The sequence below is a fragment of the Lasioglossum baleicum genome, chromosome 17 (genome assembly GCF_051020765.1).
Source record: "Lasioglossum baleicum chromosome 17, iyLasBale1, whole genome shotgun sequence".
Taxonomy (NCBI): Eukaryota; Metazoa; Arthropoda; class Insecta; order Hymenoptera; family Halictidae; genus Lasioglossum; species Lasioglossum baleicum.
The window spans coordinates 5063557-5207735 of NC_134945.1; the positions used below are offsets into that span (position 1 = coordinate 5063557).

The 144179-nt window shown below is 42.4% G+C and overlaps 5 protein-coding genes and 2 long non-coding RNA genes across 10 annotated transcripts; 1 reads left to right on the top strand and 6 right to left on the bottom strand.

Moving 5' to 3' along the window:
• Window positions 1–25667: 25667 nt before the first annotated feature.
• On the bottom strand, window positions 25668–110894 carry LOC143217601 (uncharacterized). Of its 3 annotated transcripts, none has more exons than XM_076442073.1 (6): window positions 110614–110894; window positions 110303–110472; window positions 109273–109347; window positions 108713–108829; window positions 93012–93306; window positions 25668–30058 (listed from the first exon to the last, which is right to left on the bottom strand). In XM_076442073.1, exons 4-6 carry the CDS (start codon window positions 108770–108772, stop codon window positions 29607–29609), a joined length of 807 nt encoding a protein of 268 aa, XP_076298188.1. In that variant the 5' UTR covers window positions 108773–108829; window positions 109273–109347; window positions 110303–110472; window positions 110614–110894; the 3' UTR covers window positions 25668–29606. The 3 variants fall into 3 exon arrangements, with proteins under 3 accessions (XP_076298188.1, XP_076298187.1, XP_076298189.1); XM_076442072.1 differs by having other exon boundaries at window positions 109252–109347; window positions 110614–110892; XM_076442074.1 differs by lacking the exons at window positions 109273–109347; window positions 110303–110472; window positions 110614–110894 and adding an exon at window positions 109001–109243.
• On the bottom strand, window positions 54385–63176 carry LOC143217608 (uncharacterized). Its single transcript, XR_013010864.1, has 2 exons — window positions 60842–63176; window positions 54385–56286 (listed from the first exon to the last, which is right to left on the bottom strand). It is a non-coding gene; the product is annotated as an uncharacterized LOC143217608 (long non-coding RNA).
• LOC143217607 (uncharacterized) lies at window positions 96632–97757 on the bottom strand. The gene is made up of 3 exons (XR_013010863.1): window positions 97293–97757; window positions 97036–97094; window positions 96632–96837 (listed from the first exon to the last, which is right to left on the bottom strand). It is a non-coding gene; the product is annotated as an uncharacterized LOC143217607 (long non-coding RNA).
• Window positions 110895–110910: 16 nt separating the features above from the next.
• LOC143217602 (putative methylthioribulose-1-phosphate dehydratase) lies at window positions 110911–112789 on the top strand. Its single transcript, XM_076442075.1, has 5 exons — window positions 110911–111218; window positions 111297–111391; window positions 111467–111735; window positions 112276–112477; window positions 112556–112789. The coding sequence occupies exons 1-5, from the start codon at window positions 111186–111188 to the stop codon at window positions 112674–112676; spliced, it is 720 nt and encodes a 239-aa protein (XP_076298190.1). The 5' UTR covers window positions 110911–111185; the 3' UTR covers window positions 112677–112789.
• LOC143217600 (CWF19-like protein 1) lies at window positions 111496–115383 on the bottom strand. Of its 2 annotated transcripts, XM_076442071.1 has the most exons (4): window positions 115054–115383; window positions 114770–114864; window positions 113167–113821; window positions 111496–113096 (listed from the first exon to the last, which is right to left on the bottom strand). In XM_076442071.1, the coding sequence occupies exons 1-4, from the start codon at window positions 115381–115383 to the stop codon at window positions 112797–112799; spliced, it is 1380 nt and encodes a 459-aa protein (XP_076298186.1). In that variant the 3' UTR covers window positions 111496–112796. The 2 variants fall into 2 exon arrangements, with proteins under 2 accessions (XP_076298186.1, XP_076298185.1); XM_076442070.1 differs by having other exon boundaries at window positions 114770–115383.
• Window positions 115384–127022: 11639 nt separating this feature from the next.
• LOC143217542 (uncharacterized) lies at window positions 127023–131934 on the bottom strand. Its single transcript, XM_076441929.1, has 4 exons — window positions 131672–131934; window positions 131464–131629; window positions 127267–127350; window positions 127023–127082 (listed from the first exon to the last, which is right to left on the bottom strand). Exons 1-4 carry the CDS (start codon window positions 131932–131934, stop codon window positions 127023–127025), a joined length of 573 nt encoding a protein of 190 aa, XP_076298044.1.
• Window positions 130009–138576, bottom strand: LOC143217599 (uncharacterized). The gene is made up of 2 exons (XM_076442068.1): window positions 133224–138576; window positions 130009–131629 (listed from the first exon to the last, which is right to left on the bottom strand). Exon 1 carries the CDS (start codon window positions 137378–137380, stop codon window positions 133259–133261), a length of 4122 nt encoding a protein of 1373 aa, XP_076298183.1. The 5' UTR covers window positions 137381–138576; the 3' UTR covers window positions 130009–131629; window positions 133224–133258.
• Between the last annotated feature and the right edge of the window lie 5603 nt (window positions 138577–144179).

Genomic DNA, 144179 nt, shown 5'->3' on the forward strand with positions numbered 1-144179 from the left:
GACCTTTCTTGGTCCGTTTCTGTTCGCTACGAATCCGGCAGCAACGTGATTTTATTGTCGGCGTTCACGATTTTCGCGTTCTACGCCCGAATTCGGATGGAATACGCGTTATCATTAGCTTCTCGTCGGCGGAACAAGTCGCGGAAATACGACGAGAGCACGTGGCGGCGTCGCACCGTGGGACGACTCGAGGTTCGAATTTAAACGATCAAGATACGCGGATCCTCGAAAAGAAATGGCGCCTAGCACTCGAAAAACCTCCTTCACCTCGTATAGCGAGGTCAACTATACTCGGATCCTCGCTAACCGACCTCTGGCACTAGCACCCGCGAAATTCCTCGCGCTCTTGATCTCCGACGGATTCTCGCCGTTCGCGGATTACTTTGAACCCGTCTCGAACACCGGCAGCTACGAATTCCCGTCGGTGCTTCTACAACGCGATCGCGGACACGACACACTACCGAGCCAACGCGAGAAGAATCGCTTTAACGAAAAGAGAACTGGCAAAAGCTTACCCAGGGTAACGGTAGATGTTCGCTTCCTCGTCCCTCTTTTCCGGCAGCTTTCCTTAGCACTATTTACAACGCTAATCGATTATATAATGGTTCCGATTCTACGCACGACTATCCTATTTTCGAGCCAACGAAGAAGTGATCCTTCGCGGCGTCTCTCGGGAACGCGGAAGAGAAGCGTCCCCCCCTTGCCGCTCTAATCCCCCCGCACGCAGTTCGACCTATCGCGGATAGATTTTCGGACAGGGCCTATCCCTGCGTGACGGTCCCTGGCGCTCGGCGATTCGGTGGCTCTCCGGCAGCGACGCGTGTGTATTGGCTGCTTCCCGCAGAGGTGATCGACGGGAGCCAATCCGGTAGCGATCCGGTAGCGATCCGGTATCTCTCCGGATGAGGCGACGGCAAGACAGCTGAGATTCCTTGCTTGGCATCGTCCGTCCTTGTCGGCGCCTCCAGGTTGATTTTCCTGTGCCACGTCGATTCCTCTTTCTTTGCGGTGTTGCAATTGTCGCCGGCGCCGGTCTCTGTGCCTTCCTCGGCGGGAGAGGTGCTTCGGGTCCCCCCTCGGGGCCCGACTACGGTCCTGCAGATACGCGTCACGCAATTGGCGCGACGCTCAAACATATTAGAACTCGCCCATGGGTCTCGTTCGCACCCAGGGCGAGCGCTCGCCACGGCGCCTCTCGTGTATTAGGCTGCCAGAGGGTGACCCGGTCTTCCGATAAACGCATCGGGTGACGTTGGCAAAACTGCCACGTCACAACAGTAATGATAATTGAGAAATCGTACAATTGAAAATTATTACAGTGATTTCATGCTAACAGGTTTGTGACATTTTTCTGATTAGAATGAGACCAAACATGACATAATTCGGAGCACGTATGCTCGTTCAATTGACGATTCAGTAGAACCTCGACTATCCGAACCAATGATATCTGAATTCTCTCCATTATCCGAATACGTGTTTCACATACAAATCTGAGGCGATTCATATACAACATAATTCATTATGCGGATCAGTGAATTAATCTAGCTCTCTGCAGCTAATTGTTATTATCTGAATATTCTTGTTGAACTGATTAGTATGGGTAATTGAGATTCTGCTGTTTAATGACTTTTATTATACTGAAATTAGTACTAATTAGTGACGACTACAATAGTTGGATGATTCTACAACAGCTACTATTTAAAGTACCGGTTTATCTCTCTCTGTTTAACTTAATTCTACGATAGTTTTGATCAACATGTAAAAATTAGTTCACCTAACTGAATTGATTAAGTATACTGTGGCTGGGGAGTACATTTGGGAGATTCATATTTGAAAGCAACATCAGCTAGGGTCTAAACAGTTGCGAGCAATAACTCGATATATTATTCTCTATAATTTCTGTGGTATATGAATGTTAATGAAGTGTGCTTTCCAATAGAACTCTTGAAAACGGCGTGCTCCTGTACAAACGCTCCGTTTATAGTGTGTGCTAGATGCCGAAAAAATTATTGTTTCCCATGCTTTTACGATGAGTATCATTCTGGGTCGTGTCATACTAATACGTAATTTTTTTTATTAATAAAGAATGAGCAATAATAAAGTAAATATAACACTGTATTATTTTTATGTTCGATTTTTTTCAATACCCACAAATAAAAAACATGCATTTTCTATTTAAAAAATAATTGTTTAATGGCAGATTTCATAAATTTTAGGATTAAAACTGAAAAAAGATTAAAAAAAAAAATGTCGGCAGCAAGACTCGAACCAGCGACCTACTGATTACCAGTCTTTCTCGCAGCGTCCTCGGCCACTGCGCTTCATGTTCATAGCTTAACGCGAACTCCTTATGAACGCGTAAACCGAATTTTCAAATGCCATTTTCTCGGGAAATCTTGAGAAGCGCGCGCTACTGCTTTGCTAAATTAAACTTGGATATGTCATCTTCAAATACTGCAAGTTTCAGGAAAATCCGGATTCCGACTACCCTGGACGCCCCTTGTTAGTATCCTTCAACACTCGACTTAGTTTTGCAGATATTCCAACATATCTCTATCAAATTGGAAAAAATCTGTAACACTAAGGATTGTTACATCTTTCAATACCTGTCGTTTTTCCCGACTCAACCTACTTCGATGAAACTTTCACAGTGCATATAATTGACACAGATCGACAAAACGTATTTTTTAAATTTTCAATATAGGCCTACATAAAAAAGTTGAAAATGCTAATTTTAGTATTTTTTCAACAATTCCAATTACATATTTGCAATTTTGGAAACTATTTCTTTTCCTACCTTTAGTAAACGAATTGCTCTAGCTTCCCAACAAAGTTCAAATCGTACGTACAATATTGAAAGAATTATAAAAAAAAAAAGAAAGGTCCTCGTGCGATCACCGGTCAAACGGCGCGGCGTCGAGCGTGATCAGCACTTGGGTGAGTGACCGCGCCTGGTTCACCGCGTGTTGTTGGCAAAACTTATAGCCACTGTGGGATTGTTTTCCCCCTCACCCTTCTGTTAGCCGCATGGTTTATCAGCAGTTTGGCCATTTGAACTTGTTTCTCTTAAAAACTTACTACAAATTAGTAGTAGTAAGTGGTATAGTTAACTGTAATGTTAACTATACTTTTTTTATGTTCTAGAAAGGAAGGGACCATTTAAAATCGATTTTCGTAATCAATATTTAAATAACATTCAATTTAATCTTAACATTTAAGAAAAAGTTATAACAATCATTAGAAACTATATATTATACTACTTTCTATGCACGGCATAAGGGAATATTAAATCATATCAAATCATATAATTATTAGAAAAAAAAAAATAAAATATAAAATAAAATATTTTGTGTAACTATGTAGGGTGTTTATTTACATCTACACGTATCGGCCGAGCGATCCGTGTTTACATGCTGTCCTTCTCTACGTTCGCTCTCGATTGACCTCTCCCTCTTTCACCGTCTTCTGTTTCGCTCATCGAGATGTTTCGATGTTTCACAGCTTGACACGAATGCGTTTAGTTGGAACCGAACAATCGATTCGACAAGTCGGTTCCGCGTGTGCGCGTTCTATAATAATATTAATTATTATTGTTTTTAGTTTTATTATTATTTCTATTTTTAGTTTTATTTTTATTTTCATTTTTATTTTTTTAAGTGTAAATTTTTAAGTGTATTTTTTAAAAGTGTAAAGACAAAAGTGCACAATGACTTTGAAGAAAGGATCCCGAAAAGGAAAGTCCATGAAGATAAAGATGACGGCCATGCGACACTTGAAGCTGCATAATGCTTCCAGAAACGACGCAACAGGTACGTCCAATCATTTAAATGAAGGGCAGCGTCACGTAGTAGATACAAATACTGATGTGCTTACATCATTTGCAAGCACATCTGATTTATCTGCCGATACATGCGTTGCAATGAACGAACAAAGCATTGTAAAAAATGCAAGTTCAGCAACGCATGTTTCCGAGGATGAAGGAGATGTGCTTACATCATTTACAAGCACATCTGATTTATCTGCCGATACATGCGTTGCAATGAACGAACAAAGCATTGTAAAAAATGCAAGTTCAGCAACGCATGTTTCCGAGGATGAAGGAGATGTACCGCATAATAATGCGTTCACATTAGAATCAGTGTCTGCTACGTTGCCTGCAACTATTGTAGATGCATGTTTAGTACAAGGGACATCATCGGAAATGCAATACGATACGGACGACGATATCGAAAATATCGTTTTGCACGATAATGGGAATATTGTAGATGCATGTTTAGCACAAGGCACATCACCGGAAATGCAATACGATACGGACGACGATATCGAAAATATCGTTTTGCACGATGATGGGAATATTGTAGATGCATGTTTAGCACAAGGCACATCATCGGAAATGCAATACGATACGGACGACGATATCGAAAATATCGTTTTGCACGATGATGGGAATATTGTAGATGCATGTTTAGCACAAGGCACATCATCGGAAATGCAATACGATACGGACGACGATATCGAAAATATCGTTTTGCACGATGATGGGAATATTGTAGATGCATGTTTAGCACAAGGCACATCATCGGAAATGCAATACGATACGGACGACGATATCGAAAATATCGTTTTGCACGATGATGGGAATATTGTAGATGCATGTTTAGCACAAGGCACATCACCGGAAATGCAATACGATACGGACGACGATATCGAAAATATCGTTTTGCACGATGATGGGAACATTGTAGATGCATGTTTAGCACAAGGCACATCATCGGAAATGCAATACGATACGGACGACGATATTGAAAATATCGTTTTGCACGATGATGGTAATATTGTAGATGCATGTTTGGTACAAGGGACATCATCGGAAATGCAAAACGATACGGACGACGATATCCAAAATATCGTTTTGCACGAAGATGCGAACATCGACGCAGATCGTTTACGTTCTGCCGACATGTCTGGACGGAGCATCGCGAGCGTTGGGCATATTTTTAAAGAATTGCAAAGACTAAACGCCCATTGCCTTTGCCGGTTCGATCAGCTTGTTATAACGAAAGCGATTCGCCACGGTCTGAAGACCCAATTTTTTTGTCGAATGTCGCATGTGTCATTTCCAAAGTAGTTTCTGGAACGAACCGACAGATGACAAAATATTGGATGTCAATACAGGTGCCATTATTGGTGCTATATTGACAGGGACCGGTCACGCGCAGTTAGATCAACTTATGGCTGCTATGGATGTTAAATTCATGTGTGGTAAAACGTATGGGGCGTATGAAAAGAAAGTGTCCGAAGCTTTCGCACGTGCCGCAGAAGCAGAAATGCGAGCGGCTGGCGAAGCGGAAAGACAATTAGCAATACAGAGAGGTGATGTCATTAACGGTATTCCGCATATACCTGTGCGAGTAGACGGTTCATGGATGAAGAGATCTTATAGTAGTTTCAATTCTCCAGCCGGAACGGCTCTTATCATAGGGGCCCATACGGGACTAATATTGTTCTTTAGTGTACGTAACAAATATTGCTGTATCTGTGCAAGAGCAGCAAATAATGGTACGACGCCAAAAGAACATGTATGTTATAAGAACTGGGGAGTCAATCAGAGCTCCTCGAGTATGGAAAGTGACATCATCCTCGAAGGCTTCGAATGTAGTATAGAAATGCATGGGTTGATGTATAGTAAATAAGTTGGCGATGGTGACAGTAGTGTTCAGAAAAGATTGACTGATTTCCCACCATACGCGGGCATTCTTATAGTAGAGAAGGTAGAATGTAAAAATCATCTTCTCCGCAATATGTCAAAAAAAGTAAACGAAGCGGGTAATTATGGTGCTCGTAAATTCTCGAAAGAGAAAAAAGCCGTTAGGAACAGCGTAATGAAATTTCGAAACGCTGTTACTATGGCTGCTACGTTTCACCGAGAGAGCAATGTAGAATGGAAAGACAAAATTGCTGGTTTGATTAGAGATTTAGACAATGTACTGTCACGTTAACCTTTTTCCGACGAGCGGTTTGACTCGCGGAAGCCGGTCAACTTCGGGCCTTGCAGGCGCTGAGACCAGGCCGCGTGCAAGCCGAGTACACGCGGTCCGCCCGAGACAAACGAGACTCGAGGATTCGACGATTTCCTCACGACAAACGAAAGGTTCGGGCGCCAGGCACCGCAAGGATGCCACACGAAACGCGGAACAAGGTTCGAGCTCGGAGAAGCCGAGGTCGAGAGTCGAATCTTCGAGATACGCGGATCGAAAACGACGTCGCGACTGGGCCAGATGGCTCGAACACGGGATGACTAGGACAGCCCTCTCGGCAGGACGGATCTCACAGGGAATCGAGTAATTCGACTACGATATGGTCTCGAGCTATTTATTGTAGCAGTCGTTAAATTACAAAATCTGCGGCCACGTGACCGCGACCCGAGAGCCCGCGCTCTTCATACAAGATAGCGAGAAGATGGTCGTTCGCCGCGCGGTTGTCTTACCGATTTTGCTCGCACGATACCGCTGACAATTACCGTGATTTCGTTCGCAACGAACTTCGGAAACGCGAGGCGCAGATGACCGGCGAACTGCGAGACTGTCGCGATGACTTCCGCCCGTGATTCGCCCCGACGCGTACGCTAACATTTACGCGATCGAACGCCGACGAAAACCCTACGATGTTCGGCGAGAGACACAGGATTCGAGAAACACGAAGAGACCGAAAAGATTTACTCTCACGAAACGCGACTCCTCTTAGGACACTCTTTCGCACGTAATTTAGAGACGAAAACTCTCAAAATAATCTCGAAATCTCAAAGCATTCCCGAAACGAACGCGAGCGAATTATTGAGGACGGAATGGGAAGCATTCGTCCTCTCGCGACGAAGGTCGAGCCGTCGCGCAACGAAATACCGAATGGATCACAAGTGCGGCTTACCGTTTCTCGTTTTCGATGCCCTTTTTCGGAACTGCTCTCGATAGAGCGTGAGGCACGGCCGGAGCGTAGGTGGACTTCATCCTAGACACCACGAAAACCTCCAACGGGCACTTCTCGGTTTCCCGACGCTAAGTTACAATTAGTTCGCAACGCGAGTGCAGAACGCACGACATGCGATAACGAGAGCCAGCGCGACAGTCATCCATCGATTTTCGGCAATCTAGCGGATCGAACTCGGTTCCCCCCACTCGACCGCTTTTCCGAATTGCCTATGGCGTGTTTCCACGGCGTAACTCTGCGGCACAGGAGCGTTCCCTCTTCGCGCCCTAGGGCCCCGGGCAATCACGAAATTGGTCAAGGAGCCTATCGCTCGACTTGACCAGCGGAGGGGCTTCCTCTTCTTGGCTACGAGGGCACCGACCCCGGGGTAGCTCTCCCTTGCCGGGGCGAGACGGCGTCAGGTCTTCCAGTGCGTCACCTTGGACGAGATGTTTAAGAGAGCTTCTGTCCTGGCGGCGCCTCCGGTTTGTTGGCCGAGTGTCCTCGCACCAAGCTCTAATTTCTCGAAACGGCCATTCGCTTTTCCGTCGGGAGCTTCCTGGCCTTGGGGCGATTGTTCATTTCCCGTGACAATTCGGACGATCGGTGGTTCCTTCTGCGCGTTCCATATACGGCCCTGAAACTTGCCGTTCTCGGCACGCGCGACAGATGTCATTAGGAGGTCCTCGATAATATCGGAATCTCTTAGAGGAGCGCTCTCGAATCCTGTATCGGTAACGTGTCCCGTTAGAGGGCGGTCCGGTCCCTTATCGCTCTCAAATATGCGCGGAATTAACGGAGAAGGGACGTCGCAAAGGTTGCAACGTCACAACTCCCCCCCCTTAAAATGGACCGGACCGACACGGTTTCGTCGCCCCCGTGATCCGCGGCTCGACAGGTGAGAGAGCGTTCCTCCCTAAGAGATGTCCTTTACAAAACGGAGCCTTCACCACGAAGTGACAAACACGCCCTACAAATACCCAACTCCTGCAATCGAAAAATCAAATTGTTCAGACCCGGTCTGGGTTTCGGACGAGAGGCGCGAGCGTCAGTTGACCTTTTCAGTTCTCGCAAACGGGACTCGAATGCTCGTGTATTCCGGTCACGAGGGTGTACTCGTCAAGGGTCTACGATAGACCCTGAGCGTCACTGCCCTCGTCGGGGGTCGCTTGGCGGTTCTTCTCGCGGCGATAGCGAGTCGGCTGGTCAGCCGTCCTCTCCTGCGGCGGAAGCGGGGTTAGGCGGTCGACGGGCAGCTCCGCTGGTTCCTACCCTGTCTCCCCCCTTGGTGGTAGCGGGGTTTAGCAATCGGTCGTCACCTTCTGCGGCGGTATCGGGGACAGTTACCTTCGACGTCCTTCCCCTCCGGGGCACTCGACTGGTATCCGATCGACGACACTTTTCCCGCCGCGGTTTTTCGTGCGGCGGATTTATTACGCTTTGCCGCCTAAGAACGAAATCCCCCTCTAATAAGCGTGTCTCCTTCTGACGGAGGTCGTACCGTTTCGTTTTTCACCCCCCGAGAGGTGTTACCGTAAGGTCAACTGGCGGGTCTCGATTCGCATAGCAGCCCCGTGCCGGGCTCGGTTCTCGTCCGAAGTTCAAAACGCGAGCGAAGCTTGCAGTATTGTATGGTACGCGGTATTGTATGCGCAACGAAATGCGCCGTAACACCGGATTGACCAAGTGGCCGAAAACGCACGCCATTTCCGCATGCCCTCGTACGCCGATGTTGGTCCGAAATAATAGTCCGGAGGAGGATCGTTTTCCGTCGTTACCGTATCTGGTCTTCTTAATTTCGGGGGTGTTAGTCCCGTCGATACTTGCAAGGTCTCTACGTTTGGATCGGTAGGAGGGGTCAGGGTCGGTTGTTAGGCCGGACCCATCGTCCTCCATCCCCGGGTCCGTTTCGTAGGCGCTGTTATTCGACCCGTCCTCCTCCGACTGCGTCGACTTATCAATTTCTGCGACACCCGTTATGTCGGCCTGAATTTCGAATTTGTTTTCGCTAACGAGACGTTACTACGAGACTTCTCGACCCCAAGGTCTCTCGACCGCGCGGTGTTTACGCCGGGCGTCCGAGCGCTACCTTCCCCCCAATGTTTCGCTACTGTACGAAAACTGTTACTGGAAAGGCCAAACCGTCGTTGTCAACCGTAAATATTTTACCTACGCGGTATTTATCGTTCGCGACTTTGATTCGTACCATACAATACAGAAGTCGCGGAATGCCAACAATACGGCTACCATTTCGGAGAGCGATCGCGCTCCCGTTCGAACACAAACGGAATTACCTCCGAAAAAAAAAAATTTCCAAAATCAATCTGACCTTCCGATGAGGAACAGGGTAACGATTACTCGGTTGAAATTACCAACGGTCACCAACGTTTGAAATTCCCGAGAAAATGTTTCCGAAACCGGAAGACGTACTTCCTGAATTGAATATAACCAATTCTACCATCTTAGATAATCTCAAACAATACAACACCACAACCGCTACTATCATGCTGACTCGCCAGAATCTTCCTCTTTTACGAAGAACGCACGGAAAGCTCGCAAAGCAACGGAACGTGGTTGTCCGTGGCCTCCGTTCGCTACGTTCGTGAGAGCAATCTCGCGCTTCGTTTTAATTTTCCCTTAATCGCTTATCCTGTGTCTCGCAATTCCCGTCGATTTTTATAATCCCGCTCGAGCGATCACGGCGTGCCGGAAGATCGGACCGCGATCGGCCCTGTGAGAGTCTTTCGTCAACCCGTGCCTCTCTCCGTGTTCAGGGAAAACCCTTTCGAGAGAGAGGTCCCTGTTCGGGCGCCAATTTGTCACGTTAACCTTTTTCCGACGAGCGGTTTGACTCGCGGAAGCCGGTCAACTTCGGGCCTTGCAGGCGCTGAGACCAGGCCGCGTGCAAGCCGAGTACACGCGGTCCGCCCGAGACAAACGAGACTCGAGGATTCGACGATTTCCTCACGACAAACGAAAGGTTCGGGCGCCAGGCACCGCAAGGATGCCACACGAAACGCGGAACAAGGCTCGAGCTCGGAGAAGCCGAGGTCGAGAGTCGAATCTTCGAGATACGCGGATCGAAAACGACGTCGCGACTGGGCCAGATGGCTCGAACACGGGATGACTAGGACAGCCCTCTCGGCAGGACGGATCTCACAGGGAATCGAGTAATTCGACTACGATATGGTCTCGAGCTATTTATTGTAGCAGTCGTTAAATTACAAAATCTGCGGCCACGTGACCGCGACCCGAGAGCCCGCGCTCTTCATACAAGATAGCGAGAAGATGGTCGTTCGCCGCGCGGTTGTCTTACCGATTTTGCTCGCACGATACCGCTGACAATTACCGTGATTTCGTTCGCAACGAACTTCGGAAACGCGAGGCGCAGATGACCGGCGAACTGCGAGACTGTCGCGATGACTTCCGCCCGTGATTCGCCCCGACGCGTACGCTAACATTTACGCGATCGAACGCCGACGAAAACCCTACGATGTTCGGCGAGAGACACAGGATTCGAGAAACACGAAGAGACCGAAAAGATTTACTCTCACGAAACGCGACTCCTCTTAGGACACTCTTTCGCACGTAATTTAGAGACGAAAACTCTCAAAATAATCTCGAAATCTCAAAGCATTCCCGAAACGAACGCGAGCGAATTATTGAGGACGGAATGGGAAGCATTCGTCCTCTCGCGACGAAGGTCGAGCCGTCGCGCAACGAAATACCGAATGGATCACAAGTGCGGCTTACCGTTTCTCGTTTTCGATGCCCTTTTTCGGAACTGCTCTCGATAGAGCGTGAGGCACGGCCGGAGCGTAGGTGGACTTCATCCTAGACACCACGAAAACCTCCAACGGGCACTTCTCGGTTTCCCGACGCTAAGTTACAATTAGTTCGCAACGCGAGTGCAGAACGCACGACATGCGATAACGAGAGCCAGCGCGACAGTCATCCATCGATTTTCGGCAATCTAGCGGATCGAACTCGGTTCCCCCCACTCGACCGCTTTTCCGAATTGCCTATGGCGTGTTTCCACGGCGTAACTCTGCGGCACAGGAGCGTTCCCTCTTCGCGCCCTAGGGCCCCGGGCAATCACGAAATTGGTCAAGGAGCCTATCGCTCGACTTGACCAGCGGAGGGGCTTCCTCTTCTTGGCTACGAGGGCACCGACCCCGGGGTAGCTCTCCCTTGCCGGGGCGAGACGGCGTCAGGTCTTCCAGTGCGTCACCTTGGACGAGATGTTTAAGAGAGCTTCTGTCCTGGCGGCGCCTCCGGTTTGTTGGCCGAGTGTCCTCGCACCAAGCTCTAATTTCTCGAAACGGCCATTCGCTTTTCCGTCGGGAGCTTCCTGGCCTTGGGGCGATTGTTCATTTCCCGTGACAATTCGGACGATCGGTGGTTCCTTCTGCGCGTTCCATATACGGCCCTGAAACTTGCCGTTCTCGGCACGCGCGACAGATGTCATTAGGAGGTCCTCGATAATATCGGAATCTCTTAGAGGAGCGCTCTCGAATCCTGTATCGGTAACGTGTCCCGTTAGAGGGCGGTCCGGTCCCTTATCGCTCTCAAATATGCGCGGAATTAACGGAGAAGGGACGTCGCAAAGGTTGCAACGTCACAGTACCCAGCCATATATTTGGGGAACATAAAGATTGTGCCTCGTATTTTTGTAACGGAGTTCCGAAAGCAAACGAGGCAAATCTTGTCCCCAAATTACAAGAGGCAGGGATATATGGCAAATTACAATATATAATGCAACGCATGAAAGCAAATGCGGCGAGTTTGCTACACAATTTAACCAGCAATATTGTTGAAAGTCGTAATGCCATTATTTGCAAACTCATCGGCGGGAAACGTACAAATTGAGCGCAAAGAGGCTCTTACCAAACGCGTGTACAAGCATCAGTCGTGCAAACCAATAGTTCCGCACCGATAAGTAAGGCTTGTAACGCATTGGGAGAGAGCCCCCAGCACGTGCAACCGTGCTGGAGAAAAGAAATATTGCCGGACAGGCAAAACGGAATGAACGTTTGCGCGCAGCAAAAGAATCGGGTCTCGCTCGTCGTAAATCGAGATATTCTGACCGGAGTCGTGGACCTGATAAAGATTATGGTCCGAACGCGGAAAAGTCGGATGTTACTCCTGAAGTTTACGAACGGCTGAAAGCCGATCATTATCGAAAGCTAGAACATAACCACCAGAATCGCGAAGTATTCGAGCATCTTTCGCGGGGTCAGCATGAAGACCCGATGTGGCATGCTCAACGTAAAGTACTGTTGACTGCTTCAAATTTCGCAAAAGTTTGTTCCCTGAGGGATACAACTTCGCGCAAACGCCTGACTGGAGATATTCTTCACCCTCCTGAGCTAACAGATTGTGCTCCTGTTCAGTGGGGTAAAGATAAAGAGAAAGTGGCACGTAAAGAATTGGAGATCGTTAAGAAAATAAAAATCCAGAATTGTGGATTATTCATTGATGAGGAATTCCCATATCTTGGCGCGACGCCTGATGGCACCTATTCAGACGATACCATCGTTGAAATTAAATGCCCTTATGCGGCGCGCCATATGACTCCTAATGAAGCAATTATGCTAAATGTTCCAAGTGTCAGTAACATTTTCGACAGACGTGACGACAGTCGTTTAAACGTAAAACACATGTACTATTTCCAAGTACAAGGGCAATTGCACGTGACGCAAAGACAATATTGCATCTTTGCAGTCTGGACGCCTTTTGGAATTAAGCACACGACTGTTGAGCGTGACGATGAGTTTTGGAAGGAGAAAATGTTACAACCGCTCCAACGCTTTTATGAAGACTGCTTGATTCCCAAAATAGTTGATAGCAGAAAGAAAAGACGCAAAGATAATCGGGAACCACAGTACGTAATTGAAGCACAGGAAGCGGCTAAAAGAAGAAAAGTTTAATTGAACGGTTAAATAAATAGATATACCGTTGAATAAACTTTCCGATTAGAGGGAGACTGCATTGAGTGTCCCGGGTGAAGAAGGTTTTTTAGTGGGTAGTGGGAGATCCGTCCGTTTTGATCTCCTGAGTCCCACACTACCCCCTTCTGGGGTGTACTTAAATGTATTTTTCCCCTTCATCCTTAAAAAAACAAAAAGAAAAAATAAAAAAAAAATTCGGTAATGCGTTCGCATTAACTTATTACAAAGTTTCGCGATTTACATATTTAGTATAATGAATGACATTATTTCAACATAATTAACATGGAAAAATAATTTTCTCCAGCTTTTCGGTGGAAGAACTGCGTCCTCACGATTTTCCAAGGTTTTCCGATAATCTGACGGAAAAATCTTTCCAACAAAAGTTGAACAGTATTTAAACATCTACAAACTTATGTGCATATACACGGTGTCCCAAATTTTCTGTTACACGAGATATTTCTTTATCCATCGTATTTAGAAAAAAATACTTCCAATGAAATTTGTATGGTTTTCAAAGCTCTATAGAAAGATATATTTTTTAATATTTTATTTGACGTGTCGAAGGTCATTTTAAGATCAAGTTCACTTTTTTAAATGGAAACATAATTTTTTTATTATATCAACTTATTCTATGAGAAAAAACAAGTTAGTTTTATTCTTTTGGGACACCGTGTATGTACATAGAAGTTTGTAGATGTTTAAATACTGTTCAACTTTTGTTCGAAAGATTTTTCTTCAAATTGTGAGAACGAAGTTCTTCCACCGAAAAGCTGGAGAAAACTATTTTTCCTGAAGCAAGGAAGCAACATTTTTTGATAATTTTGAAGTTGAAATATTCTCCGTATTACTAGGGGTCCCGAAACTTTATAAACAATAATAGCGTACGTTTTTATGGAAGAAATTTTTTCGGTACAATTTTCACAAAAAATGGCTCTTTACGGGACCCCCCGCATTAATACAGAGAATTTTTCAACACAAACTATAATATGTTATCCTATTATTATATCATTTCCAGCGAGAACTGCGATGGCTGCGAAAGCGACGTCGTTACCGGTTACTTGAGACCCGCCGCGGAAGCTAAGGCAGGTGCAACAGTTGTAGTAGCAACAGCAACAACAACCACCACCACCACCACCATCACAGAAGAAACGGCCGCAACCGTAGTACCGAAAGAGATGGCCGCGATTCCAAAAGAAAAGCAACATTTATAATAATTATTATTAGGAATTAATTTTTTTACTTCAATATTATATATACTTATCTCAAAATATTATATTTATTTATGTAAATATATGAATATATGTATATATATTACTATTATGTACAACTTTATTGGTTTCCCTTAGCGTTACACAATCCTTATACATTATACAAGTTCTCCGTCTCCCTCTTCTCGCCGCTCTTAGTCTCTGTATTATTCTGGTGTCCCGTACACAGGCCATTTTTTGCAATTTGTCTCTTGAAAATTTATAAACAATAACAGCGATCGTTTTTATAGAAGACAATTTTTTTAGTACAATTTTTCCAAAACAAGGGCACTGTACGGAACACCTCAATAATACTCTCCGTATTTCAGCACAAAGAGCATAAAAAAATATTGCTTCTGCGCTTCAGAAAGTAGTAAGTTCATCGAAAAATCAAGCTGCTTGGTTATATCTCTCCGTCTTCGTCTCTCCTGCGAGCGACATATCTCCCTGTCCGTCGCAGCCCTGCAGGAGAGACGAGGATCTCTCTATCCTTGTCCTACTTCATTCGTCGTAGGTCAGTTACGCTCGGAGAAAAAGCCCAGGCATGATCACTTCGTAGCTCGATCGGAGGCATTCTCGAGAGATCCCCCCACTTGCCCGCCAGCGCGTCCCGCTCCCCGTGGCAGCCGTACCACTGCTCGCAGCACTATGGCCGCTACGGGGAGCGAGACGCGCGGGCGGGACGTCGGAAAGCGCGTAACGAACCAGCCATCTTGGAATACGAATTGTTCAGTATTATAACGATGAACTCTTTCACATTTCCTGAAGCGAAGAAGCAATATTTTTGCATGCTCTTTGCGTTGAAATGTTCTCCGTGTTATTCCGGATCGCCGTAAAGAGCCCTTTTTTGCAATTTGTTTCTTGAAATTTTTTAAACAATAATAGCGTACGTTTTGATGGAAGAACATTTTTTCCAAAAAAGGGCTCTTTACGGCGATCCGGAATAACACGGAGAACATGTCAACGCAAAGAGCATCCAAAGATATTGCTTTTTCGCTTCAGGAAATGGGAAAGAGTTCATCGAAAAATCAAGCTGCTTGGTTATATCTCTGTCTTTGTCTCTCCTGCGAGCGACATATCTCCCTCTCCGTCGCAGCCCTGCAGGAGCACGGTTTATACCATGGGTTTCTACCGTCGGTGCAAGAATAGCAGGAGACACGACGACAGCGCTGCGGCGGAAAGTCGGGAAGCGCGACAGCGAATCAGCCATGATGGCATACTAATTGTTCAGTATTATAACGATGAACTCTTTCCCATTTCCTGAAGCGAAGAAGCAATATTTTTGCATGCTCTTTGCGTTGAAATGTTCTCCGTGTTATTCCGGATCGCCGTAAAGAGCCCTTTTTTGCAATTTGTTCCTTGAAATTTTTTAAACAATAATAGCGTACGTTTTTATAGAAGAAAATTTTTTCAGAACATTTTTTCCAAAAAAGGCCTCTTTACGGCGACGCGGAATAACACGGAGAACATGTCAACGCAAAGAGCATCCAAAAATATTGCTTCTTCGCTTCAGGAAATGGGAAATAGTTCATCGAAAAATCAATCTGCTTGGTTATATCTCTGTCTTTGTCTCTCCTGCGAGCGACGTGTCTCCTATCCTTGTCCTATTTCATCCGTAGTTCACCTCTACGCCGATAGCCTGATAGAGGCGCCACTTTCCAGCACGTGTAGTTACAGCCTCTACACACCTAGTAAATGATGGAGCTAGGTTGCGTCTCGCGCACCCTTAAACCCGAAAATTCACGCGTTGGGCTGACGCAAAGTAGTGGGGAGCGCTTAGACGACGTGACGTCACCCGATCACGGCTACGCGAAGTCGGTAAGGCAGATCGACTGCGTATCGGTCGGCCGGAACATTGCACCCCCCCTTGCCTAGACGCAGTTTCGGCAATAGACGCGAGGCCATCGACTTGCATTTAAAGTATTCTCCACGAGAGAACCATACCGCGTCAAAACCTGTGTTCGTTCGTCGCTGCACATCTTCGCCCTAATTGGTTCAAGAAAGTGGGGAGTGGGTAGTGAAGTGAGAGATGATAGACTCACTGCGCCCCCGCCATCTACATCAGCTCAGAAGGCTGCGCAGAACGATACGTTTCTCTCATGGAGAATACTTTACGACGGTTTATGACGCGGGGCGATTTGCTTCGACGGGCAATCGACACAATTTGACGATTGGTTTTAACATAGTAGTCGCAGTTCGGGCAATTCGCAGGCGCGACGGGAGCTGTCGCATAATTTGTGTACACCGACGAGCTCTATGACGAGTGCACGTTACGCATCGATTGATAAAGGATCGCACTGGTTGTTGACCGCTGACAATCCGATACGATTGTCTTAACGTCGAGAGTGTGAGCTGTGGGCCGGCGTACAAATTGTGCAAGTGCGCTTGAGCGATAACGAGAGAGGTGAACGCCGAGGACCGCGGCAAGATTATCGGGTTTTTTGATCCACATCGACGAGGGAGTGCTGCAAGCGTTCTCCCACGCGCAAGATGCCGTTTGCGTCAGAAAAAAAACGGCTACGCCGTGCGATATTGCCTGAATTTCTTGTGCGAAATGATCGGCCTGTGTTTGGCGAATCCAAAACTGACGAGTTTCGCACAAGAAGCCTCACATGGGACAGCTCTACACCATCCATATACGCTATATGGATAATGTAAAACATAATTTATATTGGATTTACTTCTTAAATTGTATCCAATGCTCCTTCACAAACATAAAGAATTGTTTCCCTTCAGGTATTGCAACTATACTTGTCCTATGTGAAACACGGACGGCTGCACTATATACTGCTATATGGAAAAAGATATTTAATTTTAATACCTGAATTGGCAAATAATATAAGATTTCAGCGACGGTTAAGGGATCTACATGCCCGCGATCCGCTCTATCGATCTTCATCCGGCGCACAGCTCGACAACACAATGCGGTTATACGTAATAACCGAGAAAGCGATGAGAATCTCCACGTGGAATTCGATGCGGCGTGTAACGTGGACGTTTTCTCAGGTCGTTTCTCGGCGTCGAAGCGGGGATCCGGAGACAGTGTTTCCGCGGGCCATGCTGGAGAGAAGTCTCGCAGCCACGCAGGCCCTCGCCACCAAATGAAATCGAGCAATGCTCGGGGAGAAACACCGCGGGACGCTAAATCAGCAGGGTTGCTTCTCCCTGGAACGTGACGCCAATAGGCTTGCGGTGCGAATTGATGTATATCCGCGACGCGATTCCGTACGAAATCCTTCCATTTGGAGGGAGGGCTGGGCATCCACGCGAGCGCTACGGCCGAATCTGTCCACGGATGCGTTGGTATTCGCTCGAGTTCCAACGCTGTTCGGATGTGCCCGACTTGCTTTGCGAGGAGGAGCGTGGCCGACAATTCCAGACGTGGAAGGGTCATTGGTTTGATGGGAGCGACTCTGGACTACGCGGATATAAGAGTTACGCGGAAGGTATCATCGTCGTTTCTGACCCAGATATAGATTACAATGAACATCGCGCGTGGATGCATCGGTGAATCCATGATTCCGACGAAGCGGTCGCGGTCGAGGTGTCCGACCTATCGATCCAGAGTCAGATTTCGAATTTCCGGCAAGTCGGTGCAGAATCGCTTCCACCGACGCGTGAACTCGGGCGGAAGAACATCGTCCCATCCCGTTTTCTAAGTGCATAATTCGCCTACCTACGTAGAACGCGGTTTTCGCTCCATTCTCGCGATCGGAAGCAACGCACATGTGTTCCTCGAGGAACTTCGTGTATTTTTTCCGGAATTGAGGACGCGACGCGAGTGCCTTTTCGCTCCGCAACAATATTCGAAGCGCCGCTGATCGCGAGCCCCCGAGCTCGCAAGGGTTTCTTTTGCGAACGGCAAACGCACAATGTGTCGCCCGGTTTGGTCGCGGGAATGAGTATTACATTGACGCTCGGAGTCTGTCAGCATCGCTTCGCGCCGAGTGTTCGGCTTCTCCTGGACCCAGAATTTCTGTAGAAGCTAGAGGTCCCGGTCGACGCCGCAGTGGAAGCTGGAGACTCCGACGGACGCAGTCTGAGTGAATACGAAGACTGCAGGATCTGGGATGACCAACCAAGTGCGGTGAGTTGGGCGACTGGAGCGTCGTCAACCCCCCGCCTGATGTCGGGTCGACTGATGCGACTGTACACGTCGACGCCGATCACGGTGTCGATCGGCTGCGAATCCAGGTAGGAAGGGTCAGCCAACTGCAACCCTTGTATGTGTGACCAACGTGCGTGCGGATTTGCCACGGCGGGTGCAGAATGTGTCAGTTCGGGTAAAATAAAGGCGTTTACTTCGCAGACGTAAGTCTCGGTGAGCGATCATATGACGAACGTGGAGACGCCCCGTGTCGTCACATTATGATCCGCTCTGATGCCGTAAATAGGCAAGCAGCCTGCCGTGGAAGTGGCAATCGTTGGCAAATGGACTCCTTGATGAAGGAGACCTCGGAAGCTGTCCACGTTGGTGGAAATAACGTTGACGAGTGCAGTCTCCTTGGGCGAGATAGGAACGACGTGGTGAACAGTTGCAGATGAAGACTCGTCTGTCGGTGCTGACTCCGAGGACGCTGAGGTGACGGTGGAGGCTTCGTGCAACGACGGATGGTGTCGCGAAGCGCATTTCGTGCACCGCTTAGTGCTGCGACAGGCCTTTCGTGGGTGGTTACCCAAGTAGTTGCAGTAGCGTCGATGTTGGGTAACGAGCTACTTTCGGAGTCTTCGAGAGATATTGAGTGCAAGCTCCGAAATAGTGATCCTCGGTGCATAGAATGCAACGTTTCTACGACGGAGCGTGCGATCGAGCGCTGGACGATCGCGATTTCTGTGCCGTCGTGACAGCTTTTGCTCCCTCGATCGAAGTAGGTGTGCATATGCGATGTTGCAGAAAATCGTCAAGGACGGAGAACTCCGGATACTCGGTTTGATCCGCAATTAGAAGCTCCCGCGCTTTCAGCGACTCCGAATCCAGCTGTCGAGTTGCCCAGAATAGTATAAACGACCTCCAATGCAGAACTTGACATTTGAGTCCCTCGAGCGCGTTAAGTACTCGTTTCACTGTCCCGCGAATTTCCTGAAGCTCCGTCGCAGATTCCGACTTCGCCGTGGACGCGTGTGTTGTCGTACTGTCCGACGATGAACTGCCACGCACGTTCGAAATGATCGCCGTCAACCGGTAAATTGCGGACGAGATCGAGAACGTCGCCGCTAAGACTCGGGAGAAGATGATGAAACTTCTCGGTTTCGTCGAGGCTCGGGTTGTTTAAAACCAGCGACGTGAACAAAGCTTTGAATGGCGGCCAGTCTTTAAAGTCGCCGGAGAAATTCGGAACGTCGATACGGCGGAGTTTTGTCGATGATGTTGTCTTCTGTTGACCACGGGAGCTTGAACGTTCGCGCGAGTCGGAATCGCGGGGCGAGACGTGCTTGAGCATCTCGCATAGCGTGGCTTGAGTTTCGATGAACTCCTCATCGCGAACCTCACACGCGTACTGTAGGTCGCGGACGTAATAGTCGTGATTCTGGAGATCGGCTGTGCATAATTCCTGGAGCTGTAGATGGTTCGCCCGGAATTCGTCCCAGTTGCGCAAGAGTGCATCCAACCGTGCTTGTATGTAGGTCTCCGCGAGGTTGGCCATCCCCTTTTTCTTCGTGTTAACGATGATGCGGTGAATATTCTTGTGCAATTCGAATTGCAAGGCGATGCAATTTTTGGCCGTTGACATTTTGAACGTAACGGTGCGGCAACGAGCACGAGCGCGACGATAACACCAAACAAGCGAGCGGGTGGCAACGGCCACTGAAACGATTTGCATGTACTGTGCGATTTGCCGTTAATCGCACACACGTTCGCTGATGCGTTTGCACGAATGTATTCACCCACTAATCGTGATCTCAGATTGAGATGCTGAGAGCATCTCAATCGATCCGGCTCGGAGGACCAAAATGTTAGAGATCGGATACGAGGAATAGTGGGATACTTATACAGAAAACACAACAATAAACGTAATGACTAGACTGCGGATTTTATGCATTTATGACAAAAATGGGTACGTACAATTTAAAGCAGTGGACTTGTTCAAAATATTTAAGGACATCAATGTATTAGTTTCAGCTTAATAGGATAATTAAAAGAAGAATAGAATTTTTATTTGGCTCCTGTGTCCAGCAATCAATGCATATATTTTTTATTTTGCATAAAGATCCGCAGTCTAGTAATGACTAACGATACGCGACGAAAATCGGGATGACGAAAACGAGAACGAAAGAGAGGTAACGGCTAAACGAAAGCGGTGATACGGACGCGATAAGTATAAGCGGTTGCCGTTAACTAGAATGAGACGATCTGACGTTATAAACCAGAAAATTCACGCATTAGGCTGTCGCAAAGTGGCGGGGGGGGGGGGGCTTAGACGCCGTGACGTCACCCGATCGCGGCTACGCGAAGTCGGTAATACGGATCGGCTGCGTATTATTACGACTTGGCAACATCGAATCAAGATGTCAGATATTTAAACTCAAATAAAAATAACGAATAAAGATACATGTGATCTCATCTCTGCGAAATACTCGTCACGAATATAACAATGGAATAAATCATCTTGCTACATCGAGTTTCGTATAAATCGGAAGGTTAAGACGAAATCGTTCCATTGAAATCTTACAGATAGACTTCCGTAGCCAAAATCTGACAGATACACCGTTAGATACATGGTGGCGCTGCCTTCCACTCTCAAATAATGGCTAAAGATGTACTGAAAATTCTCAGCTGTATCTTACGGTTAGTGCTTCTCGAATAACTTCTCGCCGCTAGAGGCGTTGAATACGCATACGCCGTTACTTCGAGCTTCGATAACCTACAGATGATGAATGAAATTTCTGGAGAGTATCTTACAGATAAACTATGTCGAATATGTATTTCAGAAAAATAAGTACAAATAAAAGATAAACGAAAGTTATATTTAGTTTATTAGATTTAGAAAGTTATAGTTAGTTTATTAGATTTATTTTATTATTATTTTATTTAGATACAAAAATTGCCCATCTCATACGTTGATCAAGTATCCAAAGCTACCTTATAGGGCCAGGATTCTGAAAATATCAAAGCAAATTGGAATTGGCCAATTAACAATTTCGAAGACAATTTCGGAATATAAATCTACTGGGAATGTTTCGTCTCCGAATAGAAAAAGGTCACGACTGAACATACTGGAGCAGACATCCGAGGAGGATGTCTTAGCTATCAGGAGGAAAGTGCATGACTTTTGGTTAGGAAAAGAAATACCGAACATGCAGAAAATTGTAGAAGCAGTGAATAGTGACCCAGATTTACCAGACTTCAGCAGGACTACATTATATAAACTGCTGAAGCGTATGGAATTTAAATTTATCACACGTGCGCGCAATAGTGCACTAATTGACAAGTCATACATTATTTGTTGGCGACAACAATATGTCCGCAAGATCCAGCAGTTCCGTGCCGAAAGACGGAAAATTTATTATTTAGATGAAACATGGATCAACGCTGGCGATTGCAGAAAAAAGCTATAGGTTGACACCGGTGTAACCTGCCCGCAAAATGCAGCTGGCGCAGGTTGTACGAGCTGAGTGATAAATTACAGCCGATATACGACAAAACGGTGTAGATGAATCCGCTAACCGAAACGGAGAAGTTAAATTTTCGTACGGCCACGCATTGCCACGTCTGCGAGAAACCGTTCGACACTTCCGACGCGACGAGGGTGCGCGATCATTGTCATTTCGCGGGCACGTATCGTGGTCCGGCTCACGACGGATGCAATTTGAGCTATCGATCTTCGTACGTAATACCGGTGGTTTTCCATAATTTGTCAGGCTACGATGCACATTTCATCATCAAAGAATTAGCAAACTCGTTCGAGGCACGGATAGACGTGTTGCCATTGACGAAAGAGAAGTATATCTCGTTCACGAAAAACGTTCCCATCGAGACAGGGAGAGTGCAAAGTTGTTGAAATTCCGCTTCATCGACTCGTTCGAGTTCTTGAACTCTCGAGTCTAGACAAGCTGTCGTCATATTTGGACAAAAGTAAATTACGCATATCGTACGAGGCGAATTAGCACATCTTTCCGACGACGATTTCAACCTTTTGACCAGAAAAGGCGTTTTTCCATACGACTATCTGACATCGAACGATAAATCAAACGATACATGTTTGCCGCCGCGCGAAGCATTTTACAATCGGCTATATGACCGCGAGATATCTGACGTCGATTACGTTCACGCGAATACGGTTTGGTCGCGTTTCGCTATACGAACGCTAGGACAGTACAGCGATTTATACTTAAAATTGGATGTACTGTTTGTAGAAATCTTCCATATCATTACTGTATAATCACGACTGCATAACAGTCATATGCGTGCTATCTGCTTTCGGGGACACTCTGGCTATAATAAGAGATATCACTGAACCGACCTTGAGGCAGCAGACTGCGCCAACTCCTGAGTTGTACCTGGGTGATTATCACATCCCTTATCACAAGACTGTAAGGGATGGCTCGGGAGGGACCGGCCCACCCCCCGATAGACCGGTCACACCACTGGACCACGTTCGACCACCCAACGCTTCCGGGGTCGAGTTTCCACTGATATGCGCCGATGAAGCTCCCGGTCGCTGTCTCGGATGTCCGGCCACGCGACATCTGGTCCCGGTCCCTACCGAGGCCCGGTTACAGATTTTTTGAAGTCGAAGGATGTACGTTCGCGAAGATGCGCATTGTTGCTTGGAGCATCTATCATCTCAGTCATTTGTTGTTCCTGCCTTGTGTGATGTGCGGGTCAGTGCGCCTCGTTGTCTATTAGACCCTTGCGAGGTGGCGCGGTTTATGGGGGAGCTGGCGGTATGCATTGTTTGCTCCCTGGACGATCGTGTTGGCAACGGGACCTTGTCCAACGATCAGTTGAAGGTCCTTACGAGTTTGAGTTGGGGACAGTTGCGATGTTTAGAGGCGAGGTTGGGATTGCCGAGAGGTCGCAGAAGGCGATCCGTCATGCAGTCTTTGGTAGTGTTTTTGTATAAACTGCGAAATGGGAGTTCTCACGAGATGGTACAGACTGTGTTCGGACTCACACATCCGCGGATAGTGTCCGAGTCTTTTCACGAATGTCTTTCTGCTTTTGATCAGAATGTTTTGCCATCAGGGTTTGGTATGAGTGCCAAAACGCGGGAAGAGTTATTACGTGACGAAACTGCTTCATTCGTAAGACGGTGTTTTAGACTGCAGGACGATCAATTAGTGGTGATTTTTTATGGCACTTACGTACGTCATCAAGTAAGTGCAAACGAGGGATTCAATCGAAGGATTCAATCGAAGGATGTTTAACGTCCAGAAACAGTCACCGCTGGCTAAACCCTTCACCATCTGTACCACCACCGGCTATATTATTAATATTGCGGGGCCTTACAGCGGAACCATGAGCGATTCCGCTATAATCAAGAAGATATTGTCGGATCCGGGTGGACTAAGGACCCTACTTCGTCCAGGGGGATGGCTGTGTTGTCGATCGGGGCTTCCGTGGTGACGCGCAGTATCTCAGGGATTGCGGTTATATCGTGCTGATACCTACGTGCCGGGATTGAAGGGCCCAGCTTACCACGTGGGAGGCCAACCTGTCACGGTGCATCTCAAGGGTTCGGTGGGTCGTGGAGGCTGTTCATGGAGCAATCGGACAACGTTTCAAATTGTTGTACCATCGTCTCGACAACCGGCTACTACCATATCTGCGGATTTTGTGCAGGATAGCAGCCTATATATTAAATGAATTTGGTGCCCGATTCACCGTCGATCCAACAACCTCCGCTTCCGTGGAACATCGGATGATCATGCGGTTTGTCCGGAAAAAACCCATTGCTGGACTCCCTACGATCCGAGCTACGAGAAGAAAAGGAGTACGCGTCCTACAATGAGGCCGATTTCCCGATTTCTCCCGGTTGACCGAATTTGGTCTCGTGGTATTGTTTGCTGGTGAGTTTAAGTCTCGTTTCTATTTTCCCTACATTGAGATTAATATTATGTATATGTATATGATGTATTGGTGAAGTTTGTTTCTCGATCGTAATTGTTTGAATAAGAGGTAATGATTTCGGCGCCAGGTTCGATCAATTATAAACATACAGCAAAGTCCGCCAGTCCCTCGAACTCTACCCTTAGCGCCTCGAGACCTCTGTGACCACCCAGCTTAACCAACTAGGTATAGGCGCATCCCAATATGGCACCTTGGCCCACCCTCATCCGATTCATAAGACCATCGAGACTTATTTGCTCCATGAGCATTGGAGGGCCCTTGCCACCCAGGAGGCCTCCGTGTTGTTCATGAAGTCAGCCAAATTCGAGAAGCTTCAACGCTTCCAACCAAAATTCACACGTCTGATCAACGTTGCTCACGTGCCTCGAGACGTCTCCCGTTACCCTGAATCTCGCTGCGAGTGGATTCAGACTCCCCTCGCTTTCATGCACGATGCACTATTGTATTATTCCCCCGCTCAGATCTATGATCTGTTTTAAAACTCCCCTGCGATGATTTCTCTCTAAACTCTGTCTCATGAGAAAAGGGACTTGGGTAACGACCAGTTTGTGTCGTTCGCTGCGCAGGTTCGCCCTGATTGGTAGTACTCCCAATGCACAACGCATGCGCGCAGTGGCACTGAAGCAACGCCACGCGCTGCAGACTGCCTCATTCGCGTTCTACCGGGTGTACTCAGGTGTACTGCATTACGCACGCTTCCACAGTTTTCTTTGTCTTGTCTTTGCACAGTGTTTTTGAAGTGTTTCGATAAAAAATGGAACCGGGACCATCCTCCGCTTTATCTCCACGCAAGAGGAATCGAAAAGGAAAGGTAAGCTCGCATTATACATATTAATAATGCATTTCGATTACATAAAATGCGCGTCGGCGATGCGAAACATTTTTCAAATATTTAGCTGTTCTTTAATCAATTAAAAATCTTTATTTCAAATCTTTTTTCTGTTTTTAGTTCGTTTTATCTGGCCAAAAGCAGGTAATAATTAATCTGTATAAACAGATTAAGGAGAAGGATCCCGACATCACCTATGCGGCGGCAATAAATTCCCTGTCGCAAGAGACGGGAATTGGGAAAAATACGATGAAGAGAACGATTGCGGAATACAAAAACACAGGCACCGTGACGTCGCCGAACAAAAAAAAGATTCGGCTCAATATATTGGAGAGGACATCGAACGAGCATATTTTGGCCATCCGGCGAAAGGTGTATGGATTTTGGGCCCGACGGAAAATTCCGAACCTTTCGAAAGTGATGGAGGCCATTAACGCCGACGATGAACTCCCGTCGTTCAGCCGAGCGACGTTACACCGGCTGCTGAAACGGATGGAGTTCCGATACCTGAGACGCAAGAGGAACAGCGCTCTCATTGATAAAGAGTATATTGTTAACTGGCGGCAAGAGTAAGTAACAATGTACATACGACAATGGTTTTTATAAAAAAAAATCGTGCTATATAGTGTCACGATTTTATTTTTTAATTTAAATTGTTACTTACAAAAATTTATTCTTTACTTTTAGCTACATTGACGATATTTGAAAATACCGTGCGGAAGGACGCCACATTTATTATCTGCACGAGATGTGGTATAATGCCGGGGACTGCGTCCGGAAATTATGGATGGACACGACGGTCAGCAGCCCAAGGAATGCTGAAGAAAGTCAGCTCACCACCGGCATACCTCCTCCCGCCGGAAAGGGGAAAAGATTGATAATAGCTCACGTCGGGCCAGAAGACGGGTTTCTACCTGGGGCCCTCCTCTGTTTTGATGCCGTGAAAAGTTCTGGAGACTACCATTCAGAAATGAACGGGGACACATTTTTGGATTGGTTTAAGAAATTTTTGCCCACGCTGCGCGAAGGTTCAGTCATCGTAATGGATAACGCTCCATACCATAGCATTCAACAAGATAAATTTCCGACCATGTTGTGGAATAAAGCACGTATCGTCGAGTGGCTGCATGGTAAGGGGGAAACAATGCAACACGACCAATATGTCAAATCTAAATTAATAGAAATTGCCCAAAAGTATAAACCACCGGGCAAAAATTATGTCGTAGATAATTACGCTAAAGAAAAAGGGCATATTGTTCTACGCACTCCCGCTTACCACTGCGAGTGTTCCAATAATTGATAAAATGGCGCAGCCCGAGAGAATGTTCCTATCGACGGTATACTGCTGGCGTGAGTCAGGAAGCAAAGTCATCAAGACGAACTTTTTCAGCATGTCAGGTAATGACGAAAAGCACCTATTCAATATAGATTCGATTGGCTGTCAGGTGGGGAGCGATATTTCACGTGGTTACCGCGATTCATCGGAAACGGAAAGTTCGCTGTACTGCCAGAAACGAGGCTAAAGGTAAATGTGGAAGATTTCTTCAACGGAAAAATTTCTGGGTTCGCTCTGAGAAAACCGGAATCCTCCATTAAAATGAACGTCGCCAAATCTCTTACCGGAGACAAGGCTGTTAGATTCTGTGACGTGTTGACCTTTGATGAAACTGAAGGACAAATAAACTTTGGTGGAGTGGTATTCGAAAGAAGGGCCAGACCGCCTAAAAGTGAAAAGAAAGATTCGAAGTCTGAATCGGAGAAGGCTTTCAAAGGAAAAGAAGCAGAGACGGCAAAACCGAGAGCAAAAGAAGTGGAAAAACGGAAGGCAAATGGCAAAAAAGGAAAAGATAGTTCAGAAAAGCACGTTGAGGTGGAAAGTTCGCGTGGGCAAAAATGAAAGACTTCATCAGGAAGCGAAACACGATCTACAAGTTGGCAGATGTCCGTCAACTTGTAGGTCAAGCCGTGGAAACTGTGTCCGCCGAAAATTGGCAGAATTATATTCGGCATGCAATAGGGGAGAAAACCAGACTCTATGAAGTAGACAGGACGGTTGATTCCGTTCTGGATGATCATGGCGACTGGGTGGCCACGTCTGATGACTCGGACATCGACGTGTAGCTTATTTGTAAATAGTTGTATGTAAATAGTTTTAAGTTTGTAAATAGTTTATAAATAGTTTTAAGTTTGTAATAGTTTGTAAATAGTTTGTAAATAGTATTAAGTTATAGTTTGTGAATAGTTTTAAATCATATTCTTTGTGTGTAAATCGTAATTTGTACATTTTTTGTAGATAAGTATTAATATATTGTACATACAATATATTAACACACATCTACAAAAAATGTACAAATTATATATAAAATTAAATAAAATATATTAAGTCTTTACATAATTCAATCATATTCTTTGTGTGTAAATCGTAATTTGTACATTTTTTGTAGATATGCGTTAATATAATAACACATATCTACAAAAAATGTACAAATTATACAAATAAATTAAATATTGTGACGTTGCAAGCGTGCGACGTCACTTCGCCGTTTGAACTCGGTCAAACAGCCGAATTACGTGTGGACCGGACCGACCTTTTTCGGTTACGTAAGCCACCCGCAGGCCATAAGAGCACTCCGAGAGGAAAATCTTCCGATTTCGTGCACCGTACTAATGCCATCTGTTGTGCGTACGGAGTACGACGTTTCAGGCAATTATCGACCCTAAAGAAAGCGTACGAGTCCGAAAAGGTGCCGAAGGATCAAATACCGAATAAAAGGATGGCCAACGAACAAATCCGGCGCCGGAAGCAGCAAAACAAGTCATCACACACGGGCGAACAAACCCGGAGGCGCCGTCGTGGGACGAAGAGATCCTATAGCGAACAACAGCATGCCCGAGCCCCGCCGCCGTCTCATCCCGCTCAACTAGGATCTCAGCGTGGGTGGTGTGTCGAATTGGCTGCCGAGGATTATGCGAACCGCTCGCCGAGGGCGAGCGGGAATTCAAAGGTCGCGGTAAATTAAGTGGTCGCGTAAAGTCTGGGGCCCTAGGACTTTTTCGTAGTTGCGATCCTGCGACAACCTAGTTACGTTGCGTACGGCACCTATCGGAAAATTCGGCAATACGCTCGGAGTGGGGGGAACCAGGATCGATGCGTTCCGTCGATGCGGATCGAGGACTCACTGTCGCACAGAGGCTCGTAGAGACTAGTCGCGTTTCCGCTTCATATAATCTCGCCCTTGTTCCGAATATCGAATCCCGATCAGTTTCGCGTCGCGGGTGGCTTTCCTTTCCGGATCCAGCGCTGAATCTCGATCAAGGGGCAACCTCCAACGAGGCGTGAGAGGTCCGTCGGTAGCGGCAAGAGCGAATATCGTCAACGGTAAGTCGATTCTGTGATTCCTCGATTCGTTAATCGTGGTGGCTCGTGTTATTCGCGCGAGGACGACACGTGTTCGTCTCGTCCTCGGAGATTTCGTAAGAGCCGAGGCGCAGGGCGCCTCGAGCCTTCGCTCGCGTCCTTCTCAAGGACGCTGTGAGCCTTCGCGACAAGAGTTCCCTTCGTAAATCGGAAGTCTTCCTCGGGAGTCGTGTCGGTATCGAATTAGTCTCGAATAGTATTCGGTTCGGATAGTCGGCGACGGTGGGAGCGTAGGCGGAATTACGCGTGAACCGCGGCGGTCTACGCGCCTCGAATCCCGCGTACGACCGTGGATTATCCATCGCACGTCGGCAATTTCGCTTCGCCTCGGACTCTCGCGACAGTCGTAGGAATTGCGCCGTTCATCCGCGCCTCGCGGAATCTTGTATCGACGAACAAATCGAATATTGTACCGTAGCATCGTACGTCCGCGATAGAATCACGATAGACTAACGCGCTCAGCGAACGATCATCTTCCGCTAAAGTGTACAAGGAGCGCGGGCTCCCGGTTCGCGGCCTCGTGGCCGCTCGCCTGTATCTTTTACTTTCGTGACCATTAAAGATTAAGAGCCAATTCCGTTTGTTGATTCTTCACCTGCGAGATCCGTCCTGCCGTGAGGGCTGTCCCCGTTATCTCCTGCGCTCGAATCATCTGGCCGTTCGCGTCATTATTTCAGACCGCGTTTCGTGGGGGGCTTGACTCTCGGACTCGGCTTCCCCGAGTTCGAGGTCACCATCGTGTTTCGCGTGGTATTTTCTAAATACCTGGCGCCCGAACTATCGTCGCGTTGTTCGTTCAAGCCTCCACCGAGTTCCGCCTTTGCACCGAGAGGACCGTGTCCGCACGGCCGCGCACGGCCCGGTCTCAGAGCCTATAAAATCTCGGGGTTGACCGTTTTTCGTCGGCCATAAAACCGTTCGAAAAAGGGACAACGTCGCAATATATTATTTATTACGCGTGCAAATAGTCCCGATTTCCCATTCCGAATAATTTCATGCTAACCCGTTTCATTCTCCGGTACACCGCGTACATGAATACTCGCGTCGAGACAGTAGGGAGTGGGAGCTCGGAGGCTAGCAGCAAGGCGCTGCGATCAGTCGAGCTGGGCGGAACGAGTCCCTTCTTTCATGAGACAGAGTTTACGCGAGCCTCGTCGTTCCTCCTGAGACTTATCATGGCATGGAGTCGCTGTATCCTCACGTTTACAACCACACTGTCATTGGGAGCATCCTGCATTACACCCTTGAGGGCAACGCTAGCGGTCATTATTACCAACCCCTCAACGCGAACCAGTGGTTGTCCACCAATCTCATTCACGGACCCCACTTTTCTCTCTCGGTCACCGTACTCGAGAGCTTCTACTCGGTGCACTCGCTCCTCATAACCCGCGTACTCCCCTCTGCTGTGGCCCGAAGTGCCCCTGAGCGGGAGTTCACGGCTCCGCCCTGCTTCTTGCTCCCGAATCCCGTCAACTCTGATCTTAGCATCCGCAGTCGCCTCGTCCCTCGAGACGTTTATAATGCGCTTTTCACCTATGTTCGCGCCGTCCGCACGCTCCGAGTGACGGATCCGGCCGGCTACATAAAAAAAAAATTATCTTCCATCAAAGATAAAATTCCTTTAACAAAAAATTGTAATATTGTTTATCAAATACCATGTACGGGTTGAAATTTGACTTACATTGGACAAACAGGCAGGCATTTGGACACACGCATAACAGAACATAGACGTAACATTTTCCTTCCTTTGACACAGCATACTGCTTTAACGAAACACTCATTAGATTCTGACCATCATTTTGATTTTCATAATGTGAAGATTATTGACAAGGAATCTAACCTACAGCGCAGATTACACTGTCCAACAAATTTCAACTTTTTTTATGATTTCAATATACTGTTGGGTCCTTCTTATAGAGTTTTTTGCGCTGATTCCGAATCTGTCCTTAATTTTCTTCCAATACGCACAGTTTTTGAAAAACATGGCTTTGAAAGAAAAACATATTTTTCAACTTTAAACAAATATTGTGATGTTATTATAAAAGATATTGAATTGATCTTTACAGCAAAAGATTCTGTAGACTTTCCCGAATACAATGATATCCAATATTAATACATTATGATTATTTAAACATGTTTAAACAATGATCAAAGACGGAGAGACGCCACTTTTGCACCAATTTTTGAGAATATTTTTCAATTTATCTCAAAAAATTAAGGTCCAGCGGAAAATCGAACTATACCACGCGATAGAGCAGACTTTTATCTTGAGAAACCACCCTTTCAAGTTTGTAACGTCGACGTTTTTTTCGAACCAGAAAGCAAAATATCTTCGCCCGACATGAGTTGTCACTAGTGGCGCTCACCACCAGAACGGTCGTTCGCCGCTCCGTATCCCGTCGCTGCGCCGTATCCCGTCCTGAGCGCCACTGGCGGAAACTCATGCCAGGCAAAGATATTTTGCTTTCTGGTTCGAAAAAAACGTTCATGTCGCAAACTTCAAACGGGGGTTTTTCAAGATAAAAGTCTGCTCTATCGCGTGGTATAGTTCGATTTTCCGCTGGACCCTAATTTTTTGAGATAAATTGAAAAATATCCTCAAAAATTGGTGCAAAAGTGGCGTCTCTCCGTCTTTAATCATTGTTTAAACATGTTTAAACAATCATAATGTATTAATATTGGATATCATTGTATTCGGGAAAGTCTACAGAATCTTTTGCTGTAAAGAACAATTCAATATCTTTTATAATAACATCACAATATTTGTTTAAAGTTGAAAAATATGTTTTTTTTTTTCAAAGCCATGTTTTTCAAAAACTGTGCGTATAGGAGCAAAATTAAGGACAGATTCGTAATCAGCACAAAAAACTCTATAAGAAGGACCCAACAGTATATTGAAACCAAATTTGGTGTTGGACAGTGTTATTATTGGAAACCATTCATATGATTAAACAACAAAGCGTAAATCTTAGGTACGAAACACCTAAGATTCATGATTACTACGCGGCATTACTGAATCAGTAATGTGTTATGATGATTTTTCCAATATAATTTAGATTCTACTTTCCCATCTTCACAATTTTTTTTTCGTTTTACTCTCATTATATGAGGTACAACCACAAATGAGTGTTGATATAATAAAATGTATTATATAAAAAGGAAACTTTGTTACAATGAATAACTTTGATTTAAATGTTCTGTACGCTGTTCAAATTTGCCGCCAGAGGTGATTTTGTTTCACCATATATCGATATCGATCAACCAATCAGTAAACTATGTTGTGACGTGGCAGATTTAGCCTACGTCACTCCGAACCTTAGACGAAAGACCGGGTCACCGAAAATAGCGGTACAATAACGAAACGGCTATAACGAGCGCTCTCCCTGGGACATCCGAACGCCCGAAGAATAGAATTATCGCCTTTGAATGTCGCGCCGCCGGGCGCGACAAGAGTTTTCAGGAACCACCGAAATCGGCGAGGAGCCCCATACCTGTCTCCGGCCGCCGATTGGCGGAAGGCCGCAAGCGAAGACGCTCGGAACACCAATCACAGGGCGCCGCTGGCGAGGAAGACGGCGAGGATTGGACCGAGCCCGGATCTGTCAACCCGGAGAAAGCGGCGAGGCTGTTAAACATAAGGACGATCAGCAGTCCACCCTCGTCGACGTCTCATCCGGAAAATGCCATGAGAGCTACACCGGAACGGCTCGGATCCATGGATGCCGACTTACCGCCTTATATCGGCCGGGCTTCGGAAAAATAGAAAATACCGAAGGCCCGGGCCGACATGTCATCGAGTCGTCCCTGCGCCCAGAAACAACGTGATTGGCCCGAGCGTCGCCGAAGACGAGAGTGGGGGGAAAACTCGCTTCCGCGTTCCGAACCATCTCGAACTGGGCCACTGGGTCGAAGGACTACTTACGGGTAACACGTGCGAACCTTTAGACCGCGATATAACAAAGTAATTTTGCGACAGCCGCCATCCCAGCGATATTGGTCAGTGCCGGTCAGGCTTTATTTCGATATCTTTTGTGACCAGTTCGTGTTGGTTCGGGGACGTTATTTGAGTTCGCGAAAGTTCGTACCGCGGTGTACCGCGTGTTTCCCCGCGTTTACCGTTGACCAGGAGTCGCTCTCCTGAGAGGCTCGCGAGGCCGCGGATCGTGTGTCGCCGAATCCTCGTGCACGAGCTATTCGGGACCCACGATATTCGCCCGGTAATTCTTCGGGTTACCCTCGGATCGTTCCACGGGAGGATAACGCGCCGTATTCGTTTCGTGTCGTTCACCGTTCGCACGTTTCGCCCAGTCTCGAATTAGGAACGCGTACGTCACCGGAGCTCGGTCGAATTCGTGCCCTCGTGGCTTGTAAATTCACGCGAAGTCCTGTGACGACCGAGCTCGACGCGATAGAAGTTATTCCGCGCGATCGGCCGAACAGCCGCCGTCACTTTCGTGTTCGCGCCGGCAAAGCTATTGACTACCGCCGGCAACGGCCGGCGGATTGTATGATCATCTCGTTTTAATAAACGACTATATTTTGCCCGAGATCTACCGAGTAGCTTCATTTACCGTGAGAAACGTTCTCGTCGCGGGGAATGCCCCGTTCCTTTCCTCACGTGGTTCCCTGGACCTGTTCGCGGCCGTCACCGGCCTAAACGATGTTCGCAGATTCGACGTCGTTTTGAGAACCGAACGAATCGTTCGAGAGTTTCGCGTGGTACGGTATAGTACCTGGCGCCCGTTCACTTCGTGTCCAAATTTGTCGTTCCGTTCGAATCTGCGAAGATCTTTTGTCTCGAGAGGACCACGTGTCGCGCGACCGAGCGTGGCCCGGTCGCAAGGCCATAATTTCTCGAAGGCGGTTATCTCTCGGTTCGCCGGGAAATAAACGCCGTGACAAATTGGCACCCGAACATTGCGGAAATCTCGCCGTAAAAAGCGATTTGAGATAGGCTTTTTAAAAAAGAGACGCGTGAGGAAGCTCGAGGCTCTCACGGGAAAATTCTAATTTCGAAAGCAAAACGTGTGAATTTGAATCGGGCGAGCGAAACGGTCGCGTAGTAGAGAAGCACGACCCGTCCTTGAGCGGTACTTTCTTTGTCTCGCTCGAACCAACGAACCAGCACCTCGTAAACACAGCAACAGGCTGTTGAAAAGATATTACGGTGTCACGTCGTATTTACAACAGCCTGTTCTCTGTTCAAGGTCTTCTACGAGGGTCTTTGTTCATTATATTTTCGAATTTCGTGTGCCATTCCGCCGTTACAATATACCGGGTGTACATAAAATTTATTTTCAGGATTCATGATCAGAAAAGGAAACGTGATCGCGCGTATTCTCGGCGTAATAGCACACAGCGTGCTAACAATAATAGTAATAATTTCGGTAATTCTATTTGGCTTCATCTGGATAACATTGTTTATTCCATCATTAATTCATTATTTAATAAACATTAACGGATCTTCGGGTAATTTGGTACTAGTATTAATAGTGTAACTTGACTTTGATAAATTAACTAGATTACAGATAAAATAATTAAAATTCAAATAAGATTAAACAAAGTTAAAAACGAATATAAAATTCAACCTGATCAAGTAATAGCAATCACGCTTCCTTCGCAGTCTGATTATTAATTTTTTTCTGTTACATTGCAATATTGTCTGATTATACGCTGCATATTTATTGTGTTTATATAATTGTGTTTGGACCTCGTTATTGGCGGAGGGGTAACGCTTGACTTCGAGGGAGAGGGACACACCACCGAGTGTGACCCGCCCGAGAATCGAGAGTTTCGCCCCGTAACCCCCAATACGAGGGACAATTTATAAATTGTTTATTGTGGGTAATACCGCTACGGGATTAGGATTGCCCCTAGAGGTGGTCCACCCGTAGAGGGCCACAATACCATAATACATTTTTTTTATATATTATTCTCCTCTGGTATACCATTCCACTTTCCTCAATAATCACCAACTCCTAATATTTAAACATTGAACTTATTGTCATAATTTATGCAAATTGTTTCTTTTTTTTCTCGGAATGGCACACGGTTGTTAAATTGCAATTATTGGGAATTGATAATAAAGAGAAAACTCTCGGTCGCGGGGAAGGTACCGCATATAGCGTAATCCACCCGCGGCTGCGATATTCTCGCATAATTTCACCTCGTTGTTATATTTTGAGTATGTTCATGCTGTTTCCCAAAAATTAATCCCACATGCAAACTGTTTTTTTATATGAATTTTTTTTGTGTTATACATGTGGTGGAGGAAGTTGGTTTGTTGTCCGGTATATCGTCCGTAGTCTAGACGAATATAATCCCCTTGGCGGTTGAACTCAAAGTAGTTCAACAAACCCCTTGGCGGTTGAATTATAAAAAATTCAACAATTAAATTTGCGGGACCCTTTTATAAAATTTAGTGAACAATTTGCGAAAGCTACCGGTAGCGTCTTGGTGAGCACGCAGTAATACTGTCGACGGGCAGGTGCGTGTGAAATTAGTGAAAAGGGTCCACTTTAGGGTTTAGATTGGGTTGCTGTTTTCCCCTTTTGGCGCAAAATAAATCGAGAAAGAGCTGGGAAGAGGCAATAGGTAGAAGTAAATTCGTAATTCGCGACGGTAACGAAAAAGTCGAACGTAGTAAATAACGCGGGAAATTAGCGAAACGAAAACGAGTAAACGTCCTCTCTGCCTAAAGCGTGATATATCGAGAATATTTTGTTTCGGGTTAAACGGCCGCGGGTACGGGAGCTCTGTTTCGAATTTGGTATCGAGATTCCCGAATCAAAATGAGAAGTATGTTGAATTTACCGAAACTGGAACACGGGAACGACGGCGGAGAATCGGACTACGGAGACGCGTTGGATCATATAGCGGCCCTGCGCATTAACCCGCAAGAGAAAAATGAAGGCGGCGGCAGATCACCGCCCCGCGAATTTAATTTAAGGGTGCCGCAGGATCAAAGGTGGAGACCGTGGTCTCCCGAACGACACCGTAGTCCGGTATCAAATATGCCGAGAACGAATACCGAACCCCATAGCGACCCCAACGCGGAAGTGCCAAGCGGAGCAAGACCCCGAGAACTAAATTATCGAGGAACGCCCATCGCCGAAATAATTAGGCGATGGAGATTAAAGTTCTCCGGTATTCAGGGAGAGGACCCAGAAGAATTTCTGGAAGACCTCGAATATCACAAACAATATCATGGCATCGAAGATATGGAATTAATCGACTGCGTAGCAGTTTGTCTCGGGGACACAGCAAAGCGTTGGCACAAACGCAAGGGAAGTCGTTGCAGGAATTGGGGAGAGTTCGCGGCCGCGTTCCGAGAATTTTTCGGAGATCCCGAGTATCAATTTAACCTGGAGCGTAACATTAGAGAACGGTTCCAGGATGAAGCAGAGCCCGTCCGCGAATACATAATGGCCATGACAACAATGTTCGATAAATTACAGCCGCGGTGGTCAGAGGAGAGAATGGCAAGAATCTTGTATGAAGGCGCGAAATTATCATTACGACAAATGATACCAATAGGGTCCGTAATCACGGTCGATGATGCGTCGGATAGGTTAGTGGAGGCGGACCGTATAGAAGAACGTAGGAAACGGGGGAATCCCAAACCATCGGAAATGGTACACCCCAGCTTGGCATTTGATCCTAGTAGATATTCACGCGTAAAGGTACCCGTAAGAGGGAGATCGGTCACTTTTGGGTACGCGAACGCGGTATCCTCCGCCAGCGGTGGAGAAAGTGACGAGTCGGGCGATCGACTTCCCCGATCCTTCCGTAGGGAATCTCGACCCGGATCGGCACTTCGCACACCTCGGGGGCCGGAGGCGGGTAAACAACCGTCGCCGACACCGGGGAGACGCGACAGAAACCGATCCGGGAACAGATCACGTAGTACATCCCGCGACCCCTCAAATCGTACAACAAAAGAGACTGCAGCCGTGGCAGTGCAACAATGGCCGCGACGCGATACACCGCGTGCTACCGAGAAGTACCAGCACCAATGTTGGAATTGTCGTAAGACTGGCCACCTGTCCCGAGACTGCCGAGAAGAACCGAGGTTGCACTGCTACAGGTGCGGAGCGGAGGGGGTTACACTAAATCGCTGCCGAAGGTGCAACAAACGGTCGGGAAACGAGGGGGGAAGTCGATCAAGGGGTCGGGAGAGACTTCACCCGAACTAATATCGGCCCGCGTAATGGTAAATGGGGATGTATACCGACCGCCTCTACTGACCGTCGACGCGTACATCGGCAATTTCGCGACCCGCGCTTTAATAGACTCGGGCTCATCGCTGACCTTTGTGAGCCGAGAAACCCTCGAGAACGTCGAGGATAGAATTATCGAAATTAGAACGACAGATAAACCTTGCTATTTCCTCCTCGCCACTGGTGCAGTAGATCGAGCAACCGAAGAGGCACGTTTTTCGTTAAGAATAGGCAGAGAGAAACGCGAAACGTTTGCGCGAGTCCTAGACAATCTGGTGACACCCCTGCTATTAGGAACCGACGCAATCGCGAAGTTCGGCATAGTAGCCGAATACCACAATTCGGTGTGGTATTTTGCGAAACGGCCAAATGAGAAATTCCCTTTCGAGAAGACTAACCCCGACACCGTATGTTGTGGTCTGCAAACGATTGAGGAAGCCGAAAAACGGCAATTAAAAGAGTTTCTCGAGACCACGTTACCGGAATTTAACGATATGACCGGAATGACGAACTTGACTAGCCACAGAATCGATGTGGGCGACCATCCTCCGATTAAACAGCGATACTATGCCGTCTCCCCGAAAGTACAGGAGGCCATATATAAGGAAGTAGATAAACTACTGGCCGACGGCATAATAGAGCCATCGCAAAGTGGTTGGTCAAGTCCGATCGTGATGGTTAAGAAACCCAACGGTAAATACCGTTTTTGTCTCGATTTCCGAAAAGTTAACGAGGTCTCGAAGAAGGATGCGTATCCGTTACCGCTCATGACGCAAATCCTAGACAAGTTACGGGCCGCGAAATATATCTCGACCATCGACCTCAGTCAAGCGTATTTCCAAATTCCGTTAGAGGAAGGAAGCCGCGAAATAACAGCTTTTACGGTACCGGGAAAAGGTCTTTTCCATTTCCGCCGCATGCCGTATGGTCTGACAGGAGCACCCGCAACCTTTCAGCGATTATTGGACCGGTTAATAGGCCCAGAAATGGAGCCTCACGCGTTTTCGTATTTGGACGATATAATTATCGTCACTAAAACATTCAAAGAGCATCTCGAATGGCTCAAGCGCGTATTGGATAGGATCAAAGAAGCCGGTCTAAGGATAAATCCTGATAAGTGCGAGTTCTGCTGTCAAGAAGTCCGGTATTTGGGTTTCGTGGTGAGCCGAGAGGGATTAAAGGTGGACGCGGAGAAGATCCAACCCGTTTTATCGTATCCTCCGCCGAAAACGGTGAAGCAGGTGCGGCGTTTCCTCGGGATGGCCTCCTGGTACAGAAGATTCATTCCGGGATTCGCCACACTTGCCGAACCACTGAACCGTCTACTACGTAAAGATCGCGAATGGGAGTGGAAGGACGCCCAACAAAGCGCCTTCGAATCCGTAAGGGACGCGATCGCTTCGGCACCTACCCTCTCGTGCCCAAATTTCGAAACCCCATTTACCCTGCAGACGGATGCGAGCACGGTAGGTTTAGGCGCGGTATTAACGCAAGAGGTCGATGAGGTCGAACGCGTAATAGCATTCGCGAGCAGATCACTCACATTACCGGAGCGAAAATATTCCGCTACAGAGCTCGAATGTCTCGCGATTGTCTGGGCAGTACAAAAATTTCGACCATATTTAGAAGGGTACGCATTTACGGTAATTACGGACCACAACAGTTTACGGTGGCTGAGAACTCTGAAAAACCCCACGGGTCGATTAGCGCGTTGGGCCCTGCAGCTGCAGGAATACGATTTCCAAGTAGTATATCGGCAGGGAGCCCTTAATAAAGTGCCAGATGCACTTTCGCGTATTTACGAGAGGGAGGGGGATACCGAAAGGGAAACTCATATCGTGGCCGCGGTTCGCCCAAAGTGGTACGAGGGAAAGTTTGCGGAAGTCGAGAAAAATCCCGAGAAATTTCCGGACTGGGCAATTCGAGGCGGGGAGCTGTTTTGTCGAAGAACAGATCCGTTGATCGCGGAAACGCTGGGTTCCGACGGGAACGAGTGGAAACTCGTAATCCCAGAGGAACGGAGAACCGAGATCCTGCAGGAGGCGCACGACAACCCGCAGGCAGGGCATTTAGGGGTCGAAAAGACCTATCATCGTATCGCCACCCGCTACTACTGGCCAGGCATGTATAGAACGGCAGTAGAATACGTAAGACGCTGTAATACCTGTCAGCTCACGAAGGTGGAACAAACACTCCCACCGGGGTTGATGGGTCGGCGCAGGGTCGACATGCCCTGGACAGTAGTAGCTGCCGACATTATGGGCCCGTTCCCTCCGAGCAGGTCCGGAAATTCGTACCTCCTCGTAATACAGGATCTGTTCACAAAGTGGATAGAGTGCACCCCGCTTCGACGTGCAACCGGTCCGAAAATAGCGGACGCCCTAGAAGGGTTAATTTTTTCGCGATGGGGGACCCCGGATGTCTTGTTGACGGACAATGGTACCGAGTTCGCGAACAAGACTCTGAGGGAGCTTGCCGACGAATACGGCATTCGATTAAGTACCACCCCCCCGTACCACCCGCAAGCGAACCCAGTAGAGCGAGTGAATCGGATCCTGAAGACGATGATCGTCGCTTATATAGAGAGGGACCACCGAGATTGGGACTTGAATTTACCACAGTTTCGTTTTGCGTATAATACCGCGCACCATTCCGTTCTACAAGCCTCCCCAGCGTTTCTCAATTTCGGGCGAGAGCCGCGACCGGCAAAATGTGCGAGGGCTAACGTCGAGCCTCCGATCGACCTCGAGGTAACATCCAATGACACCTGGAAGAAACGAGTGTCGCAATTACCGACGCTGCGGCATTGGATGTTAGAAAACCTCGAGGACGCATATCGGAAACAATCGCATCATTATAATTTGCGTCGGAGAAACCGAGAATTTAACGTAGGGGACAGGGTTATGAAGCGACAGAGAGTGATCTCGTCAGCCGCTGACCATGTTGCGGCGAAACTATCACCGAAATTTACTGGTCCGGTAATAATAACGAAAAAATTGTCACCGGGAGTCTATAACTTGGCCACCGAGGAGGGAAAGAACCTCGGCAAAGCGCACATATCGGACCTCAAACCATACTTCCCCACTTATACGCCGACTGACAAGGACTAACACCAGAGCCTTTCTTTTCTCAACAGACTACCGAAGCCAACGGAAAAATGGATCCCTCGAAATCAACACTGGAATCGTTAGTGGAGAGACTACAGAGGCTGCACCCGTTACCGAGGGGCACCCGCGCGGCAACGGCGTCCATAACGTGCCGGCCGCACGGACCCCCGGAACAGCAGTACGTCCAAGTACGAGAGGAATTCACCGGAGAACTACCGTGGGGGGAACTTTCCAGCACACCCTCCACAAAGATTCGGTACGTGGCTACAGCCACGATCCAGTTGGGAAAAATAGAAGAGGAGATAGAGGATAAACAGGCTGAGTCGGAACCGAAATTACAAACGCCGGAAGAAGACCAACCAACGGAGCAGAAGGCCGACCCCGCTGCCGAGGCGACAGAAGAGCAGGAGGTTACGCCGGAAACAGCGAAACCGGCAAAGATACCGGCAAAACCGCTAAAAATACCAAGCCACCTAGTGAGGGAGCTGCTCCTCGGGAACGACGGAAGGTGGTATACGGTAGGGCGCGGGAGTAAACTACCGTCGGAGAGGGAACAGGAGGAAAACGCAAAACCGGGCCCGAAAACAGAGCCATCAGTGGCACCGGTAGAAAAAGCAATCCCGACCCAGATACTAGCAGGAGGACCGGAGATACCGAAGCGGCCACCGCAATTAAATACCGAAACCTTCGAGGAACGGATGCAGCGGATCCGCGAGGAGCACCGCGCCTCAACGGAGGCCCTGGAGAGGGGCATAAGGAGGGCCCTATCTAATGACATTTGCAACCAGCCAATAAAGAAGGCGGGTCTGAACATACAGGCCCAGACTATGAACGCAACCTCGGTGTCCGTCCAAGCCCCGCCGAAGAAAGGAGCCATGCCGACCCCGAGACGGCAGGAAATACCGACAGGAAGACCACAACAGAGGGGTACCGCGAAAAGGCGCGGAAAAGTGGGGCGGCGGGGAGCAGAGGTCGAGGAGGGCTGCTGGCGCTGTAGAGTAGTGGGACACTGCCATTCCGAGTGTCTGGCACCGCAGAAGTGGCCGTATTGCTACAGATGCGGTCGCCCCTTTTACACGGTCGAAACCTGTCCCGAGTGCAGTGGCACTCGGTACGGGCGATATTAAAGGTCGACCAAGCACCAAAGTACCGGCCAAATATCGCCAGCAGCCCTGATCGCGGCGAGGCCGAAGAACATTTTTTTTCTCTTCTTCTTTTTCAGAGATCGAAAGACTAAAATAAGTATTATTTTGTTTACCGGTCCCTCCCCCCTTCGATAGCAATATCGTTTATTTTAGTAACAAGACTGAAGTTCGGAGGGTGGGAGGGACACCAGTATTAGAAGCGCTCGAGGGGCGCGAATAAATGATTGTCGCCCTCAATGGTAGTTTCGTTATTTTAACCCTGATCCCTACGTTCCTCAGGGTTCAGCGGAACCCAACTTTAGCGAATCCGGTTTTCTCCCTTAGGTACCGGTCGTGTCAGCAGGCTTCGTTCCCATCACGGTAAAGGCAACAATCGAAGGAATATATTCGTCTGGATTGGTGATGGGTAGAAGCGTGTATGTCTCTACTGTGTCCGTCCCTATGTAATGGAGGATCCGAGGAAGAGCGTTCGTCCCCGAACTCGCGAACATGGAAGCCTGGCTGGTAACTGCCACCGGTGCCCCGGTCTCTTTCGGGGGGGGAGGAGTTGTGACGTGGCAGATTTAGCCTACGTCACTCCGAGCCTTAGACGAAAGACCGGGTCACCGAAAATAGCGGTACAATAACGAAACGGCTATAACGAGCGCTCTCCCTGGGACATCCGAACGCCCGAAGAATAGAATTATCGCCTTTGAATGCCGCGCCGCCGGGCGCGACAAGAGTTTTCAGGAACCACCGAAATCGGCGAGGAGCCCCATACCTGTCTCCGGCCGCCGATTGGCGGAAGGCCGCAAGCGAAGACGCTCGGAACACCAATCACAGGGCGCCGCTGGCGAGGAAGACGGCGAGGATTGGACCGAGCCCGGATCTGTCAACCCGGAGAAAGCGGCGAGGCTGTTAAACATAAGGACGATCAGCAGTCCACCCTCGTCGACGTCTCATCCGGAAAATGCCATGAGAGCTACACCGGAACGGCTCGGATCCATGGATGCCGACTTACCGCCTTATATCGGCCGGGCTTCGGAAAAATAGAAAATACCGAAGGCCCGGGCCGACATGTCATCGAGTCGTCCCTGCGCCCAGAAACAACGTGATTGGCCCGAGCGTCGCCGAAGACGAGAGTGGGGGGAAAACTCGCTTCCGCGTTCCGAACCATCTCGAACTGGGCCACTGGGTCGAAGGACTACTTACGGGTAACACGTGCGAACCTTTAGACCGCGATATAACAAAGTAATTTTGCGACAGCCGCCATCCCAGCGATATTGGTCAGTGCCGGTCAGGCTTTATTTCGATATCTTTTGTGACCAGTTCGTGTTGGTTCGGGGACGTTATTTGAGTTCGCGAAAGTTCGTACCGCGGTGTACCGCGTGTTTCCCCGCGTTTACCGTTGACCAGGAGTCGCTCTCCTGAGAGGCTCGCGAGGCCGCGGATCGTGTGTCGCCGAATCCTCGTGCACGAGCTATTCGGGACCCACGATATTCGCCCGGTAATTCTTCGGGTTACCCTCGGATCGTTCCACGGGAGGATAACGCGCCGTATTCGTTTCGTGTCGTTCACCGTTCGCACGTTTCGCCCAGTCTCGAATTAGGAACGCGTACGTCACCGGAGCTCGGTCGAATTCGTGCCCTCGTGGCTTGTAAATTCACGCGAAGTCCTGTGACGACCGAGCTCGACGCGATAGAAGTTATTCCGCGCGATCGGCCGAACAGCCGCCGTCACTTTCGTGTTCGCGCCGGCAAAGCTATTGACTACCGCCGGCAACGGCCGGCGGATTGTATGATCATCTCGTTTTAATAAACGACTATATTTTGCCCGAGATCTACCGAGTAGCTTCATTTACCGTGAGAAACGTTCTCGTCGCGGGGAATGCCCCGTTCCTTTCCTCACGTGGTTCCCTGGACCTGTTCGCGGCCGTCACCGGCCTAAACGATGTTCGCAGATTCGACGTCGTTTTGAGAACCGAACGAATCGTTCGAGAGTTTCGCGTGGTACGGTATAGTACCTGGCGCCCGTTCACTTCGTGTCCAAATTTGTCGTTCCGTTCGAATCTGCGAAGATCTTTTGTCTCGAGAGGACCACGTGTCGCGCGACCGAGCGTGGCCCGGTCGCAAGGCCATAATTTCTCGAAGGCGGTTATCTCTCGGTTCGCCGGGAAATAAACGCCGTGACAATGTATGACACTTCACGCTCTTACTTTGGGTTAGCACATGGTTTCAGTTACATATTTGCCACCATAGTTGATGGATGTCTTTACGTAAATCATAGTTTATTCTAAAATGTTTTTTCCACTCTTTTTGTCGCAGCATGTAAGTGTATCAATTTTTTGTGATTTATTCGGCTGTGTTATAAATTCGTTTACAAAATTTAATTTATCTTACATAAATTTCAGACGTAATAAATGTTCTTTATGAAAATGATCCACATAGGGATCGAAACGTCAAGATACATGTTTAAATAATTGCACATTTGCTGTATGTTTATAATTTATCGAACCTGGCGCCGAAATCATTATCTCTTATATGATGTATTGTTGTTAATTAATTTACTATTTCTTCTTTCTAGGTACATATCAATATAACCGGGCACGTAATGGTTATGTTGATTTGGTAGGCGGGGATCGTGTTCCTGCCTTATCGTACTACAAACTTGCCCGGGATTTGGTTACTATCATGGTGCCCTCCTCATCTGGCTCCGCCGGGGTTACCGGTGCCTAATTCAGATATACCCCTTATTCCTCGGGTTGTGATGCTATTCGGGGATATATTTCTAGTTGTGTGGGTGGGAGGCGGTCTGTGGGGTGTTGTTCCCATCTATCGATTATTATTTATTATTTATCGTACGGGCGTTTCATTGCGTCTCTTGTGCGTCCGTCCGGTTATCTTAGTTTGTGACGTGGCAGATTCCGCCTACGTCACTCCGAACCTTAAGCGAAAGACCGGGTCACTGAAAAGCGGCATAATAACGAAACGGTTATAACGAGCGCTCTCCCTGGGACATCCGAACGCCCGGAGAATAGAATTATCGCATTTGAATGTCGCGCCGCCGGGCGCGACAAGAGTTTTCAGAAACCACCGAAATCGGCGAGGAGCCCGATACCTGTCTCCGGCCGCCGATTGGCGGAAGGCCGCAAGCGGAGACGCTCGGAACACGGCGAGGAAGACGGCGAGGATTGGACTGAGCCCGGATCTGTCAACCCGGAGAAAGCGACGAGGCTGTTAAACATAAGGACGAGCAGCAGTCCACCCTCGTCGACGTCTCATCCGGAAAATGCCATGAGAGCTACACCGGAACGGCTCGGATCCATGGATGCCGACTAACCGCCTTATATCGGCCGGGCTTCGGAAAATAGAAAATACCGAAGGCCCGGGCCGACATGTCATCGAGTCCTCCCTGCGCCCAGAAACAACGTGATTGGCCCGAGCGTCGCCGAAGACGAGAGTGGCGGGAAAACTCGCTTCCGCGTTCCGAACCATCTCGAACTGGGCCACTGGGTCGAAGGACTGTGTACAGTAAACACGTGCGAACTATTAGACCGCGAATTAAGAAAAGTACTTTGCGACAGCCGCCATTGCAGCTAAATTGGTAAGTGTCGGTCAGGCTTTATTTCGATATATTTTGTGACCAGTTCGTGTTGGTTCGGGGACGTTATTTGAGTTCGCGAAAGTTCGTACCGCGGTGTACCGCGTGTTTCCCCGCGTTTACCGTTGACCAGGAGTCGCTCTCCTGAGAGGCTCGCGAGGCCGCGGATCGTGTGTCGCCGAATCCTCGTGCACGAGCTATTCGGGACCCACGATATTCGCCCGGTAATTCTTCGGGTTGCCCTCGGATTGTTCCTCGGGAGGATAACGCGCCGTATTCGTTTCGTATCGTTCACCGTTCGCACGTTTCGTCCAGTCTCGAATTAGGAACGCGTACGTTACCGGAGCTCGGTCGAATTCGTGCCCTCGTGGCTTGTAAATTCACGCGAAGTCCTGTGACGACCGAGCTCGACGCGATAGAAACTATTCCGCGCGATCGGCCGAACAGCCGCCATCACTTCCATGTTCGCGCCGGCAAATCTATTGACTACCGCCGGCATCGGCCGGCGGATTGTATGACCATCTCGTTTCAATAAACGACGTAATTTTGCCTGAAGACCATCGAGTAATTTCATCCCTCGTGAGAAACGTTCCCGTCGCGGGGAATGCCCCGTTCCTTTCCTCACGTGGTTCCCTGGACCCATTCGCGGCCGTCACCGGCCTAAACGATGTTCGCAGATTCGACGTCATTTTGAGAACCGAGCGAATCGTTCGAGAATTTCGCGTGGTACGGTATCGTACCTGGCGCCCGTTCACTTCGTGCACAATTTTGTCGTTCCGTTCGAATCTGCGAAGATCTTTTGTCTCGAGAGGACCACGTGTCGCGCGACCGAGCGTGGCCCGGTCGCAAGGCTATAATTTCTCGAAGTCGGTTATCTCTCTGTTCGCAGGGAAATAAACGGCGTGACAAGTTATAGTTATAGTTATCTCAACGGTTGAGGGGTGAACCATTAATTTAGATCTAACGAAACAGAGACAACCTTATACGTGATTAAGAGTGCGAGACAAGGAGACTAAATGTTAAGCCTGGGCTCTCGCCGTGCGAACGACGAAAGCCGGGCAGGAGTATATGCGCGGAGCATTGCTTCAGTGCGGAAAGCTGAAACATTTAGTAAAACTTAAAGTTTAATTAATTTTTAATTGATATTCGGTAGAGGTTCTGCGAGGACACGTTCGCGTGAGGTCGTGATGTTTTTTCTCCTCGGCGATGTTTATAGATAGACTAAATATAGAACTCGAAGATAGAGGACGACAGAAAAACTGTCGAAAAGTCGTTGGAAGTTTTAAACAGAGGACTGTTCATCTACTTGTTCTTGTTTATTATTCTTATTGTTTTATTGTTTCTGATATTCAGGCGTAGTAGATACGGTCGATTTGGTGTTGTCACTGTGGACGAATGAGACCTCGTACCCGTAGTAATAAGTCCATTGGGCCGAGGAGGGCTAGAACTAAACGAACGCGTCAGCGTCGTAGACGACCAAGAAACTTCGGTTTGTCAAAAGAGCTTCGAGCCATTAGTATTCCTGCTCGGAGACGATCCTTACGTTGATAAGACTATCAAGCATTTGACTCAGATTATAGGGAGTCATGAATTATATCTTGATCAAATAGGTGTGGTTGAAAACAACAGGCAAAAATTAATACCTAAGCTTGTTCTAATCAGATCAAGTAGTAGCGGCTACTAACGGCTGTTTCAACAAAGAAATTTTGGAAAGAGAGCTAGGGAGGGGATGACCGACACGGGTGCGAACGATTCTGCAAGGGGAAAAGATCCTCAGTTCGGTTTGAAAATTCGGTCGATACGGTTTGGAACTAACAAGTAGGTAAATCACGAATACTAGAATAGAATCTTTTGAATTTAATTTGGAGGTAACTAGTGAGAGTAGTCTAACAATAAATGAATTATAGTTAATTATTTAATCAATTAATTAAGGATTTAAATTTTTGTTTAAGCACAACAGTTAAAATACTGGAAATTTATTGTAAATTCAGTAAAACAGTTAGGAAGTGCGAAGAACAATCGGTATGTGCATATTTGGAAATAATTTAAATATTTAGATTATCTTAATACGGTTTTTTGAGTGAAGATTAAGTGAATTCGTTATAAATTTGAGCCTTTCTGTTTAAATAGGGAGTTGTATAAGAGTTGTATAAGATACTTCTTTTTCCCTTATAAACACCTCTCCTAGAAGGGTTTAAATAAATTAGAATCTATTAGGTCAGTGTGAACGCGACGTTAAGAATCGAAAATCGAACTCGAGTGAACAGGACCGTAGATATTTCGGGAGTATAGCGAGGGGGCCGTTTTTGGCTCAAGATATTCAGAAAATACAACAAAGGGTTGTATTTAATTGGTTTAGGGAAGCACTGTTCTCTAGTGAAATTTAGCTGCGACGGAAAGAATTTTTTCAAACTTCTTCCCGGAGCAATAAATTAAAAAAGTGAACAGTGCTAAAGCAAGAAAATTTAATTTACAACCAGATAGGTATTTTTTATAAATTTTAATTATAGAAATTACGCTACTAGAGTCCTAGTTAGGTTAGGAAAAATTCAATATTTTCGTATTTTTCCGAAAACAGTGAGTGCTAGCGAGAGAGAGTTAGCGGAATTTCTGCGGATTAGAGTGAGACAGAAGACTAGAGTTAATTCCGTCCATCATTAGATATCTCGAAATTTTTCGAAAATTACAGAGAGCCCCCGAGATACGCGGGTAATAAATCTGTCGAGATTTTTTTTCGGGGTTGTAAAAAAATTTTTTTTATATAATCTCAAAAAAAGTTTCCGAACCACGTAACTTGCTCGGATTCCTTATTTATGCTCTAAACCCCCCCCCCCCCCGAGTGGGGGCTCGTTCAAAAGGGCAAGATAAAATAAGAATATCCAGCACATAAAAAGTTTAGGGTAATTAACGATTTTTAAGAGTTTTAGCGAATTAGAGCGCCGCGGTGCGGAATTTTGAAATAGTGGATATAAGTGATTAGATAGGCCTATCCTCAAGACCTATCTAGTAGTAGTAGTAGTAGTAAGTGCGTTTGCCGGGGAAGGGCGGGTCGGCCGCCCCTCGCATCCTTAAGGCACACCGGATCTTTCATCGCCAGTATCACAATTGGCGCTGCCGGCACTCGGCCCTTTTTCGGGTTGCAGGTATCCACGTTTTTTCAGCCGTCCCGTCTGTTTTATTCGGCCTGGGCCATTTTCAGAGTCGTCGACTTACTAGACGAGTCGGTCATCATTGATGAGCGGGCCATGCTACCTAATTTTTTGTCAGTTTTTGAGCTGTTTTAAGGCTCGGTGTGAACGTCGGGCCCCCTCACCTTCAGACCTGCAGGGTGTCTCGCCTGCCCTTTCAGACTCCCCCCACTTCACCATAATTTTCATGTCGAATGTGTCAAGTTTTTGAAGCCCGTCCCTACTCTGTTTCCGGATAGTCCAGAAACCTGCCCACACCCTCCCCTAGGGCTAATCCCTCCGCCTGTGCTGTGAGTCTATTGGGAGTTCAAGATGCAAGGGACCGCGTATTGTTTGACCATTGGGAGGAAGTTACTGCTACTTGGGATCCGATCCGACTTTATCGAAATCACGGCTGGACCGAGATATCAATTCCATACGGTCTTCTCTTGCCGAGTCTACTTCGCGCTTGGGTTGAGAAGGAAGGGTTCACAAATTTCGCCGAAATCTGTCTCCTGAGAGATTTGATATCGGGTTCATCGAGATCTTCCTTCTTGGGTGGGCTTGACACATCCTAGAAAGTATGGCTGATTGTTTGGATGTGACCATCATCCTCGGTTCTGGTCGGTGTTCAGCTATTAGCTCCGTCCACCCGGCCTTTCCCTTAAAGGTTTCTTAATTCCGTTTGCGTTTCTCGATTCCATTTTTTTTTAGTAGGGTCCATGCCCAGTTTCCACAGTGGTACCATTTGTTCGCTGAACACCCCCTTTTTCCTTACTCTATCCCCCAAACAGGGGAGATAGAGCAGCGGCGGGTACCCTTATGAGGCGGGATGGCCAACTTGGGCTTCCAACAGTTCACCGATTCCCTGGATAAAGGGGAAATTGTTGCCATTGGTTGCCCTATGACCCCGACAGTAGGTACCGAGCCCGCAGCAGGAGAAAAAACCACCCTGGAAATTTATGCCACACCCGGGAATCGAACCCTGGTCTTCCTGCTACGAATCAGACACTCTACCGCCTGAGCCCAACCTAACATGAGAGTATGCATCGTTTTACTCGAAATTTCTTTTTCCCTAACCCGACCGAAACAATGCGTCGTTGTTACACGCGTTGAGCCCAACCTGACATGAGAGTATGCATCGTTTTACTCGAAATTTCTTTTTCCCTAACCCGACCGAAACAATGCGTCGTTGTTACACGCGTTGAGCCCAACCTGACATGAGAGTATGCATCGTTTTACTCGAAATTTCTTTTTCCCTAACCCGACCGAAACAATGCGTCGTTGTTACACGCGTTGAGCCCAACCTAGTAGTAGTAGTGGTAGTAAGTGTGTTTGCCGGGGAAGGGCGGGTCGGCCGCCCCTCGCTTCCTTAGGGCACGGGCCCAACCTAAAAGACCTATGTAACCTTGGAGTTTGAACCCGTTTAGACAAATTTTGAAAAAGGTCCTCCACCTTTTAAAAATTTTCGAGGTGCGATATAACACCCCCCCGAGTGGGGTATCATAGGATAAGGAATCGAAAATAGAATAGGATAGAATAGGGCCGAATCAAATCGGAAGCTTTTCCGAGGAGAAAAAGCCGTTTTTAGGGTTAGGAGCGTGCGATTTAGATAATATTGTAGGAGGTAATACTCCAGAGCGTGCGACTAATGATAGCAAGTTTATATTTTTTTATGTGAGAATATCAAGTGGTGTACATAATAGCTGATTAATTGAGTTCATCGGACGTGTGATAAAAGGCAAAAACCTTCGAAAGTTATAGTTATCTTAGAAATCGTTGCGAAGGTATCTCCCACTCGTTTTCCTCGTAGGGCATTTCACGATTATTCGAAAAGCGGCGATGATTCGATGTACATTTCAAGACCAACTTTCTATCCCGACGACGATATTACCGTCATTGAACGTAGAACTCAATTCGACGACAACTCCGCTCCGGAAATATATCATTTATATGAAGGAGGGGATTTTAGGAAAATGTATCTGAATTTCAACCAAACAGGATCAGTTAAAGGTATAGTAATCCCTGACGGCCTATCACGGGAAGCAGATAATATGCTTCTCAGATATTCATTAGTAGGACGACATATGCGAAAGATTTGGAGGAGAAATGAAATTGAATCAAACAAGATGTTGGCTCGCTCATTTCCCAAAGAGTACGTGGCTAATCAGGCGGCTTTGCATGCCTTTGCCGATAGAGTAAACCTCTTTATGAATCGAAACTTAACAGTAAATGAACGTAATATTCTAGCTAGACATATAACGGGAACTTATGAGTATCGCTCCCCTGGGCAAGCTCTGTACCTTCTCAATTTAATACATTATTCTCATTACGCGAAAGTGCGAAATACCAAGCTGTTCATATTCGCTTTATGTGCTATTATATGTGTTGTTGCGGATGACCGGTCATGGATTTCTGCGTGCCTTAGATGATCCAGGGTTCCAGCGGGACCCAAAGGTGGAAGACATACTTGCATGCCGAGTGGGTCAATCCAACTTTTACCTCGACCTAGTTCAGTTGGGTGAGCACCACTTCACTGGCACTCGCGTTCGTGAGGACATAAATGTCGGCTATAACTTGGTAGTGAATTATCATGTATATAGCAACATAAATTCTGCTGCTAGTAGCGCGGCTGCTACCAGTGGCTTAATGACCAGTTTGCGCATACGAACTTGGATTAGTGCTGGCACTCCAAACAAACGCAAGGCCGTCTGCTGGAGTGAGGGAGCTGTTCCAGATAGGACGCATATGCAGCTGGACTTCAACAACAGTAGACTAACAGGATTACATCACAGATAAGACCCTTGTTAAAGCACTCAACCTATCAGAGCGTGATCTGACAGTATGGGCAGCCTCGGAACGTGATACAATAGTGACGCATATGATGCATGCTAGTGGTGCTTGTAGAACTACTCGGTATGTGAAGTTGTGGGGAATGTATATAGCGATGGTGCAATTCATCGTCGCGATTCAGCTGAAAAAGCTGCTCGTTAAATTTTACTCGTACATGCTGGTCCCAACTTAATGTTCCAGAAAGTTTATCATTGACATGGATCATAGAGCAAGCTGCGAATTCCAATATCACTAGTCTAGCTACAATAGCAGATGTGGCTTCAAAACTGCTATTTTTCGACACTGATCTACTGATTTCGAAAGGAATTCCAGAAACCAATTTCAGTCAAGCACTAACACTTGCAATGGAATTGTTGCGTAATCCATTTAGCTCACTTGTTAAACCACCCGTGAATATACGTCAGTATGTAGACCTTGCTTATCTCTGCACTTATATAAAGCGCGAGCTTCTGAAGGATTCAGCTTTTGGTGGATATCGCGGTCAAGCAAACACCATGTGTACACTGTCCGAGTCCAGTCTGAGAGTGTTGCCAACAAATATACATAAATAATATTCGATATATACAAAAAGAGAGACAATGATCCAACACACAATCTATGTTGATCTCGTACGAGTTACGAAATTTTAGAAATTTCATTTGTACAGCTTTCATTACGAATACATGTATCCAACCTTCCAACAAAAATGTAAGATTTTGTACACGGACCACCCTTCCGATGGTCCACCCTTGCCCACTTCCCGAAGTCGTTGTCGATGCTTATTGACAACATTGGAGTATTCACTTTGGGTCCTAATTCCTATGTTCCTACAATACCTCAGGACATAAGAGGGCGTAGGCGGAGCTCTCCTCCCTGAGAGTGGACGCGTCGTTTTTGACAACTTGAGGTGTACGGTTGAGGCCCTCGCAAATCCCCGAACAAACGTGATGTTGCGCCGGCGATTCGTTGCCGAAAATGCGCTGCCTGTGGCGATCTTTGAGGGAGATCTGCAGACCAATCCCGACGAAGTGATGCCCACCCACTACGATAACGCGGCTTTGGCACGGGATGTAGCAGCCTTCTAAGTCATTGTGGTATCGATAAAGGGAGATACGTTGGCCCCAGAATCGGCCATTAAACTTCATTCATCATACCCTGAATCCTTTCCTATTTCAGAAAGGATAAAGAAACTATTTATTGTTGATTCATTACTAGGGGATGGTGGATTAAGACTATCACTAAAAAATTTGAAAGTATCTTACAAGTATTTAAGTGAGGCCAATGACAGATATGATGGAGAATTAGAAAATGTACATAATTGGTTGTGTTTTTTCTTAGTTTACAAATCAAACTTTGCATCATTTCTGCTAGAGTATTTGAATAATCCAGATAGTACCGTAAAAATAATACATGAAAAATTAAAAGAAAGACCAGAGAGTGCTGGGTTAGGAACACACAAAGTCACTGATTATGATATAAGAGCCACATGTCACCTGATTCTCATCACTATGATGAAGACCTTCCATTCGGATGAAGCTATAATGGGGCCACTCAAAGAAATGCTTATATCGTGAGTAGGAAGAAGGCAGTATATGCAACTTTAGGAAGGCCTGAGGGAGAGTTTTTAGTAGATGGGAAATTCTTAGCAAAGTTATCACAAACACTCAACCTTATGCCAAAATTGAGAATAACTTTGTTTAAATTCTGTTATCAGTTTCAGAATAGCTATACAGAATTATCAGCAGCCATAGTACTGCTAGGACAATCTGCAATGACTGGGGTTAATGCTATGATACAATTTGTCAATGAAGACCCGATGACTAAAGCTCACAAGTCAAAACTTATTTGGGAAGAGGTAGGGAGTTTTATGGATGTGGTGAACAAACTCAAAGTAAAAGCAGGCAACATGTGGCCTTTTTATAAGATTTTATACCCAGGTGACAATTCCCTAAATGCAAGGAACTTCCCCAACTTAGCGTCCTGCTCAATCGCATGGAAAAAGAAGTTTGGAGAAGAATCCTTCAAGCAGGTACAGTGTGCTAAGTTCTCAGGGGTAACTCAGAGGCTAATAGAGGACGCTCAGATAGAAGACAAAACACTGGTTAGAAGCAGAGTTATTTATCCGAAACTCTCAAGGAGTTGCGCTTAATGATGGTCCCGAAGCCGATAGTCTAAGGGTGTGCAATTTGAGCCTCGGACCCTCATAAAAAATAAGAAAGTGCTGGCTTCGAAGTGTCCCGAGAACCAACGGTATTTTACATGGAATTTTCCATGCATGTCATAACACGCCTTAAACCGCATTTTCATCCCCCGCGAGAAGAATGCCAAAGACTGGCTAACTACACCACCTAGCGTAGAGAATAGTACCGGTGGTCCAGCCATCTTAGTAACGGCGGAGCGCACTGGACGTCTGGATCCTGGAGGCAGGCAACGAATAGCCGAAGGAGGGATAGGACGAGTTCCTAGCAAAGTACACTGGGCACTAGCAAGCATAACATCACGGAAGCGTGATATCCATCGATACGACACCAGTAATTATGCCGCGAACAACGTTTACGGCGTTCTGCCGTAAAATTATGACAGAGTTCGTAGGGCTTCGTTCGAAAATGTATGCGGTTCGCGTGCCCGACGATCGCGAAACTAAAAAGATCAAAAAGATCAGGACAAACGTTAGCGCTCGGGATACAAGTTTCGAAGACTATGTCGAATGCCTTCATAATAATACGGAAAAGAGTGTTAGCAGTAATCGTATAGAGTCTGTACGGCATCAGGAGTATTCGATGCCGGAAATAAAATTGGCATTGAGTCCGTACGACGATAAGCGGTGTATTTGCAGTAATTTGATTGATACTCCTCCTTGGGGCATTACAGCATCGATTGAGAAAAACCGAGTTTTCTATTCGTAAAAGAAAAGGAAGTGGTAGGAAGATTATTGTAGTTCTTTGAAGACTAGTCGGGGAGGGGATGCTTCCATTTGTCTGCTTTTATCAGTAAAAAGGAAGTGGTAGGGAGACCAGCGCATCCCATAAAGGCATTCGCGCTTCAGATTGAGACAATCACCATTGAAAAACGCAAACAGCACGATGTATTACAACCGTCATCCGCTCTCTGAATGTAATCGTTCGAACATCGAGGAGTCACACGAAAAGAGGAGAGTAAATAATATGTAAGTAGAAAGATGAAAAACTTGTGAAAAAGAAATTTCGAAAAAACGTCTAATTTTTTGAAATCTTTGCAGGGATTTTCTCAACAGCAGGCCTATTTCACAATCATCGATGGCACAGCCGTCGTCGAGGAGATCGCGCAGCGCACGGATCTTGAGCCGAAGATATTCCATAGCTGGCAATTATTTTAAATATCTTGAAATTGGTGTGCGCGTTGGCGACGATGTTCGTGACTAGCTTGCGGGTTTGTACTTAGATTAGTGCTGGTGCTCTAAGCACGCGTAAATCTGTCAGTTGGAGTGAGAGGGCGGTCCCTGATCGCGCACACATGCAGCTAGATTTCAATGAAGCCCGAGGGACAGGCAAACACACAGACAAGGCATTGGCTAAGGCCCTCAACCTTTCTGAGCGTACGTTAGCTGGGTGGTCAGCATCAGACAGAGATTTGGTAGTTACACACATGAAGCACAGTAGTGGTGCATGTAGGACTACTAGATTTGTGAAAATGTGGGGCACTTACATAGCGAAGGTTTAAGGAGGTATGGATAGGCTTGATGTCCGATCTGAGATGAGCACACGGGGGACAATGGAACTAGTGTATACGCTCATACTCGTAATAGTGGTGGCCTATAAGAAGAAAACACTATGATACGCTGGTCGGGGGTAAGTATAGGGACTTTTGTGCGCGCACGCACGCACGCACGCACACACATACATTCTCCGTATGTTTACTCGGCGTGACCTATCTCGCGTTCGTAACTGGTTTATACTCGCGGTTTCGGTGTCCTCGTATTCGACGTATTTCGGCGTACCAGTCGAACCGTTGTATCTACCCGTTGTATTTCATTCGTCCGCGCGCGCGACAGATAGAATTTTCGAACGAAAACGTGTGTGTGCGTGCGTGCGTGCGTTGATAACGCGTGTTTCGAGCGAGAAAGTGATAGCATCGCTTTATTGTTTCAGGACAGACTGAGATCACACACACAGGTACCATCCCCGAAGGTATCACTATTACGCGCGTCCGAGCGAGCGAGAGAGAGAGAGAGAGAGAGAGAGAATGCAGGGAAGGTGTTGAAAAGACGAACGGAGCGACGGAGCCGCTTCGTCGTCGTCGTCGTCGTCGCCATCGCAGCTGTCGAATTCGTCGCCGTTGCCGAATTGTACCATTTGCCTAAGCAAACCTCCTCCCAACAGGAAAAATTACATTTGAAAAATGAATTGCATTGACACAATCAACTTCGGAAAAATATGTATAACAGAGACAACGCACAAGAAGAGAAATACCTCCACAATGATTTAGAGATTTCAAAAAAGGGTAACAAACTGTCTCCCGAATCGGTGTTGAAACTCCACTCCTCATATCCTGAATCTTTTCTGATTCCTGAATCAATCAAAAAAGATATAGGAAATACGTTCTACGATGTGTAGAAAATGTTCCAAAAGGCATCATACTATGCTCCATAGAGACAATCAATTAATAACAGACCTAATAGAACTATTACATAAAGGAAAGAGAAATTAACAGTAAATTTTGTGATACATTTATAAAAATCGGGATAAATCATGACCCTATTTGATATAATTTTATTATTTCTAGGAATGTTAAACATATTAAATTACTCGTACCAATATGAAGCTCATCATGATGACCCTCACAATTGCTATTCAAGTGAAAACGACGATAGTGATAACTGAATGGCAATTTAATAGTAATCTAACCCTTTACATTTACCCTATCTGGATCAGACCTAAATATAAAGAGTCTGGGATAGCTGATAGTATTATCTTGCTGCTTCTAATAATAACTATCCGTATCATTTATATAAAATTATCAAGGAGATATCGACGCTTCAGGCACCACCTGAGAGAAGTAGGAATGGAATATTGGTAGTTTAGAAAAAAAAAATTATGTACGGGATGGGACTCGATTAATGGTTCAATCGTAACCCCGCTGCGTTCGACGAAAAATTAATCTCGTGAGGGCTGGTTGAATGTTGTGGTTGATGATGATGTTGATAGTGAAGTACAACACTTTAAATTGCAGTTCACTTATCTAAGTAGAATTCTCCTTTAATAATCAACTACGGACATCAACACGTGGTCTTGGGACATCACGTGCCTGCAGCTAATCTGGCTGGCACGCACCTTCATCGACGAGCGTCGAGGATCCAGCCAAGCAGAGTGCAGCGTCACACCGACGCCACGTTCTCTCGAGGAGAATGCACTCGAGTACCGTTTTGCTGTTTCGCCGAGCCATGCGGTCTGAGGGACGTTTCCTGTTCAGCCGCCATCTTGGACGCTCAGCAGGGTCCGTAACGGTTCAGCCGCCCCTGTAGCCGTGACAGCGAGTCGTTCCTGGCGGCGAGCACCCCGCTCGCTGCACGTAGCCGTTGCTGCCCCAGGCGAGAGGAAGGCCGATAGCTGCACGAGCCCGATCGTGCATCGCCCGAGACGTTCCTGAAGGACGTTTTCTGTCTGTCATCTTTTCTGCTGCACGAGGCACGCCGCTGCGAAGCCGCCATCTTGTTCCTTGAAGGAGTCGTTCCACAGATGGATCCCGACGTGCAGAGAAGATTGCGAGCCACTTCCGTAACTGCGAGCGTGCAATTGAGCCGTTAACATATTATTCAGTATCGTGATTTCCGTAGAATCCTTTGCGCATTGTATTTTCGACGCGCGTACATTTCAGTCAAATCGGAGAGTTCTTCTCCTTGATCACCCATGTCACCACTACGGCAGGTGACCATGTCCGAGTGAACGTTCCGGACATAATCATTCCGCGCAAGGGGGAGAATGCTGGCACATTTGGACCAGTTACCGCACAGAACCATAACTTGTATGAATGTTATGTTGCTCCCCTCGTCACGCGAAGAAGGGTGGAAGCCACCCTTAACAGGACTAGGAATTGGAGGCTGCTGCCCGCTAATCTCATGAGCGAGGAAATGGTCCCTACTGCAAACTTCCTGGGATATGGGCCGATTGAAGATCTCAGCCCTGAAGAAAGGAATGTCCTGACCGGCGTATATTTTCCACCTGATACGGCTGATACACTAGAGTGCCGATTACAGTTCTCCCACGAGCTGATGACTCGGGTTAACCACGTGATGGCTAACATGGAGGAGATATATATATATATATATATATATATATATATATATATATATATATATATTGTGACGTTGCAACGTTTGCGACGTCCCTTCTCCGGTGACTCCGCGTAGGTTCGAGAACGGTAAAGGACCGGACCGCCCTCTAACGGGACACGTACCGAGACAGGATTCGAGAGCGCCCCTCTAAGAGATCCCGATATTATCAAGGACCTCCTACAGTGAGCGAAATTCGTATAAACGCACTTCAAAATATACAAATTTTCATGCCTATGGAGAAGAAAAGGACAAATAATGTTGTCAAAATGGGGTTATTTACTTTGCTCGACCTTTACTTTCAACATCTATGCTTCGAACTTTTCCGCATTTACATGCCAGTCTATGTCGCAGAGCGAAACGTGTAAGTACAACGTCTACGCATGCGAAATTCGTTTAATCGCAGTGCTTTATTTCGATTAATATTGACAGAAATAATAGTGGTAAGTGCTTCATATTGTTGAATTGTGTACTATTAAACTGTATTTAGTAACACATTTAATAATATATTTGTTTTAATGAAAAGGAGAAAAATGCCAAGAGGAAATTTTCTGACCGAAGGCGAAAAAGCTACAATAGCAATTTTAAACAAAAGAGGTGAATCGAATAGAAAAATAGCAAAGGAAATTAATCGTTCAGAGTGTGTAGTAAGAAATTTATTGAAATTGAAAGAAAATTATGGAAAGAAATGTTCTACGAAAGGAAATTCTAAAATAACGAAACGGGAAAAGAATATTATTTTCTATGAAGCTACAAAAAATAGATTAGTTGCAAGTCAAATTGTTGCGAAAATGCAATTATCAGTAACAAAGCGACGTGTTCAACAAATTTTGCATAATAATACAAACATAGTTTTTAAGAAACCACAGAAAAAGCCAATGTTGAAAGCGCATCATAAGGTTGCTCGGTTGCAATATGCAAAAAATCATATGCACTGGACTGATGAATGGAAGAAAGTCATTTTTTCTACTGGCACGATTTACGTCGAAAAAATGACCCTAAATTATCCAGAAATTTCCACGGTGGAAGTGTAATAATTTGGGGAGCATTTTCTTCATATGGAAAACTGAAACTTTGTTTTATTAACAGCACAATAAATTCAGAAAAGTACGTCGACATGCTAGATGGAGCATTAATTCCATTTTTGGAAGATACAGTTGGCGAACGTGAATTTGTATTCCAACAAGACAACGCAGCAATCCACGTTTCAAAATATTCCCGCGAATGGTTTAAGGCACGGGATATCCCTTTAATTGAATGGCCTGCATGCAGTCCTGATATGAACTCCATTGAAAACTTATGGGGTATAATGGCAAGAAATATATATGCAAATGGCCGCCAATTCACCGATACTGCAGCTTTAAAAGAAGAAATTAAACGTTGCTGTGAAGAGATTCCTATTACAGTCATAAATAATCTGATAAATCCAATGCCGAATCGAATTTTTGCATTAATTCAAAATAATGGAGGTCATACAAAATATTAAATTTATAATTATAATATAAGTTTAGTTTTATATAGTCTTTTCTTGCTGTGCGTTTAAACGAATTTCGCACAAAGAATAAGTCTGTATCAATAAATACAGACTTATATATGTTTACCTAAATATAAATATGTAAATATCTATAGCACATAAATATATCTTTACTCTTCTGTCGTTATTATATTCGCCTCATTTGAATTTAAAACTTTTAGCCCCAAAAATCATATTTTTTTAGGTGCGTTTATACGAATTTCGCTCACTGTAATGACACCTGTCGCGCGTGCCGAGAACGGCAAGTTTCAGGGCCGTATAAGGAACGCGCCGAAGGAACCACCGACCTTTCGCAGCCAGGAAGCGCCCGACGGAAAAGCGAATGGCCGATTTCGGGAAAATAGAGCTTGATGCGAGGACACTCGGCAAGCGAACCGGATGCGACGCCAGGACAGCAGCTTTCGAACACCTTGTCCGAATACGGACCGACGGAAAACCCTGAAGTCGTCTCGCCCCATCAAGGGAGAGCTGCCCCGGGGTCGGTGCCCTCGTAGGCAAGAAGAGGAAGCCCCTCCGCTGGTCAAGTGAGCGATACGCTCCTGTGCCATAGAGTTCACGCCGTGGAAACACGCCATAGGCAATTCGGGAAAAGCGGTCGAGTGGGGGGAGCCGAGTTCGATCCGCTAGGCGGCCGAAAATCGATGGATCACTGTCGCGCTGGCTATCAACCGACGAACACGCCATAGCATTTCGCCCGAAAACGAACCAAGTAATCGCGACGCGAACATTCAGGGTGCCCGTGAGAGGATTACGTGGCGTTAGTGAAGACCAACCGAGCCTAGCTCTACCGGGAGCCGAGCATCCCTGTGAAAACGAATCAGAACGCCACGAGAAGCGGTAAGTCGTCTCAGTGATCCATTCGGTCTTTTCGTTGCGCGCCGACTCGACCTTCGTCGTGCAAGGACGAACGCTTCCCGTTCGGTCCTCGATAATTCGCTCGCATTCCTCTCGGAATGCTTTGAGGTTTTTCGGGAATATTTCGAGAGAGTTTTCCTCTGTAAATTGCGTGCGAAAGAGTGTCTTACGAGGAGTCGCGTTCGCGAGAGTAATTCAATTCGGTATCTTCGCGTTTCTCGAATCCTGTGTCTCCTGTCGAAGCGCGTATGCTTTCCGTCGGCGTTCGATCGCGCAATCGATAACGTACGCGTCGGGGCGAATCACGTGCGGAAGTCATCGCGGCGGTCTCGCAGCTCGCCGGTCATCTGCGCCTCGCGTTTCCGAAGTTCGCGGTGAACGAAACGACGGTAATTGTCAGCGGTATCGTCGCGAGCGAAATCGGTAGGGCAACCGCGCGGCGAGCGATCATCTTTTCGCTATCTTGTATGAAGAGCGCGGGCTCTCGGGTCGCGGCCACGTGGCCGCTGATTCTGTAATCTACCGAATGCTGCAATAAATAGCTCGAGACCATATCGTAGTCGAATTATTCGATTCCCTTTGAGATCCGTCCTGCCGAGAGGGCTGTCCTAGTCATCTCGTGTTCGAACCATCTGACCCAGTCGCGACGCCGTTTCGATCCGCGTATCTCGAAGATTCGGCTCGCGACCTCGGCTCCTCCGAGCTCGAGTCCTGTTCCGCGTTTCGTGTGGCATCCTCGCGGTGCCTGGCGCCCGAACTTGTAGATTTTCGTAAGGAATTCGTCGAATCTTCGAGTCGAGTATTGTCTCGGGCGGACCACGTGCACTCGGCTTGCACGTGGCCTGGTCTCCGCGCCTGCAAGGCCCGAAGGTAACCGGCTTCCGCGAGTCAAACCGCTCGTCGGAAAAAGGTTAACGTGACAATATATATATATATATATATATAAGATGGTTTCAAACTGGAAAAAGTAAGGACAAAAAGAATTATGGAACTTTGGCACACGGACTTGATAGGTCCGATCAAACCATCGACGTGTGGTAAGAAAAATTATGTCATGAGCGTTATAGACGATTTCTCTAGGATGATTTTTGTTAGATTGCTGAAGGAAAAATGTGAAGCAGCAAAAGAAATGAAGAGACTAATCACTACTATGGAAAACCAAACAGAAATGAAACTCAAGAGAATCAGGTCTGACAACGGTGGGGAGTTTATAGGAAGAGATTTAAATAGATGGCCGACAGAACGCGAATTGGATTCGATGCTGGATGGTGTGAAAGAAGTGATTTGGTTGAATGAAGTGTTGAAAGAAATCGGAATGTGCGATGAAGTATGTGAAGAGTTGAAGTGTGATAATTTGAATGCGGTGAAATTAGCGAATGGGGGTAGCTTTAAGGCTAGAACGATCGTTGCCAATCACGGAACGCAATTCACTGCACAATCTTTCAAGGCATTCTGTGCGGAAATCCAGTCAACGCACCTGATGTCACCCATAAACCAACCACACTCCAATGGTCAGGCTGAAAGGATGGTGGACACAGTGAAGAGGGCTATCGCATGGAATCCACTGGACTGGGAGAAGGAGCTACACGATTTCTTATACAGTTATCGCTACACACCTTCCTCGGCAGCTCCAGAGGGGAAATCCCCCGCTGATATGTGGTATCAACATGACGGATGTCCAGCCCATTCTTCCCGTGTCGTAACACAATTCTTGAATAACAAGTTTCCAAATCGTTGGATTGGACGTAACGGACCCGTATTATGGCCAGCTCGCTCACCAGACCTTACACCCCTTGATTTTTATCTATGGGGACAACTGAAAGACGAGGTTTATAGTGAACCACCAACGACTGTAGACAACATGAAAGAAAGAATCGTCCAGGCTTGTGCGTCGATTTCCTCAGAAATGAATTACGCAGCAGTACGTTCTGTAACTTCACGGCTGAATGAATGTATAGCAGCTCAAGGGAATATTTTTGAACATATGGCGTAACAGAAATACATCAAATGAATCTTACACGTTGAATTTTATTTATACCATTTTTCTGGGTTGAAGGTCATTTGAAGGTCATATTGTGTTACATGCATGAATTCGTTATTTTGTCAGCTACAACCTCGCAATCATACACCAGCGCAATCCTCGTGTGTTCGGAAAAGTGATCCTTCGAATTTCGATTCCGATTGTTTCCACGTGGCACGTCTGCGTGCCTGGCGCCCGTGGTTTCGTTTCGATCATTCGAAGGTGATCAATTTCGAATTCACGAGTGATTGTTTGTCCCGGGAGGACCACGTTTCCCGCGACCGAGCGTGGCCCGGCCGCCAAGCCATAATTTCCCGTGAAATAATTGACGTGACAAGATATTTAGGTGTCCTGCTTTATCGTATTCACCCTGTAGATTGCTCCAACGCATGGAGTTTAAATATAATATGTGGTGAGGAAACGCAACAGAGTGTGTGGATCCATTAATAGAAGCATTTCCGAAGGAGTGGAATGAGTTCGCCTTACAGGCTGATAGCATGTTGCACCTTACGGATCTGATTCTACGAAGAGATGTTGAATTAGAGGAACAACAGAATGATGTCGCTGATGCAGATCAGTGGCTAAATGAACCAAACCTAGCTGTAAAGGGAATTGCTTATTTAGCAAGCCTTTTATCCAAAGCAGGTAAAGACGTCAGTGTCACACTTAGAAACCTCATTGCTCGTTTTTGGATCAACCCCACATCATCTCCTGGCGGTAACGGTAAGTAACAGTCTACATTCGAAAATGTGTTTCCAGAAAAAACTCAGTTTCTTATAACAATTTATGTTTTACTACGTTGTAGGTACATTGAAGAAATTGAAAAGTTTCGATGTGAAGGGCGTCCAATATACTATTTGGATCAGACATGGTTCAACGCCGGCAATTGTAAGAGGAAAATATGGGTGGATTCGACCATGGACCTACAGGACTGAGCATAAGGTAGGGTTTTAGGCGAGAGGGACAGACGAGATATAACTTGTCGGTGTTACGGACCGAAAGTGTTGCCATCTATATAAAGTAGCGGGAACATTTAAAATGTACAAATGAATCACGTATATTCACCGCATATTTTAAGGTGATTCTAATTGTAAGTCAATTGTGACATGCGTAATAATGTTATTTCTATTTACGTATGTCTTATCATAAAGGATATATAAATGTTTTGAAAAATTATCAGTGATTTTATAAGAAATATGTAAAGGATCAATAACAACACGATGTACTTAATGGCCAGAAAACAATATTAATTTATTAAAATAATTTCTTTTGCTATTAGCAACATTGTTTTTTTGCTTACAGATATAATTGTACCTGACTTTAACGTAATTATTAATTATACACTTGATCAGGTGTATCCTATGATCGTATAATATATGCTGATCATTACAATGGTTTAGTAAAGTAAGAAATGAATGTTGAGTGTCTATTTTTCTTATAATTTCATTGCAAATATGCGCAAATATGCAGACGCTACACTAGTATTTAGAGTCGCCTATAGAGCGCACCACATGTGGTCCGTAATGATACCCCTTCCGTCTTTTCTTGCACCCCCGCAGGCTAATGCTCAGTCCTGTAGGTCCATGGATTCGACTGTTACCTGCCCGAGGAACGCTGCAGAAAGGGGCCTCACAACGGGCATACCTGCTCCCGCGTCAAATGGAAGGCGTCTTTTAATAACTCCTTTGTTTCGAGGCCAAAAATAAAAAGGGGGACTACCACCAGGAGATGAATGGAGAGACATTCTTCAAATGGTTTCAGAACCTTTTGCCCATGTTGGCAGATAGGGCAGTCATTGTGCTTGACAACGCTCCATACCACAGTGTGGACAGCACTCTGCGTCTCCAAGGACATTCACGGGAAACCTGTCGACGCCTTAAGGTGAGCGCATACTAGAAAGTCGCGGGAAGGCCGCGGATAGTCTCGGGAAGGCCAAAGCCGCCGATGGACGTCCACGCGGGGGGAAATCTCTAGCGGGCCGACGGCTCCACAGCAGGGAGCAGGGCTCCCTGAAAGAAAGGTCCCTTTCCCTAAAAGAGGTGGGGAGCCCACGGAGACCTTTTCTTTCTGCCGCGCACAGCAGGTAGCCCTGCTCCCTGCTGTGGAGCCGTCGGCCCGCTAGAGATTTCTTCCCGCGTGGACGTCCATCGGCGGCTTTGGCCTTCCCGCGACCCTCTAGTATGCGCTCACCTTTAAGCTACGGCCCGGCCGAGAAGAATGGAGCCTTCGAATGGACTTTTCCACATTGGTTGAACACCGCTCCTCCCCATGATGCTGCCTGGTGAGCCCCTATTAGTGTTATAATACCGAGAGGACTTAACTCCGGTGGTACTTTAAAAATCCGGTTCGCGAAAGACTGTGCCTACGGGCCTTCTCCCCTACGTAAAGATAACCTTGACGTGGTGTAGGGGCTCGGCTACTGTACTCGCCGCTAATAATCTTTGGACTTCTCTGTGTGAAATAATAAGTGGTCTCGTGGCAGGAATCTGTTTTACCGACCGCCGGTAATCGTCGGTAATTCTGTCGATAACTTACCATCAGTCGGTAACTGATGGCTCGCCGATGCCGCCCGCGCCGTAGGCGTCGATATAGAGCTCCGCGTAATACGTTCATAGACACCTCTATCGCGAAGTTTGCCCAGTCGAATACGGTTTCACTGGTTGCTAAAGATCAACAAATCCCCCTCAGCCGCCCCTTTCGCGTTCTCTCCCTCCGCTGGGACGTCGGCATCGTAAGTGGGGGCTCCGGTATAGTGGTATTCCGTATATACTCACCAACGGACGCGAAGGAAGCCAGTTGCGATTCTGGCCCGCTCGCGGTAACAGTTGCCGGCCGCCGTGGCATACTGGTCAATCGGTCGCCATTGTGGTATGCAGACAACGTGTCATCGGAAGCCGTAACACTTGCCGCCATGGATACCCTTTGCCAGGGAAAAGACGACGCGTATAAAGGACGCGTGGTCCTTCACTTAGAGATAGAATTGGGCCCCGAGACTTTCTCCGAGGCGTGCTCATCCGTTCCAGCCGTTTATAATCCAGCCTTGAAATGGGAACCGGTTTCTACAGCGGGATCCGAAGACGTGGGAAAACCAGGACGCAGCAACGAGGGACATGGTAAGGGGGGGGACTCGGTGTCCCCTACTCTACCCTAATCCAACCTAACCGGTTTATCCGGCTAGGAGGGTAGAGTAGCCTCTCTACTCTCTATTCCTTCTTTGAAGGAATACTATCCTACTTTATCGTGGCAAAAGAGCAAAATTATCTCGTGGCTGGAGAGTAAGGGGAAACCGTAGATCCACGATATGTCAAAATACGCTTAATAGAACTCGTCCAAAAATACAAGCAGCCGGAGAGTAATTATGTTATAGACGAGTATGCAAAGGAATTGTTGGAGCATGACTAATCGCGACATCTATTAAATATAACGTTAACTCGTACGTAGTCACGTGAACTATTGTAACGCGTGATGCGTACTCTCTGTACGGGCACTTGTGGCCGAACTTCCTTCTCGATCTAATAGCAAGCCAGTTAACACATGTACAGGGTGCGCCATCTCAATCTGGTCGATGGAAGTATTGAATAACTCTGACAGATTTTAACCGATCAGCGTTGTACAACACGTTTCGTATAGGTTATATCGGTACAATTTGAACCATGTATCGCTATACGCCGAAAGAACGCGCCGAAATAGTTTCGCTTTACATTAAAAATAATCGTTCAGTTGTGTCAACTCAGCGTGCGTATCGTAAAAAATATCGCGGACGTCCTGCGCCCAAAGGCGACACTATCCGTCATTTAGCTTCAAATTTTATGGAGCACGGGTCTGTAGCTAACCTCCAACATCAAGCTCGACCGCGTCCAGGTCGTTCAAATGAAAATATCGAAGCTGTTCGACAGAGTGTTGCAGAAAATCCAAATGTCTCATACCGCCGCCGGTCTCAGCAATTAAACATTAGTGGAACCACTTTGAGAAGGATTTTAAAGCCAGATCTTAGCATGTTTCCGTACAAAGTGCAGTTGACTCAAAGATTATTGGAAACTGACAAGCCGCGACGCTTGGCTTACGCTAATAACGTTAGTCGAATGAAGGAAGCTGAGCCGGATTTTTGGGAGCGAATTCTGATGACCGACGAGGCTCATTTCACCCTCTCTGGCGCTGTCAACAAACAAAACTGTCGCATGTGGGGCACCGATAATCCTCATATTATTCACGAAACTCCATTGCACGACGAGAAAGTGACTGTTTGGGCCGGTGTTTGCTCAAAAACCATCATTGGACCATTTTTCTTCAGAGCTGGTGAAACTGTCAATGGGGATCGATATCGGTGGATGTTGGCACACTTTGTTTTACCACAAATGCGTGAAAAAGGTCTTAAGGAATTTTGGTTCCAACAAGATGGTGCGACATGTCACACTGCGCGCTCAACAATGGACTATTTGCGTCGGAATTTCCCAGGACGTGTGATATCAAAGAAAGGTGATATTGACTGGCCACCAAGATCGCCGGATTTGACTGTACCGGACTTCTTCTTGTGGGGATTTTTGAAAAGTAAAGTCTATGCCAACAAGCCGAAGACCATAGACGAGCTAAAAAACAACATTCGAGCCGAAATCGCAGCGATATCGCCCGAGACGCTGGCAAATACAATGAAAAATGCCGAAAAAAGAGCTCATTTTTGTCTCAGTAATAAAGGCGGACATTTGATCGATGTGGTTTTTGGAAACTAATCAAAATAAATTGTAATGAATCAAATTTAATAAAAAAATACGACTTTGTGAAATCTGTTGAAAATTCTCTAAGTTATTCAATACTTCCATCGACCAGATTGAGATGGCGCACCCTGTATAACCTCAAATAATACGTATATTGAGTTCTGTATAATTGTTGTAATAAACAATACATTCATTTATATTCCACACCACTACGCTCTACTCGGGAATAAAAATTCCATCAGGAACGCGGACATACCGTCCTACGCCTTCCCCCTTACCACTGCGAATTAAATCCTATAGAGCGTGCATGTGGGCAAAAATTAAAGAATTTATTAGGGCGCGTAATGTGTCGTACAAGTTGGCAGATGTCCGCCGATATCTAGATGAAGCCATCGAAAATGTATCCCCCGAAAATTGGAAGCATTTCATTGACCATGCAATAAAGGAGGAAAAACGCTTTTACGAAATCGACAGCGCAGCTGATTCGGTTTTGGAAGCATGCCCCGACTGGTCGAACTCGTCTGATGACTTGGACATCGACGCACAGTGGTCCCAAAGCCCGAAAACGTGGACAAAACCTAAAAAATGAACTTTCAGCTAGGTAAGTTTTAATTGTGGGGTTGGCTACTCTAAGAGTATGTCTACTTGGAGGTAAACGGCAAAAAGGTCGCATTTTTATACCTAACCCACAGTCGCAGTCCGAACTTCGGTTTCATTAGACAGTGCCTTCGTACTCTTCCAAGTCTCGGTGCGAGTTCTAACTGTACAGTGCGTAAATTGTATTGGAACGTATCGATTTTAAGTGTGCATTATGGATGCTGTTTGTGAAGGTAAGTTGCATAGTTTTTAGTGCAAAATATTTATTATTAACTGATAACTATGTATGGAGAAGAAAGGGTAAAAGTGAAGGCATAAATTTTAAAGATTGGGGTAAAAGTTGAGTCTCGTCCACCCTCGTTCGCTGAAACTTGTTCGAGCTTCTAGTTTATACTATTATGTTGCAATTTTAAAAAAAATTAGCTGCCCCCCTCTGCCCCGTTTTTCGTATCACTGTTTTTTGTAATGCAGAGTAGGTATTTTGTGAGCTTTCGTTGCATTTCTTCTCAAACTGTGAGAGATATCCACCAAGTTTTTCTGTAAAATTTAAACAGTTTTTGGAGGATTATGCTTAGAACGTATGGAGGACACAGATTGCCAGTTTTTTTTTATAAACAATCGTACAATATATCTGAAATTTTTTTATATTTTTCGAAGACAAACGCTGTTTTTATACGTAAAGTAACGTGAATGCTTCTTTGGGAATTTCCAGAAGCAATTGCATTGCTACAGACACCGGAAGTAAATAACGGAATAGAAGAGACGGAACCAGATGCCGATTCTGAGTAGATGTTCAAAATGTTATCCTGTTATATTATATCGTAATTTATATTATATTGTAATTTATATTCTATTATATTATTATATTATATTGATATTATATTATATACTATGTATTAAAAACTAAGTTATCTTTTTTTTTAATTAATTTGATTTATAATGACTATGTTTAAAATCTTGATAAACAATTTTTGAGAAGAACGAATAATTTTGTGCCGCCATATTGGATCCGCCATTTTGTTTTTTGTAATTTGAAGTTCAGATTCGTAACCAGCAAACCCAAAAACGGGTCAATACCAATTTTCAAGCAGATCCAATAATTTTTTAATGTATATGTCCGCCATATTGGATCCGCCATTTTGGTTTTTTTATTTTCAAGTTCAGATTCGTAATCAGCAACCCCAAAAACGGGTTAATACCAATTTTCAAGCATATCCAATAATTTTTTAATGTATATGTCCGCCATATTGGATCCGCCATTTTGTTTTTTTATTTTTAAGTTCAGATTCGTAATCAGCAACCCCAAAAACGGGTTAATACCAATTTTCAAGCAGATCCAATAATTTTTTAATGTATATGTCCGCCATATTGGATCCGCCATTTTGTTTTTTTAAATTTTAAGTTCAGATTCGTAATCAGCAACCCCAAAAACGGGTTAATACCAATTTTCAAGCAGATCCAATAATTTTTTAATACGATTTGAGGTTTTGTCCACGTTTTCGGGCTTTGGGACCACTGTGCGACGTGAGCGACGAATAAACGTTTCGTAAATAGTTGTAAATAGTTGTAAATTAGTTTGGAAATAGTTGCAAGTTATTTTGTATATAGTTGTAAATTAGTTTGTAAATAGTTGTAAGTTATTTTGTATTGTAATAGGGTCCTACCCATTTAGAACACAACCTGTTCTCTCGTATACTAATAGAAATTACATTCTATTTATTGGTCTTACTTAAAAATGTCGATTTTTTAAAACTACCACTTGATTGTGGTATAATTAGCATGTGTTGGGTACCGTTGGAAGTAGTAAGTCTATACGGATTCTGGACCAGGGGGATCCCACTATTTCCCCCCCCCCCCACCCGGCCATTGCCCACGAGGTAATCTCTCGGTTTATCGATTCACTCAAATTTTTGAATTCCAGTCTTGAGAAGCTGTCATCATACTTGGGTAAAAATAAATTAAATGTCGTACGAAGTCAATTTACACATCTATCCGATAATGATTTCAATCTTTTAACTAGAAAAGGCGTTTTCCCATATGACTATAGGAGCCGCTCAATGCACACATCGATTAACTCCACTTTTTGAAAAATCTTAAATTTAAGTGTCAAAGCCCTTGGTATAGTCATAACTTTTTATATTTATAATAACTTTCCTGAATAATAAAGATTAGCACCGTTAAATGGCAAATTTTTTTGGCCATTGAATAATAAGTAATTTATTTCAGAAGCCATTTCGATTAACTCCATACTCTAATGTAAATCGTTTCAGTAACGCTGTATCTGTTTTGGCCGTGCATCGACGCTTATTTGTTTTTAAACAGCCGAAGATGCTCTCTCCCTCTCAATAATATTCGTAACAAAATCGCATCGGTAAACAGATAAAAAGAAGCACAATGCAAACGGTAGTTAGTATAGCAGTGATCTCGCACGCTGAATGTTACTGTGTACTTCTTAGTCTTTTCAACATTACTCCCAGATTGTTTTTAAAGAAATAAATATTATACCGTTATAATCAAGATGAGTGAGACTAATAATGTGAGTGAGGAAAGCAGTGATGATTCTTCAATACGATTTATCAACAGAAAGTCTGGTCCAAGAAGACGTTTATCGTTTTCCTCGGATTCATCGGATTGCAACAGTACAAACCCAACAAACACATTGATTGGGAGGAAAAGAAGTCGTAATCCTGTTAAATGGATACGAAATTTACAAAAGCATAATAGGATAAAAGGTTTGGCATACAGGAATAGGGGAGGAAAATTAATACCTGCAAAAACATTTGTCGATATACAATGCAGATGCCGTCAAAATTGCAATCAAAAAATTATTTCGGATGAGAGAGAGGCTGCCATGAAAGAATTTTATAGTTTACATAGTCAACTTGACCAAAATATTTTCTTAAGAGGTTGTATCAAAGTTAACGAAATAAAAAGAAGGCGCCCTACGAATGAAACTAAAGAACGAAGATCACATTCGTTTACATATTACTTTCGAAAAGAGAGACTTGATATTCCCGTTTGTAAAAAATATTTTAGAGACACTTATCAGGTGAGTGACGGGCGGATATACGATTGTTGTTCTAAAGAACAAGTTACATCTTTGGTTGATAAGCGCAAAGGCCGCGTTGCAAGCAATAAAATAGATGATACAAATGTTATAAAGCATATAAAGTCATTTCCAGCCTACAGTAGTCACTACACCTGAGCTCATAATCCAAGACGACAATATTTAAATCCTGACTTAAATATTAAGAAGATGTATGAACTATACGTCACAGAATGTGAAAAGGAAAACGTAGCATCAGTGAAAGAAAAATATTACTATAATGTGTTCTCTACAAAATTTAATTTACATTTTAAACAACCATCAAAGGATACGTGTCAAACTTGTGATGCTTTTCAAATAAAAATTCAATCTTCAGACGATGAGGGAATTAAGATGGAAAAAATTGAAAAGGAAACTCACTTAGAAGAGGCTGAACGGGCTCGCAGTCAAATGGCTGCCGATCGAATGGCAACATCGGAAAAATTGTTCGTATTTTCTTTTGACTTGGAAAAAGCTTTAGCCTTTCCCAAGTTGACCACATCCGTAGCTTATTATAAGCGAAATTTATATGTTTATAATTTTGGATGTCATGAATTCAATAAAAATATAAGCCACATGTTTGTTTGGCCAGAAACTGAAGGATCTCGTGGGTCTCAAGAAATTTCATCTTGTCTAATAAAGTACATAAAGACTTACGCTGCAAACTTCGAAAAAATAATAACATATTCGGATTCGTGTACCGGGCAAAACAGAAATATTAAAACCGTCTTAAGTTTATTGAAACTTGTTCAAAGCACGGAAATCAAAGCTGAATCAATTGACATGAAATTTTTGGTAAGTGGACACAGCTATTTGCCCAATGACTCAGATTTTGCCATTATTGAGTCATGTGCGAAAAAAAATCAAAACATATTTTCACCAGATGATTGGTACCATATACTCGAAACATGTAAAAAGAAAGCGCCATTTCATCTAATCCAAATGACTCACCAAGATTTTTTGTCAACAAAACCTTTAGAACAGTCTATCATTAACAGAAAAGTAACCGTCACAGGGCTTCCACTAAATTGGCTTAAAATACGCTGGATAAAGTTAGAAAGGTCCAAACCCTATCTCATACAATTCAAATGTGACTATAATGAAGATACAGAATTTCAAGCCATTAATATAAGAAAATCTTTAGTGGGTAGACCGCAAAGTTTGAAAAATATAGATCAGCCTTTATTATATCCTAAAGGTAGAACTGTGACAAAGGAAAAATGGAGAGACATGATGGACCTGCTAAAATTCATTCCTCCTGTTAAACACGATTACTATAAGAACTTGTCAACAAATCGAAATGACGAATCCTCGCATACAGCTGATGAAGAAGACATTATTTATAATATTGCTGAATCATCCCAAAGAATAATGCCGCTAACATAAAGCTGCTATGAATTAATTACAAAAATTATATTATAACCGAACTGCCAACATTCATTTTTATGGAAAAGCTGTGATAAAAATGTATAATAACCAACTTTTTCTGTAATAAAAAACTTAAAAATGCAAAGACTAAATTTAACTTTATTACTTTTTTCAGTTGCCAAATCGATTAACTCCACCAGTCACATAAAAACTGTAACATTACTGACGATTGTTTGTTGGCTATTCTTTCTTATTAATTTTATATACCGTTACATGAAAGCTATATCTGCAATTTATGCATTCTACATTATATATTTGAATTCATATATCAGAAGAATTTTTAAAAACAATATACATTACATCATCGCGTTTCTCAACTTTTCGTTTTATGGAGTTAATCGATGTGTGCACTGAGCGGCTCATATATCGACATATGATAAATTAAATGATACGAGTTTGCCACCTCGCGATTCATTTTACAACCATTGTTGTTGGCAGACGTTTTTGAAAATTTTCCCAACGATTGTCTAAAGAATTATAAACTCGATCCAGCACATTATTACACGCTCCCCGGTTTCGCATGGGATGTGATGTTAAAAACGACTGGTATCGAATTGGAGTTGTTCACTGACGTGGACATGCTTTTGTTCGTGGAACGTGGAATACGTGGTGGATTGAATCAAAGTTCACACAGATATGCGAACGCGAATAATAAGTATTTATCTACATATGATTCCGACAAACCATCTACATACCTAATGTATTTTGATGTTAACAATTTATACGGTTGGGCTATGTCACAACCTCTTCCACACAGAGATTTTCGGTGGGTGGAGGACATAGATAATTTCGATATCGAATCAATTACAATTGACAACCCTATAGGATATATTTTGGAGGTGGATTTAAAGTATCCGCGTGATATTAATGATGCGCATGATGATCTCCCTTTTTGCCAAAATCATGATACATTGGTCGGCTCGAAGCAGAGAAAATTGGTTGCAACGCTTTACGATAAGAAGCGATACGTTGTTCACTATCGATATCTTCAACAATGTTTGAAGCATAAGTTGAAATTACAAAAAATTCATAAAATTTTAGAGTTTAAACAGTCACCATGGTTGCGTAACTATATTGATTTAAACACTAGATTACGCACAAACGCTAACAATGAATTTTCAAAGAATTTATTTAAATTAATGAATAATGCAGTATTTGGAAAAACAATGGAAAATGCAGCAAAGGGCATAGCCGATTAAGATGGTCAAAACTGCCCTTAGAGGTTTTTCAATGGCTCTTGAACCATTCGAAAGCTGACCAATAAAAACCCATCTGAGTAAAATTTCAGCCCTCTAGCTTGCTCGTGAGGGTAGTTATAGGGTAAATTAGATTTCGCGCTTTTCTGCTCATTTTCCGCTCTCGGATGTTTTCTAAAATTCTAAAAAAAATGTGGCACGTGTCGGGTCTTAAGACGCATTTTATAGAATTTTTTCAGATTTTTTGGTTGCAAACTATGGTCGTGAAAAATGAAAAACACTCAAAACGTCGGAAAAATGAATATTTCTCAAAAATATGAAAACATGCTATTTTACTGTTTAGTGCCCTAATAAGCTACCATGAAAAGCAGTGTCCTCGATTTTTTTCAGATTTTTTGTTGTGGGAGATCATTGTCAAAAACAATAAAAACCAAACTGCTTCGACGTTTTTGCTGCTAGAAGGAAAGCTAGACTTGCAGGTTCTACCGTGGGGGTACATTAAGCTCTAATTAGTGTTACTACATTGAATTGGGCAATTTTTTAACCTCAGAAATGCGATTTGAGAGAGTAAAAAAATCGTCTCCTGTGGAATATATACCAAAATGTTCGAAGCGCTCACAACATCACAGGTTGGCGCAATGGTTAAGGCGTCGGATTACGGAGTGGATATGCTAGGGTTCAAATCCTGCCCACCACGAAGTTTTTTTTTTCCATGCCTTATTTTTTATTTTCTCAATTTTTTATTATATGGTTTACATATATGATTTTAACAATATTTTTTCATGTTTTAAAAATATTTAAATAACATTTTTTAGTAAAATACATACAAAAATAATTTTGGAGTATTTAGTATTTCCGGCTGATGTGTCGTGATTTTACTTGGAATTTAATAATATTATGTTGTTGAATTAAATAATGAATAATTGTATTATTCAGTTGCATTTTCTAAAACACCTTAATATCATGTGCTGAAAACGGCTTTTTAAAAAATAGCTTCGCTTTCGTCTGCCTCATAAACCGTTTGAACTATATGCACGTCAAATGTTTTATTGTGCGTGCTGTTGGCCGTTGCCACGGTTTACCTGAGATGTGCAAATGTTTGGAGCTATGGGATGATGATCGTCCGAAGGCTTCGATTTCAGTTTTCTGTGTGCTACCATAGAGTGAATTCCAGAAAGACATTTTACTTATTGTTAGACTTCTGAAGGATTTGAATTTAGAATGTCTAAAGTAATTTTGCAAACTCTGGATAGCGATCCAAAATGTGTAAAATGTAAACGATTTATACGTAAAGTGCGAGGCCAAAAAAAAGTGATCAGGACAGAAGTTCAGGCTAGAGAATATTCGGATATAGTTGTATTTTTATTTAAATTGCGAACGGGTAATTCTAACAATCATATAGCGGCAACGCTTGGGTTGGATCATGAACAGAAAGTATCTCAATATTGTAGTTCCGTCATAAATAGTTTTGAAAAAGATATACTTCCGTTTCATTTTGGAGTCGCAGCTTTCACCCGTGAATATCTCATAGAGAATGAAACCTCTAATATTGCAAAACGGTTACATAAAATCGGCAACCACCTAGCGTTGATTTTCGATGGGACGTATATTCGCCATCAGAAAAGTACAAACAACGAGTATCAACGTAAGTCATATTCAGGACAAAAAAAGGTACCGTTGTGTAAACCCTTTACCATCTGTACAACAAATGGTTATATTGTTGACATGGCCGGTCCATTCTATGCCAACCAGAATGATGCCGAGATCATGAGAATTCTTCTTCGAAATCCAAATGGATTTAAATCACTCATGAAACGGGGAGACTTTTGTATAGTCGATAGAGGTTTTCGCGATGTTGTACCCGATTTAAAAGCTCTCGGTTTTAAAGTCCTCATGCCTGCTTTAAAAGGCAATCGTTCACAACTTTCGACTAAAGAGGCCAATTATTCTCGAAAAGTGACAAAAATTCGTTGGGTTGTAGAAGCAGATCACGGTATACTAGGTCAAAACCATCAGCTTCTGCACAAAAATCTTGATAATAAAATCCTCCCAAAAATTGGCTCTTACTTCCGGATTGCGTGCTTTTTAAACAATAGATTTGGAAAACGGCTAAACTCTGATGTTACACTTTCAGAGGAAATAATAAGCAGGATATCGAGCCAAGATAAAGTAAAAAATACGTTAGCGATACAAGTTGAAAGGGTTTGCTCGTCCCCGCTCCAGCGCCATCTGTGTGTGCCGCGCGTTTGAGATCGTGTCACTCGCTTTGCTCTCGTCGTTGTCATACGGCTGTGCCGGTACCATGTGCTCGCACTCGTATTGTAATCACATACTTTAGTTCTATAAGCCAGTTGGCCGCATATATGTATACGTGTAATGTTTAACCAAATATATATATTATATTATGTGTGAGAACGCATCATCGATTTACCCCCAACAAAGGTTATGGGCCCAGGCAACGTAAGTAAATAACATAACCTATAATTTGCCACGTGCACACAAGCACCACGCGTCCAATCTAGTAAGATAGTTAACAGAAATAAAACAAAAATGGCTGATAACACAAGATTAGACTTGAAAATTACAAAGTTGTCAGACAATAACTATCGGACGTGGAAAATTGAAATGAAATGGTATTTACGTGGAAAAGGTTTATTAGACCACGTGCTGGGTAATATCGTATTAGATGCTGCAGCTACGGCAGAACAGAAAAAACTACACAAAGCAAGTGACGATAGGGCTATTGCATCAATAGGGTTAAATATTGAGCCGAATCAACAAGTGCACATAGAGGATTGTGCTACTTCTCATGAAGCATGGTTAGCATTAGAACAAGTTCACCAACCAAAATCGAGGGTGAGGATAATGCAACTTAAAAAACAACTTTATCAATCAAAAATGAACGAAGATGAAACCATGTCAGCATATATATCTAAAATAAAAGTATTGGCTAATAATTTAAGGGAAGCTGGTTCAGAGCCGAGAGATGAAGATCTAGCGTATATTATATTAGCAGGACTTCCAGATTCATACGAGAATCTCAACATGTCACTAGCAGGTTTACCAGACGATAAGTTTACATCAGCGGAAGTAAGCAAAGTACTGCTGACCGAGTTCGACAGGCGTAAGACCAGGAACACAGAAGAGGATGTGGACCGCAAAGAGGCATTACATTCAAGAGGAGTCAAACAGGTAACATATAGAAACACAACAGCATTCAATAGACCAAAGACATTCTGCTCACATTGCAAGAAACAAGGGCATGAAGTAAAGAATTGCTGGTTGAAAAATAAAGGTAAGAACCACAATTATCAACCTAACCCAAATTATAAAACAAAATGTAACAATAATGAGGGATTCTTAGTCTCGCTAAACAGTATTGACATGGAAGACACTTGGTTATTAGACAGTGGGTGTACGCACCATGTCTGCAAACATAGAGATTGGTTTCAGACATTCAAAGAGATTTATCCTGAACCAATCAACACCGCTGCAGAAACTGGTGAAGAAAAAGCTACGCTAAAAGCCAAAGGGATTGGAAATATCGTAATCAAAACCTGTGTTGGCGGACAAACAAAATTCATAACATTGCATAACGTTTATTTTGTCCCACATATTAGAAAAAACTTAATGTCTGTTTCACAGATAGAGAGAAGAGCCAAAGAGGTAATAATCAGAAATGGCAGAGCTGAAATTCGTGACATGGAAAATAGACAGATCATGTGCTTAGCAGACAGGAAAAATGATTTATATATTGTTCGAGCTAGAACAATCGTAAGCACACAAGAACAACCAGAATCAAACAATGGGACTGTAAAGGACAGTGCTCTGTGGCATCGCAGATTTTGTCACATTAATAACAAGACAATTCAGAAAACAGCTGAATCGAACCAAGTCCATGGATTTGAAAATGTAAAAATAGATGACAATATATGTGAAGACTGCTGCATCGGTAAATCCACGAAAGCTCCCTGCCGAAAACTGAAAGATCGTCAGTCACGAGAGGTTTGTGAGCTTATCCATTCAGATGTTTGTGGACCCATGCAGGTAGGTTCATTGAGTGAGAAACGATATTTCATCACATTCGTCGATGACTACTCAAGACATACAACTGTAACATTTATCAGGACCAAAGATGAGGTAAAACATGAAATTAAGAAATACATAGCTAATGTAGAATTACAGGCAGGAAGAAAAATTAGAAGGTTTCGATCCGATAACGGAACCGAGTACTGCAACAAGGATTTGAAGGCTTATTTCGAAGAAAAAGGAATAAAACACGAGAAATCAAATGTGGAAACCCCACAAATGAATGGGATAGCCGAACGAACGAATAGAACCTTACTCGATCTGGCAAGATCAATGATGAAATCAGCGCAGTTGCCTCAAAAATTTTGGGCAGAAGCCATAGCAACAGCTGCCTATGTAAGAAATCGTGTTTGTCATTCCTCATTAAAAGATCAAGTTCCTCTAGCTATCTGGGCAAACAAGACACTGAGCATTCGTCACCTAAAGGCATATGGATCACTCGCGTATGCACATCTAGTCAAGCAAGGACAGAAGAAACTAGATGATAGAGCTGTTCCTTGCGTGATGGTCGGATACGCAAACCAAACTAAAGGTTATCGACTATGGTGTCCGAAGAAACAAGATGTAATTGTCACAAAACATGTACGATTTTTAGAAGAAAAAATGGGCTACGAATGGTTACATAACGAACGTGATAACATCAGAGCCCTGGATAATGATCACAATCAGACGTCCATCGATATTGAGTCAGACGAGGAAGCCGAAATACCAACTAACGCGATAGTGGGGGTACCAGGTGTTCAACCCAAGAGAAAACCTGGCAGACCAAAAAAGAAAGTAAACAACCCGTATGGCAGAAAAGGAAAACCAAGTACGATCCTTGTAGAAGAACAGGAAGAAGAACAGGTAGAAGAACAGGAAGAAGAACTCGAAGAAGATGAAGAAAATAAATCTAGCGTAGAATTAAATTTTCTGGAAATTATTGAGCCAGACACACTAGACGAAGCCATGTCTTCGCCACAAGCGCAAGAATGGGAACAGGCCATACATGAAGAGATGACAAGTCTGAAACAACGTGGAACATGGGAAACCGTAAGTCATGTACCACCGGGACGAAAAAGTATTGGTAGTAAGTGGGTTCTTAAATTAAAGCGAGATTGCGAAGGTAAGGTGCTAAGGTATAAAGCTCGATTAGTAGCACAGGGTTTTTCTCAACAAAAGGGAATCGATTATAACGAAACCTACTCACCTGTCGCAAGTTTTTCGATAATTAGATTGTTAATTGCTATCTCAGTCATTTTCAGATGGTTCACTAGACATTTAGATATCAAGTGCGCATATCTTTATGGACATCTTGAGGAAGAAATTTATATGAGGCTGACTCCAGTATACAAAGACGGCAAAGAGGCTATAGTAAGGCTAAGACGACCGATTTATGGACTGAGACAATCCGGAAGAAACTGGAACGCCGAGCTTAACAACTTTCTACAAAAATACGGATTCAAAAGATTACAGTCATCTAATTGTATTTACAGAAAAGGTTATTGGATGATAGCGATAATATATGTAGATGATATTTTTCTATTCGCGAGCAATTTAGAATCTATTAATAATTTCGTTAAATCTATAAGCAAAAAGTACGAGGCGAAAGATTTAGGCGAGATAAGTAATGTATTAGGTGTCAAAGTAGAAAGACATGACAAAATTATTAGTTTAAACCAGAAATCATACATAGAATCTTTAACACGAAAATATAACATGTGTGAATGTAGAGGTACAACGACACCATTAGAACCAGGGTTGAAATTATCAAAAGACATAGAATCAGATTTGTTAAATGAGGACAGGAAAAGTTTATATCGAGAAATTATTGGTTCTTTAATGTTTGTAGCGTTACGTACAAGACCAGATATATTATTTGCAGTAACTAAGTTATCTCAATTTAATTCAAGTCCGAAAGAGGTACATTGGATACAGGCTAAACACATTGTGCGATATTTGAGTAAAACCAAAGATTATAGCATAGTTTACAAGCCAAAGCAGATACCAAAGATAGAGATTTTTTGTGACGCAGATTGGGCCGGAGATGTCGATGATAAACATTCGTTCAGCGGATTAGTTGTAATGGTGGGCTCAAATGTTGTGCAATGGGTATCGTGCAAACAGAGAGGAATATCCACCTCGACAATGGAGGCTGAATATATCGCTCTATCGTATGGCATAAAAGAGGCCATATGGTTACGGATGTTGTTAACGGAATTAGATTTATACGAATTTTTCTCAGGAAATTGTAACATGTATTGCGACAACAGAGCAGCGATAGATTTTTCAAAGAGTAGAGTAGAAAATTCTCGTTCTAAGCATATCGACATTGCGTATCACATTGTTAGAGAGGAGATAGAAAAGAAATTAGTAGATTTGTCATATGTAGCGTCAAACGAAAATGTAGCGGATGTAATGACGAAATCGTTAAAGACTGTAGCTCATCAGAAATGTATCAGCAAAATGATAATGGAACTCGCAAAAGTGGGGGATTGAAAGGGTTTGCTCGTCCCCGCTCCAGCGCCATCTGTGTGTGCCGCGCGTTTGAGATCGTGTCGCTCGCTTTGCTCTCGTCGTTGTCATACGGCTGTGCCGGTACCATGTGCTCGCACTCGTATTGTAATCACATACTTTAGTTCTATAAGCCAGTTGGCCGCATATATGTATACGTGTAATGTTTAACCAAATATATATATATTATATTATGTGTGAGAACGCATCATCGATTTACCCCCAACACAAGTTGAAGAAAATAATTGGAACCGTAAAAAATCTCAATTTCAAATAATATCCTCGGCAGATATTCAAGATTTTCCGGAAATGACGGAAGTAGATTTGAAAATTCTTTTCACGGGATCGTATCAATTATCTCAAGCTATCTCATATTTAGCAGAAATAATGGATGAACAGAATAACATAAATATTTATTATTTTATTCAAGAACATAGTATTATTAAATTCTTAGTAAAATCGCGACATATTAACCGGAAAACATACAGATGTTACATCCATTATACACCCAATTCAATTGGATACTCAGGTATAAAACGCTATTGTTGCGAATGTGCCAACGGTAACCGTACTATTGGGTGTTGTTCACATATAGCAGCTATTATTTATTACTTATCTCATGCTCGATATCTCCATAGTATTGTACGACCAGCAGAAATACTTAGCACCATTTTTAATCAAAACGAAGTAACGCCAATTATTAACGAGAACAGTGATGAAGATTAAAAACCATCACGTATTTTCAGCATACTGCATCAACAAATACAACGGTAAGTATTTTTATACTAATCGTCATATATGTATACATTTAGAATACAAAATATAATTAATTCTGTAATTACTATTATAGAATACATGAAAACGGAAGCTGGAGGCAACAACAATAGGGAGAAGGCTGACCATCATTTGTGCAGCATCCTGCCCACAATTGAAAAAGATAAGTCTATTTCTATCAAATTCCATACACGTATTTATTGTTACTAGAAATAAATAATTCTGTATTTATAGGGCATGCAGAAACAAATGCTGCGGACTGACAATGATAACTCTGAAGAACCAGCTTCTACTTCTTCCTATTCCTACATTATCATCATTATTATTATAATTATTATAATTATTATTATTATTATTATTATTATTATTATTATTATTTAGAATCGAGGAAATATACTAAATACTCCAAAATTATTTTTGTATGTATTTTACTAAAAAATGTTATTTAAATATTTTTAAAACATGAAAAAATATTGTTAAAATCATATATGTAAACCATATAATAAAAAATTGAGAAAATAAAAAATAAGGCATGGAAAAAAAAACTTCGTGGTGGGCAGGATTTGAACCCTAGCATATCCACTCCGTAATCCGACGCCTTAACCATTGCGCCAACCTGTGATGTTGTGAGCGCTTCGAACATTTTGGTATATATTCCACAGGAGACGATTTTTTTACTCTCTCAAATCGCATTTCTGAGGTTAAAAAATTGCCCAATTCAATGTAGTAACACTAATTAGAGCTTAATGTACCCCCACGGTAGAACCTGCAAGTCTAGCTTTCCTTCTAGCAGCAAAAACGTCGAAGCAGTTTGGTTTTTATTGTTTTTGACAATGATCTCCCACAACAAAAAATCTGAAAAAAATCGAGGACACTGCTTTTCATGGTAGCTTATTAGGGCACTAAACAGTAAAATAGCATGTTTTCATATTTTTGAGAAATATTCATTTTTCCGACGTTTTGAGTGTTTTTCATTTTTCACGACCATAGTTTGCAACCAAAAAATCTGAAAAAATTCTATAAAATGCGTCTTAAGACCCGACACGTGCCACATTTTTTTTAGAATTTTAGAAAACATCCGAGAGCGGAAAATGAGCAGAAAAGCGCGAAATCTAATTTACCCTATAACTACCCTCACGAGCAAGCTAGAGGGCTGAAATTTTACTCAGATGGGTTTTTATTGGTCAGCTTTCGAATGGTTCAAGAGCCATTGAAAACCCTCTAAGGGCAGTTTTGACCATCTTAATCGGCTATGCCCTTTGCAGCAGAATTGTAAGATTTTGTACACTGACACGGATAGCTTAATATATTTGATCACTTGCGATTATGTGTGTGTATGAGATGTTGAAACGTGATATTGATAAATACGACACTAGCAATTTCAATGTAAACAATGAGTATGACGTTCCTTTAACAAACAAAAAAGTATTAGGTTTGATGAAGGATGAGAACGGCGGTAAAATTATGACGGAATTCGTAGGTCTTCGCTCGAAAATGTATGCTATTCGCGTGCATGACGATAATGATACCTATTGTGAAATTAAAAAAAATAAAAGGTATCCAAACTAATGCCACTGTTAAGAGTACAAGTTTCGATGATTACAAAGAGTGTCTTCAAAAATGTACCGAAAAAAGTATTAATCATAAACGCATAATGTCAATACAGCATCAGGTGTATTCAGTATCAGAAATGAAATTGGCATTAAGTCCATACGATGATAAACGATATATTTGTGAAAATTACATCAATACTTCTCCTTGGGGACATTACAACATAAATTAAACTCGTGCTCTTTGTAAAAGTTATTAACGATAGAGCATTTTAAGGATATCAATGACATACTGACCAGAAAAAGATTGATAAACTCTACAATTTTTTATTAAGAAAAACATGTTCCGGGGAATGATGAGAAACATCTGTTTAATATTGACTCTAATGATTGCAAAGTTGGCGACGACATTTCGCGCGGTTATAAATTCATTGGAAATGGCAAGTACGCCATTTTACCAGAAACGAGGTTAAAGATAAAAGTCGATGACTTTTTTTATGACAAATTAAACGGATTTGCGTTGCGCAGACCCGAGACGTCTATAAAGATGAACGTTGCTAATTCCCTAACAGGTGAAAGAGCGGTGTGATTTTGCAATGTACTGACATTCGATGAAATGGAAGATAAAATCAATTTCGGAGGTGTTGTGTTTGAAAGAAGAGCGAAGCAAGCTAGAACGCCCAAGGATTTGAAAGCTGATAAGATCGAAAGGTCTAGACGAGATAAGTCTGCAGAAGATGGAAAGCGAAAGAAGAAGGAAGCGAAAAAGACGAAAGGTGGTACACGAAGAAAAGAGAGGAATAGTTCGCCGCATTGTGATTTTGAAGACTCTAACAATCCTTCAATAGAGGCATTTCAAGAAAAATCATGACAATGGACATGAAACAGAAACTTCTGAAGAAAACGAGGACATTAAAACGCTAAATGCTTTAATGAAATCTAATAAAATTAAAAATCTTAAAGTGTTTCTTCCAAGTGTTCCCCCGCTACTATTCTAGTAGCTACACTCTTTATGTTTGACAAAAAAAAATTATCATCTTGTTTTACGAGTCTTTTTTCGGAGTTATTCTACTATATAATTTTGTTTACATTTTACAGATTGCAACCTATTTCCTATATGTAACCGTGCACCATGTCGGAAGATTTGTACGGGGTACCTCAGCAACCTTCCGGATCTCGTGATACCAATGATCCTGATTCCACCTCGCATCATCGGGTAATAATAATACTTTATTTCCAAATTCTATAATGGATTGATTTTACTCTAACTGCTATTTATATTAATTGTTTCTTTATTTACATTTTCTTATGTTAATTTTAGGATTTACCTGATACTTTTTCCCGCAAACGGATACGCACCGTGGTGCATGTATAGTAATGTATACAATCCATCTGGTGTTGCGCCTCAGGCCGCTTTAAACGAAATTCGACGCGCGTACGGCAATATCGTATCGACGTCGTTGTTGTACAAACTGTACGATCAATTTCGCGGTGGACGAACGCGAACGAAGTACGAACCCCGGAGTGGTCGTCCCACCGTGGAGATCGACGATAACTACTTGATATCATTGGTCGAATATTCGCCTCGTCTGAGTCTCGTGGACTTGTCCAAACGATTCGGCGTAAGCTCTTCAACGATATCGCGACATTTGAAACAACTTGTATAAAATTGTGGGCTTGATTGTTTTGCCCTCACGTATGAATTTCGTCGTTCGTGTCGACGATTCCACGTGTCGTAGACTAAATGAAATCCACTATTTAATATAAAACAATTTATTCAACACTTGGTTCACACCAGGCTTATGCACGTGCTTCCACGTTGAGAGCCAGAACAAGAAGAAAGACGAATCGCTCGTCGTGCGGATGCACGGCTAAAAACATTTGAAAATCGCGGCGGCGGTGGCCGACCACCAACGAAGGTGTCCGAAGCGATCACCGATTCGCGATCGACGAGCTATGATTCTATGACTATTGTACACAACTAGATTATCGAAAAGATCGATCCTCCGGATTCGTTCACGTCCCGTTCAGATCTAATCGCGATGCTCGCGTAGAGACGTGCGTCGAGTTATACCTGCGAAATCGGGATGCGCCTTTCCTCGAACGGATTATATTTTGCAACGAGCGATGGCTCGTATACGAGATGAAAGGTTCTCCGGGGAATTGGGGTGTGCGTGTTCCGCAACTGGGCGATCCCCCGGACCTCTTCCGTGTCCTCTGCGAGTACGCGTCAGCCTATGGTGGTGCACGGGTGGAATCCTCCTATGTCATTTTTCCCCCGGGTTCGTCGTTAACCGATACGTTGCGCGCATCGTTTCTCTCGGATGTTTTGCTGGCGTACAACGCTATGTATCCGAGAAACGATCCCCCGATTTTCATACATGATGCGAGTTTAACCAACCACGTTGACAGCTTAGCCGCTATAAAATATCGGGAGAAGGGAGTGGAGATGTTGCCTCACCCCCCCCCCCCCCACCCATTCCCCAGATCTCTCTCCAACCGATTATTTTCTCGTTCGCGATTTTAATCGTTATCGTTCGGAACGTCGATTGGGAGTGTTCGGGAACGACGAATTACGTATCCAATTTTTACGTTATCGCGACGATGTACCGATTACCTGCCTCGCCGACGCTATTCGACAATTACCCACTCGTTGGGAAGATATTGATAATTTGTACAATTGTGATTGAATACTATGCTTCCAACAATTAGCATACAGTTTGAGAATTTCGTAAATATTGTGCGTAACCATAGAGCCAAACAATACTCGAAAGCAATTCTCGATAGCGAGTTTTTTTTATGAAACCGCTATAATTGATAGTGAATTGCTAACTCTGTGCTTGGACACCATTGTATCAGAGGCGACAAAATAATTATTGTGTTATAAATATCCATATAATATCAGATGCTTTTTACTTATTATACAGGGTGTCCCAAGACCCCTTCGACTCCGGGAAATGGGAGGTTCCTTAGGTCATTTGAAGCAACATTTTCCTTTGCACCAATGTCAGCCGGGGCTTTGTTTAGGAGTTATTAACGAAAAACACGGACCAATCAGAGCGCGACCTAGACGCGCGATGACACGTTCAGCCCGGCGCGCCGGGAGACGAGCGTGGTGTAACGCCGCGATGCCGTAACGAACAAGAGTTTCTCGAGATTATGTGAATCCTCCCCGATTTGGATGAGCTTTGGATATGTTGTCAAGACCATGATTCTGAACAACATTTCCCTTTACAGTTTTTGTCGGTCGGAAGAACTTTACTTGTCAATTCATATGGGTGGATCTCTTTACCCGACTTACGGCAACTTTACCCGAACGAGGGAAAAAGCAGAAACTGATTGTATTAAAAACTCACGTATTCAGCCGTAAATCCATTTGCTGCTTCGAAATGTGTGTCACTGGGTCACTCGGTGACGAACTGCACAGATGTCTTCAGGTATACGACAGTACCGAAAGCTAAGGGACGTATGGGCCAGGTCGACGAACTGCACAGCCGGTGGTAAAAGGCCTAAGGGATGCGCGGTCAAGTCGACGATCCAGAATTTCACTTTCACTTTCGAAACGATAAATAATTCGTATGTTTATTTCACACAGATGCCTTGAAATTTTTCCACACTCACAATCACTGTTCACATTTGTCAACACATAGTTATGCACTAATAATAATTGCTTAAACTAATTAAACGATTATTTAATCTAATCACTAGACTGCGGATCTTTATGTAAAATGAAAGTTGGCTGCCGCTATTACAAGGGACAGGAGCCAGACAGATATTTGATTCTCACTGTGATCATTTTAAGAAGTTGAAAATAATACATTGGTGTTCTGAAATTACTTTAATCTCTCTAGTGTCATAAAATGCACCTACTCATGTTTGCTACAAATGCATGAAATCCGCAGTCTAGTGATTGCATTACCTGATTGTTGTGATTTGTGCAGCAGGACAAGGGATATGGCAATTATTATTAGTGCATAACTATGTGTTGACAAATGTGAACAGTGATTGTGAGTGTGGAAAAATTTCAAGGCATCTGTGTGAAATAAACATACGAATTATTTATCGATTCGAAAGTGAAAGTGAAATTCTGGATCGTCGACTTGACCGCGCATCCCTTAGGCCTTTTACCACCGGCTGTGCAGTTCGTCGACCTGGCCCATACGTCCCTTAGCTTTCGGTACTGTCGTATACCTGAAGACATCTGTACAGTTCGTCACCGAGTGACCCAGTGACACACATTTCGAAGCAGCAAATGGATTTACGGCTGAATACGTGAGTTTTTAATACAATCAGTTTCTGCTTTTTCCCTCGTTCGGGTAAAGTTGCCGTAAGTCGGGTAAAGAGATCCATCCATATGAATTGACAAGTAAAGTTCTTCCGACCGACAAAAACTGTAAAGGGTAATGTTGTTCAGAATCATGGTCTTGACAACATATCCAAAGCTCATCCAAATCGGGGAGGATTCACATAATCTCGAGAAACTCTTGTTCGTTACGGTATCGCGGCGTTACACCACGCTCGTCTCCCGGCGCGCCGGGCTGAACGTGCCATCGCGCGTCTAGGTCGCGCTCTGATTGGTCCGTGTTTTTCGTTAATAACTCCTAAACAAAGCCCCGGCTGACATTGGTGCAAAGGAAAATGTTGCTTCAAATGACCTAAGGAACCTCCCATTTCCCGGAGTCGAAGGGGTCTTGGGACACCCTGTATAGTCAAAAAACTTTGAATAAAATGTATAGTCTTAAATTATACATCGAAATCTCTAGTTTCAACGATTGCAAATTGTTGACCCTGTGCTTGGGTACCATCCTATCGGAGGTAAAATAATCATTGGTTTATGAATATTTTTATGGGTTATTATATATGGTTTAGTATATAAAAATATACAGAATGGGTTAACATATATGATTTATATATTCACAATGTGTAACAGAATGGTTTATTATATAAAAATATATTAAAGAATGGCAGTTTTTGATATCCATGAATTATTTCCTTTTTTACGCAATATTTTTTCAACTAAATATACGTCAGGATGTTTAGCCGCATGTACAGGGTTGCCATATGCGCGCCGCGCCAGGCCCCTTACGTTTCCGTCCCTCGCCTAGATGCTCCGTCAAGCGTGTCTACGCTTCCCCCACTCTTACAACTACTATTCAAGCTGTGGAATTCGGTCTCTATTAGCTGGAACGATACTCGCATTGTCACCCGTTTCTGCCGCGTGGTAATAGAGATCGCTCTCATTGGCCGAATTCCACCGCTTGAATCCTTCAAATTCACTGACCACAAAGATCACGCGATTCACGGGCACCAATGAGGGTTCGCCCCTTTTTCATCTATCCTCGCTATTTAAAGCACCTGCGGTGCCTTCTTAGCAGATTCGCACTTATTCTGTTCAAGCTACATCATCACTCGCTCTAAGATTGTTCAAACCGTGTCGGTTCATCGCGCGCTCTCATCTACACGGTGAACTGAATAAAGTCAAGTGCCCAATGTGGGTGTTAAGCACCAAAAACCACCTCTGTATCGCTTTATCACCTTCTCAAAGATCACTTCTCGTGGATTTCCTTGCGCGCTCACCTCTGGGTGGTTCCGGCAGCCGGCAGCTTCCGACCACGATGGTCGCTGCCGAAACAATTGTCTTGTGGATACACAATTAATAGTGATTCCTTCGAGAAATATGGAAAGGATACAGCCAAAAAATTCGTTTTGCTGTATCCATGGTACAACATGCCATCTAGGATACACAAAATACGGAGCAGACATAATTAGAAAAGCCATTCTACCCATAGGAATGCTATCAGAGGAAGCCCTGGAATCTAGGAATAAAGATTTTAAAAATATACCCATAAATATAACGAAATACCAGGAAGATGTCAAGAGAACAAACAATGGAAGATTTGTTCCACATCATATTATTTCCGTCAGATCCTATCATATCTACAATTTCAAGAAAAACGTCAACGATTTGGAAGAAAGAAACGACACTAGACCAAAAGGTTGTAAAATTATTAGCTGATCCGATACTTCCACCTACACGTGTCCCGTCAACAAGTGATGATAATTCTGACCACAACAGTAATATTGATTCTGACGTGGGAGTATAGAGAATATATAGAAAATGAAACTTTGTTATAGTGCAGGTGTGTTTTCAGTGCATGGATGTGTGTACAAAACTGAAACAATGTACGTGCACCGGGCAGGCCTGTTACTAGCAGAACCAAGTATCAAGGCGCGCCGAGTCAAACCGAACCGGGCCGAACTAGACCGAACCGAACCGTCGCGCACCACCGATACGCGCCCCGCGCCGCGCGACCACCGCGCCATGAAACCGATACCGATGGGAACGAGTCGACAGTGTTTCCCCCACGCGTATGAGAAACGTCGAGAACATTCCCGAAGTCCAGCACCGCATCTATAAAAGCCGCTACGCGACCCCGGGAGGGCCTTCTTAGCTGAGACGAGACTCAGATCGGATCGTTCCTGTTAGTATCCCTGTAAGCATCCCTTCCGGTGAAGAACTACGTTCCACCGAAGTAGAGTACGGCGTACCGCCCCTCTGAAAGGCCAAGGTGTACCACCAGCCATCTCGTCAAGACGTACCGTCCACGAGAACGAACGAGGAGCACGATGAACCATCGCTCGTCGCCGTAGAACCGCCTGAGAGGATGTAAACGCACGGTGAACCACCACGTTGAAATCCGACCGACACGACTCAGGCAGGGAGCCCTCCTCTCTCCCCGAAAACGTCCTGTTCCTGTAGCATAGTTAGAGCACGACGTACCGTCACTCTTTTTTCGCCAAGGTGTACCACCAGCGAGCTTGTCATGGCGTACCGCCGACAAGAACGAACGATGAGCACGGTGAACCACCACTCGTCGCCGTAGAACCGCCCGAGAGGATTATGGCGTATGGCGAACCGCCACGTCGCATATCCGACCGACCTGACTCGGGCAGGGTTCCCGTACCGTCCTGATTTTTCCCGTTTACCTGCCTCGAAACCCGTTCGAGCCGCGTTCGAAAAAGTAACGCGTTTCGTACCTGAAAACCGCGACGTGCGCGTCCGAGGAAATTACGCGCATCCGTATCCGAAAGTCGCGGTTACCGAGTGAATATTCGCGAAGACCGAATTCCGTAAAACCGCGTCCGCGAACTCGCCGGCAGCGAGCATGTCAGTGAAATTGCCTGTGTCGTTATTTCGAAACCCGTGTACCACGTCCAGTTCCCCATCGACATCTTTCCTCTCGTCAAACATCAAACTCTGGAGCGGCGAGCTATAAGGACGAAGAGGAAGTCTCCGAACGTGACGACGGAAACCAGGTTGTTACATACGTATAACTAGAAGGTTGTAAATAATTCTATCTAATCAAGTATGTATGTTTGTAAATATATGAGGTTTTTATTTTAGTGTCGGTTTCAGTTCATTCTGTGAACTGTGCGTCTTCGCAACCTAAACGACGAGTCGTGTAGCGATGACATAATTCGCGCCATATTCGTGGAGCAGCTTCCTGCTCAGATTAGGACAGTCTTAGCCATGTCAAAAATAACCGATCCGCAAGAATTCGCCGAATTGGCTGCTAAGGTTGTAGAATCCTTTGCGCGTCGGTCTTCACGTGGCGTATTTGGAAATATCGTTGCGTTTGTGTCAGCGAAGTAGAAGCGTAGCATTGTAATTTCGACGTGCGTACATTTCCGTCAAGGAAGTTTAAGACCCACCGCCGCGGGTCCTGTTCTATAGCACCGCGTACTCCATCTTGGAGTCAAGATGACCGCTCCGGGACCACTTCCTGGTCATGAAGAAGTCCTGCGATCGCTTCTCGAGAAGCACGTCGATTCGTATCGCGTATGGAAAATTCCCTCATTCTTCCGCGAGGATCCGTCGCTGTGGTTTATGCAAGCAGAATCATCTCACGCTGTGGCCCATATAACCACGCAGAAGACGATGGCCGACGTCGTCATATCTTCGACCTCTATAAAACTCATCCTGATCCGTCAACGCAGAAGCACGGTGTCAACCAGCTGACGATATATGTGAAGGCAGTCTCCCTGTTTCTGGCAATATCAACTACTAAACAGCGTTACGTTCTGCCCAGCACGTCGTACATACAAAACTGCCAACTTCCCTCCCAATGTATAAGATGGGGGCCCGACCAATATGCGAATTAGAGTTACTGAAGCATCCTGCTCAGGATACCTGGGAAAAAACGGGAAAAGAGAGGAGATAACGACGGACTATGGTTGACACATGTAACTGACGAGACCATCAGTGCATGGACACCAGGAGATGCTTTAATGGCTAAGCTGAGAAGGAGGAAACGAAGGTTGGAGGAGCTGTTCTGACCACGCGCAACCGATACCGTTGGACACGTCGAGATGGTAGATTTCCCCCAAAATCCCTGGAGGAAACATTTTAAAAGTCCTCTAAGACGAGACAATGAGGATATTTGGCGCCCAAGATTAATTAGAGAAATTACCTACTTAGCCACATTAACAGAAGAAAATCGAACGCCCATATTTCGATCTAGAAGGAAAGCGGGCTTCATAGGGTTTTCACCGCCGTCTTATCAATTTTCAATATTTTCGATGCACACATCAAACCACCTGAATCTCAAATGGAGTATTTTTTAACATATAAAACGAGTCAGGACCATATCGAGCTCTTCTTTTGTGCAATTCGAGGTAGAAGTGGATGGTGTCTACAGCTACTCAATTCATTTTTGCGTACAAACGACTATTAGTACGTCATGACATTTCTATAAATACGGGAAACGCAAGGGCGATGGACACCACACGGATACCGCACGTGTCCTCAGGGGAAAACAAGAAAAAACGTGCCAGACTTGACCGATACGATATTAATGTTTACGATGCGGCCCATACAGCAGCAAAGGCAGAAACGTACGGACTCAATATTTCAAATGATGATTCAAACTTCACAGAAATTAGTGAATTTTTCGTGGGCGCAATCACCACATATCAATGAATTTTCCCAGCAGGCTGTTGGGTACATTTCTGGCTGGGTAATATTAAATTAAATGCATTGAATGCCTGATGGCTTGTGAAGAAATGGACAAAGATAATATTTCAATTCACAAAAAAAATCTGACTGCGTATATTGCAGCAATTACGCGCGGTTATTTATTAATTCCATCAAGAAGCGTTGTAAACGTTTGCATGACCGCAGAGTCCCTTTTCGGGCGGGTATGCAATGCAAATTCTGGGAAACCACCTGCTGAATTAAACTTTCCAGCTGTTCTAGCTGCTCGGGTTTTTCAGCATGTGATTGAAAATTATAAGCTTTTCCCTGAACTGGAATCTCATAACATTGAGGTGTTGAGTGCAGAAGAATTTATCAGCCACGCTAACAAACTTATTAAAGTCATTATTTCTAGCTACATAGAATGTTACGGGAGTTTTCTTTCCTTTGACGTTGTATAGCCTAAAAGAAATGTTTGGAATGGAATGGAAGGAGATCCAGAAAGGGTTGCAGAGGAAGGAGAAGAAGAAAGGGCCGCAAATGGGGTCAAACCACTCCCAAAACTAACAAAGGTCTGTGAGGACTTTTTTAAACACTCCGAGTCTCTCAGAAAATATCTTGCACCGCCGGCACAATGTTGTTAAGAAGGACTCAAATTAACAATCTTAGGTAAGACACAATTGAAATACTTAATTAATAAATAATAAATACATCATACTATTCTAAGCATAACACACCATTTTTTAGGCTATACAACGTCAAAGGAAAGAAAACTCTCGTAACAAATTATTAAACGACTCATTTATACATCAGAAAAATAATCACAAGGAAGTTATTGATAAAAGTGTCAGCATTGCATTGGTATTTTAAACAATAAAGTAAACAATACAGTTTTTCTTTCTTCTTTCACTCGCTATCTTCTTCCATTTCCTACAGTTACTCCATACCGTCAATGAAACCACTAAATATGGCCAAATTATATCGTGTTTGGTATCGTTTTGCATTAAAAAATGCCACGAATATGTTGGTGAAAGTTCCATTAACAAATAACACTGTCCAACAAATTTCAACTTTTTTTATGATTTCAATGTACTGTTCAGTTTGGCAATGAGCCAACTGAATTGTTGGAACCGTGATTTATATTTCTAGATGTAATGATTATACTGTAGAAATATTAATTAAGTTGATTTCATTCTTTAATTACTTCTGTAGAATGCTCAAGGTTTATCAGAGCCTGATAGACTTACAGAATAAATAGAACGTAACAATTTTAAGGTTAGCTTAGTTCTTCGCGGAAAAAACGTCGAAAAAATCGGTTTTTATTTTTTTCAACAACGGCGCACCAAACCGAAAAATCTGAAAAAATTCATGAACAATACTTATAACAATATACTGCTACTGTAAAAATATAAAAGTGGACACTCGAGAACTTCCATGTGAAATCTGCATTTTTTCGATTTTTTTGAGGTTTTTGATTTTTTACAAGCAGGATTTCCATTTTAAAAATCTAAAACTAATTGCAAAGTATGTATTTGGGTTTTTGACATGTGTCAGATTTTTTTCAGAATTTTGAAACGTCATTAACTAGGGAAAATAGGCCAAAAACTGATTTTTCGATTTTACCCCATAACTACCCTCCCGATCGATATACAGGGTTGAAATTTTGCACAGTATGTTTTTTCTTGGTGCTCTATCGAATGGCACATCGTCGATAAAATTCGGTTCAAGGGCATTTTTGACTACCTTATCCGGCTATACCCTTTGGTGTTGGACAGTGTAATGGAAAATAAAGAAGATAGAACTTTGGTGATGACGCACGGGCCTTTAAACTGTGCCGGCGACAGCGACACGCTTCGGCGCCTTCGGCCACGCGATCCTATTTCATTCTGTCCTTCTCTATGTTCGGCTCGTCGATCGAAGTCTCGGCGCGGTAGACGCAGCCATAAAAAAAGCCTCCCTACGCTATTGAAGTCCGTTCAAAACACGGGTGTTGGGACTTCGATCGAAGAATTACTCTGTGTATACAAAATTAAACTAGAGAAAGTTTCCTACAATTTATGTAATAACAATTTTTTTTGTAAAATCAATAGTTTTGGCGTACGAGCGCCGCAAACTATTATTCATCTGCACCAACGCGTGTTTTTCGTATATTTACGAGAAAAAAAAAATCATTCCTGGGGAATGATGCAAACAAGAACCGCCTCATTAGAATGTTGAAGACAAAATTTGAAGCTGAGAATTTCGTGGTCAAACAAGCCACGGAAGATGTGGATACTCTAATATAATCAATACCGCGATAAATGTTTCATCAGCATTCGATTCCGTAATAATTGTCGGCGAAGATGTAAATCTTCTTATTCTTTTGACAGCTCTATCTACGTGATCAAACATACAGTAGCGTACTACACGATTTGAACTTTTTTGGGATTTAAATAGATGAATTAATTAATTATAAGAAAATGAATTCTTTTTTTTCTTTCTTTTTTTCCCTCAAGGTGATGTGGAAATGAGTTTTTTAGCCAAAACGCATGTTGAAGTACACTTTGCGGCGCTCGTACGCCAAAACTATAATAAAAATTGTTACTACAAAATTGTAGTAAATTTTCTCTAGTTTAATTTTGTATATAGATGTTTTTATTGTAAAATGAGTCGGAAAGGAGATATTGTCAAAAGGTGGCAACACGAGCATCACGAGGTGGCAATTTAATTTTCAAGATCATTTTAGTTCTGATGAAGTATGACTATAAATGGCGCTGGAATAACAAAACGCTGCGTCGAGACGCGCAAAGGAGATCCGGCCTTAAGCCAAATTTCAAATCAAATATAGCAGTATGCTCGAGGTGAATATTAATGAAGCAAACAACTCACCATCGAAATCCGAAATACCTGACAAAGAATGAACTTGCTTCTCTTCTAACAAGTTTTTCCTTCTTAGAGTCTGCAATCTTGTTTTCAGATCCGCAATTTTCCTGTCTTTTCTTCTATTATTCGCTCTTAAGGCTCCCAATTCCAATTGATGTCTTCTTTTCATTTTAGAGATCTGCTCCCGTAACATTTGCTTTGTTGGGGAATTAAACAATCTTGTCGGGGATATGCACGTAGATTTGTCTACTGAAGACACTTTTGCTTCAGTCGATTTATTTGATTGCAATATAGCACCCACCTGCAATATAATAAAACTAGTTAGTAAATGATCATATTAGGGTACACACTACCGATTTTTTTATGAAATTTAGATATTGAAAGTCATTTTTACTTTTTTATAAATAAATCTATCATTTCTGTAGGAGCGAGATTTTGGATGTTTTCTGTATGCGTGTAATAATATTTGTACGTGTGTATTTTATGTGTGTGTGCGTGAGTCAATTGATGCGATATCGATTGACTACGTAACCAATGTAACTAGAAAATAACTATTTATCAATGTTATAAACCTCTGTGCAAAAAAAAGGTTTGGTAACATTGATAAACACGCAACTGCCTAATGAACACGAGATGGAGTTGCTTCCTATTTCTATATTCTATTCAGCTCGTCGCGAATGCCGTTACACAGGGCAGCTCGCACTAATATCAGTGCCACCGATGAGAATATCTAACTCATCTGTGTCAGTTTTGCTATGATTCCACGATGACAGCAGTGCAGCAGTGAAATGTTGCACAATATCACAGCACTGATTGACAGTCCTCCTGACTAGGCGCCATCTCGTCTAAACGAACTGCACTAAAATTGGCTCTAGACTGGCTCTGCATCCGGGAGGACCTCTGTCTTCATGGGGAAATCTATGCTAATGTGAATGAAATCACGCGCCTCGATTTTTTGACCTTATACGAGCATATTTTGAGCTGCACAAAGGTTCATTTGATAGAGGAAGGTTCATTACAAGGCGCTCTTCTCGTCATATCAGTCAAAAAAGTCTCTTTGAGACAGAAAAATACATTGAAATCTGCGGTTATTTTTCTAGATTTTTTCTCTACTTTGGGCACTCATATTATTAGATATAAACATAATCTCGTTAAATCATGAGAAGAGCGCCCTGTATTTAACCTTCCTCTACAGAATGAGTCCTCACCCAGCTCAAAATATGCTCAAATAACGACAAAAAATCCAGGCGCGCAAACCCATGTTTCGACCAAAAATCTAGTAAGATTCTAGTTATTTTCTAGTTACAATCCGAGGGTATAATTCCCCCTTAAGGGGGTAGTATACCCTCGATTTGTAACTAGAAAGGAACTAGAATCTTACTAGATTTTGGGTCGAAAATATGGGTTTGCGTCCAGACGTTGATTGACCTTATTAGAACAAATTGTGGGCTGTGTGAGGGCTCATTCGAAAGAGGAAGGTTAGACGCAGCGCGCTTTTCTCACGAGGTTAACGAGATTATGTTTATATCTAATAATATGATGGCCCAAAGTAGAGAAAAAATCTAGGAAAAAATCCCGCAGATTTCAATACATTTTCTGTCTCTAATAGACTTTTTTGACTTATGAGATGAGAAAAGCGCGCTGCGTTGAACCTTCCTCTTTCGAATGAGCCCTCACACAGCCCACAATTTGTTCTAATAGGATCAGGGTATCGCCACTCTAATAGGAGAACTGTTAGCACGAATTTAGTACTGTAACACGAAATAAAGATGTCACTACTTGCAGGAGTAATTCTCAAACAGTCCGCCAGATGGAATTGATGCCAGTATTTTGGTGCGCGTTGTAAACAGTTGTAAACAAAAATATACGGTTTCAATGTATTAGGTTGGAGTATCTTATTATTCCGGTCGAATAAAATTCTGGAGCCTGGAGGTGACAAACTCGTTGAATGCCGTTTCAGCATCTCTCTGGGATTTGAAGCATTTCTCACGCAAGAAGTTGTCGAGATGCTTAAAAAAGTGGTAATCGGTGGGCGAGAGATCTGGTGAGTATGGTGGATGAGATAGTTTCGTAGCCTAATTCGTTCAACTTTTGAAGGGTCGGCCGGGCGTTGTCGTGGAGAAGGATAGGACCATTTCTGCTGACCAGTGCTGGACACAAACCTTGAAGTTTCTTGTGCATTTCGTCGATTTGGTGGTGGTACTTTTCAGCTGTAATGGTTTCACCAGGATTCAGGAAGCTGTGGTGAATCAAACCGGCCACAGACCACCAAACTATCACCATGACCTTCTTTTGGTGCAACTGTGGCTTTGGTAAGTGTTTTGAATCTTCGTCGTAGTCTAGCCACTGAGCCGATCGTTGATTGCGCAAAGGAAGGGCAGATGACCCTCGCGTTCTGCGATATGCGATATGCTATGCGATATGCGATGTGTGTTGTATGATCTCGATGTATGTTCTGCGATATGCGATGTATGTTGTATGATCTCGATGTATGTTCTGCGATATGCGATGTATGTTATACGATGTTGATGTGTGTTACGAGATATAAGATGTGTGTTACGAGATGTACGATGTGTGTTACGAGATATACGATGTGTGTTACGAGATATATGATGTGGGTGATGTGTGTTACACAATCTCGATGTGTGTTACGATATATACGATGTGTGTTACGCATCCACGCACATCTTATATCTCGTAACACACATCGTATATATCGTAACACACATCACACACATCGTACATCTCGTAACACACATCTTATATCTCGTGTTATACGATCTCGATGTATGTTCTGCGAGTTGCGATGTGTGTCGTACGATCTCGATGTGTGTTACGAGATATACGATATGTGTGGATGTGTGTTATACATTGTTTTGCTTTTTATTGAGCCAGTTCATTGTTAATTGCTGTGATATACATTTGATGTATACTCATTGTGAAAAAGTTTGTAAATAATGTTTAATTTGCAATATTTGTAATGAAACAGTGTTATCCCCTAGTAGCATTTACGGTTGGCGTTTCGTTGGGCCTACGTTGGGGGTTTGCGTTGGGCAACCGTTAGAAATGTCGCTCTTTTTTGCAGTTGGGCCAACAGTCAGGGCCAACGTTGGGCCAACGTTCAGCCAACGTTGCGCCAGCGTCGGGCCAACGGTAATACCCAACGTAGGGCCAACGATCACGTCCAATGTCGGGCCAACGGTAATACCCAACGTAGGGCCAACGATCACGTCCAATGTCGGGCCAACGGTAATACCCAACGTAGGGCCAACGGTAATACCCAACGTAGGGCCTACATTACTATAATACGAAAAGCCAACAAAAGGATTCTTTCTGTAGGGTCAATTAATTATATACATATATATATGTGTATTATAAAAATATTTTATTTTTATATCTCACAATCAGTCATTTTGTGAGGTAACAATTTTTGCCTCACATATTATATTAATATATAAGTACTAACTTATTATGCACGCTAGCATATAACGGATTTCTTACATATATATGTACGAAATGTATACATATATTACATATTATAAAAGTAAGATTCCTTACATTACATATTATATTACGTACATAACACACATTCCACATTAGTAATATGACATTACATTCATATTACATACATAACACGTTGCACATTATTAATATGATATTACATTCATATTACACCTCTTCAATAGTTCTGATAATTACAACAGTTCCGCTTAAGATGGTGAAACAAGAATCGGATAACGACGTACTTAAAATACAACTGTTTTTCGCAGTTATAGATATTGGCGTAGCTGCATGGCTGATGATCAATCGAACACTTGTGCCTCAGTAAAATCTGAAAAATGACATAGAAATTAATCTTACAACAAGAAAAGCAAAAGAAAACAAAATTGTTAATTGCAATTGAATGCATGCATAAATTACACACATTCTTTAGAAAGTATCTACAATACGTGGTAACACGTATAATTAAGTATAGGTATAAATAATTGTTAAACTAAACCACTCATTACTAATTTAACAATATACTTACAAATATTTGGCGTAGCTGCATGGCTGATGATCCATCGAACACTTGTGCCTCAGTAAAATCTGAAAAATGACATAGAAATTAATCTTACAACAAGAAAAGCAAAAGGAAACAAAATTGTTAATTGCAATTGAATGCATGCATAAATTACACACATTCTTTAGAAAGTATCTACAATACGTGGTAACACGTATAATTAAGTATAGGTATAAATAATTGTTAAACTAAACCACTCATTACTAATTTAACAATATACTTACAAATATTTGGCGTAGCTGCATCCATATGGCTGCTGTTCTACCGAACGATGATGCTGAATTGAATTAAATTAATGGTGTTGAATTAAATTCCACCACTTTGTACATTATCAAAATTTTTTGTTAATGAAATGAAGTAGAACACGCGACACAAAGAACGACCACTTCGACAGTTCGACACAGCACAGAAGAATGAAATAGTGAAAATCGACAAATACCAAATGACGATCGACGCTACATATATCTTGAACGACGGGTATTCGTCGTTGGTCCTATGTTGGGTATTCGTCGTTGACCCAACGTTGGGTATTCGTCGGCAAACTGACGTAATTTTTCTTCGTTGGCCTTATGTTGGTTATTCGTCGTTGGCCCAACGTTGGGTATTCGTCGGCAAACTGACGTAATTTTTCTTCGTTGGCCTTATGTTGGGTATTCGTCGTTGGCCCTATGTTGGTTATTCGTCGTTGGCCCAACGTTGGGTATTCGTCGGCAAACTGACGTAATTTTTCTTCGTTGGCCTTATGTTGGGTATTCGTCGTTGGCCCTATGTTGGTTATTCGTCGTTGGCCCAACGTTGGGTATTCGTCGGCAAACTGACGGTAATTTTTCTTCGTTGGCCTTATGTTGGGTATTCGTCGTTGGCCCTATGTTGGTTATTCGTCGTTGGCCCAACGTTGGGTATTCGTCGGCAAACTGACGTAATTTTTCTTCGTTGGCCTTATGTTGGGTATTCGTCGTTGGCCCTATGTTGGTTATTCGTCGTTGGCCCAACGTTGGGTATTCGTCGGCAAACTGACGTAATTTTTCTTCGTTGGTCCTATGTTGGGTATTCGTCGTTGGCCCTATGTTGGTTATTCGTCGTTGGCCCAACGTTGGGTACTCGTCGGCAAACTGACGGTAATTTTTCTTCGTTGGCCTTATGTTGGGTATTCGTCGTTGGCCCTATGTTGGTTATTCGTCGTTGGCCCAACGTTGGGTATTCGTCGGCAAACTGACGTAATTTTTCTTCGTTGGTCCTATGTTGGGTATTCGTCGTTGGCCCTATGTTGGGTATTCGTCGTTGGCCCAACGTTGGGTATTCGTCGGCAAACTGACGGTAATTTTTCTTCGTTGGCCTTATGTTGGGTATTCGTCGTTGGCCCTATGTTGGTTATTCGTCGTTGGCCCAACGTTGGGTATTCGTCGGCAAACTGACGGTAATTTTTCTTCGTTGGCCTTATGTTGGGTATTCGTCGTTGGCCCTATGTTGGTTATTCGTCGTTGGCCCAACGTTGGGTATTCGTCGGCAAACTGACGGTAATTTTTCTTCGTTGGCCTTATGTTGGGTATTCGTCGTTGGCCCTATGTTGGTTATTCGTCGTTGGCCCAACGTTGGGTATTCGTCGGCAAACTGACGGTAATTTTTCTTCGTTGGCCTTATGTTGGGTATTCGTCGTTGGCCCTATGTTGGTTATTCGTCGTTGGCCCAACGTTGGGTATTCGTCGGCAAACTGACGTAATTTTTCTTCGTTGGCCCTAGGTTGGGGATTTGTCGGCAAAACCACTAACCATGCCCCACCATTCCCCAACAAACTCCCAACCGTTGGCCACCGTTGGCCAACCGTAAATGCTACTAGGGTCGCGCTTGATAATATGGTTTGAATTTATTAATAAGTAGAAAATTGTACATATACTTTTTGTAAGTGTTACAATATTCAATATACTGAATTTAAAATGTATTAAAATGTTTTAATTTGTTTTATTTTCAAATAAAAATTATAAATTAGCAAGGAATGGGTAGTATGGATTTAAAATTCCCGCGTTTACCCGTTAGTTATGTAACACAAAATTCAGATGGCGTTCGATTTCCGTGCTAACAGAAAAATACATTGAGTGGCGATACCCTGAATAGGATCAATCAGAGAGTATATGAGAGTGCTCACGCCCGGGTTTTGGCCGTGCCCATATAGTGCTGCCCCCTACTCTAGTACTTAGCCTGGATCAGCTCCTACATCATCTTTAGCATGGACAAGATCCTACATCATCTTTAGCATGGACAAGATCCTACATCATCTTTAGCATGGACAAGATCCTACATCATCTTTAGCATGGACAAGATCCTACATCATCTTTAGCCTGGATCAGATCCTACATCATCTTTAGCCTAGAACAGATCCTACATCATCTTTAGCCTGGATCAGATCCTACATCATCTTTAGACTGGATCAGATCGTACATCATCATTGGCCAGGATTAGGACATACAGTTTATATTGTTTTATATCAAATATGTAACTAATATACAAATCTCTAATAATATAAATTATATTCATAGAAGTATTTTAATTTTTCCCGAGCCTTTGTTGCAAACTCTAGTTTTAAAAAATAGAAAAGCCGGAAGATTTCGAAGAAACACAGATTTTATATCGATGTTTAAAAGCCACCATCTTGGAAATTAATTTAATGATGAAATACTTACTGTCATCAATATTGTCTCCAATTTTTTTCATATTTTTAGGCACAGTTATTATTAATTAAACCAAATTGAAAACCAATTCTTTCTACGAAAATTTAGAAGAATAACTTTAGGGTTACCCTGAAATTTTCAGAATATGTTTAATTGACACAAATCTATAAAACGTATTTTTTAAATTTTAATTATACAGGGTGATTCACGCAATTGTTACAAGTCATAACTCCGTTATTATTGCATTTACAAAAAAATGCCAAAGGAGAAAGATAAATGGTTCGAAGAGAACTACATCTGTAGGTCTTTAAATTTTTTTAGATGCAGCAGTGCATGTGCAATTAACAATTGCATCATTTCTTTAAATAGGAATGCATATTGTTTTTTACACAGATCGATTCTTCTGTTCATTCTACGTAAAAAATGATTAGGGTACACATGGCAAAAAATTATTAGATATCGAGATATTTTCAAAAAATGTCTTTATTGAAGAAGATGCTCAAACGCTTCTCCATTACATTCTAAACATTTCTTATAACGTATTTTTATTGTTTGCATAACTGCGTTTAAATTATCTGCAGTTATTGCTGAACATTCCACTATGATTCTTTCTCTCAGATTCTCTACAGAATCTATGGGGTTTGAATAAATTCTATCTTTCAAATAACCCCACAGAAAAAGTCAAGGGGACTTAAATCAGGTGCACGGGCTGGCCAACGTATTGATGTATAAACGCAGTTATGCAAACAATAAAAAAACGTTATAAGAAATGTTTAGAATGTAATGGAGAAGCGTTTGAGCATCTTCTTCAATAAAGACATTTTTTGAAAATATCTCGAGATCTAATAATTTTTTGCCGTGTGTACCCTAATCATTTTTTACGTAGGATGAACAGAAGAATCGATCTGTGTAAAAAACAATATGCATTTCTATTTAAAGAAATTATGCAATTGTTAATTGCACATGCACTGCTGCATCTAAAAAAAATCGAAAGGCCTACAGATGTAGTTCTCTTCGAACCATTTATCTTTCTCCTTTGGCATTTTTTTGTAAATGCAATATAAACGGAGTTATGACTTGTAACAATTGCGTGAATCACCCTGTAGATAGACCCACATTAAAAAGTTGTAAAACGCAACTTTTAGTATTTTTTCTACAATTTTGATCAATTGCAATTTTTTAAAAAACTTCTTTTCACATCCTGCAGTAAACTAATTGCTCTAGTTTCCAAAAAAAGTTCAAATCGTATAGTATATTAAAATAGTGGTAAATCTACGCTACAGACAGGGATTGGAACGGTTATGAAAATAACTGTTTAAACTGTTATTTTTCGGTTCTGATTGAAATAGTTATTAAGAACCGAAATGATGTTATGTTATAACACTTATAACTGTTACGAGAATATCGGTACTGGCTGGCAGTTCTGGCTTATATCGGTTACGGTTACGATTTTGGAGAACCGATATTATGTATTTTGGTTCAGGATTTCGGTTCCGGATTTCGGTTCTCTGTCATTCTGTATTCTATATTGTGTTCGACCTAATATTTATTATTTAAACAATTTATAAATAAATAAATATTTATAATTTGTTTCTATATTTATTGTTTGAAATACCATTTCAATAATTTAAAACAATTGTTTAAATAAATAAATTTTTATAATTTGTTTCTATAGTAATTATTTGAATTGTTATTTCAATAATAATTTATTGTTAAAATAATTGTTTAAATAAATAAATTTTTATAATTTGTTTCCATATTCATTATTTGAATTGTTATTTCAATAATTTATTGTTAAAATAAATAGATTTTTATAATCTATACAAATTTGTTATTTGTTTTTATTTATTTAAACAATTATTTTCACAATAAATTATTAGAATAATATAATTCACAAATAGAAAAATATATAAATTTATTTATTTAAACCAGTGTGATGAGCAACCCCCGCGGACTGCAGTGGGCCAAAAGTGAAAACATAAGAATACGCGCGGGCCGCAACCGGCAACGGACGCAATTGTTGAAAGTAACAATTGAAAATCGACGACGAAGGCCGCCTCGCCGCGCCACTGGTGGCTCATGTCGGGCGAAGTTATTTTGTTTTCTGGTTCGAAAAAAACGTCGACGTTACAAACTTGAAAGGTTGGTTTCTCAAGATAAAAGTCAGCTCTATCGCGTGGTATAGTTCGATTTTCCGCTGGACCCTAATTTTTTGAGATAAATTGAAAAATATCCTCAAAAATTGGTGCAAAAGTAGTGTCTCTTCGTCTTCAATCATTGTTTAAACATGTTTAAACAATCATAATGTATTAATATTGGATATCACTGTATTCGGGAAAGTCTACAGAATCTTTTGCTGTAAAGAACAATTCAATATCTTTTATAATAACCACAATATTTGTTTAAAGTTGAAAAATATGTTCTTTTTTCAAAGCCATGTTTTTCAAAAACTGTGCGTATAGGAGAAAAATTAAGGACAGATTCGGAATCAGCGCAAAAAACTCTATAAGAAGGACCCAACAGTATATTGAAAACAAATTTGGTGTTGGACAGTGTAATCGGTTCTCCAGAACCGTTAGGCCTGTTGCACAGTCGAGCGCAATTTTCCGGTCTCAAATACGTTCTAAAATTCTAAAAAAAATGTTACATATTTTGGATCCTAAGACGCATTTTATAGAATTTTTTCAGATTTTTTGGTTGCAAACTGTGGTCGTAAATAATGAAAAACCCCCCAAAAATCGGAAAAATATAGATTTCTAGAAAATATGAAAACATGCTTTTTACTGTTTGGTTCCTCGATAAAGTACTACAGCAGGCAGTGTCGTCAATTTTTTTCAGATTTTTTTATTGTGGGACATCATTGTAAAAATTTTTTCGACGTTTCTGCTGTGAGGAGGAAAGTTATACTTATTGATTTTACCGCGGGTGTATATTAAGTAATTTTTAACGTTATTACATGTTATTATACATTACAAAACGCAATTGTTTGACCTAAGAAATGCGATTTAATAGAAAGAAGAATTGTGTTCTGTGCGCGATATATGTACATACTGTGACTCGCAAAAATTTTCGGACGCTCTAAAAATGATAACTTTTTTAATATTATACTATACGATTTGAACTTTTTGGGAACCTAGAACAATTAGTTTAGTACAGGATGTGAAAATAATTTTTTCAAAAATAGTAACTGATCGGAATTGTAGAAAAAATGAGAGACACTTGGGGAAACTAAAACACCTGGCAGACGACTGTGAAGGGGTAGAAAGAATTAACATAGGTATAGAAAAGATAGTACAGGAGAAAAGAGTGGGAGAAATTGTAGAATGGGTTAGGAGTATAGAGAAAAAAAGGAAAGAATTAATCACAAGGGATAATAAAGAGAGAGGCAGGATTAGCGGGGAGACATTGGGATAGATCACATAGACAATAAGGTATTTGATGTGGCATGGGATATGGATGGATGGGTGGAGGAACGGATGAATGGATAAATAGAGGGATGAATGGCTTCGAGAATTATAATCCATGTCCAATTTCTGGGCCACGAGGCTGAAATAAATAAATAAATACGTATTTACTTACTTACAAAAAATTGCATTTTACAACATCTTTATATAGGCCGACATTGAAAATTTAAAAAATACGTTTTGTAAATCTGTGTCAATTAAACATATTCTGAAAATTTCGTCAAAATCGGTCGACGTTGCAATGAGCTACAAACGTTTTAATATAAAATAATAATTCTTAAAAAATATTCTGTTATTTTACACCGATATACCCGACCCGACCCGTATCATGTTACAATGTTTCACTCCACTCCACGGCGACCTAAACCCTCGAGCTTCACTTCCCTTTTCTCCGTTCGTCATCATAGAATAGTGTTTCCTGAAAATTGAATGTCTCTAGCCAGACTCGAGTTTTCGACATTTATAGCAAGCTTGCTATAATCGTATCTTATTTGTCAAAATTTAGTTTTCCATTTAAAATATTTTGTTGTTAAAACTCATCAATAGTTTTAAATAGTACTTGAACAATATTAAAAATGATACTGAAATATTGGAATATTACAATTTGGAATGAAGGGTCTAGCCGGACGAGGTAGTCCTCCGAATTATTTAAACAGCCGTTGCGCCATTCAATTTTCGGTCAATTTTTCCCATTTGCTTGCATTAATTTAATCATATAATTGCATTTCATTGAAATTGATAATTGAGATTTTTTCCCGATTTTTTGGTTCAAAATGTTAATTACACAAACTGAAAAACACGCAAAAATTCGACAAATGCAGATTTATTTGAGAAACTGAAAAGTAGCATTGATCATATTTTTAGACTAGCAACATACCAGAACTTTTTTTACGACAGCGCGTAAACGACAAAGAGGGACTTTTCAATGACTCCAAGAAAAATGATAAACTTAATGACTCCGAGAAAAATAAAGAACTTAATGACGCTGAGGAAAATGAAAAATTTAATAACTCCAAGAAAAATGGAAACTTCAATGACTCTATGAAAAAACTTGACGGCACTGAGGAAAATGAAAAATTTAATAACTCCAAGAAAAATGGAAAACTTAATGACTTTGAAAAAAATAAAGAACTTACTGACTCTGAGGAAAATGAAAAATTTAATAATATCCCAGTTAACAAGCAGTCTTCAATGCCTCTTAAAAATGCAATTAATCATGTAGGGATTGATCAGGTGTTTCTCGCTATATTAAAAAATATTTACAAATCCTTTGACAAATTCTGCTTTGTGGCGTCAGGATACTGCTTTCGACATTCCATCACAGTTTGTATAATATACATATATTATTTCTCCTCTTTGTTTCTAGATAAAATTTTATTATGATCCTCCATTAGTTTAACGCCCCGTTCAGCGGTATCATTGACCACCTTCAGTCCATGTTTCAGTCAGACTACTTATTACTCATAACAACTTCTTTTTCCGATATTAGAACTATTTTTACCACGTTTTTATTAGCTCGCTTTCTTGTTCTTCTGTAGATTGGAGCGTATTAATGAATTTATTTATATATAATATCTCTGTCAGTTATGTATACATATATGAAAAAACTCTTCAAACAAAAGTTGTAGTATATAAGGAGGTGGATATAGTATCAAAGAAAAAAAATTTTTTCAAAGTCATTATTTAAAGTTTTCAAGGTCACGGATGTTTTTTCTATCAACAACTGTTTATGCTATATATGGATTCTTAAAGAGAAAAAAGACAAATTCAACGATATATCATAACGTCTATTTATGTCATGATTTAAAAAATTCTCATTTTCCATTAAAAACTCATTTTCCCATGATCCAAACGGCCCCAAAATTTTTCCAGACCATTTTCTCAACATTTGTCACAATTCTGGTTTACGGGACCAAAAAAATTTCATGGTCGAAAAATAAGGTCCACCTTAATGTTGCATATACGTAAATTACGAGAAGCAGTAAAGAGTGCTTAACGTCGAAGAAGAAAATCCGGGTAACTAAAACTTAATATGTACTACATTCCACGTTATTAGAATAATTGTAGTTTAATTATGATATATTTTAAAATTGATATAATTATATCAACATTTTTTATTTACACCTAAAAACGCCACTGTCTCGGAAGGAAATGGACATTCGAGAGAAGCAATGAAATTAGAGCATCATTGCGAAAAAAGATGAGTTTGCAATAACCTCAATATACATTTTATGAAATTCTATTATAATTATAGTTATGATTGTATTTTTTAATAAATAAACTTGTGTATGCTAGTATAAAATCAATTTATATATATTATACAATTTATTTTATTATTTGTTTGACAACTAATAAATCTACAAATTGATTCATAAACTAAAAAATACTTCCTGCATTTTCGTATTCTCCAATCAGTCCAAATAAATACCATCAACCTGTTCTCGATCATATACCAATTTTTATTAATGCAATTATGACAGTAACAAAACGTTTCTATTTAAAATGAATACATATTTTGAACATAGTTTTTACATTTTTAATTTTTTGGAAGGTTAAAAAATGTAATTAAAAAAGTAATGAAAAATAAAAATTAAAAAAAAATCCCCGCTGCACGGGGACACGAATGCTAGCTCCAGATTGCGATTCATACGCTCGACGGCTCGACAGCCGAATTTCAGTTTCGCTTCCGCCGTAAAGCAATAGAACATGGCAACATGGCAAGTGCTAAAAATAGATTGTGGCTGGCATAAGCGCACAAGCAGCGCACACGGATATAGTAAAGGTACGTTGGTGAGTGTAGCGCGCGGGCGCGTTGCTAACACGATACAGTGTCTTCTGTGGTGGCCTCTGGTGGCCTCCTGTTCCTCACTCCAGTCAGAATATATCCTAGAGGGCGTAAGAGAAATATTCGAGCGACACAGATGTCGTCAGATGTGCTAACAGTAAAGTGGGTTCTGTTTCTTGCTAAAGATGATGTAGGTTCTGTTCCATGCTAAAGATGATGTAGGAGCTGTTCCAGGCTAAACATGATGTGGAGACAAAAGCGGCACGGCCAAAACCCGGGCGTGAGCACTCTCATATACTCTCTGGATCAATCAACGTCTGGTCGCAGATCCATGTTTCAACCCATTTTTCTAGTAACATTCTAGTTATTTGCTAGATATTTGCTATTTACTAGAATCCTACTAGAAAAATGGGTCGAAACATGGATCTGCGCCCAGACGTTGATTGACCCTATTAGAACAAATTGTGGGCTGTGTGAGGGCTCATTCGAAAGAGGAAGGTTCAACGCAGCGCGCTTTTCTCATCTCATAAGTCAAAAAAGTCTATTAGAGACAGAAAATGCATTGAAATCTGCGGGATTTTTTCCTAGATTTTTTCTCTACTTTGGGCCATCATATTATTAGATATAAACATAATCTCGTTAACCTCGTGAGAAAAGCGCACTGCGTCTAACCTTCCTCTTTCGAATGAGCCCTCACACAGCCCACAATTTGTTCTAATAAGGTCAATCAACGACTGGACGCAAACCCATATTTTCGACCCAAAATCTGGTAATATTCTAGGTATTTTCTAGTTACAAATCGAGGGTATACTAGCCCCTTAAGGGGGTAGTCTACCCTCGATTTGTAACTAGAAAGGAACTAGAATCTTACTAGAAAAATGACTCGAAACATGGGTTTGCGCGCTGTCGGTTTTCGTCCTTATTTGAGCTAATTGTGGGCTGGATGAGGGCTTATTCTAAAGAGGAAGGTTAAACACACTGCGCCCTGGTTACGAGGTTAACGAGATTATGTTTATAACTAATAATATGAGGGCCGAAAGTAGAGAAAAAGTCTAGGAAAATAACCAGCAGATTTCAATGCATTTTTCTGTCTCCAAAAGACTTTATGACTTATGAGATGACCAGGGCGCAGCGCGTTGAACCTTCCTCTTTAGAATGAGCCCTCACACAGCCCAAACTTTGCTCAAATAAGGACAAAAACCGACAGCGCGCAGACCCACTTTTTCGGACCCAAAATCTAGTAAGATCCTAGTAAATAGCAAATATCTAGCAAATAACTAGAATCTTACCAGATTTTCGATCGAAAAAGTGGATCTGCGCGCTGTCGGTTTTTGTCCTTATTTGAGCAAAGTTTGGGCTGTGTGAGGGCTCATTCTAAAGAGGAAGGTTCAACGCGCTGCGCCCTGGTCATCTCATAAGTCATAAAGTCTTTTGGAGACAGAAAAATGCATTGAAATGTGCTGGTTTTTTTTCCTAGATTTTTTCTCTACTTTGGGCCCTCATATTATTAGTTATAAACATAATCTCGTTAACCTCGTAACCGGGGCGCAGTGTGTTTAACCTTCCTCTTTAGAATAAGCCCTCATCCAGCCCACAATTAGCTCAAATAAGGACGAAAACCGACAGCGCGCAAACCCATGTTTCGAGTCATTTTTCTAGTAAGATTCTAGTTCCTTTCTAGTTACAAATCGAGGGTAGACTACCCCCTTAAGGGGGTACTATACCCTCGGATTGTAACTAGAAAATAACTAGAATCTTACTAGATTTTTGGTCGAAACATGGGTTTGCGCGCCTCGATTTTTTGTCGTTATTTGAGCATATTGTGAGCTGGGTGAGGACTCATTCTGTAGAAGAAGGTTAAATACAGGGCGGTCTTCTCATGATTTAACGAGATTATGTTTATATCTAATAATATGAGTGCCCAAAGTAGAGAAAAAATCTAGAAAAATAACCGCAGATTTCAATGTATTTTTCTGTCTCAAAGAGACTTTTTTGACTGATATGACGAGAAGAGCGCCTTGTAATGAACCTTCCTCTATCAAATGAACCTTTGTGCAGCTCAAAATATGCTCGTATAAGGTCAAAAAATCGAGGCGCGTGATTTCATTCACATTAGCATAGATTTCCCCATGAAGACAGAGGTCCTCCCGGATGCAGAGCCAGTCTAGAGCCAATTTTAGTGCAGTTCGTTTAGACGAGATGGCGCCTAGTCAGGAGGACTGTCAATCAGTGCTGTGATATTGTGCAACATTTCACTGCTGCACTGCTGTCATCGTGGAATCATAGCAAAACTGACACAGATGAGTTAGATATTCTCATCGGTGGCACTGATATTAGTGCGAGCTGCCCTGTGTAACGGCATTCGCGACGAGCTGAATAGAATATAGAAATAGGAAGCAACTCCATCTCGTGTTCATTAGGCAGTTGCGTGTTTATCAATGTTACCAAACTTTTTTTTTGCACAGAGGTTTATAACATTGATAAATAGTTATTTTCTAGTTACAAATCGAGGGTATAGTACCCCCTTAAATACGATACGATTACGGAAACACGAATCACAGTTACGCAATTATTGATTATTAAGGTTACGTTCATATTGTTGCTTTCAATTGTGTTCAATAAATATTTAAAGTTTCTAATATCCTTCACTCTTACATTTCTTTACCATATTACATGACGCCACGTAATTTTTCATTTTAAACTGTATATATTAGATAGTAAAAACTTACATGTTCATTTTTGAATTCAGGCTCAATTTTTAATATTTCTTCGCTAACGACAATGCTCATTGGTTCGGTAAATCCAACTGAATCATCAGTTTCTACTTTTATTACTGCAGACCTCGTCTAAAATAATAATATTATCACAAAATGAGTTTGTTATTTCAAATGAAATAGTATGTACAAGCTTGTCGAATGTAGCTGTGCGGTTGACCAAATTCATAGGGATGTGCAGAAGAAAACAAAGACCACACTCGACGAGAGAAGGATGCAACATTTGAACGATAAAGTACACACCTCGTCAAAAGTGCGTACTGTCCATTATTTCTTACAGCAGTAAACATACAAAACAACTGTTTATATGTTTGTGTGAATACACTTGTGTCACTATACTTTTTAACTGAACTGTCGCAACATGAATTGTTTGACAGGTGACGTATCGTTGTGAAGTTCCGCCTATTTACCACTGCGCAGCGGGTTCATTTCCCCTTGCGGGGGACATTCAGCCGCACAGCTAGATTTGACAAGCTGTAAAGTAAAAGTCTTACATTATAGCTATCTGAACATGCAGAAGTTGAAGGCTCCTCAGTTAAAATTTCTTTGCACACATTAATATTTTCTTCCTTGATTTCTGGTAATTTTACCTATAAATATAAATACATTTATTAATATCACTTATGGGTCATTCCACGCGAAAACGGACACTTTTTCGAGTAAAATTTCGGATTTTGTTCACATTTAAGGGTGTGCCGGAGCAAACATATCACTATTTCTGCTCGCCAATCGGCGACAGAGAAGCAGATATGTTTCTCACAGGAAAGACACTGACAGAGAATATGAAACGAACTGCATTTAGCGAAGAAGCAATATTTTTTTATGCTCTTTGTGTTGAAATATTTTCTGCATTATTGCAGGGTCCCGTACGAAGCCCTTTTTTGCAATTTGGCTTTTGGGACTTTATAAACAACAAAAATGTACGTTTTTATAGAAGAAAATTTTTTCTGTACACTTTTTCCAAAAAAGGGCTCTGTACGCTAACCCGCAATAATACAGAGAGTATTTCAACACAAAGAGCATTTGGAAAAAGTGTAGAGAAAAAAATTTCTTCTATAAAAACATACACTTTTATTGTTTATAAAGTCCCAAGAGTCAAATTGCAAAAAGGGCTTGGTACGGGACCGCGCAATAATGCAGAGAATATTTCAACACAAAGAGCATAAAAAAATATTGCTTCTTCGCTAAATGAAGCCCACCCGCGTGATCAAAAAATCAAGCTGTTTCATATTCTCCGTCAGTGTCTTTCCTGCGAAAAACATATATGCTTCTCTGTCTTCGTAGTTCACCTCGATTGATGCTGTTAATGTTACTATTTCCGCTCCGGCACACCCTTAAATATGCTGTAGACTTTAGTGACCTATGAACGACCAAGCCGATGAAAATAAGTGTTTGGAAAGTTGTAGCGGAAACATCAGAGTATCTATTTACTAACAATGCTGTTATTTGACGCCAAAAATCAACATATTTGAATTTGAGAAAAATCTGAAATTCCACTCGAAAAATGCATGGTATAATGTAAAAAACTGATAAAATATTACATACATATGGTATTGCATTCTCCTTCAATCTTACACAGACTAAAAATGTTCTATTTATCCAAATCTTCGTGTCTAAAATGAACCGAACATACAGCCGGATATTTTGATACAACTGAATTCTCGAGTCCCAGACTGTTTAACCACAAATGGCGTTTCGTAGGACATGTGGGAAATCTGAAAATGAATTATACAAATATATTGCTTTTCCATATATTAAAATTAGTACGTGAAATTCCTTTTTTACGTATATTAATATTATATTAATGAGACGTGCAATAAAAGTTTCAAGTTTCACTGTATTTTACTGTTACTTACGCGTGTAAAGTAATTTTCATTGTTCTCTCTAATTCTTCTTGTTGGCGACTCTTCACCGATGATCTATTTCTGCATCCTTTCACAATACACACTGGCATTTTTAGAAATTAATGCGTATCAACGCGCAGGAAACACAAAGCAACAACGATTTACTAAATAACTTTACCGCACGTGTACCGGGCACAAAATGGTTGTGAATTCTGAGTTCTGGCGGAACAGACCACGTGCTACAGACGCTAGAGCTAGAGCGTACAACAGTACAACAGACAACAGCGTACAGTCCAGTACAGTCACGTACAGTACAAATACATATATGGCTTTGGTCGCGCATGCGCGTGGAAAGCACACAATATCTCGTCACGTGAAATGACGTGAATGGTGAATGTAACTGATACGAACAGATTTGTTTACGTTTATACTGATGTCAATGGGTGTATCTAAAATCTAAACAGTATACCGCGTTACCGCGTACGCGATTACCGAGTAAAACTGATAAGAATTTGATAAAAAGTTTATGAAATACATGGAAATACATCACAATATTCATTGCAGAATTGTTATCATCGTAAAAAATGTCTTTGCTTAATATTATCGATCTTGATCAGGTATATTAAAAATATTTAACAGTACGTATTGCTATTAGAATATTCGCACATTATTAAATAAATTCTTCTATCTTACAGGAACATCCAAGGAATCTAATTCCTGAATTATGTAGGCAATTTTATGATCTTGGATGGGTCACTGGTACTGGTGGAGGAATATCTATTAAACATGGGTTAGTAATATTTATGCATTTATCATACTACATGTAATATAATATAAAATATTATTGAAATGATATTTTTTGTAGAGACAAAATATATATTGCTCCATCTGGTGTTCAAAAGGAGCGTATCTGTTCAGATGAAATGTTTGTACAAGATATTAATGGGAAGGATTTAGAATTACCACTGTCAGACAAAAAGTTAAAAAAATCACAATGTACTCCATTATTTATGTGTGCATATTTAAGAAGAAATGCAGGAGCTGTAATTCATACTCATTCGAAAGTTGCTGTGATGGTCACATTGCATTGGCCTGGTAAAGAATTTCGTATTACTCATCTTGAAATGATAAAAGGTATAAATTTATTCAAGTATTATATCAGACTGTGTGTCAACATCTGTAAAAATTAGGGGTGTGCGAGAACCGATGGTCGGGACGAGTCGGGTTGGGTTTCTGTAAATTTCGAGATTCCCGAAAATTTTGAGAATATGACATGACACTCTTGCAAAGAATTTTGTACAATAATTAAATATTTATATTATATTAACACTAACCATACCAGCTACACAAAATGTGTCGGATGATATACATTATTATTTTATAAAAATTACAAGACTAATAATACGTGATTAAATAAAGAAATTTATTGAATAATTTCTGATGGAAGCATGTTTATAATTAAAAAATAAAAAATGTGAAACCGGTCGTGTAACGGTTAGTGTTAAATATATAATCATATAAAGAATAAATTATTTCGAGAATCCCGACTCTTTCGAGAATCGCGAAATTTCCGGGTACCCGTCCCGATCTTGAAAAATTTCGTATTCCCGACTCGACCCGATATTTCGGGTTCTCGCACACACCCTGGTAAAAATATACTAAAAATTATAATAGGCATAAGAAATCAGAAATTAGGGAGAGCATATCGCTATGACGAAGAACTCGTAGTCCCTATAATTGAAAATACACCATTTGAAGAAGACTTGACTGACCAATTGGATAGAACCATTACTGATTATCCAGAAACATGTGCTGTTTTAGTAAGAAGACATGGAATTTATGTTTGGGGTGATTCATGGCAACAAGCAAAGACTATGTACATACTATTAATTTCTCATGACTGTACTATATTTTTTCCTTATTATAATATGTTATATATACATATTTTTTATAGGACGGAATGTTACGATTACTTGTTTGACATAGCACTGCAAATGAAAAGAGATGGATTAGATCCTCTAGCAACTCCACAAGATTATGAATTATTGTACCAGCAAAAGGGAACACTGAATTAATAACAATAGTCTCGTTCTTCATTATAAAGAATTATTTTTGTTACATATTTTAAGAAAAGGTTCATGTATCAGTTTATGTACATATATTACAATATAAATTTGTTGATTCTTTATACAGTTTCATATATCTAAATCAAATGGTTGAAATTCTTTCCTAATTCTGTTTGCCAGTTCAATTTCTTCTTCCATGGGAATTTGACAATCTTTCCAGTCAATTCTGTCACTGATATCCAATATTCTATCAGCTGCTAATACTTCTCTTCCAAATTGGAGTGGAAAATCTTTTTTGATTCTATAATACAATTTTTCTCCGCTTGGCAATTCTACATAAAAATACAATACACCTGGTTTTGCAATTTGCTGCAAATCTGTATGCAACGGTAGCTCAATAATTTTGAAATTGTTACACTCCGCCATTTCCTACAAATAGTAAAATAGTGAGTACTACGTTAATTAACATTTATCAAAGAATAGTAACACAACAATTTACCATAAACGTTTCCTTTAAAGCAGGTGCTAGATTTTTGTGAACAGGTATAACTTGCAACTGACAGTGAGAAGTCTTATAATTTCGTTCAAAAAATACAGGTACTTTATCTACAGTACCATAGTATTTTGTAATAGCATTTTTATACCGATCCATTTCTTCTTTCACATCTTGTGGTAAAATAGAAAGACTTTGATGATGCGTTATTGGTAAAATTAAAAAGTGTTCTTCGACTAGTCCACCTCGAGCAAGAGCAACATAATTTTCCGTTCCAACCGATATTACCAAATGTTTAGAAACTTCAGGACTGGACAGGCAAAACCAGCATTTTGCTTGATCAAATTCTGGTTTTGCTCTTTTATTACGTCCTTCCAAATGTTTTGATCTTTTTGTATCTTTGGATTCCATGTCGTAAAAGTATTGTGTGCATTTCGTTGGCTCTTCTCTTTGCGCACTAGGCTGATTTGATAACATTGACTTAGGATAAGGACTATTTGTTTCGTCTGTTGTTTTCATGACCAAATCGGACAAACGTGTTCTGTCGACAGGCGTCAAATTTAGTGCATACAACCATTTCTTCTTTTGAGTATTCACTACAGGCGCGAGTGCTATAAATCTTGTTGCTATTTCCATGTTGCCATCCTGTTGACTTTGATTCCTGAAAGGTAACATCGTTCTTATAAGTAAACTGTCATGTTATGCTATGGCAGGGTAAATTGTTCTTTGCATAACCAGAAATTTTTGTCTTGACCCTTTGCACTACGAATTATTTTTCAATTTTGTTGTCAACAACTCCCTACTATTTCAAGTGTTCCATTTGAAATTTACTTCAAAGGACAGTTCCTTGACTGCTACTTGTTTTAAACAATTTTGTTTATTAATTACATTAAATATAGCTCTCAAACTTTATTGTAATTTATATTTGTGGAACTTATATTTGTTTTCAACTAAAAAATAAGACTTAAATAAATGAAGGAAGAACCAAGTACATATAAAGACACATTTTATTTACATTTTACTTTCACTGATGTGGAGTCACGCTGGACAAAGGAGTGCAAAGAATTAAGGGGGTAGACTCACGTTTCCAGGATTGCAAGGGTGCGGGATGCGCCTTCTCAATAATGCAAAGATGGGGTTTTTCAGTAGGCAAAAGCGCTAGATAAAAGATCAATCTAGGCCGCAATCGCCCTCAAATGTCCTATTTTTAATTTGTTTAAGTCCTATTAGTAATTTGCATTATTCCGAAGTATACAGCTGCGCGTGTAGCTTTCAAAAAGCTGCGACAGCTATATGCTGCTGAATAATGCAAATTCACCTCGTAAATGTAAAAATAAGACTTTTGAGAGCAACTGCAGCCTAGATTGATCTTTTATATAGTGGTTTTGACTACTGCAAAACCCCATAATTACGTTATCAAGAAATGAGAAGGCGCATCCCGCACCCTTGCGATTCTAGAAACGAGTCTACACCCATAACTAGGACTTCACGCATCTTCTCGTCCAACTCTACTGGATAACATAGGTAAAAGGCAAAAATTTGCAGTTACGCAAGGAAAAGAGCAGCCCTATGGCAATTCTTAAAACTAATTATGATATATTATATTTACCTATATGGTGGTCTTTCATAATGGATTCCTTCTAACGCCGATACGTGATACCGTGGCTTTACTTGCGCAGCCAGCCATGCAATTAATTTCGAACCCTGATAAGTAAAATTTGGTTTATTTGGATCAAGATTTGTAATTCCTGCAGGCCAAGGAGATGTCAACAATACGTCAATGCCGCGAAAACTAGGTTGGCCTCTTAAGCAAGAATTCCTAATTGACACAACATCGTTCTCATTGAAACAAATAGACTTTAATTCGGAAGAATTACTTTCTGTACCACTGACATAGGCTATTTTGAGGCCCGATGTAGCAGTGTATACACCCCGCTTTCCTAAATATGTAAGATTGTGACATATTTCGCAACCATCTTCATCTGGATAATTTTTTAAATCCGACTCCCTATTTGCGCCGATAATATAAGTTGGAACTGAAATATGTTTAGCAGCATTTTTATAAACCTCGAGTTCAATATTATCTTCTCCGAAAAAATTTCCCACGCATAGCAAGAAATCAAAGGGACCGCTTTTTTTATTAATCGCCTCGACTTTATTGAACAAAAACTTGAAATGACCTTCTACGTCTCCACAAATTAACACCTTTTGTTTTTCATTCATTTTGAGGATATATATATTTATGTATATGTATAACCTCAATTGGAAAAATGCACAAAATCTTAGAACACTACGCTTATGTACAAAATTTACTTATTTGTATAGCTGTAGCTGTTTTTTGTTACTGTTCATCAGTATTCTTCACTCTTAGAAACACAAAATATTATGCTACTGACATTTTACGGTCAAAACATTTGTTTATATCATTTATATCGAGACGGTCTCGAATGTCTCGATTCGATTCACTAGCCCAGCGCTCGGAAATTTTTACTCGCGACGGCCGAGAATCGGAGACTATGCGTCCCGCGCGTCTCGCTCCCCGGATCGGCCATGGTGCAGTGATGCCAGAATCGGGGACGCGAGGACGCGAGGACGCTTCCCCTCCAGCACAGGTTCCCCCTCTCTGACGGACCGTCCTCGCCGTAGCTTCTGCTGCGCACGCGCTACACACGAACGTACTTCTATTCTGCCCGTGTGAGTGCATGCTCGATTGCACGCGCGCTACACAACAAGCGTACCTCTACCATGTCCGTGTGACTACCTGCTCGACCGAACGCGTCGGCGACGCGTTCCTTCGATTTTCACCAATTTTCATGTTGCCGAAGTTTCGGAAGCACGAGTCGGAAAGTCGGGATCTGGAGACGGCGCGGCTCGGCGCGGTGCACATTTTGCTATAACTTTTGATCTAAAAAAGATATCGAAGCGAAATTTGGACTAAATTTTTTTTTTAAAAACCGGGTTTAATGGTTCATCCTAAAATATGTTTTGTATTTCTTAAAAAATTTTTCTCGTTGATCTTTAAAGTTAAGGTAGTCCAGAAGGCCTCCAACACAAATTGATTTTTAGTCGAACCATGCTCAATAAACAATTACGAAAAAATTTATAAATATTAATTAAAATTAAATAAAAATTAAAATATTATAAATTATGCAGACATGTTTAAAAAAATTGAAAATCTCGAAACATTCGAAGAAAATGCATATTTCGTATTGAACTTTTCGAGATACCAGTTTTATAAAAATTCATTAGTCCGATATTATTGAAACAATTGTCCTTAATTTTTCTCAGAATTTTTTATAAATTGTATCGTTGTTAAAAAATCAAAATCAATTTTTTCGATATTTCTTTGTTGATGTATTATGTAATACTGAATATTTTTATAATCAGAAAAATAATGTACAGACTTGATAATGCAATATAAAATATTTTATTTACGTTATATTTCAATATACATATGTGCATCACTCCCAACAATTTTGGTAATCACATAATTATTGTAACGACATTTTACATATATCAGGTCGTTAAGTATGAAACTAGACAAATAAAACACAAATTTCAAACACATTTGTCAAGTTTCATACATCTCCGGTTACGAAAATCGATTTTAAATGGTCCCTGCCTTTCTGTAACATAACAAAAAAAAAATAATTAGTTAAAGTCATGATTGCAAAGTATAGAATAAAATATTAATGTATAACTTTATAGTATAGTTTATACTTATCTTTTCTTTGAAGTCATTCACTTGAATCTGCTAATATTGATTTTACGTTGTCCAGAAAGTCCACTCCAGCTGACACACACGCGATTTTGAATGGGCCTCTGCCTCTCTATAGCATAAAAAACACATAGTTAAAGTTATAATTATACAAAGTACAGAATGAAATATTAATGTAATCATATACTTATCTTTTTTCTTTCAAGTCATTCTTGAATCTGCTAATATTGATTTTACGTTACCGCGATTTTAAATGGTCCTCTGTCTTTCTACAACATAAAAAAAACACATAGTTAAAGTTATAAGTACAAAGTACTTACAGAATGAAATATTAATGTAACGATACACTTCGCTTTTCTTTGAAGTCATTCTTGAATCTGCTATTTCATTACCGCTGACACCCACGCGTTGCTATATTCAAAGAAAAAGTAGACCTAATTAAAATCGTAATTCTAATTGCAATCTTGTAGGACTCAATATAAATAGTAACGTATACTTATCTTTTTTCATCGATGAATATGGTCACTCACTAAAATAAATTCCTAATAAGATAAAAAAATGTTAAAAACCCATTAAAAAGTATTAAAAACGCGACAAAGAAACTGGAGGCTGTTTACTATAATAATAATAATAATAATAATAATAATAATAGTATTTTATTTCCCATTTCGGGGTACAAACGCGGACCTCCGCTCCGCTTACAAACTTCACCTTCCTTATCTCTTCATTCTTAACTTAAATTTACACTTAAACGCGAGAGAGAGAGAGAGAGAGCACACCGTTCACTCATTCCTCACACATTCTTCTTCACTCATTCACACACTCTGGACCCCCGGTTCCGCTGCTCATCCTTTCTCTCATCTCTTCCACTCTTTTCATCCATACTGGAGGCTGTTTACTATATGAACTAAACTATCGAACGATTAACGAAGAAAACACGACCTCACTAGTTCGTAAACGAGTGCAAAGTTAATTGTTTATAACTTTGCGAGGGCGATGAATTTTCATATAAATGCTTTCCCGACATAAGGGATAAATGTCTGTCATCGACAGACATGGTGCGACTAGACTCCTGTCTAGCTTTCAAGGATGTGCGCACCACACACATGGAATTTAATAGGCCAGCGCCTATTTTATTCCTTTTTCGAGATTTTATGTCTGGAAGCAAAGAGAAAATTCGCTCGGCCTCGGCATTCGAGTGCGGAAGACATCTGACCGTGTTTATTAGAGAAGTTAAAAGGGGGAAACGAAGAACATGATTCGGGTCTGTTTGGTTACAGATGTCTACCCACATATCGTCAAAAGACAGATTCGACCATTGGTCCCTCTGCGACCGGAAAGTGCCGTAGTACAAAAAGTCCCACTCTTTTTGTAGATCTACGGCACTCCAATTCCCTAATTTATTAGCGACAGCTACGAGATTTTGAAAAGTTAAATCTCTGTCGCTGTTGAATAGGGAATCGGGCGATTTGAAGACCGTCAATTGTCTGAGGAAAATATCGTCATGAGGAAGACGATTTCTCAGTTCATTGCATAAGGTCACATAAAACCTTAAGCAATTTTTCTTTAAGGTGGACACCTCAACTTTCGCCATTCCATCCCTAACTGCCTCTTCCAAATAATCGTGGCATCTGGAACCAAACTCCACTTGATCTAGTGGAACTTGATTTGATTCCAACGAGAAATCTATCGCCCTCACCTCGCTAAGCCAATCTAAAAGCGCTGGTTTTAAAAACCTTTTGAAAAAAAATCGAAGCAACCTTGCTGAAGACGGTTGTAACTCCTGCACCAACGTTTTCCTACTTTGGAAGGAGGCGTTAAAACTATTCATAGCATCAAGGACATTTTCCAAAAAGAAGAAATATCCTTTGATGTCATATCTGCTCAGGAGCGAAGAAAATCTTCTAGCAGCTGCCGAGCCTTCCGAAAAGCTATACTCGTTGAAAAATTTGACTGAAACGTCCCAAGTTTCTAAAAATTGTACCACAGTCAGATGCCTAGAAAGCCAGCGTGTGTCCGATAATTTGAGAATTTTCAAAGGACAGTTCTCATAACTCTCCTGAAATTGGCGATAAATAGCAGTCCGTTTAGGGCTGCTATGTATAAACGAAGGGACGCCACGAAGCAATTCGTCGCATTCCGTTGGAAGTGTAGCACAACCAGCACTTGCTGCCAGTGCTGCAGAATGACACACGCATGGCATTGTAATGACATGGGGATTCTTCTCAAGCAACTTACACTTGAACGAAGAAAATCTCCCTGTCAGGAGTGAAGAAGAATGTGTGAGGAATGAGTGAACGGTGTGCTCTCTCTCTCTCTCGCGTTTAAGTGTAAATTTAAGTTAAGAATGAAGAGATAAGCAAGGTGAAGTTTGTAAGCGGAGCGGAGGTCCGCGTTTGTACCCCGAAATGGGAAATAAAATACTATTATTATTATTATTATTATTATTATAGTAAACAGCCTCCAGTTTCTTTGTCGCGTTTTTAATACTTTTTAATAGGTTTTTAACATTTTTTTATCTTATTAGGAATTTATTTTAGTGAGTGACCATATTCATCGATGAAAAAAGATAAGTATACGTTACTATTTATATTGAGTCCTACAAGATTGCAATTAGAATTACGATTTTAATTAGGTCTACTTTTTCTTTGAATATAGCAACGCGTGGGTGTCAGCGGTAATGAAATAGCAGATTCAAGAATGACTTCAAAGAAAAGCGAAGTGTATCGTTACATTAATATTTCATTCTGTAAGTACTTTGTACTTATAACTTTAACTATGTGTTTTTTTATGTTGTAGAAAGACAGAGGACCATTTAAAATCGCGGTAACGTAAAATCAATATTAGCAGATTCAAGAATGACTTGAAAGAAAAAAGATAAATATATGATTACATTAATATTTCATTCTGTACTTTGTATAATTATAACTTTAACTATGTGTTTTTTATGCTATAGAAAGGCAGAGGCCCATTCAAAATCGCGTGTGTGTCAGCTGGAGTGGACTTTCTGGACAACGTAAAATCAATATTAGCAGATTCAAGTGAATGACTTCAAAGAAAAGATAAGTATAAACTATACTATAAAGTTATACATTAATATTTTATTCTATACTTTGCAATCATGACTTTAACTAATTATTTTTTTTTTGTTATGTTACAGAAAGGCAGGGACCATTTAAAATCGATTTTCGTAACCGGAGATGTATGAAACTTGACAAATGTGTTTGAAATTTGTGTTTTATTTGTCTAGTTTCATACTTAACGACCTGATATATGTAAAATGTCGTTACAATAATTATGTGATTACCAAAATTGTTGGGAGTGATGCACATATGTATATTGAAATATAACGTAAATAAAATATTTTATATTGCATTATCAAGTCTGTACATTATTTTTCTGATTATAAAAATATTCAGTATTACATAATACATCAACAAAGAAATATCGAAAAAATTGATTTTGATTTTTTAACAACGATACAATTTATAAAAAATTCTGAGAAAAATTAAGGACAATTGTTTCAATAATATCGGACTAATGAATTTTTATAAAACTGGTATCTCGAAAAGTTCAATACGAAATATGCATTTTCTTCGAATGTTTCGAGATTTTCAATTTTTTTAAACATGTCTGCATAATTTATAATATTTTAATTTTTATTTAATTTTAATTAATATTTATAAATTTTTTCGTAATTGTTTATTGAGCATGGTTCGACTAAAAATCAATTTGTGTTGGGGGCCCTCTGGACCATCTTAACTTTAAAAATCAACGAGAAAAATTTTTTAAGAAATACAAAACATATTTTAGGATGAACCATTAAACCCGGTTTTTTAAAAAAAAATTTAGTCCAAATTTCGCTTCGATATCTTTTTTAGATCAAAAGTTATAGCAAAATGTGCACCGCGCCGCGCCGCGCCGTCCCGGGATTCAAATGCGCGCCGTCTCCAGATCCCGACTTTCCGACTCGTGCTTCCGAAACTTCGGCAACATGAAAATTGGTGAAAATCGAAGGAACGCGTCGCCGACGCGTTCGGTCGAGCAGGTAGTCACACGGACATGGTAGAGGTACGCTTGTTTGTGTAGCGCGCGTGCAATCGAGCATGCACTCACACGGGCAGAGTAGAAGTACGTTCGTGTGTAGCGCGTGCGCAGCAGAAGCTACGGCGAGGACGGTCCGTCAGAGAGGGGGAACCTGTGCTGGAGGGGAAGCGTCCTCGCGTCCCCGATTCTGGCATCACTGCCATGGTGCTCGGAGCTGCTCAGGCGCGTACCATTTCATAGGCGCTATTCGTGGTGCATCATGATGACACTCGTGTCAATAGGTTTCCACATTACCATTGAGGTACTATTGCCAATGCGTTTTTTAACTTCCCGATTTTATAGGGAAGTTATTGTAATGACCCCGAAAATCGAAAATCGATTTTTTAGCAGATCTTCACGTTTCATGGTCATTGCAGTCATTTTAGACTATTTTAAGCAAAATGTTCGTATATGTGTGTGTGTGTGTGTGTGTGTGTGTGCGCGTATGTCCGTTTGTATGTTATCAAATTTTTCGTTAACGTTTTCAGAAAAATTAACCACGCGATCAGGATGATGAATGATGCAATCAATGTGCCCCGCTGAAACTTAGAGCTGATTAGATTTTGGTCTATTTTGGTCAAGTAGTTTTTTAGTTTTTTTAGTTTTTTTTTAAAGAAGTTCATTCAACAATGCAATTTATACGAGAGAACGGAAAGTTTCCACCGAAGAAACAAACGTAATTACACAAAAAATTTTTTTTCAATTATTTAAAAAATAAAAAAATTTTTTTAAATTTTTTTTTGTACCTTATGATGATGTTTCCGCTTACAATAATCGAAAATTATCCCAATGCAAGAGTGAGTTAATCATCTCTACTCCCGAGAATACATTTTCAAAGAATATCGATGAAAATACAAAAAAAAATGTATATTACAATCTTTAAAAAAACAATCAGTTCAAAATGAATTATTAACTGAGATTAAATTGAAAATTAATATATACTATATGATAATTATTAATAACATTGATGTTGAAAACGGATTGGTTAATGGAGCACACACACACACACACATGCGGAATATTAAAATTTATTACTTTTCAAGAAAATACTAAAATTCCGTCTATATTGTGGTTAGATTTTCAATTGGCTAGAGTAGGAGTGAAAGTAAGAACTCGTTATCGTGATTATATGAAAAATGCAAATATTCATCAAAATTTAACACCAATAATAAAAATATCGAATCAAGTAAATATGTCGAGTGAGGTAAAATATCAAATCACACGTAGTTAATTTCCAGTGGTTCCTGCTGAAGCGATTACGATTCATAAAAGTTAGGGAGAAACATACGAGAAAGTATGTTTGGATTTTAAAAAATCAGAAAGGCGAACTTTACAAATATTGTATGTAGCACTGAGCAGAGTTTCAAAATTGAGCGCAGTTTATATATTTTGGGACCATTTAAATTAACAGTATCGAAGAAAACCAAGATCACTACTGCAAACCCGGATAATGAGGAGTTGTATCGTTTGCGAAAAACTAATTAAGACAATTTATTTTGCAACATTAGTATGCTATAACAAGGAACCAAGCGAGCAACGAGCTTGCGATGATCGTTTAATGTCCTCATACGAGCAAATTTTGGGCTGGGTGAGGGCTCATTCGAAAGAGGGCTCATTCGAAGCTATCTAACTAGCTTTTGAGAGAGAGAGAGAGAGAGAGAGAGAGAGAGAGAGAGAGAGAGAGATTCTGCGTATGAATATATGTTTAAGCATCGAAATGAAACATCAATGTTTTAAACAAATGTGCATACACAGCAAAAAGTGTATATTCTTATGATTGGTAAGGTGTACAAATATACAGGGTGAGTCACCAAACGTTACCACCTCAAATATCTTTGTTGTTTCTAAAGATACGTAAAATATGGTAAGGACAAAGTTGAATGGTACAATGGGGCTGACACGACGCAAAAAAAAAAATTTTGTTTTTATGTCATTTTTTCAGAGATATGAAGGTGACCTTCATTTTTTTAAATGGAATGAGGTATTTTTTAATACATCAATCGATGCAGCTGGACATTCGTTATAATAAAGTACTAACCTATGTATGTCGAAAAGTTATTAGTTCAGGAGATATTTCAATTTAAATAACTCTAAAATACCATTACTGTCGTACTACGACGTCAGTGTTTACTTACTTATGTAACGTCTTATCACGACAGTAATGGTGTTTTAGAGTTATTTAAATTGAAATATCTCCTGAACTAATAACTTTTCGACATACATAGGTTAGTACTTTATTATAACGAATGTCCAGCTGCATCGATTGATGTATTAAAAAATACCTCATTCCATTTAAAAAAATGAAGGTCACCTTCATATCTCTGAAAAAATGACATAAAAACAAAATTTTTTTTTGCATCGTGTCAGCCCCATTGTACCATTCAACTTTGTCCTTACCATATTTTACGTATCTTTAGAAACAACAAAGATATTTGAGGTGGTAACGTTTGGTGACTCACCCTGTATAAGAATTGCAACACGAACGATAAATACTACACCTTGGCCCCGTAGAATACGAAACTTCTTATTTAAAATGGTATTCGAGAAGGTTCAGAAAAGATAAGTATAACTTTGGAAAAACGCCGAGAAAAGAGGTTTCCTTTTTTTTTAACTATGACGCACCACTCTCAGGAATTTGAACAAAAATGAGCATAATACTTGAGGTAATATCTTAATGCTAAATTACATTTGCGATTGTCCTCTCCCCATTTCTATGTGAAATCTGCGTTTTTTCGATTTTTTTTCGTGTTGTTCATTTTTTCACAACCAGAGTTTGCAATGGAATAATCTGAAAATGATAAGGGAAAATGGGCCAAAAATTGGTTTATCGATTTTTCTCAATAACCACTCTTACGGTTGACATGTGGGGCTGGGACTTGGCAGAGAGGGTTCTTTTTTGGGTAGACTATCGAATGGTCCAAGCTCGATTAAAATCACGCCGCGGGCGAATTTCACCACCAAAACCAGGTCTAGCCTCATTGAAATTCGGCGAGGTGTAACCAGTGATGCCAGAATCGAGGACGCGAGGACCTTTCCCCCTCCGGCACAGGACCCCCCACTCTGACGGACCGTGGACGTCCGACCTCGCCGTTGCTTCTGCTGCGCACGCGCTACACACAAACGTACTTCTACTCTGCCCGTGTGAGTGCCTGCTCGATTGCACGCACGCTACACAAACAAGCGTACCTCTACCATGTCCGTGTGACTACCTGCTCGACTGAACGACGCCGACGCGTTCCTTCGATTTTCACCAATTTTCACGTTGCCGAAGTTTCGGAAGCATGAGTCGGAAAGTCGGCACCTGGAGACAGCGCGCATTTGAATCCCTGGAAGCGCGGCGCGGCGCGGTGTACATTTTGCTATAACTTTTGATCTAAAAAAGATATCGAAGCGAAATTTGGACTAAATTTTTTTTTTAAATACCGGGTTTAATGGTTCATCCTAAAATATGTTTTGTATTTCTTAAATAAGTTTTTTCGTTGATTTTTAAAGTTAAGATGGTCCAGAGGGCCCCCAACACAAATTGATTTTTAGTCGAACCATGCTCAATAAACAATTACGAAAAAATTAATAAATATTCTACCTAATAGCACACATGACCGAGACTTTTTCCAGATTTTTCAGATCATGCAAACATGTTTTAAAAAATTGAAAATCTTTAAACATTCGAAGAAAATGCATATTTCGTATTGAAATTTTCGAGATACCAGTTTTATAAAAATTCAGTAGTCAGATATTATTAAAACAATTGTCCTTAATTTTTTTTCAGAATTTTTTATAAATTGTGTCGGTGTTAAAAAAATCCAAATCAATTTTTTCGATACTTCTTTACTTTTTTGTAGATGTATTATGTATTATTGAATATTTTTATATTCAGAAAAATAATGTTCAGACGTAATAATGCAATACAAAACATTTTATTTATATTATATTTCAATATATGAGCGTAGCTTCCAACACTTTCGGTTGGCGTAGGCGGTAAAGTCTTCGGCTGCGAACTTTTTGGCCCTTGATCGAATCCCGCACCGACTAATTCTGTTTTTCCTTTAAACACATTTTTTTGTTCTTTGTTCTTCATATAATTATAGCAATGAAATTTTACTTATATTTTTAAAGTGTTATTAATATTTTTAAATTGGGGGTGGAATATACTAAAAATAATAGTAATTCTTTATAGTAAAAATTTATTATCATTTTAAAGAATTATACTCTTGTGAAACTGTAGCCTTTATGCTTTTATTTCTAATTACCTGTTTGGATTACCATTGTTTGAACGATTGGCAAGAGGAGTTCGAATCTTTGTAGACTCGGTTCTATTTTTATCATTAAAATTGGAAATTTTCTGTTCATCTACCGTAATTTTAACTTCTGATTTAAAGACCTTTTTCTTTTTTTTATATACAGCTGTCCTTCTTTTATTAATTTCACATTTAGATAATTACAACGATAGTGTATCGTTAGCACTTAATTGTTTTGGCAGTTGCGATATTTTCTCTTCAACGCGTGCATCTTGCGATTCAATTGAATCCGATTCTGTGGGATCGTTCAATATTAATGGATCTCTCCATATTTTTATCGTATCGCTATCGGTAGTTTGAATATCCTTATGTTTTGTGTTCTTTTTAACATCATTGTAATTATCTGAGATTGTTTTACTTCACTTCCACTTTCTACTATCCGAGATGAATGATTGGAACTTGAGTCGGAATCATTTAATTTCCCATTGACTTCGTTGTGTTCATCAAATTCAAAGACCTCACTTTACACATAAATACCATACATGACCATCTACTTCTCAGTTGGTACTTTGCCGTTTCTTGAGTGTTACAACAGTTATAAATGGTTCGAAATCGTAGGACATCAAACTTTGTGGGCTTATGATACATCAGTTGCCATTGCAAAGATAACATAACACCAAATTTCTATAATGTTTGAAAATTAAGATTTCTTCTAATGATAAATGAAAAGAAACTAACATACGGCGCAATAGTAAAATATGAAGTTGTATACCATTTGACATTCAGCAGAATCAATAAATGAAAGTAGTACATAATGTCAAAGACATTGCAACTAATTGTGAGCCATCATGATGGATTTTCGTAGTTATATAGAGATACTATTGCATAAAACATTTTTAAAACACTTTGAAAATATATTTGAAATGTTGCTACAATAATTTAATGTAAACAAAGAACAAAAAAAAATTGTGTAAAGGAAAAAAAGAATTATGCCAAAAAGTTCGCAGCCCAAGACTTTACCGCCTACGCCAACCGAAAGTGTTGGAAGCTACGCTCATATATTGAAATATAATGTAAATAAAATGTTTTGTATTGCATTATTAGGTCTGTACATTGTAGGATCCGACATAATGGTAGGAACGGGTTCTGTTTGAGATCGGATATGAGGATCAGTGGGAGTTCGTGAAAGTTCAGTGATAGTATGTCCACTGGTGTCACACACACTTTTAATGTAACGCAGTAGAACAAAACTTAACAATAGACGCGATTTACAACAATTATACGCGTATGCGGTGTGAACGACGATGGAGCGAGACGACTGCTAACGGTTGTACGAAGTGTCGAAGACGTAAACACGTAAAGCGGAGGCCGTTAACAGTACGAATGCCGTTGATCCGCCGGTATCTGCCGAAAATCACGCGTTCGGCGTATCGCGAAGTGGGGGGTCGCGCGGCTGACGTGACGTCATTCGCTCGGCTACCCGACGTCGGTTGGAGCGCATCAGCCGAGTCTAGATCGGCCGGAACAGGTTCTCTCTCTCGTATCGCAAGGAATAGGAATTGGGATTTCTCTCTGAACAAAGAATATATTTTCCAATTAGTTTCATACTGTAACGGTCCGATTTCGTAGATGCCCTGTAGCGTAGGAGTGAACCAGGGTTCGTAGGTGAATAAGTGAGATGGAGACGAAATCGGATAAACAAAATAAACTTTATTCCGCTAAGTGCGGTGCAAAACGTATGTGTACTGTACAAAAGAAAGTTTCTTGCAAGCCGGTAAGTCCGACCGCGTAACAAGAGTTATTACTATTGCATTGTCTGGTTAGTTAGCCGGCGGCTGCGACGATCCCTCAGTCGCGTCAGCGGAGGCTGCAGTCTCGGTCTAAATTGTAACAGAAAGAGTGTGACGTGATCGCGGAGTGAATAATGAAAACGATCAGGCGGACGGTGGCGCGCAGGTATTCGATGACAGGTGACGCGGAGGTTCGGCGGCGGTGTCGGTTGACCGGTAGGTTGACGGCGACGCGCGGCGCGATATAGTACGGCGCGATGTTCCGCGGACTCACGCTGGAGGGTAGGATGGTGACAGGAAGCGGTCGGAAGTCACTGGCTGACGTAGCGCGGGCGCCGTGGTGCTCCTCCAGAGGCACCTGAAGGACGAACCACGGATCGTATGTACCTCAGAGGCACCTGAGGGGTTCGTACTCGCCGTTACCACTCCAGATCGTGAGGTCAAACCGCGAAGGTTCGACCCACGGAGAAGGTCGGAGGCCAACCGGCTCGGGCTGGTCGGTCGGAGGGCCGAGTGGTGCAGCAACTCTCACACAGAGTCACCTGAGTGACGAGTTACCGTTGCACGCGCCTTAGAAGCATCTAAGGGTATTCGTGCCCACCACGCCGACGCGACGCACAGTGTGTCCAAACGGCGAAATCGTGGTCAAAACCTCATAACTCACTTCAATCTGAACAAATTTGGACAAAAATTGGTATGTAGGGGTTTTTGGGGTCGCTGATTACGGATATGAACTTAAAAGTTTAAAAAACAAAATGGCGGATCCAATATGGCGGACATGAATAGCAAAAAAATTGTTTTTTCCTCTAAAAAATTTGTACAGTAATGCTCTTAGGTCGCTAATTATTAGTTGAAATTCATTTTTTAATATAGAATTTAAAAAATTGCATTATTTAAAAATTTCAATGTACAACTTGCAAATCATAAGTTTCTTTACTTACGGATAATAATATTAGACAAACTATAATACATAATTACAAAGAATTGCCTCTTGCCATTTTCGTCTCATTTCAAAAAACAAATTTGACAAGGACGATCTCATTTTCTTGTCCGTAATTCGCACAGAATAACCTGTCTTCTCAGTCAATACGTTCTCTAGGTGTTCAGTGTTCAATAATGACAATTAGGCTGCTGTTTAAATGGTCTTTGACCATGAGAAATATTTCTTTTCTAGTAAAACGATATTCACTATCACAAGATCCTGAAAGTGAACAAAATTATATTAATTACGATACAATTTAAAAAGGAGAGAGGGCGAGAGACTATTTTTGAACTACTGAGTTTGTCGTATGAACAGTTAAATATTTTCTTAGAAAAAAATAATATAATAATTATATTAAAAATACATGACTAAGAAAACTATGATTAATTGTAAAAAAAACAATCTGGACTTTTAGATATTATTTATGTGGAAATGAAAACAGCGCAGTCTGGACAAATTTGGACAAAACTTGGACACCTTGCAAATCATGAGTTTATTTATTTACGGATGAAAACCTATAATACATAATTAGATATAATATTACACTACAAAAAACCTATAGAAAGTTGCGTAAACTTTGGCACAACCTCCAATCAAAGCAGAAGAATATCGCTTATAAGAGACCTTATGTTTATATTAAATACGCTAAAAGGAAATAAATATAAGAAAATAAAAAATAACAAACTATGTTGAATCAGATGAACTGTAATAATCATCATCATCTTCAATATCTTAGGTTTCTCTTGAGTGTTTCTCGCTAGAAAGAAAAGTTGTCTTACAAAAAATGTTCTTACAAAAAACGGGTTCTATTCGGGCAGCTAATTTTTGTAAATACTGAAAGACGACAGTGTTGACTACAAGGTCCAATAAAAATTTGATGTAAGTTTGGATGAATCCGCAACTTTTACTCTACATGTTCAAACTTTGTCCTTAAAACTTTTCTGTTCATGTCATCTAATAAGGTTTATAATTATACAACGTAACCATTAACTATTTCAGATGTACTAGTAGTCAGAGACATTCTACTTACTTCCAGGAACAGCATCCATTTTACAGAATTGAAATTAAATAAACCGTTTTCAAATTATGCACTTTTCACTTTTCGCTTACACACAGTTTCTCACAGCAGGCTTACTGTACGACTAATGAACGAAAACTTTGAGCTCTCGCCAATTCTCAGGTATAGGTAATAAAACCTTCACACCTCGGTTTTTCCATAGGCCCATTATTAAAGAATCTAAAATAGTACTTACCGTATCCCCACCGAAAAGTTCATTTTCGAGGTTTTGACCACGATTTCGCCGTTTGGACACACTGTGCGACGGGTCCAATCCAGCCCAAAGCGGCGGCACGGCGATCTTTGGACGTCGGGAACGTGGAGGGGAGTCGCCTAGTGGAGCTCGTGATTCCAGCCTGCGTTCTGGACGGATGGTTCCTCAGCTCTGAAAAGTGCTGGACGATCCGGTGTTCACGTGAGCGGCTCCGGGCGTACTCCGTTCGTTCGGTATTGCGACGCGACTTATATAGCGCGCGAAAGCGTGGACCATGGAGAGTGCCGCTCTCGGTCGCGACGGTGATTGGCGCGTGCCCGTGCCGTTGACGCTTATAAATATAAGCCGGAGCCGGTCGCTCCCACTTACGCGACGCTCGCGACGAGGTACGGCCTCGTTGCAATACATCGAAAGTTTTCGTAAAATTTACAATAAACCTTTGAAGAAGGTTAGCAACGAAAGATTAAAATAATTTTACTAATAAAAGGTTTTCCCATCAGGCGTCCGGTTTATCTCAACCGTACTCTCCTTTTGGGAAAACGACGACGACTCGGATTCACCCGGTGTCCTCTATAAGCTCGGCGGCCGGCCTTCATGGCCGTCCTCTCCAAGACCTACAGAGTAACCTGGTGAACCTACTTTCAGGCGGCCAGGAAGCTACCCTGTTCTTTCCTCTCGGCGGGCGGCCGGCCTTCATGGCCGTCCTCTCCCATTTATCCAGAGAGGCGTCCAGGTGCAACCCCTGTCCTATTAAAAATGTCCTCTCCTGAGCTGCCGGGCGTCCGATAGCATTGCTTCGTACTCTCCCTAACCTATGGGCGGCCGTGGTCTTACCTCGTCCTCTCCCACAGGCGCAGCAAAAGTGATTTCTCCGCGATCGTCTACCGGTATTTATACTAGTCGTTGCTAACCCTTGTTTGGGCGTTGTTAGGGATTTTAGAAGTTTCTCGAACATGCGGCCTTCTAGAACATTCGGTCGCGGCGCGATTCTTTTCTTCATCTCAGGGTAGTGCCGAGGCGGATTGGCGCCCCTGGGGTTGTCTCGTTCCTCGTCGCGTTACAACATTATTTTTCTGAATATAAAAATATTCAATAATACATAATACATCTACAAAAAAGTAAAGAAGTATCGAAAAAATTGATTTGGATTTTTTTAACACCGATACAATTTATAAACTAGAGGGTTATTGTTGCTCGCTCGCTTCGCTCGCTCGCGAGTAGGGTTGTTTTTGCTCGCTCGCTTCGCGAGCTCGCAGATAGGACTGCTCTTGCGAAAGGGTTAGTGGTACGCATGGCTAGTAGTACCTATAGCTATTAATGGTTTTTTTTTATTTGGTGTGTGACTCTCCACGAGCCACACAAAGAACTTCCCAATTCGTTAGTTGCAGTATACATATTATTATCATTATTAAGTGTACGTTTTAAGAAGATACGTTTACAGGGAAATTCAATAATTTTCTACTTATCAAAATGTTTGCTATATGGCGTCGCATTAAACCAACATCGTAAGCTCGTTGCTCGCTTGGTTCCTTGTTATAGCATACTAATGTTGCAAAATAAATTGTCTTAATTAGTTTTTCGCAAACGATACAACTCTTCATTATCCGGGTTTGCAGTATTGATCTTGGTTTTCTTCGATACTGTTAATTTAAATTGTCCCAAAATATATAAACCGCGCTCAATTTTGAAACTCTGTTCAGTGCTACATACAACATTTGTAAAGTTCGTGTTCAAAGACTCTTCGGGTCGAATAGGAACAATTCGATTGCCGTCAGTCTTTAAAGGAAAAAGGAATGGATACGATCGAAGAAACATCAAGGGATCAATAATTGAAGCACCTTTCCGGATTTCGTGTGTATATCGACTCATCGGTCGGCGTTCGATCCGCTCGCACGCCGCCCCTCCGTCCCCGCTTCCCCCGCGAGTCCCAAGCTGCTCGATCCACCTGATGATCACGCGGGATAGGCGGGGCGCGGTGGGGCCAGCGAAACGTAACCGTCGACGATCAGTCCATCGTCTTTAATGTCAAACTATATACATCTTAAAGTGAGTTTCGATTCTGCCGAAACATGCCGCCCGCCTTGGCGTTACGGCGGGAACGTCAACATGTGCGCCTTCACGTTGTGTCCGTTGCGGTCTCACAGACTGGTAGTGCGACCACCTTGACGATTGCTCGACGGAAAGTGCGGGAGCCAGCTCGCAGGGTTACGACTCGTACCAAGCCGTCCTTTCCAGGGTGCGTGGCTTCAACACGGGCCATCGGCCAGCGCGTTGGTGGAGACAGATCGTCTTTGAGAAGCACGATTGTGCCGGGGCGCAGATTTTCTCGTCGATCCGACCACTTCGTACGTTGCTGTAGTTGATGGAGGTACTCGCGACTCCACCTGTGCCAAAAATGTTGAGTCATATTAGAAATCAGACGCCACCGTGTGGTGAGGGGTACGGCGACTTCGTCAGGAGGGGGCTCCAGGGCACCTCGTAACGGTTCTCCGATGAGGAAATGTCCAGGAGTGAGCGGGGATAGGTCGTTGGGATCGTCGGATAGCGGCGTCAACGGGCGAGAGTTAAGACACGCTTCGATTCGACACAAAAGAGTGGTCATTTCTTCGAAGGTGAGCGTACTCTCCCCTATTACCCGACGCAGATGAGCCTTCATCGACTTCACCGCTGCTTCCCAGAGTCCTCCCATATGCGGCGAATATGGAGGGATAAAGGACCACTCCGTCCCGTCGCACAGTGGGGTATTTGATCAATCTAGCTGGCCAAAATTATTTTTTTTGCTTAACGCGTTTGAAATGTACCTACTAACTTATATATAGTATTTTATCTTTAAAAAAGTAATTATAAACAAATAAAAATTAACAATTTTTATTGAAAGTATTATTTTTGACTGATTTAACAATATGCGCGAATTACTATAATATAAACAATATAATATAAATTTCCTATTTCACCATGTAATATAATATAATAGAATATAATATAATATAACATATGATAAATCCACATTAATATAATATATATAATATTATATATAATATAATAACTAATATGATATATAATATTGCTGGGGCAGTCGTGTTTTCCGTGTCTATGAGGGCTACCCGTGATTGATCGAATGACTGCTTCGGTGGCCGACCCGGTCTCACTACAACGCGTGGCTGTTCAAAAGTTTTGTCAAGTCAATTTTGATTTATTTCTAAAAAAAACCCTTCTCTTCTCGATGCTGCAGTCCATCTATGCTTTATTTCTGACTTTATACGGGAAAATTTTCTTCGAATTTCCTCTTTCTGTTCATCAGAATAATCCTTCTCATCACACAAGTAGTCCTCAGCGTATGACAATTTTGCATTTAGATTGGCATTTTTCAGATGCTGCATAATGACCCATATTTGCTTCCGTGTGAATATCTTAATATTAGATGGTCCTACAATAATAAATGAAGCATTTAAATCAGGTAAACCATCACTTTAAAAAATATCATTCACGTCAACAAATCTTATTTTAACGATAACTTATGAAATCGCAAATTATCGCAACTGTTTTTTACACTAAAATAAAGCTGAAACCTTCCACTTTACAGTGGCTAAACAAACATTACCGGGACGGACCCGGGCGTACAACTAATTCCTTCCGATTGTATGTAGATTGAGATTAAAACTGCCTTCAAATTGACTTTTTTCACTTGCTGTTAATTTATTTAAAGGAACACATATCTGATTAAAATTGTGTGAAATACACACACTTACCTGCCACAACACTATCCATCATCGGTTTTCTTAAAATAACTTTCGTGATTAAAAATATTTCACTTCGAACGTTGCTAATGCGGACGACACGACGAAAGGCACAAGCACTGTACTGAATGACTAAACTTCAAGTGATCGTACCTCCGTACGGAAATGCCAAATCGGGAAAAAACCGATGGTTTATTGACCCCCCAATATTCAACTTTTCCAGGTAACAACTCATTTTTACCTGGGATGAGTTTGACGAAATCGACTTTTGGCCAGCTAGATCGGCCAAATACCCCACAGTGCGTCGTTGGCCAGGGTTTCAGTAACCTCGGTGAAGAACCGTGATGACGCTGTAAACAGTTGTCGAAGCAAAGCGTCGGCTCCCCTGAACGTGGTTCCGTTGTCGCTCAGCAGATGAGTGCAGCGTCCCCGACGAGCTGTGAAACGATGGAACGCAGCCAGAAACGCCTCAGAGGTCAGATCTGAAACCACGTCCAAGTGAACTGCCTTGGTGGCCAAGCAGACGAAGACTACCAAGTAACCTTTTTGGCTTTTATGGCCCCGACCCTTGGTGGTCCGGAGTTGAACCGGGCCGGCATAGTCGACTCCCGCTCGTTGGAAGGGTCTCGCCGGCTGTATCCTTGATGGTGGCAACGGGCCCATCTGCTGTCGTCCAGTTGAACCTCGCAGGCGTGTGCACGTTACGCAATCCCGCAAGACCTGCTTCACCTGTACTCGACACCGCGGTATCCAGAAGGTCCGGTGAATCCAAGACAGTGTGGCGTTGAGGCCGCCATGGAGAGTCTTTTGGTGCGTGTCCCGTATCACCAACGTTGCCAGATGGGAGGACCGGTCGATGATGGCTGGACAGCGTCGAGGCTCCGGCAGCGCGGAGTGTTGAAGACGTCCCCCGACTCGCAGCAACCCATCGTCACCTAAGATCGGAGAGAGCATTTTGAGCGACGATGACGAAGGTACCTCCTTACCTCGGCTAAGGGCAGCGAACACTTCGGAAAATGAATGCGCTTGATAGACGCGAGTTGCCATGTGAAGCGCCTCTCGCAGTTCTACTGTGGTCAGAGGTCCGGATCGTCGGGGGGCGGATCTCCGACAATTATGGAGAAAGCGCCGTAAGTAGGCAGACACCCGGATCAGGCGCGTCAGCGTGGAAAACCGCTCCAGAATCGGGCAGGGAGGACACCCGGTCTCCTGAACAACCCCCACTGAGACGTGCCGTTCTTCCCCGGGTGAGTCTTCCCCAGTGGTCGCGGGTGTGTTCATCGGCCAATTCGCTCCGGGATCAGACAGCCAGAAGGGTCCCTCCCACCAAAGCTTGGCCCTCTGAAGGTCGTCGCAGGTGATGCCTCTGGAGGGCAGATCTGCAGGATTGTCCTGAGTGCTCACATGCATCCACCTTACTCCCGGCAGAAGGCTCTGGATCTCTGCTACTCGATGAGCCACGAAGGGTTTCCACCTGGACGGGTGTGCTTGGATCCAGGCCAGGGCCACCGTCGAATCCGTCCACGCGTACTGCGTCGCGTGTGGGATGGATAGAGCCTCGTGAACTGACAACAACAGGCGAGCGAGGAGGACTGCACCGCACAGCTCCAGCGGTGGTATGGAGACGACCTTCCGCGTGGGAGCTACCCGAGTTTTCGCCATCAGTAGGCTCACCTTTGTCGCGTCCGGTCGTCTGACAAGCATGTACACTGCGGCAGCATATGCTCTTTCCGAGACATCGCAGAATCCATGGAACTCGACCTTGCAGAGCTCGGGAGAGTAGTGGACCCATCGAGGTAGGCTGATTTCGCTCAACTGGGCGAGCTCCTGCCGGAAGTCGCTCCAGCAACGTCCTAAGAGGGGATCGATGGGCTCGTCCCACGTCACGTTGGCCAACCAGAGGTCCTGCACGATGACCTTCGCCCTTACGATGACTGGCGCCAGCCACCCCAGTGGATCGAACAGCTTCGCCACCTCGGAGAGCACCGTCCGCTTCGTCCACACTGCAACAATACTCAACTCGGTCGTTCGCGGGTCGCGAACAGAAAGAGAATCGCATCGGGTATCCCATTGGAGACCCAAGGGTCCGTGGACATCTCCCTCCCTGAAGATCTTGGAATCTTCATCAGTGCGGATCCCCGTAGTCATGCTGGCCCACTTGTCCAGCGGGAAACCTGCGGATCGAAGGATGTCGACGAGCTGCTGACTCACCTCCTTCGCCTGCACGATGTCATCGGCTCCGGCCAGAATGTCGGCAACATAGGAGTGGAAGCGGAGAGCCTTGGCCCCCAGCGGGAACCGATGAGCCTCATCCTCGGCAAGCTGTCGCAGCACTCGATGTGCTAGGTACGGTGCCGGAGCGGTACCGTACGTAACTGTGGTGAGCCTGTAGTCACCTACCGACATCGACTCGTCGTCTCTCCACAGAATGCGCAGCCAGTCTTGATCTTCGGGGTGAACCAAGATTTGCCGGAACATCTTGACGATGTCAGCCGAGAACGCAATCCGGAAGAGGCGCCAACGTGTCACCACCACCCACAGATCGCTTTGCAGCTTGGGTCCAGGGAGAAGCGCGTCGTTGAGCGAGCGGCCTGAACTGGTTGCTGCAGCCGCATTGAACACCACTCGTATTTTCTTTCGTGCGCCGTCTTGTTTCCAGACCGCATGATGAGGGAGGTAAAAGCCGGGGTCTCGTTCCTGCAGGATCACCGTCGCGGCGGTCATGTGTCCGAGCCGCCGATATTCGTCCATGAACTCCTGGTATTGCCTGTGAAGGTCTGGATCTCTGGCTCGCTTCCTCTCGGAATTCAATAAGAGTTGAAGCGCCGCCCGCCGTGACCTCCCCGTCGTTGGATGATCCTCCCCCAAGAACGGCAGACGAGCCACATACCGCCCTGATGAGTCACGGCGGGTTGTTTGGATGAAGAGCTCCTCACAACGACGCTCTTCGGGCGTCATCGGAGAGGAATTGGGAACCTCCTCTAGCTCCCAGAATCGCTGCAGGTCCGGCTGAGGCTCGTGTCGGCTCACATGGAGGACCCGAGCGTTTCGAGTAAGGCCTGTTAACGCCACTGGGCCGATCAAAGTCCACTCGAACGGGGTCCGAATGGCTACTGGTGTTCCTGGAGGTCCTGTCCGTTGCTCCAACATCAGGAGTCCACAGACATCTGCCCCAAGTAGCACATCCACCTTTGCGGGTTCAGCAAACTGAGAGTCCGCCAATGGCAGTGCATGCAGATGTGGCCAGTCCCCCGTGGAAATCGGTTGCGAAGGAATCGGAGCGGTCAACGTTTTTGTTACCAAGGCCTCTAAAACAAGATTAAAATCGCCATCGGCGAGCGAGCGAAGCGTTACGTGCACCTCGGACTGGGCCGTGCCAACGTGGATTCCCTGGTATCCGGTCAAGTTCACCCTCACCGGGCGTCTCCGGAGATTCAGCGACTGAGCTACCCACTCGCTCAGAAACGATGACTCGGAGCCCGGATCTATCAGCGCCCGAACGACGAGAGTCCGACCTCCAGGGGCACCGAGGATGACGGTTGCTGTGGCTAGGAGTGTGACCTTGTGGGCACTCACCGTATAGGACGCCGACGTAGGTAGCGTCGAATTCGGGTTCTCGCCCTTCTGGTATGCGTCGTGGAGCTTGGTGTGATGCATACCCTCACATACCCCACACCGGAACTTCGAAGTGCACTGGTTGACTTGGTGACTAGTCGCGAGACACGAGAGGCAAAATCCCTTCTTCAAGACTAGGTCGTGTCGTTCCACTGCCGGCAGGTCCTTGAAATTTTTGCATGCCGACAATACATGGTTGCCGGAGCACAGGGGGCAATGCTTGCCGCTCTTAACCTTCGCTCCACCTTTGGGTTCCGCCGCCTTGACGGTCAGCACGTTCTTGGTCGCCGCGGTATTGGTTTTCCTTTTGGAAATCTTTGGAGCCTGTGCCGCCTCCCTCGCTCGTGCGATCACCATCGCGTGGGCTCGGGACTCCAGAAAATCCTCCAGCTCTCCGAATGTTGGAGTCGCGGTCGGGTCCGTGAGATTGGTTTCCCAGGCCATACTCGTTTCCTCGTCGAGTTTCTCGGACAAGAGGAATAGAAACCACTCATCCCACTCTCGAACAGGTTTTCCCAGGACCTGGAAGGCCACCCAACAGGCCTCGATGTGGTCGAACGTGTCGTTGGTCAGATATTCACAGGGTTTATCCGCCAGTCGAACGATGGCCCGGTGCTGCTCTGAGAATTCGCGCCAGTATGAACCGAGAAGCTCCACCCGTTGTCGCAGCAGGGGCAACGTGAGTTTTTCCTGCCCCACCTTCAAGGTGTTTATTAAAAAACGCTCGATCCGCCCGCCGAGTTCTTTCTGGCTTCGAATTAAACCTTCTAAGGTAGTTGCCATTGCTTATTGTGGCGGAGGACGTTCACCCGACGACCGTACACAACGAGCACTTCTCACTGACACGAGGAGTCACCGTGAGCGGCCGTTGCCGATTCAAAACCACCTTGTTTTTCGTCCGACTATTGTACGGTTGCGAGTGACACCCGTTACGCGATTTGAATTTCCGCACTCGAGATCGGAGGTTAAAGAGCGTTCGGACACCCTCGAACTGACCAACGTCCCCTTATATTGTGTGGGGGTCAATGGTTGATCTACCGAAATCACCCGCCGAAGACTCACGATCGCGGAATTATACAAACCTCGACACACTCTGGTCGAAAATACCGAAACTCGCGTCGGCACTCAACAAACACTTCGAACGTTTTGCAAGGATCCGGAAAACGGTATCCGGCTCGAAGGACCAATGTTCAAAGACTCTTCGGGTCGAATAGGAACAATTCGATTGCCGTCAGTCTTTAAAGGAAAAAGGAATGGATACGATCGAAGAAACATCAAGGGATCAATAATTGAAGCACCTTTCCGGATTTCGTGTGTATACCGACTGATCGGTCGGCGTTCGATCCGCTCGCACGCCGCCCCTCCGTGCCCGCTTCCCCCGCGAGCCCCAAGCTGCTCGATCCACCTGAGGATCACGCGGGATCGGCGGGGCGCGGTGGGGCCAGCGAAACGTAACCGTCGACGATCAGTCCATCGTCTTTAATGTCAAACTATATACATCTTAAAGTGAGTTTCGATTCTGCCGAAACAGTTCGCCTTTCTGATTTTTTAAAATCCAAACATACTTTCTCGTATGTTTCTCCCTGACTTTTATGAATCGTAACCGCTTCAGCAGGAACCACTGGAAATTGACTACGTGTGATTTGATATTTTTCCTTACTCGACATATTTACTTGATTCGAAATTTTTATTATTGGTGTTTTTTTATCAATATTTGCATTTTTCATATAATCACGATAACGAGTTCTTACTTTCACTCCTACTCTAGCCAATTGAAAATCTAACCACAATATAGACGGAATTTTAGTATTTTCTTGAAAAGTAATAAAGGGCATAGCCGGATAAGATAGTCAAAAATGCCCTTGAGCCGAATTTTATCGACGATGTGCCATTCGATAGAGCACCAAGAAAAAACATACTGTGCAAAATTTCAACCCTGTATCTCGATCGGGAGGGTAGTTATGGGGTAAAAACGAAAAATCAGTTTTTGGCCTATTTTCCCTAGTTAATGACGTTTCAAAATTCTGAAAAAAATCTGACACATGTCAAAAACCCAAATACATACTTTGCAATTGGTTTCAGATTTTTAAAATGGAAATCCTGCTTGTAAAAAATCAAAAACCTCAAAAAAATCGAAAAAATGCAGATTTCACATGGAAGTTTTAGAGTGACAACATTTATATTTTTACAATAGCAGTATATTGTTATAAGTATTGTTCATGAATTTTTTCAGATTTTTTGGTTTGGTGCGCCGTTGTTAAAAAAAATAAAAACCGATTTTTCGACGTTTTTTCCGCGAAGAACTGAGCTAACCTTAAAATCGTTACGTTCTATTTATTCTGTAAGTCTATCAGGCTCTGATAAACCTTGAGCATTCTACAGAAGTAATTAAAAAATGAAATCAACTTAATTAATATTTCTACAGTATGAACATTACATCTAGAAATATAAATCACGGTTCCAACAATTCAGTTGGCTCAGTGCGTTAGGCGTTCGATTTTGGACCGGCCTATGCTAGGTTCGCGCCCGTCGTAGGTCTATTTTTTTTATTTCATCAATTCTCTTCCTTTTTTATTTCTAACTTCACACTAGTCAAGGATATTTTTGTAGAATTCTTTTAAAAGCAATATTGAAATATTTAAAAAGTATTTTAAGGTAAAATACACCAAGTACAGTAGTTGTGTCTAACAGTGTCGTAAGGCGAGTAAAGAAAAGAAAAGGTAAACGTATAAAGATAAACAAAGGTAAAAGTTAATGAAACATCAAAAGTTTGTCATTCTAAATATGCTTTTATAGATCCGTTAGTTTACTTGGACAAGTATCGGAACATCTGCTTTCACTGTGAAATATTTCATTAGCAACCCTGAGTGGTACATACACAACAATTGCTGTTCCGCATAAGAAACGAGGTTCCAAATTGAATGCCTCAAAAGAAGTAAACAACAATAGAGCCATTTCTACAACTTGAATTTCTTTCTTTTCTCTATAACAAAGTATTTAAAACTCGAAGACACATAAATGGAATTACTGCTGAAAATGTCGAGTCTGCCAGAAGTTCCTCCAATTTTCAACATAAATAAATCTTTCAATTCATCGATAAAATAAAATATGCTTTGCAGAAAACACGATAAAATGAAACTGAGATAATTAAGATTCGCACAACCTATGTATTATAATTTTTTTGCGAATTTCACCTGAAAATATTTTTGGAATATGTAGATATTGCTTCTAAAAGAAATCTACAAACACACCATTGATTATTATATAGCTAGACATAAAAAAAAGAATTAATCAAGTAAAAAAAATGTATACCTATGCCGGGGGCGAACCTAGTATAAGCAGATCAACAGTCGAATGCCTAACACGCTGAGCCAACTGAGCTGTTGGAAACATGATTGATATTTCTAGATGTAATGTTCATACTGTAGAAATATTAATTGAGTTGATTTCATTTTTTAATTACTTCTGTAGAATGCTCAAGGTTTATCAGAGCCTGATAGACTTACAGAATAAATAGAACGTAACGATTTTAAGGTTAGCTCAGTTCTTCGCGGAAAAAACGTCGAAAAATCGGTTTTTATTTTTTTTAACAACGGCGCACCAAACCAAAAAATCTGAAAAAATTCATGAACAATACTTATAACAATATACTGCTATTGTAAAAATATAAATGTTGTCACTCTAAAACTTCCATGTGAAATCTGCATTTTTTCGATTTTTTTGAGGTTTTTGATTTTTTACAAGCAGGATTTCCATTTTAAAAATCTGGAACCAATTGCAAAGTATGTATTTGGGTTTTTGACATGTGTCAGATTTTTTTCAGAATTTTCAAACGTCATTAACTAGGGAAAATAGGCCAAAAACTGTGTTACGTCCCGGGTCGGAAATGATCCGAAGGAATGAAGCGGACCGGGCGGGAACGTAATCGAGTAATTTAATGAGACGATCTTAGATCCACGTGGCGCGTAACGTCCACGTCTGATCAGGGACCCGATACCGGTGTTCATCATTGTTGAAAAGGCGAAGATGAGGATAAATGCGAACCGAGACGGACGTCGTCCGTCGTGAACACCGCGTAGGACTAACACGCGTCGCGGTAGTAGTGATGGTTCCCAGTGGTCGAAATGTCACTATGCGGGTGTGTGCAACCCTTTCGAACGCGCGGGTTTGCTCAATTCGTGGCAGGAGATTTCGATCGAAGGGAATTAGTGTTCTCTCGGTACCGAGCACCCTCTGGGCTCAGACGTACACGATTGAAACACCAATTTTAGGGTTAGAGGAACGAATATAGGGAGTCTGAGGAATTTGAGGAATAGGTCGGAGTCGAACAACCCGATGAACCACCACACGCACACACACTTTCGCGATCACTACAACCGGTCACTGGGAACAGCACTTTTAATGATAGCGGTAACTCCAATCGGCGCGATGTGGCATAGATAATATGGAGAACCAAGGAAAATGCTAAATGAAGTTGAAAAGAATAGGTTTAGAAGAACAGAGTATAATTGCCAAAAATAGATGTATAACAATAATCTACGAGGAAACTCGTACAAAACAAAATAGCACCGAATGATAATTATTAATTGGAATAATAATGCGAGCAAGCTCGTATGAACAAAATAGCTCAGAAATAGCAATTATGATTGGAGTAATAATGCGAGCAAGCTCGTATGAACAAAATATGTATAATAATTAATATATGCGTGAAACGTAAGAAAATACGAGCGAGCTCGAACAAAATACATATAAATCAATATAATTAGAAATGGTAAGAAGCAATACGACCTGTATCGAAATGACTGAACTGAACTCGATTGAAGACGCAATAGAACTGTAAGGTAGAAATTCCGAAACTGGAAGAGAGCGATTCGCGCGATTTCGTCTTATTTATAATGAGAGCGCGGACCATAGGGATTCGGTGAACCGTGAAGTTCTTTGTCTCGATCGTACGAGGTACGGACGAATATGTTATTGCCGAATGTATACTTTTCGCTGTTTGAACAGGACAACGGTTTAGATGTACGTACACCTGTACTCGCGGTTGCCATGCTGGCGTTCGCTTGTACCGGTGACTATCGCGTCTTTTCCGATTTCCTACGTTCGCGCTCGCGGGGGCATGTATACATATATATATGCACGTAAGATATATATATGTATACATATCGTCGTATACGGATTTTGACCGCGATTTTCGGTTTGAAACTTTATGAAGGGGATATATACAGGGTGTCTCAAAATTCGTGAAAATCCCGAAAGGGGGTGGTTCCTGAGACCATTCTAAGAGACATTTTCCTTTGCACCAATGTCAACTGCGGCTTTGTTTAGGAGTTATTAACGAAAAACACGGACCAATCAGAGCGCGCCCTGGCCCGGCGCGCCAAGTCGCGCCGGCAAGCGAGTGTCGCGGTACGCCGTGACATCGCATCGTGACGGCGCGGCGGCCCAGGGCGCGCTCTGATTGGTCCGTGTTTTTCGTTAATAACTCCTAAACAAAGCCGCAGTTGACTTTGGTGCAAAGGAAAATGTCTCTTAGAATGGTCTCAGGAACCACCCCCTTTCGGGATTTTCACGAATTTTGGGACACCCTGTATACACTTACATATATACATATGAACGACGAGGATTTACTCGTTCGAACAAATCCGACGCAACACGTCGGTACGACGTTACAACTGATTTTTCGTTTTTACCCCATAACTACCCTCCCGATCGAGATACAGGGTTGAAATTTTGCACAGTATGTTTTTTCTTGGTACAAAATTTTCTTGGTATAAAATTCGGCTCAAGGGCATTTTTGACTATCTTATCCGGCTATGCCCTTTTAATATTCCGCATGTGTGTGTGCTCCATTAACCAATCCGTTTTCAACATCAATGTTATTAATAATTATCATATAGTTTATATTAATTTTCAATTTAATCTCAGTTAATAATTCGTTTTGAACTGATTGTTTTTTTTAAGATTGTAATATAAATTTTTTTTGTACTTTCATCGATATTCTTTGAAAATGTATTCTCGGGAGTAGGGTTGCCAGATGTACGGCGTACCCGGGCCCTTACGTTTCCGTCTCTCGCCACCAAGCTGCGTTAAGCCTGCCTTCACTTGCCCCACTCTTACCAGGTCGCAAATATACATTTTTCAAACCTTAATTTGTGTTTATTTAACAATACACGAATAAATTTATTTCATTATAGTAGTATAGCCTACCTTTCCGAAGCAAATCAGCTTGTATAAGCGTACGGTGTTTTCTGAGCCACTCGGTAGCATGCTCCACGCGGTACGCGGCAGCGGCAGTGGTAAGAGTGGAGGAAGCGAAGGCAGGCTTAACGCAGTTTGGTGGCGAGGGACGGAAACGTAAGGGGCCGCATCTGGCAACCCTGCTCGGGAATAGAGATGATTAACTCACTCTTGCATTGGGATAATTTTCGATTATTGTAAGCGGAAACATCATCATAAGGTACAAAAAGAAATTAAAAAAAATTTTTTTATTTTTTAAATAATTGAAAAAAAATTTTTTGTGTAATTACGTTTGTTTCTTCGGTGGAAACTTTCCGTTCTCTCGTATAAATTGCATTGTTGAATGAACTTCCTAAAAAAAAAACTAAAAAAACTAAAAAACTACTTGACCAAAATGGACCAAAATCTAATCAGCTCTAAGTTACAGCGGGGCACATCGATTGCATCATTCATCATCCTGATCGCGTTGTTACTTTTTATGAAAACGTTAACGAAAAATTTGATAATATACAAACGGACATACGCTCACACACACACACACACACACAACGTGAAGATCTGCTAAAAAATCGATTTTCGATTTTCGGGGTCATTACAATAACTTCCCTATAAAATCGGGAAGTTAAAAATTCTGAAAAAAATTAAGGACAATTGTTTCAATAATATCTGACTACTGAATTTTTATAAAACTGGTATCTCGAAAATTTCAATACGAAATATGCATTTTCTTCGAATGTTTAAAGATTTTCAATTTTTTAAAACATGTTTGCATGATCTGAAAAATCTGGAAAAAGTCTCGGTCATGTGTGCTATTAGGTAGAATATTTATTAATTTTTTCGTAATTGTTTATTGAGCATGGTTCGACTAAAAATCAATTTGTGTTGGGGGCCCTCTGGACCATCTTAACTTTAAAAATCAACGAAAAAACTTATTTAAGAAATACAAAACATATTTTAGGATGAACCATTAAACCCGGTTTTTTTAAAAAAAATTTAGTCCAAATTTCGCTTCGATATCTTTTTTAGATCAAAAGTTATAGCAAAATGTACACCGCGCCGCGCCGCGCTTCCAGGGATTTAAATGCGCGCTGTCTCCAGATGCCGACTTTCCGACTCATGCTTCCGAAACTTCGGCAACGTGAAAATTGGTGAAAATCGAAGGAACGCGTCGGTGTCGTTCAGTCGAGCAGGTAGTCACACGGACATGGTAGAGGTACGCTTGTTGTGTAGCGCGCGTGCAATCGAGCAGGCACTCACACGGGCAGAGTAGAAGTACGTTCGTGTGTAGCGCGTGCGCAGCAGAAGCAACGGCGAGGACGGTACGTCCACGGTCCGTCAGAGT

Coding starts and splice junctions, on each gene's coding strand:
- LOC143217601 (XM_076442073.1), bottom strand. CDS start 108,772: ATGAGCATTGTCGTTAGCGAAGAAATATTAAAAATTGAGCCTGAATTC. Junction 93,307..108,712: donor CTGAATTCAAAAATGAACAT/GTAAGTTTTTAC, acceptor ATTATATTGCAG/GTGGGTGCTATATTGCAATC. Junction 30,059..93,011: donor AGGTATTTCGGATTTCGATG/GTGAGTTGTTTG, acceptor TTTTTTATGTAG/CCGGCCGGATCCGTCACTCG.
- LOC143217602 (XM_076442075.1), top strand. CDS start 111,186: ATGTCTTTGCTTAATATTATCGATCTTGATCAG. Junction 111,736..112,275: donor TCATCTTGAAATGATAAAAG/GTATAAATTTAT, acceptor AAATTATAATAG/GCATAAGAAATCAGAAATTA. Junction 112,478..112,555: donor TGGCAACAAGCAAAGACTAT/GTACATACTATT, acceptor TATTTTTTATAG/GACGGAATGTTACGATTACT.
- LOC143217600 (XM_076442070.1), bottom strand. CDS start 115,383: ATGAATGAAAAACAAAAGGTGTTAATTTGTGGAGACGTAGAAGGTCAT. Junction 113,822..114,769: donor TATGAAAGACCACCATATAG/GTAAATATAATA, acceptor GTTACCTTTCAG/GAATCAAAGTCAACAGGATG. Junction 113,097..113,166: donor CTTTAAAGGAAACGTTTATG/GTAAATTGTTGT, acceptor TACTATTTGTAG/GAAATGGCGGAGTGTAACAA.
- LOC143217542 (XM_076441929.1), bottom strand. CDS start 131,934: ATGGGAGGACTCTGGGAAGCAGCGGTGAAGTCGATGAAGGCTCATCTG. Junction 131,630..131,671: donor GCCGTACCCCTCACCACACG/GTGGCGTCTGAT, acceptor TTTTTGGCACAG/GTGGAGTCGCGAGTACCTCC. Junction 127,083..127,266: donor TCACCATCCTACCCTCCAGC/GTGAGTCCGCGG, acceptor GTTACAATTTAG/ACCGAGACTGCAGCCTCCGC.
- LOC143217599 (XM_076442068.1), bottom strand. CDS start 137,380: ATGGCAACTACCTTAGAAGGTTTAATTCGAAGCCAGAAAGAACTCGGC.